Source organism: Filicampus tigris, chromosome 15 (assembly GCF_054856515.1).
Source record: "Filicampus tigris isolate MCC_2025a chromosome 15, RoL_Ftig_1.0, whole genome shotgun sequence".
Classification (NCBI taxonomy): domain Eukaryota; kingdom Metazoa; phylum Chordata; class Actinopteri; order Syngnathiformes; family Syngnathidae; genus Filicampus; species Filicampus tigris.
Genome location: NC_141231.1, coordinates 11605750 through 11717500, shown reverse-complemented (window position 1 = coordinate 11717500; position 111751 = coordinate 11605750). Strand labels below are relative to the sequence as shown.

At 42.9% G+C, this 111751-nt stretch overlaps 5 protein-coding genes and 1 long non-coding RNA gene across 12 annotated transcripts; 1 reads left to right on the top strand and 5 right to left on the bottom strand.

Moving 5' to 3' along the window:
- The first annotated feature begins 6521 nt into the window (after nt 1–6521).
- On the top strand, nt 6522–36371 carry pik3r1 (phosphoinositide-3-kinase, regulatory subunit 1 (alpha)). 3 transcript variants are annotated; one of them, XM_086053075.1, is made up of 15 exons: nt 6522–6800; nt 8038–8612; nt 18659–18751; nt 18894–18968; nt 19836–19967; nt 21671–21872; nt 22800–22882; nt 30857–31058; nt 31140–31320; nt 31402–31527; nt 31617–31759; nt 32197–32373; nt 33021–33095; nt 33194–33364; nt 33480–36371. In XM_086053075.1, the coding sequence occupies exons 2-15, from the start codon at nt 8267–8269 to the stop codon at nt 33667–33669; spliced, it is 2196 nt and encodes a 731-aa protein (XP_085909201.1). In that variant the 5' UTR covers nt 6522–6800; nt 8038–8266; the 3' UTR covers nt 33670–36371. The 3 variants fall into 3 exon arrangements, with proteins under 3 accessions (XP_085909201.1, XP_085909202.1, XP_085909203.1); XM_086053076.1 differs by having other exon boundaries at nt 6522–6804; XM_086053077.1 differs by lacking the exons at nt 6522–6800; nt 8038–8612; nt 18659–18751; ... (2 more) ...; nt 21671–21872; nt 22800–22882 and adding an exon at nt 26164–26378.
- Nucleotides 36372–39979: 3608 nt separating this feature from the next.
- LOC147135491 (tenascin-like) lies at nt 39980–76023 on the bottom strand. Of its 2 annotated transcripts, XM_086053288.1 has the most exons (27): nt 75866–76023; nt 66016–66151; nt 60255–61920; nt 59157–59420; nt 58909–59024; nt 58087–58240; nt 56472–56741; nt 55930–56115; nt 55652–55741; nt 55318–55581; nt 53521–53796; nt 50995–51267; nt 50171–50443; nt 49821–50093; nt 47721–48029; nt 46200–46472; nt 45194–45316; nt 44639–44782; nt 44430–44549; nt 44208–44345; nt 43998–44128; nt 43281–43413; nt 42970–43121; nt 42701–42797; nt 42461–42622; nt 41387–41550; nt 39980–40513 (listed from the first exon to the last, which is right to left on the bottom strand). In XM_086053288.1, exons 3-27 carry the CDS (start codon nt 61882–61884, stop codon nt 40403–40405), a joined length of 6126 nt encoding a protein of 2041 aa, XP_085909414.1. In that variant the 5' UTR covers nt 61885–61920; nt 66016–66151; nt 75866–76023; the 3' UTR covers nt 39980–40402. The 2 variants fall into 2 exon arrangements, with proteins under 2 accessions (XP_085909414.1, XP_085909412.1); XM_086053286.1 differs by lacking the exons at nt 46200–46472; nt 47721–48029; nt 49821–50093; ... (1 more) ...; nt 50995–51267; nt 53521–53796.
- A 2782-nt stretch (nt 76024–78805) lies between these two features.
- Nucleotides 78806–81258, bottom strand: LOC147135490 (uncharacterized). Its single transcript, XR_015089818.1, has 3 exons — nt 81244–81258; nt 80927–81053; nt 78806–79398 (listed from the first exon to the last, which is right to left on the bottom strand). It is a non-coding gene; the product is annotated as an uncharacterized LOC147135490 (long non-coding RNA).
- A 304-nt stretch (nt 81259–81562) lies between these two features.
- On the bottom strand, nt 81563–94423 carry LOC147135489 (TNF receptor-associated factor 2-like). 2 transcript variants are annotated; one of them, XM_086053467.1, is made up of 12 exons: nt 94228–94423; nt 92409–92621; nt 92070–92148; nt 91212–91310; nt 90927–91088; nt 89965–90039; nt 89810–89884; nt 88263–88823; nt 87276–87453; nt 86817–86965; nt 86471–86709; nt 81563–86029 (listed from the first exon to the last, which is right to left on the bottom strand). In XM_086053467.1, exons 2-11 carry the CDS (start codon nt 92594–92596, stop codon nt 86491–86493), a joined length of 1785 nt encoding a protein of 594 aa, XP_085909593.1. In that variant the 5' UTR covers nt 92597–92621; nt 94228–94423; the 3' UTR covers nt 81563–86029; nt 86471–86490. The 2 variants fall into 2 exon arrangements, with proteins under 2 accessions (XP_085909593.1, XP_085909592.1); XM_086053466.1 differs by having other exon boundaries at nt 81563–86709.
- Nucleotides 94424–95125: 702 nt separating this feature from the next.
- On the bottom strand, nt 95126–101892 carry LOC147135488 (GRAM domain-containing protein 2B-like). The gene is made up of 13 exons (XM_086053468.1): nt 101580–101892; nt 101331–101424; nt 100410–100479; nt 100210–100313; nt 100054–100149; nt 99803–99874; nt 99057–99137; nt 98824–98941; nt 97706–97801; nt 97096–97168; nt 96906–97010; nt 95995–96064; nt 95126–95607 (listed from the first exon to the last, which is right to left on the bottom strand). The coding sequence occupies exons 1-13, from the start codon at nt 101645–101647 to the stop codon at nt 95569–95571; spliced, it is 1086 nt and encodes a 361-aa protein (XP_085909594.1). The 5' UTR covers nt 101648–101892; the 3' UTR covers nt 95126–95568.
- Nucleotides 101893–103090: 1198 nt separating this feature from the next.
- Nucleotides 103091–110746, bottom strand: LOC147135487 (zinc finger protein 703-like). 3 transcript variants are annotated; one of them, XM_086053427.1, is made up of 5 exons: nt 109902–109923; nt 109738–109780; nt 107270–107385; nt 106949–107211; nt 103091–106132 (listed from the first exon to the last, which is right to left on the bottom strand). In XM_086053427.1, the coding sequence occupies exons 4-5, from the start codon at nt 107024–107026 to the stop codon at nt 104837–104839; spliced, it is 1374 nt and encodes a 457-aa protein (XP_085909553.1). In that variant the 5' UTR covers nt 107027–107211; nt 107270–107385; nt 109738–109780; nt 109902–109923; the 3' UTR covers nt 103091–104836. The 3 variants fall into 3 exon arrangements, with proteins under 3 accessions (XP_085909553.1, XP_085909551.1, XP_085909552.1); XM_086053425.1 differs by lacking the exon at nt 109902–109923 and adding an exon at nt 110718–110746 and having other exon boundaries at nt 106949–107349; XM_086053426.1 differs by lacking the exons at nt 109738–109780; nt 109902–109923 and having other exon boundaries at nt 107270–108098.
- Between the last annotated feature and the right edge of the window lie 1005 nt (nt 110747–111751).

The window sequence follows — 111751 nt, the reverse complement described above, 5'->3', positions numbered from 1 at the left end:
ACATAAGAAACAATGTAAGGAAAAAAAATGATGTCCCGTGTAGGACACATGCTGTTACATGGTAACACAAATCTTGTAACCTGTGCCTGAACCAACCCGTCCTCCTCTCCCCCACCGCCCCCCGGCGGAGGCTAAAGCTCATCCAGCGGCCGTGAGTTTTGGAACATGAGCTTGGCGAGTGGCAGCGTTGGCCTGGCCCCAAGTCACACTGTGTTCCACTGGAGCACACCAGCATTCCACACACAACGTCCACTCTGCTCTTAGGCGAGACAGCTGGGCGGATGTCTTTTTCCCGCCACTCTCACAACAACAACACAGCAGAGTGTCCACAAAGGACATTTTATCTCTGACGGTGTGAGACAAACCATTGCCACTGTTTCTGATACGACCCCAGGGAAAATTGCCTCTCCACCCATTTTGTGTCTATCATCATAGTGTCCCACAGGGTTCAATGTTGGGTCCCCTCCTTTTCTTTATATGTCTGCTCCAGGGTTATAATAATTTGGATTTATATCATATCAAGTTTTTATTTTGTTTTGACCTTTGTTTTTTTTAGTTTTTGATTCAGTTAGTTTTAGCTTTTAGAGCAGGTTTGTTCATTTTTGTTACATTTTTCTGAAAATGCTTCATTTTAGCTGGGTTTGTATTAGTTTTAGGGATCTTTTTTAAATATATGGACTGGAGTATTTGTCAAGTACCAGAAGATTTAAAAAAAAAAAAAAAATCACTGTTGCGTAATAAAGTAAACTACAATTCTCAAACGACTGTTTGACCTTGCCTCTTCTGTATACAGAACTAAATACATTGTAAATGAACCCCAAAAGCTCATGTATGGAATTGACAAAGACACAAATCAAGAACATTTTGGCTATAATTATAGTTATAAATGTAAGATGTAATTTCAATTTGTTTTCGGGTTTTTTAAAAAGTTTGTTTTTAATTTTATGTTAATGTTTTTTTTATTTTTGTATTACGTTAGTTATTTCCTTAGTTTTTGTTTACTATAATAATCTTGATCCGCTCCCATTGTGCAAGATTATCACTAATTTCAATGCACGCAAACTGGTGGCAAAGAACCATTTTTGTCTAAATGAAGCTCCTCAACTTACTTTAACATAGGTCTTTGGCACCAACCACAAGATGGCGCCAAAGCAGTACTGTTATACAGAGACGCCTATTTCCCGTCTGCATAATTAATCGACCCACGTGGTCCCAGTAGGTCGAGTCAGCCAAACGACGTGTTGTGTACGTTGCGGTCCCACAGACGCAATGACATGTGCCCCATATTGTTTTCATTTCACCGATCATCACACTGTGCGTGTGTGTGTCTGTTGTTTTTGTTTGTTATATTTTCTTTGTTTGGTGGCGTCTGCTCGTCCGTCGCCCCCTTGCGACGTAAAGATTACGTTCTCTACGCTGATTGGCTGTCGCCGACGAGCGGGACCACCTGGTCGATTAAATATGCAGGACGGAACGCGGTGGTGGTTAGGCGTTGCCCAGCTCTACTGTTATACGGCACAGGCCCTTGGCCTGAGTGTAAGAGAAAAACAAATGGGAGATTTTTTTTCCAGAAAATGGAGGATATGTTCTCTGCAAATTGTTGAATCGCTATCCTAAACCAACAACAGCCAACTCAATCTTATTTGCAGTCTGCGAGGTTGGAAACTTGTCGCTACCTTTCACTCAAAAGGTGACATTGGGTAGAAAGCCAGACAGTGTGAAAGGGGCTGCGATGAGTTTTGGCCACGTTGCGAAAACGTGGACCCAAAAAGCTTGCAGCTTGCGTAAGAGTTGGCGGAGCAAGGGCGACAAATCAGCTTTGGTGGAAGATTAGCGTTAAGAGCGAGATTGAGGCTGTCCCACATCTTTTGGCATCAAATGATTGCGTCCCATCATTGGCTCCTCTTTCCTCCTACCAGTTTGGTTTTGTGCTTAGCGGTCCCATCCCGGCTACAGAAACTAGCTCTCGAGACATGGAATGTCACAGTGCCGTATGCCTACTACAAAAATCTGTCCATTCATTTAATTTTCATTTGTTTTTAGAGCAGGTTTGTTCCGTTTTTTTATTTTGGCTGGAAATGCTTTGTTTTGTTTGAGTTTTTATTAGTTTTAGTATTTGGTTTAGTTTTTTTCCCCCCCTCTTAAATATATAGATTATCATACACCCATGATGTAAACATGTTTCTTCATTCACACACATACACACGTATCACAAAGCATGTCAATCCATTCACTTACACATGTTAACAAGTCTATCCATTCATAGACAGAAATACACAAAACACATCCATTGTCTCTCCGTACACATGCACAAAAGAAACTGTCCATTCACATACACACCTAATAGTGTCTGTCTATTCACACACACGTGACGGTCTGTCTATCCATTCACGTGTGCTCACAATGCATAACAAGCCATCCATTCAGTTCCTCACATGATACATACAGTAACATCTATCTATTCACATGCAATAAAAAGTGATGGTGGTGGGTGGGCGTGTCTCGCAGACAAAGGAGGGAAATGGGTCACATGATGGAGGTGCCTGCCGAGCTCGCGGTGGAGGGCCCAGTCTGCCCGTGCTCTCGGCGTGACCTACTTCGTGTAACATGTTTATGTCTGATGCATGGACTTCTCTTCCTCCTCCTCCTACTCCTCCTCCCCCATCTCCATCTTCTCTCTGAAAGTCTCATCACACCCATCACAGACATCCCATCTAGACGGCGACGCATCTTGTCAGCTTTCAAACATCGTGCACATGTGAAAGAGTAGTCAATTTTCTTTTTGGGTGGATGTGAATAGACAGCAAAATGTTCAACCAAACAATGTACGGTACTTTCAAAACCAAAGTCTCCTAGCTTAATGCTAACATATAATTCAAAAAGACATAGATGGGCTAACTGAAATTAGCATAGCTGTTACGGTAAGTCTAAATTAAACCTTCAAATAACCCTCTACTTCAACATCACAGTAACACGTCCAAACTGAGCATACAACAATACTCACGGATGTATATTCTCCCTGGTCAACAAATTGGGGACCTTCTGCCTCTTCTTCTTGCTCTATCAATGGATCTCAGTGCTGCCAGGCGTGTTGTGGCACAATGTGGTACTACACCCAAGGAGCTCATAGCACAAGCAAGTGTGAAAGGGGGTGTTGATGGTGCTCAAGTGATGGGGGGCCTCTCATGTGTCCGCTCAGGGAAGCTGAGTGACTCGATGGATATATGGAGAGTGAGAGCCTTGATTTAAGCTGAATGAAAGCTTTCGAGGGCCCCTGCCCCATTTTTACATGACAGGACCCCCGGACACATTTGAACCTTTGACCTCCATCACCAACGAGCCTTTACCACACTCAGAAACTCAATCAATTCTGCAGGCATGTTCATCCTGGTCGAAATTTACATAGGGTATATAGCCTAATGCCCCAAAATTATACATATACATATATATATATATACAGTGTGTATATATATATATATATATATATATATATATATATATATATATATATAGGCATATATATATATATATATAGGCATATATATATATACAGTATATATATATATATATATATATATATACTGTATATATATATACAGTATATATATATATATATATATATATACTGTATATATATATATACAGTATATATATATATATATATATATATATATATATATATATATATATATATATATATATACACGCACACCACAATAGCGAAGAGAAAAAGCAACATTATCAGTTTGTCTTTTGAGTAAAGTGCAGCATGTCTGTTTGTTTTGCGTTCCTGTACTATTTTGAAAATTTAGTCCCTATAGCAGATGTGGCAAAAGTACTCACACTTGTGTAAAAAAAAAAAAAAATGCCTCTGCTAAAAGTAGAAACACTAAAAGGAGTTAAGTTTAAATGTGTTTACAATGTGTTGGAGGATTAAAAAACAATTTTAAAGCATCTTTTTATCGGGCCGCTCTATATCGCAGATTTTCCCGTCTTGGATGGGTCTGTAATGTATCCCCCCACGATAAACAGGGGTTCACAGTTGAGTTCACAGTTCACCTGCGTCCTCCAGTGGAGAGTGCGAGGGTGCAGATTTCATATTTTTACACCCCATTTTTAGTGGCCCTAATGAGCCAAGTGGAACGCGGGCCCCTCACTAGGTGGTCTCCACATGAGCCACATCAGCATAGCAAAAGGATGGAGGCGCCCCACAGGACCTCGAGTGAACCTTGCGGCACATGAAAGTACCAGCGCCGCCGCCATGAATTATTCACACCGCTTCTTCAAACTGCCGCATTTCAGTTAATGATCAGACAAAAAGAAGAAGAGAAGTGCTGGTAAACACCTTTATGACATCCCGGCTCGGCATATGCAGGGACAAGACAAGCAGTGAGCTCTGAAAGTCGACCAGGCAGCATTATGCAGCAGTTTTTACAAATGTGAAACATCAAGAGTTTGTCTTCTTTTTAGGAAAGTGCACCATCAATCGTTTGTCTTCTTTTTCAGAAAAAGCAGCATCAATAATTTGACTTTTTTTAGGGAAAATACATGAAGTTTGACTTGTAAAGGAAATGCAACATTAAGAGTTTGTCTTTTGTGACAGAAAGTACATACTGCAGTGGTTTGTCTTCCTTCTAGTAAAATGCAACAATAAAGGTTTGTCTTCTTTCATGGAAATGGCAACATCAAGAGGTTGTATTCTTGGACAAAGTCAAAATCAATAGTTTGATGCATTTTCTGAATAATACAATCACATTTTGTCTTCTTTTTCGGACAAAGCAACACCAAGAGTTTTTCCATTCTTTTTATAGGAGTGTCCAAGTTTCTCTTTTTCACAAAGTTTAACACCAACATCTCAATTTTTTGGGGGTGAAAAAACAAAATGTTTGTCTTATTCTTTTCCAAGTCTAAAACTAAGATTTTTTTTCTTGTTTTATAAAAGTTACATCAACATTTCACCTTTTGTGGAAAGCGCAACATTAATCATTTGTCTTCTTTTTGAGTAAGTGCATAATCAAGAGTATTTCTTCTTTTTAGGACATTGCAACATTGATAGTTTCAGATGGTTAAAACATGACGTACGAAATGAACACTTCTTAGCACATTTTTGCTTCTTTTGGTTTGTAAGGAAGAAAAGCATCAGCATGAATCATGCAGGGAAAGGAAGCCCAGCGAGCTGGCAAAGTCGGTCAGACTGTCGTGGTCGTGTCCAAATGGGGAATTGCCGCTCATGAATCATTGAGTGAGGCGGAGCGAGGAAGGAAGCGTGCTAACAACACACAAATGCAAAAACCTTCACCATACGCACGCAACACCAGACTTTGGAGCAGGGAACTTTTTTAGACTTTCGCAAAACATTTTCGCCACGCAACCCATCTTTTTGGTACATTTATGTCCAATAATAGCATTTCATTCTGTTTAATCGTGTCCGTAGTCTCAAAATGTGGCAATATAATCAAAAACAAGCACATTTTATTCTTTATTCTCACTTTATTCTTTATAGATTTTTTTTATTTAGTATTCATGTTTGACTTGTATTTTGGAAAAATCATGATTGGGATGAAAAAAATGTAAAAGTGTAATAAGAATTATCTCTATGGGTCTGTGGCTTGCCAAAAATCAGGGTGTGGTTCACAATGGGTACAGTAAGGAGAAAAAAAATCTTTTGCGAAAACACTTTTAAATGAAACGTTTAAAAAAATGAAACCTATTAGTAGTACAATCTCCATTAAAGGAGAGATTCTCTAATAAACAAAACTATTCATACAATTCGTTAATTTTTTTTTCTTTTCAGGAAAGCGCTACAACAATATGTGGTTTTCATTTTTGGAAAAGTGCAACACCAATATTTGGTCTTTTCATAAAATTCTAACATCAATAGTCTGTCTCCTTTTTAGGACAGTGCAACATCCATCGTTTGTTTTCTTTTTGATAAAGTGCAACTCTAATCTGAAAGGAAGAAAACCCTTCTTGTCAATGTTTTGTAATGTGGCAGAAATGCACCACGACCACTTCCCACGCTGTTCGGTCGTCCCGCGTGGGCCCTGCCTACTGCAAAGCTGCTTACACGATCCTTTAGCATCACACTGAGCTTTATTCTTGATAGGAGCCGGGGATTTCTGCCATAATTAGGCCACCCGCATTAACCAGTATGCACTTCGCAGGGGGCGTCACCACCCATCATCCCATAACCCCCCCCCCACCAACACCACTACCCCACCACCTTGAGAACAATTTATTTGAGATTGTATTGCGCTGTTGAAGTATTGACACCTGCACGGAATATGCTGCGATTACGCAACACATTTTAACGTTATGTTGTATGAATACGTATGCACGATTAAATAGCGCGTAAATGAGAAGCACGTCGTAAACCTTGCAGGACTTTGTCGTCGTTACGTAACTTCCACGGGTGTCTCGGGTTACTCGTGTCCAGGACAGAAAGAACAAATGGGCGGGGCCACGGCTTCTATTGGTCGGGAGTGTGATTAACAATGCAGAAGAGCCAATGGACCGCCTCGCTTTCGGCTCGCCCCCTCTCCCCTGCCCTCCCTTTCAGTTTGGCCGCACAGGGCGACGTTTGTCCGGGACTCCGAAGTAGCAAGCGCCGTAACGTCAATGTACTACTGCTGCTGCTCCTACTATTCGTCACGTCAACTCGAGCAGGGAGAGATCGTCCGACGCCCTGTGCTTCGGTCATTGGCACGTTGAAGCGCTTCGAGGAGTGGGTGTAAAAGAGGAAACGGGACGGAAAAGTGGGCGAAAAAAATCGACTTGGAGCGAGGATTCATGCGGGCTCGGTAGGTACGGGTGGACGCCAGTACGCATGCGCAAGATGCTTAATGTATATCAACCCCAGTCGACGCGACTTTAAAATGCTGACTTTCAACTCGATAACTCAAATTTATGAGGATATTTTAATCCAAGTGCGACTTTTACGTAGGCCTTTCCTCTCAATTATGTACTTAACATCATTTAAGTAAGTCATTTTGGAATTCTTTGCAGCGGACGATTACCCCCCCCCCCTCCCCAAACTTGCTATTTGCTAGCATTTCGTCAGCCACCTTCTAATTTCACTTTTAACCCTCAAAAACCACGATGGAAAACGTCCAAAGTGCCTCGGCTGGTCTTAAACGCCGCACGGCATTCGACCGACGTGGTAATATTCGCCCCCGGGTCGCCCCCGTGGTAGTTATATAACTTTGATGGCGCCATACATCGAGCTGTCACGGGAGCGAGATAGCAAGGAGGTGTTAGCCGCTATGCTGCTAAATGGACACTATTATGTGCTCGGGATGCGCACGTAACGCTTTTTATGGGACAGATTACACTGGACCCCCGCGTACTCGCGCTTCGGTACCCGCGCACTCACCTAATATGGATTTTCTCTCTTCAGTATCTAAAAAATGGGAGGGTTTAGGCCTGTTTGTGTCAATGTATTGCATAATGGGTGTCAATTATGTGCATGTTTTTGCTATACACAGGATGGCCTATTCCCCACAAATAGCAGGGATCCACTGTGTACAGCGGTACCTTGAGATATGAGTAACGCATAGCACTTGTCTCTTAATTCCACTTTCCCAATTGATATACATAGAAATTCCAACAATTTGTCACAGCTCTCCAAAAGCAAACCGTTTTCGTGTGTGTTTTTAGTAAGCCAGAATTACACTCTACTATAATGTTGTTTATAAAGTCATGGAATGAACTAAATAATTAATCAGTTTGTACATCATGATTAAATGCTGCAATTCAATTCATTAGACTTCTCCCTTTGGTGCGCCCACCTTGACCACTGGGGGACAGTCATGCATACTCAAATGAAGAATACTGTAGTTCACAACTACTCTAAATCAAGGGTCCCCAACCACCGTTCCGTCGCTCGGTCATTTGGTACCAGTCCGCACAAAGAGATCCCTCAAAAAGAGCATATTTGTCAACGCCATCAATTAGCTTACGAAGGGGAATATAAGTCTACTTGTATGTGTTTCTTATACATTCTGGCACCCATATTAAAAGCAGTGTGTCATCCCACAGCTCTGCATAGCTTCCCTGCAGCATCCACGCGAGGCCTTCTTCCCTAATGGGTGCACACTGCGAAGAGGTGACACGCAGACACAGCCGCAAATCACCCAACCGAGATGACAAGTGTGAAAGAATGAAGACCAGATAGATCTCCCCAAAAATAATTGCAGTGGAGGTTTTTTTTTTTGTGTATTTTTTTTTTTTTTTAACCTACGGAAACGCGCCACATCTTTCGGACAACATGAGCACGGAAGGCTATCAGTACCGAGCGCTGTATGACTACAAGAAGGAGCGCGAGGAGGACATTGACCTTCACGTGGGGGACGTGCTGCTGGTGAGCAAAGGGGCGCTGGTGGGGCTGGCGTCCCTGGGCTACACGGACGGCCTGGAGCAGAGACCTGATGAGATCGGCTGGCTGCCCGGCTTCAATGAGACCACGCAGGAGAAGGGCGACTTCCCCGGCACGTATGTCGAGTACATCGGCAAGAAGCGCCTCTCGCCACCCACGCCCAAGCCCCGTCCGCTGCGCCCGCTACCCGTTGCCCCGGCCGCATTCAGGGCCGAGGCTGATTCCGACTCGGAACAAGGTGAGACCCAGTTTTTTAAAAAGCTACAAGTCGTCGAAGTGTTTAGGAAGTTAGCAACTCCATTTGTAGTAGTAAATAAACTGTCTTTCATATTAATTCAAGTCATCAACTCATTTGCCTTTATCATAGCGTAAGACTTATCTATAAGCCCCACCCATCTCTGTATAATAAATCTGATATTGTTTATTGTAATGCAGATTAATTTGCGGCGTGTGTTTGCCAAAGAATACATGAGACCGGGACTTTGAAAATCTAATTGCATATTAGATCGCAGTCGCAATATTGAGGAAAAGAAATCGCAATTAGATTATTTTTCCAAATCAGCCCTACCTGCCATTGCTCTGGAATGCCGTTTAAGCGTTTATTTAATATCCATCTTAATGTCCATATACTAGTGCGCGTTGTCCTCACTAGTAAGATAACTGTAGCATACTAGTAGGAAAACTGCAGGTTACTAGTGAGACAAAACCGCTCTAGTTGACAACAGATAGTAGAGCGACTAGTGGCATTCTTGAATTGTATTAGTTCATGTCTCGTTTTTTGCTAGTAGTACGCCGGTGAAAAGTCAGCTCACAGGCTCAGTGTATATGGGGCTTTAAATGACACTGTTGATCAAAACGAGCAGAGTGTGGCCTCGCTTCCTGCAGCCGTTTGTGGCAGATTGCGAAATTCTTTGCTGCGGTTTTGCAGCCAGCAGCGGGAGCAGTGTCTGGGCGGGGCGTCGTTTAATACCCGCACCGCGCATGAGTGGCGTTGTAGCAAATGTAGCACCGGGAGAAGAAAAGTCTCACTGTCCTTTGCTCTGTGGAGGGGGGGCGCGGAGCTAAAAGGCTAATGTGTGTGCAGAGGATAAGCGCAGAAGTGGAGCGCGGGCCGTGGGCGAGTGGCTTGGGAGGGACGCTTCATGTTCCAAGGGGCTTTGACGATGGAGCCCACCTTTTTTGGTTTGGTGTCGGTTTGTCATTTATTGCGCAGCACTGAGCATTTCCACCCCCCCCTCCCGCTTGATCTCCTCATCTACAGTTTTGATTTCGATAGCTCCTCCATTTGGACTGCTTGGGGGTGTGAGGGGGGGTAGAGGAGGATTGAGACTGGGAAAAAGGGGCCACAGGAGCTTACATGAGTGCAGCAGATGTGAAGAGGCCAAGAAAGCATTCCGCCTCGTTCCTCAGCTCCCAAAAACATGAAAGTGTCGTTCCCCTTTCCCGGGCCCCTCTCCCTCGCGAGACAATGAAGGAGGCCCACTTATTTATTCTCCGCGGGGCCGCGTACACGGCAACATGACAGTTACGAAATCTGTTTTTGAATTGAGTTGAAAAATATGCGGTATTTTCACAAGTGTTTAACATTTATTTACCAGCGCTCACAAAACTGAGTACACACGCACCTCACATTTCTGTCAATGTTTTCTGGTGTCTTTTCACGGGACAACACTGAAGAAATGACTCTTTGCTCCAGTGTAAAGTCACCAGTGCTTGTAAAACAGTGTGAATTTACTGGCCCTTCAAAATAAAAAGAACACCCAATGTCCAAACCGCTGGCAACAAAAGTGAGCACACCCCTACGTGAAAATGACTTACTGTTTTGATTACGTATGGCCTACAAGTGTTTTTCTATACAAATATTGACTTTAATTAAACCACACGTTGCTACGCCATGCTCCCAGTTGCATACAAAATTGGGTTAACGCCGCAGAAACAGGATTTTGTCAAAAACCGAGGACCCTCTGTAGGGATGAGCAGATAGCAGCCAAGTCAGTTCAGGCTTCTGACTGATTCTCCCGGGCTGCATTTTAGCCAATCCAAAGATGTACGTTATGTATGATGTTATTCGAAAATATACATTGTAAGAAAAATTACTTTTACATGTGGACCAGAAGCTCAGATGCGTAGATCCTCTCAATTTCACGCTGAAAGGCAGAATTCAAGAGGTCCGATTCCGAACCCGGATTGTGCCATACCGCGTTTGCATCGGCCCGTGGAATGCAGCTGTTTTAGTGTAACTTATCAGTGCAAAACACGTCAATGCATGTTTGAGATAAAGCGCCGCAGGCTGCATCTCGTGCGGTGGGGGTCAGGGGTAGTGTTGAGGTTTCAATAACCAGCGAGACAGCCCACACCGAGACCATGGCGGACATCTGCTGCTCAGCACTGACTGTTCCGCACTCGCGTTTCTGGTTTGAATCGGAAAGCTTTTAACTGGCCGGGGAAGGATTTAGCCCAGATTACTAAATCCGCTGGATTGGCCGGGTCGAGAGTTTGCGTAACGCAGCGGTCTGTGTGATGCGGCGAGCCTCCGGAATGTTCTTCTTAGGCGGCAGACTGCACGCATGGGCAACTTTGAGGCATTGTTGTAACAATGTAGTTGGACCAATAAACAGCCACATAATAGCACATAGTAGCCTGTAGACTGTTCACCTGAAAACCTCTGTCAAGGAGCTTCTGTTTTGATTCGCGTATTGTCAGCAAAATTCCTCAGAAACTGCCATTTTTAAACAAATGCTTTCCTTGGTGACTGAGTTTTAAAGAGAGAATTCCAGTTTTGTCCCTGTCTGAAACCGTACTTCCACCGAGCGATACAGTTCCATGCGCCATGGTTTCGTTAAATACAATTCAGCTATGTCATGCTACACAAACTGGCTAATAAATTAAACAACTAACAACAATGCACTTTCCCATCTGTAGTTTGTTGTAATAGTTTTTACACATTCAAGTTTATCTTCCCTAATACGTAAGTGACCAGTCTCTGTCAATCAGTCAACGCATAACGTCAGGTTTAGCTCCGCCCTACATTTGTGAAGTTTACCGAACGACTGCATCTGGTATCGTATCGAAAGGATTGGTTATTTTGGAACCGTTTACACTGGTCGTGTTTGGAATCATTCACTCATTCTAATTACTTTTGGAACACACGCACCATTGATGACTCATAATTGGAATGTACCGGATCAATGTCAGCTGGTGGACATTCAGGAATAAAAACACAAACATGTAAATTGGAATGTTATTAGCTCAGTGTATTTTTATTTTATTTTATTTTTTTACCAAATGAGTACATTTTGTGCTATGTTGCTTTACGTGCAGTATATTTAAGATTTTTTCAAGCCGCCACTCTTGAATTTGTCGTTGACGTTCAAAGCTTGAAGTTAAACTCATTGCTAATATGTTTTTAGCATCTAATTTTCTAATTGGCTAATTTACAGATGACTCACCCATCTGCTTCAATCACCGGACTTTAATGCGCTGTGGAGCAGCAAAATGTCCAGCCAATAAGGCTCTAAACATCTGTGTGGGTTGGAGAGTGCAAAAATGAGCTGTTTGTGGATGAGAATAGCAGCTTGCCTTGCTAGCTTTGACTATTACAATCGCCGCTAGTCTTAAAATATTCATACGAGCGGGAGTACGGCACTGGCGTCAAGAATCGCGCGCAGCAGTGCGAAGTGAAGCGCCATATTCTTCACCAAAATTTTAGGCAACAACTGCCGGATCGTAAAGAGAAAAAACATGCGCAGGGCTCCCGCTAATTACAGCAACTACATTCAGCGTATTTTTTTTGTGTTTCTTTGTGTGTGTGTGTGTGTGTGATAGCTGCCTAGCTATCTAGCTAGCTAGCTAGCTAGCTAGCGGACTATGATTAAAAAAATAAAGTATTGTGTAATAAAGTAAAGTAAACTACAACTCCTCCTTTCTTCTGTATGGACATAAAGTAAGTAGTAAAAGTTTTCATTACCAAAAATGTTCTTTCAATTTTAGTTTTAGTTTTTTCGTTGGTTTTTGTTCATTACAATACCCTTGGCTCTCACTACGTGCTGACCCGAACTGCTCGGTGGAGGCATTCGTGTTTCCTAAACCAAGCCCTGCATGTTGTCCAAGGGAGCCTCCAGAAAATACCAAAATATTGTTTCCCTGTTTGTGTACAATCCACTTAGTTATCTGAGGGTTACTGATTCATTTTCTCACTGTGCTCTTGGGCGCAACCTGATCCCCTTTAGTGGAAAAGCAAACCCGAGTAGACAAACATTGCTCAAAAACGGTCCCCGTAGACGACTTGTTGACTGCGCGGTCAAAGTGCGACGTACCGACGGCAAAGAGCCTCAGCAACAGTTTGGCGATGTCTGAACAAAGATGTCCACGCGGGCTGCGTCTCATTAGCGGATGGCGCGGAGTGACTGGACGAGCAAAGCTTCTTTGTCGGCGTCTGAGAGCGGGATTAGGCGCCTCGCAGACGGGCCGACTGAGGCGAGAGGTGCGAACGGGGCGGGATGACAGCGAGCTGCTTTTTAGCGTGCGGAACACGCGCACGGGGCGGGGTGTGGCCTTACGTAACTGCTCGGGCAAAATCCATCATTGGCTGTCAGGTAGCTGGAGTGACATGCTTTTCATCTACAGAGCACACGTACAGAATATGGAAAGCCGTTTAAACATTCACTGCGTTCTATGGCCTCGATAGCCAGTTGAAAGTCCAAATACTAGTACACTCTTCTTTGTCCTCACTTTGTAAGACAATTCAGTGTAGTTGTGGAATGACTTGGGCACACTAGTAGAATGACTGTCTTTATAATAATGTTTCCGTCCCACTACTAGTGGCAGTTTAGCCTACTAGTACCACCTGTGGCCGAATGTCAAGAATATCGAATCAATGCGCAAATGACTTGGATAGTCTTTATCACAGTGCTTCTCGAATCTTTTAAACCAAGTACCACCTAAAAAATACTTTGCTCTCCCAGTATCCACCACAATGAGCAATATTAAAGTACCGTCACATAGTAGGCCAAAGTGTTCATCGGCAGTGAGACAGATGTTTTCTATTCCAAAAACGTACGTTTTATAACATTGTAAAGCAGTGTAATGTGCACAATGTTAATATTAGCACTGTGCTCATATGTAGGAAAATTGAAAATATATATTTAGTAAAATAATGATTTAGTTCAAATGTATTGCACATAAAAGTTAAATATTGATTGATTGAATTCTGTATGTAGACGAGTGCTCTAAAAATTGTACCTAAATAAAAGTTTAAAAGGAAACAGTTGTTGATTAAAAGCAAATGTATTGTACTAAAAAAATTACTGTAGCATAACTGTATAGGCAGTGATTATTTTGTGTACCACTAGAGGGAGCTCGCGTTCCACCGGTGGTACTCGTACACTGCTTTATCGGATAAAATGCTCAAATGCTTCGATATTTTTGAACTCAAATAAATGCGGAAACGATTTTAATATCCTTAATTTTGAATAAATGCTCAGACAGCTTTGACATTGAATGACTATTGAAATGGCTTTGCATAAAACATTTATTTGGTGTCCTTGCTAAGATAGCCTTGATATGTAATAAATGCTAAATGGTTTTGTTAGCCTTGATAGGGGAAAATACTCTAAAGAGCTTTTCGTAAAGCGGTTTATTGCATTTATTTGAATGCAAGGCTATTGAATAAATGCTGAGTTGGCTTCAATATCCTGAGTGTTGAATAAATGCTCAAAAGTTTTTATGCTAAGCCGCGTGAGCATTTGTTCGATATCCATCTTAAGGACCATGTACTAGTATCGTCTTCATCCTCACCGTTAGGACAGTTTTAGCATTCTAGTAGGACAACTCATGTTACTAACGATAAGAAAAATGTATTGGTTAACATCTTGCTCGTTTTTGGCTGAGTGATTTTTGGAAAATAATCTGATTGCGATTTTTTTTCCCTTCAATATTGCGGTAATTTTTTTCACGGTGCTTGTCCCATTTATTTTGTGGTCCTACGGGTTAGGCCTACACTAAAATAAAGGCGAAACGAACTGTGAATAAATATGAAAGGTCATACATCTCATTTCATTTCGAGTTCTACCAAACAAGTGTAAAAACAAGTTAGTAAATCATAAATCAGATTACAACAATAATGCAAACAAGTCTGTGGCTTTATCACTTTAATGCTTCATCAAACAATTTGATCAAACGCGTGGACTGCACTTCATAAGCACTGAACCTATCTCGACACTATAAAGTCTGTCGACTGACCAAAATGAAGCAGGTTTTTTTTTTCTTTCTTTTTTTTTTCCATTTAAAAAAAAAACGCAGCCTTTGACCTTTGAAAATGGTTTTACTACATCGAGATGTTGATTTTAATCCGATGAATTGTTCGGCCTAATGCACATAAAAGTCCATACGGTAGTAGAATAACATCGCTCGTAAGATGCAATTATTTCACCACTGCTCCCGAGTTGTTCTACTAGTGCACTGAGTTGTCTTAGTAGTGAGGACAGAGAGCGTATTAGTACATGGACCTTAAGCTGGAGACCAGGCAGAGGGGAATAAATCCTCAAACGGCTTTCCGTACAAATACTGTATCCGCACAGCCTGCGTGGCCTATCAAGTGCGCCTGCACATCTGGTAACGCTCAAAGCGCGGCAACTCCCTAAAACCTCACGAAAAGCCTGGCGGAGCTGGCAAGCCGCGCCGTCCGTCCACGACTCCCATTTGATCAACGTCGCTTTTATGCGCGCCTTCAAAAGGGTTAAGTCGAGTCGAGGACCCGCAGAAGACATGAAAATGGTTTGTTTGTTCAGGCCAGCACATGACACGCCGTTTGGAAGAGCTCAAGGGTGTACTGTGGGGGGGATGGAGCATTTCTCCTCGTTTTGTTTGCGAACACTTTGAATAAAATAACCACAGGGCACATTCTGGAAGTGCTCCAGTCACTTAGACAGAAACGTGAAATACCGAAGGCTCTCTTTAAATATTTGCGCCAGCGCTGCGTGACCTGAGCAGACCTTATCGGGAGCAGAGAGCCGAGCCGTCCGGCAACAGTCCTCTCATTGGCCCGCTCCCGCTCACTCGCAGCGCCCACTTGGGCCTGCAGGGTGAGCTGTTTCCTCTGCTCAGCTTGTCACCAGGGTGCGGAATGCATTCAAGCGGCTCCATCCCAATGTTGCTTTCCTGTTGCACGTTCCACAAAATATGCACTTGTCTTTCCGCCACATGAGCTTTGCTGCTCATCCGCTGTCGCCGCCTCGCTTCCCCAGACGAGGAGAAACATTATAACCCGAAAACGGCGGCCCCTAGAGCAACTCCTCTATATTTATCCCAAGCGTGCACTATCTTTAGCGTCCGGCCCAGTCTTGCCCACACATTCTGCAGTTCGCCCGGTTCAGACATGGCGTTTATCCAGCCCTCCCCGTCAACGCCGCAGCGCAAGTGGCATCTGCTCTCGGCCGTCCTCCTCGCCCTGCGCTCCATCAACCACGCAGGCCTGCACGGACCCGTCCGGGGACGCCGCGTGCCCTCCATAGAGACGCCTTCCATTATTGGAGCTCATGTTTAGACGCATTTCTTCAAGGTCCGCAATTATCTGCAGACGTGTTGACCTTGCCATCTGTCTGGGAATATTTGTCGGTGACGGAAAGCCCCTTTGGCACTGCCTGTCAAATCCCCTTTTTTTTTTTTTTTTCACCAGTGGTGTTGTGATGTATGAATGGTAGACTAGAATAAAATACAATTTTATCGTCATTGTCACAGTAACAATACAAATCAGTTAGTTCTGGCAATTAGCAGCGTTGAGGTAACAATAAAAGCATGCAATGATCAAAAGGACACTTTTTTTTTTTTTCGAGAACACGCTATACAGAATATGGGGGATGGTCCAAGTACAAGGTACAGTAAGGCCCCCCCCATCCTCACGGTGTACTATTCACAAAATCATCTGCGGCAGTGGTTCTCAACTGGTGGGTCGGGGAAAGCTAGTTAAAAAAATAATAATTATTCGGTCAGTACAGTGTCTTTTATAGCAGTACATACTTAAAGCGGAAGTCAACCCAAACATATTTTTTTCAAGAATATGTTCCCAGCAGGCCCACTAGTTCAAACATGCCATTCTGATTAATTTAGCGTTTGTGGAATAAGTGTCAATCCACTAGTTTTTAGCAATCTCTGGGGGCGGCCATTTTGTCTTCTGAAAATGACATCACAACTGCTCACAAAGACCAATCACGACTGCCCCGTTTTCTGGATCTGAGCCGGGATTGGTCCTTGTGAGCAGTTGTGATGTCATTTTCAGAAGACAAAATGGCCGCCCCCAGAGATTGCTAAAAACTAGTGGATTAACACTTATTCCACAAACGCAATATTTTTCAGAATGCCCTGTTTCAACTAGTCAACTTGCATAGAACATATTATATTCTTAAAAAAAATGTTTGCGTTGACTTCACTTTAAAGTCACAGATACGACAGTAGAACATGAGGATTGCAACGCCAAGTGGACAAAAATCTAACTTGCACGTTATTGTGTTTAGTAATGCAAAATAAATATTCATCCAATGAATCCATGGGTATAATCGGTAGGATACTCTATTCAAAAATATTCGATAGCTGCATTCCCGGGATGGTTAGTTGCATCTGGCCATAAATTCATCGCTGCGTATTTACTGCGCTTTTTCCGAACGCTCGACTTTCAGTAATGCCAAAAGGGTCCCGCCCATCTGCAGTACCGAGAAGAAAGCCAATCTCGGCTCCGTCTTGCTGCAACCACGTGTGACGCGACGGACACGTTGTCTTGTGGGTGGCGTCTGGCAACATTAATGATTTACACAAGGCGGCGGCCAAGGCTTCGCTTTGTCCGAAACGTTATCTCCAGTAAGGCGAGCTCAGATATTGCAGTCATTTTTATGGCTGCAATGGGGAATGGGGAGGTGCTGGTGGGGCCTTCAAATATAACTCCTGCTTGTGAATTAGTTTCTGAGAAAAAGCTTCCATCCGAGTTGGATATCTGGTCAGGGGGGGAAAAAAAAAAAAAGGTGTGCGATGGCAGCACACTGTGTCCGCGCCTCTATTTTGGGAAACTTTTGGTATTCTGTCTCAAAGTTCACTGCTTCTGAGAAGAGCCCCCACCCCGTCACCCTCTTAATGTCTACCAGATGAGCACTTGTCCTACATGCACTTTTGAGTGCGGTCACAAAGAGTTTTCTTCACACGCAACATGGCCGCCAAAGAGGAAGTGGCTTTGGATGAAGTGCTTCATTATTTGCCCGATTGAACACATGCTCCGGTGCTCGTATTTAATTGCCTGATGTTAAAAAAAAAAAAAAAAAAAGGCGGGGGGGGGGGAAATGAATTTTGAAAGCAAAATATGGTTTTAAGAAAGACTTCCATTCATAGTTTGTTGGCCTTTTTTGAAAGCGGAGACAGTTCAGCCTTTCAGCGCTGCGCTTTCATGTACCACACCTGGTACTAAAGCTCGAAATGGGGGGAAAAAAAAAAAAATAAAACCTGCGGACCTGGCTTACCACACATCACAGCGTATGTATTTGCCTGTAAATACTCACTTTTTTTTTTTTTTTTTCCCCAAACTTCACTGGACAGCCGCTGCTACTTTTTCAACTTCCTGCCAAGCGCAGGGCTTCCTGTGCATCGCTTTTAACCGCACTTCAGAACTCGGCTCCCCCCTTTTTTTTTTTTTTTTTTTTTTCTTGCTGCATATTTCTGCACGGCAGCTGTCTACCAAAGTGCTGCTTTATTTAAATTGTTGGCTCAAAGTCACAGCGCGCCGCTAGCCCAAAGCGTACCGAAAGACATGTCACCAGTATAGACGAGTGCTTTGAAGTTGTAGAGAATAACATTTTTGCCTTCAGGCAAATGTTTCATGCATAACAATTCGTGCCTAACATTCCAAGGCTTGTGCCATTGTCTTCACTTGAGCTTTGTCCACTAAAGTGTGTTCTGCACTTTACGTGAAAGTAACCGTGTCAAATGTGCAGCCCCTTTCACTCCGCCTTCCTCGCACATTGCCGCCTACCGGTAAACTGAATTTTCTTCATTTTTTTTCTCTTCCCGACAGAACTTCTGAAGCACGCGTTCACATATTTTTGCGCTATCAAATAATGAGATGCATGGCAACAGACAATTGCTTTCAAGTCAAAGGGGTGTGGCCAGTGAGTCTCGGGTGTATTGGGCGAACTCGCATAGTAACCGCGAAACACACTTCGCTTTTTGCTACTTATTTCTAATCAAATCTTCACTTTTTTTTCTTTTCTTTCTTTTTTTTTTTTTTTTTTTTATTATTCCTCGCAGGCTCGTGGCTGCTGGACCTGACAGAGCAGTTTTCCCTTCCCGAGACGGCCCCGCCCCACCTGGCCCGCCTGCTCGACGCCATAGAGAAAAAAGGTGTGTTTGATTTGTCTGTGGGCGCTTTTGGTCTGTTGTGTACTCTGTGTATTATAATTATGTAAACAAGCTGGTAGATAATAGATGCCTCAATAAACAAAGTGCCCCGCTTCTTTTTTTTTTTTGTATTTTTACTTTTAAGGTCTAGAGAACCCCACGTTGTACCGGACCTTTACTGCAGGGGGCGGTAACGAAGTCAGGCAATATTTTGAATCTGGTAAGTAGATTTGACACAGTTCTAATAACCGATATGATACCAGTGAACGCCCATTTATCGCGAGGAATAAATTCCCGACCCGCAATAGGTAAAAATCTGCAATATATAGAGAGATCATATACACGCTACGCTAGGCCTCGATCAACCTTTTTGAAACTAAGAGCTACTTATTGGGTATTTTGTGGGCAAAAGGAAATTAGCATAAAGAATTATAAACCTTCACATCAGCATCACGTACAAACAGTAGAAAATAATATTCACAGGCATATATTCTCTCTGCCCTGTGGAAGCAACAATAACTGATGACTGTGTACCTAAAATAATTTTCGACACTGATTTTAAAAAAAACAAACAAAAAAAAAAATTAATAATTTTTGCTTTTAATATTGCGCAGTATGGATTTTATCATGAAAAAAAATTCCACCTGTTGCTGAACCTAATTCTTAATTCATAAATATTACAAAAATGTATTACTATATTTCATTTAATTTATTTGTTTCGAGCAAAATTACTTTACTTTAATTACAAAAGACTTAAGCAATACTTAAAGCAGAAAACATGCAGGTTCTATAATCAAAACAAATCATTAACAAGGAGTGGGAAGAAGAAAAACTTACTTAAAAAACGTATATAACATATTAGCAGTATTAGTATATAAACCTGGTGTGCTTAAGTCAGTGTCAGCTGTTAAACTTCACATCCCGTTACCTGCTCTCCACTGGTCCTTTGGACCCAGCAAGCGTCCCACCTCCAATACTAGTTCTGACGCTGGGAAATTGGCAAGTCCACTTCAGGCACCTGCGTTTAGGTCTACAAGAAAATACATTGTGGGTTTGTAGCCTTATTGTATATGTGCCGCGTTTGCAGATCCCTCCTCTGTGGACTTGGACCAGATGGAGCTTCCCGCCCTGTGCGACGGCGTGCACCGGTACCTTCAAGACCTCCCTCAGCCCATCGTCCCGACCACCGTGTACGCGCAGCTGGTGCACACCGCCAAAGGTGACATTTTGAGTTTCTGTTTCTCCCAGGCAGAAGCGGTTACGTCATGACCAACTTTGCTGAACACCGAGTACTCTTGAGCGCAAACCGCCAGACCGCCCTAGTACACTTGGATTTCCAGACACGTTTCCAAACTGTTTAATCTTCTCTTCGCCATCCAATAAACACTCCGGCAGTGTCCGGAATCATTCCCTATCCGCTGCATCGTTCCCCTCGATGGTCTGTTTGCCATTTTTCAGTGCCTTTCCAATGCGTAAGTGAGTATTGGCTATCCCCTGATTAGTACCGTCAATGTTTTACCCGCACTGGCATCTTGAAAAGTCGCAAACAACTGAGGGTCACTAGAAAATGAATATATGGCATCATGCATTGCCCTTGGTATTGTTTGATTTTCGTCACGAGGCAAAAAGTTCAAAACTTTTTAATATAAGTAGAGCAGCACAGTTCGGATGGTTATAAAGTGCATTGTGTGCATTTTGTAAGATGCCCTCATCTGAAAACAATCTAATGTTGAGGTTGATCCAGTGTCTTGTAATTATGCAATAATTGCATAATTAACGCCGCGCCCTTGTAATGTTAAAAACAAATGTTCCTTTGATGCCATGATTGAAACTGTATACAGCGTTTCTCTGTTTCTCTCCACTGTGGATGGGGAAAGAGCGCTTCTGCAGACAGTGACAATCCATGACTAATTGAAACCGCCCAAAAAGTTTACAATTGCCTACAGATCCCACAAAAAACACACTACTTTTGTCAAAATGAAACTCCTTTCAGGATTGTGTCTTGGTACTAAGATGAAATAAAAAAGACATAAAGTAAAAAGACAAAATGCTGGCAAAGCACTAATTTTATCTAAATGAAACCCTTCAACTCACTTCTCCATTATTCCTTGGGCACCAAAATGCCACAAAATGGTGGCAAAGCACTACTTTTGTCAACCTGAAATTCCACAAATCAATCTTTAGCAACAAGATGTCACCAGACGGCAGCAAAGCACTACTTTTTGTCCTAATCGTCTCATACTTGCCTGTGTGATATATATATTTTTTTGTTGTTTTTTTTTTTTAACACTTTCAGAAAAAGACAAGTTGGTTACAAGGTTACAGAACACAATCTTTAGTTGGGACTTTCTTATTATTGCTCTTCTGACAGTGAGTTAAAAATGACTCAGTCAATACATGCTCAGCCAACAGTTGAAGCGAACAAAATGAAACTCCTCAACTGACTTCAACGTAGTTGCTCGGAATCAAGATGACACAAAACGGTGCACAAAAACTGAATACGAGAGTTTTGTCAATGAAGAGGTGAATTTGCAAATGCCAAGGCGGAGATAAAGCGGCGGCTCACTGTCATCTACTAAATACAAATTCCTGTCTCGTTATTGCTGTCGGAACAAGCCAATGATTCTAATCAAGAGGTTCGCAGCCTATCTTGTGTGCAAAATCAGCCGTGTTACTTCACGGGCTGTCACATGGCCCGAAACAGGATACGTGTGTGGTTCATGGCGACTAAAACAAGACTCACACAGGCAACCGATCCCCAGTTGAGTGTACCTTGAACTCTCTGTCAACCGCGTCATCTCTGCGGTTTTGCAAATGTACATGCATGCGCTCATTTTGTTCCATTCCTCAAGTCCTGTTGCTTAGTTCTCACACCTTTTTTTTTTTTTTTTTTTCTCCTCCTTCTGTGCCTCCTCCGCACAGAGGTGTCCAATCCTGACGAGTGTGCCCAACAGCTGCGTCGCATCGCCAGCAGCACGGCCCTGCCCCCCCAGTACTGGTTGGCCCTCCAGTGCGTGCTGCGCCACTTGGCCCGCGTGTGCCAGACTGCCGCCAAGAACCTGTTGAGCGCTCGAGCGCTGGGCGAGATCTTCAGCCCGGTTTTCTTCAGGCAGCAGAGCACCAGGTGGGGGGGGGGGAGTCACAGAAACCATGGGACACACACACACACACACACACACGGTCCTGGTATTTACTATGGAAAGCCGTTTGAGTATTTATCCAATAGCCTCAACATCCAACTTAAGGTCCATGTACTTGTACACTCTTCCCTTACTAGTGATACAATACAATTTTATTTATAGAGCGCATTTCATAACAGCTAGAGCTGCAACAAAGCACTTTACAAACAATACAATAAATAGAGCAAAAACAATAAAAGGCTGTGATAGATGTATTAATAAATATAGACATAAATAATATATAAATTCAGCAAACTAGTTGAGCAACTAGGGTGCATCGGTGGAATGACTTGGGCAGACTAGTGGAACAAGTGTGTCTTGGCCAGATTTGAAGTGTTCCCACCTTGAGCCACGGTCGTTTTAAAACAAGCCTTACAGACGGCCATGTATGCAAAAAAGTTCCATATTGCACTTTTGGCGTCATTCTTTTCAACGAGGAGCGCGGCGGGGCGAGCGCTTCAATGCTTGAAGCCATCCTCCTCTTATGCAGAAGGAGGCGGTTCTCACATGCCGGTAGACGGGCGGCTGCCGCGACTTTATTTGCCATTTAAGAGTTGGTGAGCTGTGTGATTTTGTTTGTTTGTTTTTTAAAATAACAGTATTTGAAAAAAATACAAATAAAATAGTACCGAGCCATTTTTGCCGCTGAAAAAAATCATGGTACGGTAGCGGTACCGGTATCCCGTGCAACACTACTAGTACTACTAGTGACAGTAAAATGTTGTTCTACTTCACATCAAGTGATAATTAACTTCTAGTGCTACACAAGTAGCACCCAAATACAATACAATTTTATTTATATTGAAGACTTCTTCTTTGTTTTTGTATTTTTCTTCCTCTTTTTTCATTTTGCTCAACTTGTTCTTCTTCAGCTGTGAGCCCAGCCTGGATGCCCACGTCAGGATCATCGAGGTTCTGGTAGCCAGCGAATGGACTGAAAATCAGGCAGCTCCAGGTACTTTTTCCTCTTATCGCGCAAATTTGTTCAGCGTGAGCGCTAGCAGGCGTGGCATCTGCCAAGCTCAACTTTCCGATGGAGTTCAACTCTACCTGCTCAACTACACTATATCAGGGGCGAGCATTAATGTTGTTGTTCGGCAGTTTTGTGCCATCCTTGAATGGCGATTTTAATGCAAGCGAGTCCTTTTGCTCTGGGGGAAAAAATACAGTATGTGGTTGTTGTGTTATTTGCTTCAAACCCTTTGTTGTTGGGTTGGAATAGATCTTTTATACATTATGCCCCCTCAAGCAATTAAGTTGAATGCCAGCTTTACAGATGCCATGTTTTCGACACTGTCAAATTCTGGCCGTGATATGAATGATTTTAATTTCCATCTGCCGTAAATGTCAGCTTTACACATCCCATGTTTCCTGTGGTTTGTTGTTAAAATTTGGACATGAATAGTTTTGTGCTGAGCTGCACTTTTTTTTTTATTTTTATTTTTTTAATGCCAGCTTTACAGATGCCTCGTCTCCCGCACAGCCGATGTGCTGTGTTATATGTAGGGCAGGATGCGGGTAGTTAAACCTTGAAAAAGCAGCTTGATAGCATCTTGTATAAGTGGAGAACAAAGTCTCTACAAGGGGATTTCCAAGTGGCATTAGGTGTGTGTGCGCGTGTATGTGTGTGTGTGTTGTGAAGATAGAAAATGAAACATAATGATAAAATGCTGTTGCAATGTTGTATCGCTTTTTAAGTCTGGCACTCTGGTGGTCTCCTGCGTGGTTTCCTGTCTGTTGTGTGTGTTTGTATGTATACATTCTATGTATGTGTCTGCGCGTTGCATGGCACAATCGCGCTTTTACAGCACTCGTTAAAAGCGCCGCCGTTGATGTTTTACTACCTGCTCTATTTATACATTTATGCTGCTGCCTGCACCAGCTGTCACTCATTTACACCTGTGGGAGCACTTTTTGCATGAACGACAGGAGGAAAGAATCGCTGAGGGGGCGTACGTGTCGGATCAGGGTAGGGTGTTTATTAGGGCCCCCCTGAAATTGCTTCCCCAAAAGGCACAGGAAGTCTGCCGTTATTTGGCCACTCCCTTCAAAGATGGAGATGAAGAGATTTTCTCCAATCACTACTACATATATAAAAGTGCACTAGACAGATGGCCGACTCTGAAGTTTTCGTTTTAGCTTGTGGGCGGAGCATGGCAGCAAAGTTTGATGACTTGGCATAAAACACAAACTTTTTTTTTTTACCCCCACCCCCAGGCCGGTTTTACTTGGCAACATAAACGTTGGTAAGCATGAGAATCATGAGTAGACCCACAAAGAAAGTCTCAAGAAGCCATGCCCGAAAAGAGTCGGACGTTTTGGTCTGAAAGTGCCATTTTCACTACATATTCTTTGGAACGTCAGCCCCTGAAGCCACTTTCACTTACCGATATGAAATTTGAGAAGGCATGACAATCGTGAGAAAACCCACCAAAAAAAAAATCTCAGTCATATCCAACAAGACATAGGAAGTCTCCCATATTGATTTGAAGCAGCCATTATAGGAGGACTTTGCTTTTAAATTTCATCCCCCAATGATGGAATTTGTCAGAGGATACCTGAATGAATGATGATTGTAAGACAAAAGAAATGTGTCTTTTAGAAGGACATGTTGGTGCAACAAAACACAACGTAGAGCACGATCCGTCATTTGGCAGGGCAATGTTTTCATCCAGAACACACACTTGACACATTTAAATATAATACAATTCAGCGAGAGGCCCTGAAGGAGACAAAGTGGACTGGTGGCCACATTAAAGCGCGCACTTGGAATACGTCAATACTCTGTTGCAATGAAGACTGTTGTTTCCTGGCTGTGTTATGTTGTTTTTGTCACAGAGCGTACATTCCCCATTTTCATAGATGCTTTTTTTTTTTTAAACTTTTATACATAGCTGTGTTACTTAGCGGACAGGAAAGTGCAAGAGACGGGACGGGTTGTCTTTGATTTTCCAAAGTAAAGGCTGTAATTATATTGAAAACAATAATCCTGTCATGTTGAAAGACAATAAACAACATGGCTGTATTTGAGAAATATTCAGAGAGAACCCACGCAAGAGATGAAAACATTGTTGAGATTCAAACCCAAACCCTCAAAAATGTGAGACGGATGTAGCGTACCACTAGGTCATTGTGCTGCTTTGGCGAATATATCTCAAATATTATCGCATGACACTGAGCCTGGAAGTCACAGAAAGGCATAGAAGTGGACGCCCTTGGGACTGTGCACTCAAAAGTTTAAAGGTCAAATTACATGAACCATTATGGCACATTTTAGATTATATTCTGAAATTTTACCCAAAAGCCGAATATTCCTGAGGCTGACGCCGCTTCTGATATTTAGCTGAATAAAATACAGATAACTGATAAATTGGTCAATTAATTAAGAGATTATATAATGAATAAAATAACTTATAAAAAAATTTTGTGGGGGGGATTTTAGTGATGAACATGTTGATTTTTTTTTTTTTTTTCAATTTTATTTTTTTTTAAATTTTATGCATGGGAATTTTTGCCTTGTTGAAAATAATTTCCAAGCTGTGAATGAGGTGAGTGTTTTGAATTCCAAATACGAAACAAATCTGTTTTGATGAATGTCACATTGGGATTTAATGGAGGATTTTTGGTTGAAAATTCAGAATTTTTGGAAAACTGGGAATTAAAATTGTGGCAAATTATTTAGCCTTCACATAATAATAATAATAATAATAATAATAATAACAATAATGTACCCAATTTATCCATTCATAATTTGTGAACGAGAATTAGATAAAACTCTGGTGAAAGATGGGTGGGTTAGGGGACCCTTGCTTTAAAGTAGACATGCAAAAAGAAGCATCAGATGCTCAGGAAGTGTTAGACACACACACACACATTGTACATTTTTAAGTGAAAGTTCTGTTCGTGTGTGTCTGTGTGCTCGCGCATGCGTGCGTGCGTGCGTGCCTCCTCCCGGCGACCGCTCATCTATTTTAAGCTAGCGACAAAAGGTCCACTTAGATTTGGTTGGCTGGAAAGCGGAGCTGCCACAGAGCGCCTCTTGTTCAGCCCCAGCAGCCTCCCGTTGCACCCGCCGCCCCCACCCTCGCAAAGTGTCCAGCTCAGCAAATATTTGAAAGTTTGCAAGTTAATCATAAGCTGCCTCCTCTTCTCCAAACACACACGAGAGAGAGATAGAGAGAGGGGGCGGAGACTAAGAGAGCGAGAGTGCAGCTCACAGTGCGACCAAAGGAGGCTAATCATTAGCGGGGCAACATTAGGCACGCCGCACCTGCCCTAGCGTGCGACTGATTAGCCGAGTTCGAGCAGGGGGGGAAGCACATGGAATGCTACGCTATGCTTCGTGAGCCCAGGAACTGAACTTGGATTTAATGTGACTTTTTATTTTATTTGATATTTTTTGCCACTGGAAAGGCAAGACGCCAACAAGAGAAACATGCACAACTTGCAACGTAAGTCTGTTTATAGCGTTGGGAAATTGCCGACTGGTGCCTGCAGGCTGCAATTATAAATATAATGAGAATAATTCACGTATGACATGATGGCCTTTCAGGACGCACAAACTTTACAGGCTGAGCAAAAGTAAGAATTAAAGCCAATGAGACAAAAACTGAAGCTTGGTTAGAGTTTTGTTTTTTTGTTATTTCTTTTGGGGGAGTTACCGGTTCAGATGAACGTTTTACTTGTAAGGCTGCCAAAATGTTTGAAAGACCCATGATCAACTGATGGGTCGAGAGTTGGAATTCTGGGAAGGACGCTTCCTTATCAAGCTCGTTATCTCGATTGACACACACACACACACACGCAAGTTCCGAAATTTCGTGAATAAATCTGGCGCGAGCACATCCTACTGTCTGCTTTTGTAAAGATGTGTAATGCTGCGTTTTTTTTTTTTTATTCAAAGCGGTTTCAAAAAGGTTGAGATTTTGCTTTCCGGGAAATGTGTTTCATATGTATATTTTCATGTTCACTTCGAAAGTCGAACAATATTTTTGTGACGTACTGTATTTGTCAAGCGACATTCATGCATGAACACGCGTGAGCTTTATCGCCAAAATGTCGTTAACCGTTTCTGTGGCAGTAACGCTGCTGTTGTTTTTTTTTCTCGCTCAAATCATCGAAATGTTTTTCGTTTCACTCTCCAAAACGCTGTTAATTTGCGAACGTATGTCCAAGGCTGCGTTTGCGTTCATCCAGTATTCACGTTCATTCACAACGTCTGACAAAAGTCTCGTGGGACTGTTAAAGCCGTCGTTTTGTTAAATAAGATGCAAAGCAACACAGTCCCGTAACAAATCTATTTTACCTTAATTTACAATTTCAATTTCAAATTATGAACATCACATCTCTGTGTTCCGACATTTGTCGATGTGACTGGTTCCAATCCAAGGCTTTATTGATTTGCCGTGTTAAAATAGGTTAAAAAAAACAAAAACTCACACTTTTCAGAGGCTCCAAGTAGCCGTCAATCCTCCAAAAAGTTGTCTTTCAGTTTACAATCGCTAACGCCGCCGTTTTGCCAAACAAGAACAAAATGACACCTTGCCCTCAATAATTATTTAGAGGTGCAATGATTAATCGACAACTAATTGATTATCAATTTAATAACTATTTTTGAGAATCGATTCATAGTTTAGAAACCTATTTTAATTTGATATGGTTCAAATCCTCCGAATTCCATCTTTTTACCAGTCAATATTCTCTAATTTCTGTAGTCATCCATGAAAGCAGACTGATTATTATTATTATCTTTGTGTTGAATCAAAATAAAACATTTGCAAAAAGGATCAATATTTGTATCCATTTTTTGACATTATGTGGTTTTGGTTATGGACCAAACCAGTAACTGAATCGTAAAGGGAAGCAACTTTAACCATGTTTTTTAATCCCATTCATCAATGAATCAGCAAAACGATCGACAGGTGAATCGATAAGCAAAATAATCGTTAGTTGCAGCCCTTGAATGAATTTACAGTCTCAAGCGGTCCAGTTTTACCATTGCGAGTCCCGCAGGTTTGCTCGCCTTGCCCTCAGATGGGACACATTTTCAGACGCTTATTTGAGCGCGTCGCGCTCCGCTTTCACGACCCCGACTGCATTCCGCTTGAGCCGTTCCATCTTTCCAAGAAGCGGCGTCTATTTTAGCAGCGCTCAGGAAATGGAGGCGGTTATCCGTGTCACGCCGCGGGATTACGAGCGTATTTTGGAGCCCGGTGTGGGTGGGGCGGCGGGCGGGGGTGGGCGGTGCGTTTGAGCGCGCTGTGTGGACGTGCATTGCTGCAGCGCAGCGCGCTCGGCTTTGTGTGCAGCCCACAGCGCGGAGGGGAGGGGCCGGGTGAGCTGCGGGGACGTGAGCGAGTGAGCGAGGGAAGGGGGGAGCGAGCGAGTGAGCGAGCGAGGGAGGGAGGGAGAGAGAGAGGATGACGAGGTAGGAAAAGCGTAAGGCAGCCAGAAGACGAGAGATGTCGGACGCACGCGAGGTCTCATCACCACAAGACGCCCGGAACATTTAATGATCCTCTTCAGTGCTTTTTTGGTCGGGAATCAAAGCGAGAAGGGAACACAGGGAGGGACTTTTGGGATGACTTCACGCCACCGGGAAATGAAGGATGCCGGAGCGCCCGGTGACACTGCTCCCGCCTGATTGGCTGCGGTGAGTGATGTAACGCGTTACCGAGCAGGATCTCCTTAATGGATTCCTTTATCCTCCCTCCACGGTGATTTTGACAAGATAGCGCATGTGGCTAGCCGCACAGTAAAAGGTTGGAGCATGCGTTGGATGACTCTAAATGTGAACGGTTGCGTGTATGACTGACTGACAGGTGACCAGTCCGGGGTGTATCCCGCCTGGTATGGGTGGTTGAAAAGAATTGGAAAAGGTTCTAATGACACGGTTGCTGTACAAATTGACCGGTGGCCAGTCCGAGGGTGTACCCGGCCGGCCTGGGATAGGTTGTAGAAAGTGAATGAACTGGCTTTGCGGGAAAAGGGGCGTGCAGGCACTGGTGGTACAAATTGACTGGCGACCAGTTCAGGGTGTACCCTGCCTAGGATAGGTAGTATAAAATATATGGGTAGGGTGTTAATGGCACACAGTATGTAATAGTGGCATGGCTGGCAGTACAAATTGACTGGCGACCAATCCAGGATGTACCCGCCGACGGTAGCTGGTGTCAAATAGATGGACGGGCTTTTAATATGTAAAAGTGGGGTGGTGGACTGACGACCATTCCAGGATCATACCCCACCTGGGATAGGTGTTTTTTTAAAAAAAAAAAAAAAAAAAAAAGGACTAGATTTTAATGACGTGTTAATGTAAAAGTGGCGTGCAGGCGGTGGCTCCGTGCAGCAGGAGGAAGCTGCCCCACCTCCCCTCCCACCGCAAAGACTGGTTAAAAATAGTGCGGTACCTTTAGCACTCCCTCCCCCCCCCTGTTGTGAAACTGTCAACGCGCAAGGGGCGCCGTCGCAGATTTAAGATTATTTCCGCCGTTCGCAATGTTCCGACGGGTCGCACGCCATGTCTGTCGCGCGCTCGCCAGCTGTTGCCTGAAAGCCACGCGCACGCACCGCTCCAAAAATGAGACTCGGGTCAGGAATGTTCCGCCGGTGGAAGCATGAATGGCTTTGTCGATTCACTGGCAGCTTTTCTCCACGGAATTCGTTCTGAACACCGATCGCCTCGTCAATCGCGTTTCACCGGCGGTGAGGGGAGGCGGCAACATCTTAACGATCAGTGGGAGATTTGCACGGATGGCACCCTGGCGGATAAACGACTAATTTGTATGCATCCGAATCCTCCGAGCGGACATCGGGTCCCACTAACAAAACATGTTCTTCCAACGAAGCCAACGCTTTCCAGTTGGCTTCATCTTCGTCTTTAAGCGGAACGCGGTTGGTGTGGCTTACTTTTCCAAGTAACTGCTACGTGTGACAAAGTCCTCGGTTTACTGAGAGTACCCGACGTACAGTATTAGGTTTCCTGGTTACAAACGGTAACACGGTGTTCCGGTTTGCTCAGCGGCGAAAGACGACATGGTCACTCGGCACAAAAATGTTTGCGTCATATTTCATGGTTTTTATATTTATGGTAGAGTTTTCCCATCAGGCTTTTACGATTGACAAATGCCGATGGCGTACTTTTCAACAGAAATCGTCCGATCGTGATCGGCGGCCGATCGATCGGTGCGCCACAAATTTATGGCCTGTAAGTGTTTTTTTTCTTGCCGATTTTTAGTGGAATTATGTTTTAAGAACAGCGTTAGTGTAGGTTAGCGATCGACGTTGGCTCACGTCCAAATTCGGTTGCGTCACCGCCATGGGAACGGGACCTCCGTAAACAGACTACACCCTGCGCACGTGTACGTGCCAGGAGGAGCACTTGAATTCTGCCGTCGCGCAGATGCACATCGGCTTTGTTCGCATCAAAACCCTCTTGGCTGAGGACAGCTTGTATCCTAAAAATGGTTGGATGAGTTACCGACATCACATCTTCACTCAGATGAAATTTGGAGCATACAGTTGCACTTTGATTTACGAGCACCCTAGTTGCTGAACGATTCTGTTTACGAAATATATTTTCGGAAAATAGCGCCTTGGTTCCCGAACAGGCTTGGCAGTGACGCAAAAAGTTCATTTGGGCTTTTTTTTTTTTTTTGTTCACTCTACATGTCATGTATGTTTTTTTTTTTTTTTTTTTTTTTTTAAATATCCCTCAGTATTGCTTCAAAGAAACTGAAACTAGTATTAAGAAGCCTACTGACTATAGAATTGCTCTTAGGGGGGGTGAAAGAAGGAAGAAAAAGCTCAAAATGAAAATGTGTAATATATAAGAAAAGCATGTCAAAATCCAGATAAAAATCCGTTTTGGTTTTTTTTTGTATGCTGAGAATCCGTCTTGACGCTTGACCGGCTGTGTCGTCCCCTTCAGCTCTACCTCCGAAGCCGCCCAAGCCCGCCCCCGTGACTAACAACGTTCAGAACAACAGCATGGCGCTCCAGGACGCCGAATGGTACTGGGGGGACATCTCCCGCGAGGAGGTCAACGAGAAGCTGCGGGACACGGCGGACGGTACGTTTTTGGTTCGAGACGCTTCCACCAAGATGCACGGCGACTACACGCTAACGCTGAGGTAAGCGCTTTTTTGGGGGGGACGTTTTCAGCTACCGCTTGGCGCCTTCCGTGTCTTGAACGTCTTGTGTTTATTTCTCAGGAAAGGCGGCAACAACAAGCTGATCAAAATATTCCACCGCGACGGCAAGTACGGCTTCTCGGACCCGCTCACCTTCAGCTCCGTGGTGGAGCTCATCAACCACTACCGCAACGAGTCGCTGGCGCAGTACAACCCCAAGCTGGACGTCAAGCTGCTCTACCCGGTCTCCAAGCACCAGCAGGTACGTTAAGCGCTGCGCCTGCACCACCCACCGGCGAGACCCCGCCACGGGAAGCTTGACGGCGCTCCCCTCGGCTCTCAGGATCAGGTGGTGAAAGAGGACAACATCGAAGCCGTGGGCAGGAAGCTGTGCGAGTACCACCAGCAGTACCAGGAGAAGAACAAGGAGTACGACCGCCTGTACGAGGAGTACACCAGAACCTCGCAGGTTAGCAGCGTGGCCACTCGCCATTGTTGGAATGGACGGCGCCGCAGGCCACTGCTGCTAATAAACGCGCCCCTCTTCTCGTTGTTCAGGAGATCCAAATGAAGAGGACGGCCATCGAGGCCTTCAACGAAACCATCAAGATCTTCGAGGAGCAGTGTCAAACGCAGGAACGCTACAGCAAGGAATACATCGAGAAGTTCCGGAGGGAGGGCAACGACAAGGAGATCCAGAGGTAAGCCTCACCTTGAAGACGTTAGCGTTAGCATTAGCATCCGCTGCTCTGCTCTGGAATTTCCTGGCTCCTAATCAGGGGCGGAGCCAGAATGTGGCTAATGGGGGGGGGAGGGGCGTGGGCTGGATAATTCTCTCACTTCGCACAATCCTCCCGTCCCGACACATCGTATATTCAAATAAAATGACAAACCGAATAACATGAAGTTCAGATCTTCCTTAGACAATCACAATTATGCCATTCTTAATATTCAAATCAAAAAACACCAATAATTTCATAATTTACTAAAAATGAAAAAGTATATATTTTTTCATGAATCTCTGGGTGGGCCTGTGCACACCCAGGCCCACCCGTGGCTCCGCCCCTGCTCCTAACACCGTGAAAAGGAACGGTAGAAATCCGGGCGGCGAACTAAACCGGGCGACCTGCGCTTTCAGGATCATGGGCAACTACGAGAAGCTCAAGTCGAGGATTAGCGAGATTGTGGACAGCAAGAGCCGCCTGGAGGAGGACCTGAAGAAGCAGGCGGCCGACTACCGGGAGATCGACAAGAGGATGAACAGCATCAAACCGGACCTCATCCAGCTGCGCAAGACCCGAGACCAGTACCTCATGTAAGTGGACTCGCCTCAACGCCGCCAGCACATTATCCTGTAGTCTTCGTTTTGTCAGCCCATACTCTTGGTACTTTGTTTGTTTCGGGCGGCTTCCTCCGCGAGACGGCTTAGGAATCGAAATGTGGCACCCGCATTTTAAATCCTGAACGATTCCGGGAGAACCAAAGTGCTAGTCCCGGTTCCGCTCGGTTCCCGGTACCCAACCCTAATAAGAAGTAGAGCTGCAGAATATTGGAAAACACACGCGATATTTGATATTTTATTGCGATATTTAACATGTACCTAAAGAAATTAGATTTTTATTCTCATGAAAGATTGACTTTTTTCTCGCTGCAAAGTAAGGAAGCTCAATATGTTCTTAGCTAATTGGCGATGCACATTTAGGTTTGCGTGTGACTGGTCAAATTCAGATAAAAGCATACAATACCATAATACATTTATTGTATGTCTTTGCGATATGCATTTTGCATGGGCCAATATCGTGCTAGCGATATTTTTCGATACATTGAATAAATAATCGCAATGTTGAGAGTGGGAAAAATTGTGATGACATCCTTTTTTTCCAAATTGTTCATCCTTAATCGCTAACGTCAGCTTCGTGTGTGCCGCGGCTTAACGTCCAAGTGTCTGCTGTGGTCTTGCAGGTGGTTGACCCAGAAGGGCGTCCGGCAGAAGAAGCTCAACGAGTGGCTGGGAATCAAGAACGACAACGCCGAAGAGTAAGCGTTAAACCTTTGCGCTGAGAAACCCCCCCGCTAGCCCCACGTCCATTCTGAACACGCCTTCCTTTTTTTTTGTTTTTTTTTTGTTCTTGCAGTCAATACTCGATGGTGGACGACGACGAAGACCTGCCGCATCATGACGAGCGCTCCTGGAAGCTGGGAAACATCAACCGGCTGCAGGCCGAGGCGCTCCTCCAGGGCAAGCGAGACGGAACATTCCTGGTACGCGAGAGCAGCAAGGCGGGCTGCTACGCCTGCAGCGTCGTGTACGTACCCCCGCCCGCTTAGGAGAAAGCGCCGTTTCCCCCGATGGCGCTCACATGAAATTAATCGGAAATACCCTCTCTCTCTCTCTCTCCCCCCCGCCCCCTCCCCGCGCAGCGTGGACGGCGAGGTGAAGCACTGCGTCATCAACAAGACGCCGTCGGGCTTCGGTTTCGCCGAGCCTTACAACCTGTACGGCTCGCTGAAGGAACTGGTCCTCCACTACCAGCACACGTCTCTGGTGCAGCACAACGACTCTCTGAATGTGACGCTCGCCTACCCCGTCTACGCGCAGCAGAGGCGGTGAGGCGGGCCGGGGGGGCCGGGCCGGGCCGCATGCTATGACGGAGGCGTCACCAGCCAAAGGGGGCGGGGGCAGACGACAAAAAAAAAAAAGGACACCTCAAGTCGTTTTCAGTGACTGCCTGACGAGTCTGAATGTACATTTGATCTTCTTTTAAGCGTTTGTGTGCGGGATGGAGCGCGCCCCCGCATAAACCATCACCACCCCCACCCCCCCCCCCAACAGACCCCCTGCCCCAGGACACTTTGAGGCCTTTTCCTAAACGGTGCTTGCGGACTCTAGAACACTTTACCGGCCGTGATGGATCTCAACTCCCCCCTCTTTCGTGTGCATGCGACAAGAGAGTGTGTGCGTGTGTGCGTGCGTGTTTAAAACGTTTCTTTGTGTTGAGTTAATGTTAGTGTGCGCGTGTAAGACTGTGAATGAAAAAGTGTGTGCGTATGCAAAAAAAAAAAGTGAATGCATGTTGGTGTGTGCGTTTGTCAGGATGTGTGTGCGAGCGTTTGACTGCATGGAAGTTTGTGATATGATAAGCGAGTTTCTATGCGTGAGTTTGAGTGTGTGGGCGAGTTTGCGAAAGTTGGTGTGTGTGTGTGTGTGAGTGTGAGCGTTTGTGTGACTGTGTGTGTTAGGGAGACTGTCCATGTGACCAAAACTCATGTAATCATGAAAGAAGAGTGTTGCGCGTGTTGAGGTACTCGCTGGTATGAACTGTCGAATAGCAGACGTGGATCAGCTGATCAATGTAGCATAATGGCACTTTTTAAACAGTTTTTTTTTTTCTTTTCTTTTTTGTTGTTGTTGTTCCTTTTGGACGAGTCCTATGGACTTTTGGGTGGAGGAGGAGGCGGTGGAACTATGAACCAAGCGCACCAAAGCAAAAACAAAAAACAAAACAAAATATGAAAAACAAAACAACAAAAAAAAAAGTTCCTGTTGAGTTGATTTTCCTTTTTTGGTTTCTGATCTGCTATGCAATTGTTTGTCCACACTCTGTTGCAAACCGTGATATAAGCTTGTGTAAATATCCACAATGGTATTTTTAATGTACAAATGCCAACCTACCGTCAACGTATGATTTTTGTTTGTTTGTTTTTAGAAATGATAATGACAATAATAATGATAATAGTCCGACTTTATTATAAACGACTAACGACGAAGGGAGGAAAAAGATATTTTATTACAGTAGTTCTGCGTTGCTTCAAACTGCTCCCGTTCTCAGGCAGAACTTTCGGAATGGTCCAGGCTGCTTCGCTCAGAAATGCAGTGTGAAATGCAGTTGACACGTAACACCACATTATAGATTTATTTTCATATAACAAATAACTATATATAGAGAGAGAAATATATACGTCCGCACCACATGAGACAAGAGTGGCAAATCAAGATTAACATCCATGATTCACTTTAGTATTTTTCTGTATCAGAAAATGAAATATGTACACCGGGTGGATTAAACTCATTTCGCCTTCCGTTTCCACGCAAACGTGATCATTATTAGCATTACCTTTTTGAAACGACTTTGCCCCCGGTAGCGCGTCCGCCGTCCACTCTTTTCCCAGTTGAGCCAAGACATTTGCGCCACTCACAAACTGTTTGGCATATTCGACGAATTGAAAAAATATATTTTCGAGGACGTCCACTTGGCCCAATGTCGAAAGTGTGACGGTGTCATCATGCGTGAGACTGGAGGAGTCACAAAGTCATGTGAGTTTACATCTTCATCTGCAAATATATTTTGCTCTTTCAGCTCTCTGCAACGTACCAATACAGTAAAATTTCCAATACACCACGAAAGAAAAGTCACAAAAACTGAAATGATTCCGTCTCACTTTTCTTAAAAAAACGTACCATTTACTCAATGTGAAATTCTGTTGTACGAATGGCAAAACAGGTTAATCGTGTCTTCTGCCATCCAGTGGAAATGCAATGAATTGTTCTTCCAATCACGATGTGCTGGTATAGATTAGATGAACAAAAATATACATCATTTGTTGGAAATAAATTATTTTCGGACCAATGAAGTGAAATTGGATCATTTCCAGGTTGCGGAGCCAGAACGTGGCAAATGGGTGGGCCTGGAAAAATCAGGGTGGGCCTGAATTTCTCTCACTGAGTGCGATCCTCCTGTCCCGACACATCGTATATTCAAATAAAATGCCAAACTGAATAATATAAAGTTCAGATCTTCCTCAGACAGACACAATTATCCCATCCTTAATATTCAGTCAAATAAACACAAGAAAACACAAATCCAAAAATAATTGACAAAAAATGTCCCTCAACACTTTGCGTTGGCTAACCAACTAACTGTAAAAGATGCACGCAATGTGAGAATGTCATCGCTAACTGTAGCGGGTGTACATTGGTTTTGTTTCATAATGGTTTGGACAGAGGAAAAAAAAAAACTCATCAAGGCTACTAGATGTGTCACGTGACGTTTTGTTTCACCTTTTTAAACAAGCTGCTGATGTTTCATGTTCTGATGTATGATGATGTTTTTTTTTTTTGTTTTTTTTTAATAGTTTCCTTAGCATCACACACCATTGTTTTTTTTTCTCTCTCTCTGGCTATGTACGACTATTGGAAATTTTTTGGCGAGAGGTCCCGAACATGTTTGGTTAATTGACTTGATGGTTTACCAGTGTTGCTTCAAACCTGTATTGGGCTCCATTAAAAATAAAAACCCTTTCTTTTTAAGAAAACCTTGGTGCCATTATTGCAATGTGGATGATAGTTTGCCAATTGTTTTTTTTTTTTTTTTTTTTTTTTTTGTATTACACACATTTACGTTTATTTGTTAGTGCCAGTTCATTAGGCAGGAACAGGGGCTGCCCCACTGGCCAGCCAGCAGTTAGGAAAGAAAAAACGATAAGAAGGCTTATCAGCGAGAGGCCAGATAGTGGGAGAGAGCAGCCGGTTCAGGTCTTGCTTAATCATTCACAGAAATAGCCATCAGGAAAAGCCACCAAACTATGGCCCCACTTACCAGAAAAGTTCACTTCATTTCTCACTCAGTGATCAGCACACAGTTCCAGTGATTTATTTATTTTTTTCTGGAACAAAACGTCCATTCAAAATACTTCCATGTTGGAAGTATTGATCATTTTTCAAAAGTTTATAAATACACACACATGTGTGTATATATATATATATATATATATATATATATATATATATTTTTTTTTTTTTTTTTTTTTTCTACAATTGATCGCAATTAATCGTATTTTTCAACCACAATTTTTTATGAAACTTGGAAAAGATATTTACTTGAGTGAAATCTTAAATTAATGTGGAAAAAAAATAATGGTACTGTATATATATTTTCTGAATCTTTTGGGATTATTTTGTGATGTTTTTGGTATTTTGTGGACATATGTGGTATTGTTTTTTTTCTTTTTTTTAACATTTGTATATATTTTATGTGTTGGGGGGGCTAACATGTCGAGCCTTATATCTGCCACCACTAACCCGTTATGCATTATGTTGAGGATGCTACTGCCGGATCATTTTGCCCGCTGTCATCTTGATGTGAAATTTTCACAGCATAAATTTCATCAGTGCGCTCCAGACAAGTTTTATCAGTGCCCAATCAGACGGCCTGCAAGGCCAATCACTACGCGAGTGCGCCCGTCGATAATGGAGATGATTATGCGCTGACTCAGCGACTGTGAGCAGATAAGAGAGGTCACAGTCATCAACGATTGCATGTACAAACTGGAGGAAATCCAAGAATGTCGCCTCGGATAACATAGAGCAAAATGCCACGTAAAGCTCAAATTGACCACGCTGACCTCAGCAGCAGGCGCAAACGATGCTAGTCGCTAAAGCCTTTCAAAGGGCAAAAATCAGCTTGTCATCACCAGTGGCGGAGCTAGACTTTTATCCTTGGGGTGGCCAGGGGGTGGCCAAGGCCATTTCAGGGTTGTCCACAGACTATAATAATAAATTTGTTTCTCGACTGATCAATTGCAATCGGAATGTCAAATGTTGAAATGTACATACCAAACACACAGGAGATTAGATTTATGTATATATAATTTGCAGTTTGTTAACAATGCTGAAAATGTAAAACGATTTGGCAACAATTTTTTAATTATGCATTAATAATACAAATGTTTACAAAAATGGTGAAAATGCATCAACACATTCATAGTTACTCACAGGATGCCCCCGCTTCTCTCTCATCAATATCTTAACAATGCAGAAAATGTCAAATACAACTTGGTAACAACTTTTCAATAATTCATTAATAACTCATTTTTACAAAAGTGGTGAAAATGCACCAACACATTCATAGTTACTCAATCAATAGCCAATTTTTGTGAAAAAAACGACCATGTAATAGTAAGGCGTTTTATGAAGATAAAAACAAAAACAAAAAAAAAGACCATGTACAGTAAGGCATTTTTGTGAAAAAAAGCGACCATGTATAGTAAGGCGTTTTTTGTGAAAAAAAGCGACCATGTATAGTAAGGCGTTTTTTATGAAAAAAAAAAAGACCCTGTATAGTAAGGCGTTTAAAAAACAAAAAACAAAAAACGACCATGTATAGTAAGGTGTTTTTTGGGGAAAAAAAACGACCCTGTATAGTAAGGCGTTTTTTTTTTGTTATAACAGAACCAAAGTGTTAGCATCATGTTGAATGCTAATGAAAATGTAATTCCAAGGCATTTTTTGATAGGAAATGAGACACGATAACCGACTCAAATCAGATTCAAATCTTCCTCTGTTTCAGTGGCGATTCTTCTTCTCCTAATGAACGTGGATTGCAACGCTTTGTGGTAGACAGCGCCAACTACTGTTCAGGAGGGACTTAGCAGTCGGTGCCGCGATATGTCAGTCATCTGGGGTGGCACCTGGGGGGTCCAATCAGATTTCACGGGGGTTGAGTGTTACCCCGTCCTCCCCTCTGGCTCCGCCAGTGGTCATCACTGAATTGACGAGCCTGCTAAAATATATATTTTTTTTTAAAATCCCAGGTCCAAGTGGTGGGAATAACAGCTGATGAAGTCTAAATTTAGCCGTCTGCACGCAGTATCTGAAAGCGACTCCGGCTTCCAACGGCCGAGGATTCATTGTCACCGTAATCCCGTTTGATCCCGTCCAACCTAAATAAACCCAACGCTCCTGAGAATCAGGTCCTAATCCGCCGTCAGCGCACCAACCGACACAGGTTCGGGCCGTGTCATGTTGGGCTGGGATGTTCGGCAGCCGGCATGTGCTTGCTTCCACGCGGGATTGTCGCTGATGTTCAACATGTAGCATGCTGGGTTATTTCAAAAGCTCCGGAATGACCTTGAATGACTCTTAACAGTTTCGACAAAGAGAAAGAGTACAACTCTAATGGGTATAGTTATCAGGCCCCTGCAGAACTTGCTGATGAGCTGGTGTCGTTCATCTTAAGATCAGGTCAAGCTAAGACTCCTTCTGGGTGCTGCTGTTTTGGTTATCGAATGGAGCTATCGTTTGGTGAAGGCGATTGGACAAGTGGCGTGTAATGTTTGCGGCTCTAAGGAGCTTTACACACAGATGGCGCTGCGATGATGAAAGAAATTGGGCTTGTGATCCCGCGACCTGGCTCATACGTGTGCTCATACAGTACGTGCGCGAAACACACGCACACTCACACGCAATCCTCTTAGGCGGAACGCCACATACAAGCTGATGAAATGCACGTTAGTCGTAATGCTCTCACCATAAAGACAAAAAACCTTCAAGCGTTATGAAGCCTTCCCGACATTACTTTACTTTACTTTAATTAATATATATATATATATATATATATATATATATATATATATATATATGTGTGTGTGTGTGTGTGAACAAGAGCCGTGATGATTTATGTGTGAAGAAGAGCCGTGGTGATATACAACATGTGCGTGAAAGGGCCTGTGACTTCACACGCAAGCTCTCGGCACAACGATTCCTAGAAAGAAAAGAACACACACACACACACAAAACATGTTGAATGCTGCTCGGCGCGTTTGAGCGAGCCCGCGCAAGCAGGCAGGTTTCCCTCAGGCTGTCTTCTACTTGGCCAGCTCAATGGCCAAAATGTACTTCAATTATGGCGCACCATGTTTACGGGACCAGCACAACAGGTTCACAAAAGGTCAACTCAAGGGGATGAAAAGTATCCATAAAGAGGGGACGAAAAGGACATTCAGGGTTCACAAATTGTCAACAAAGGGCCCACTTCAGTGTCCACAAAAGGTCCCAAAGTGACAATTTAGTGCACACCATGTGTACACAAAAGGTCTGCATGTTCCACTAAATTCTCGAAAATAAAGTTGAGGAAAGCCTGAAATATCTGTTTAGTCATTTAATTCTTCATATGTGTAAACTAACCAGTACATTTTGTTGACAATATTTTTGTTAACAATTTAATGACATTCAAAATTACATTATGACGTTTCTGTAGAAAAAAATGATCAATTTAAACCCTATTAGAAATTGGTCAACACTGCCACCTGCTGCCTATCAATGGAAATGGCATGCACATTAAAAAAAAAAAACTCAAAGCAACACTTAAATTTGCGCTGACATTTTACCGTTCCTACTCCATAGAAAACAAAAACGAATTTAATGATGACTTCAGTTCAGAGTTCATATTCATATTTCAACATGTAACAGGCCACTGATGATCTTGTGGATTATGTGCCCAATGGATGGTCAATGTTTTTTTTTTGTTTGTTTTTTTTTTGGTGATGATCTAGAGGAGCTGAAGTTTTCACGCTCTTTTCCTCCTGCTCTCGGGATTCCCGAAGTCGACCGGGCGGAGTTTCATCTCGGCAAACTCGATGGAGGTCTCATGGCCCTTCCAGTGGAACCAGTTGACACCCTGTGGACCACAGCGGTGGGAAGTCAGCAAGTACAAATACTGTACTTTGTTGCCTTACTGAAATAGATTGTGTGTTCCTCCGCTTGTACTGTAGGTGTTGCTGATCCTTGTGTGTTGAATTAGCAGTTGTTCGAAGGTTAATACTGAGCGTAACATCTACGGCATGCTCATTTCCAATAGCCCGTGATTAGCATTTCATTTTAGCATTAAACTAGCGGATTTTCTTTGGACAAGGTTACATGTTTGATCGAACATTCTTTAGTTTTATTCAATACAATGTTCAATTGTCTTTTGTTTAGTATAGCACTTTTAAATTAAACTTTGACGTCACCCAAAATAGTGCGGAAATAATGAATGAATGCCTATGCCACAAGATGGCGGCATTACTTTTCGATTAAAAACAGGCTATGTCCTGTCTGATAAAGTAGAAGTAGAAATTTTTTACGACAGTCAAATGAGAAGTACTGACTCAACTCCTTTACTTAAGTAAGTAAGTAAGTAAGTAAGTAAGTAAGTAAGTAAGTAAGTAAGTAAGTAAGTAAAAGTAAATAAAGAAAAATCTGAAATGTACTAATGTAATAATAAGTTAAATGTCAGGGATAGGGAATGAGCCCTGTCACAAAGTGCAAATGTGCAAATGACGACCCTCATAAGAGGTTTGCCAAATGATTGCGATAAAGCACTACTTTTACCTCAATGAAACTCCTTTTGCACAAAGATGCCTGAAGATTCCATCAAAGCAGTATTTTTCTACAAGGCAGTGTTTTGACGCCAACTTGTGGCATCTTGAGGCGTTGAAAAAAAAGCACGAAAACAGCAAGTAGGCTGGATAATGTTGTTGTTGGAGTCCCTGTGATTCGAAGTGTCTCGTACCTTACTGTGACTTTTGTCTCCGTATTTTCCCATCAGGTTGACACGATGACAGTTTTTGTACCAGAAGGCTCCTTTGTAGGACAAAGCGCAGTTGGTGACGGCAATATCATTGTCGTTGTCGAAAGTGGAGAAAGGACGGCCCTGGTGGTACGTCATGGAGTCGCCTGGTGCACGGGCAGGAACATATTCAAATACACTTGTCAGCTTCCTAAACCAATACCACATTTTACAGTGAATTTACAAAGTATTCACAGTGCACGCTCACTTTTTACACATTTCTCCAAGTTACAATCTTTTTCCAAGATTGATTTAATGAATTGTTCCTATTAAAAGTGTAAACATAGTAAAGCGTCAAGAAAGGTATCACAACATGACAACAAAGACTACAATGTGGCTACACATAGGGTACACAAAACGTATCCAGCAAAGGGCACCCAAAGTAACAACAAAGAAGCCACCAACTGCCACAAACAACGACGGAAAAACTAAAACCAAGTTTTGATCAGTTTCCTTGGTTTCATTCGATTTGTTGTCATCCGGTTTGTTGGGTTTATTTTGCTACGTTTTGTTTGGTAGATTTTTTTTTTTAGCTGAGTTTAGTCCAATAGCTTTTGTTAGATATCTACCACTCGCTTTCATTCACTCACTTACTTTCATTTGGTCAACTTTGGTTTAGTCGCTTTTGTTCACATTTGGTCCAGTTGCTTTCATTTGCCATCTTTCTTAAGTTTGCTTTCGACCCGCAGCTTTCATTCGGTAGCTTCTTGTCATTTTTGTTGACCCCTTTTCCTGATCTGCTTTCATTCACGACCTTTCGTTAGCTGGCTTTCCTCAGGTATCTTCCATTTAGTAGATTCTTCTCACGTCCATTCACTCAAATTAACTTTCACTCACTTTCATTTGCTTGGGTTTAATTTACCAGCTTTCATTCATCAGCTTTTGCACGGTACAGTATTTAGTAAAGTAAACAGTAATTTTTTTGTTATTTTGTCAGATAACATTCATTGCCCAGCTTTTGTGCCAGATGTATAGCTTGTTGCAGTTGTTCCTTAAATAAACAAAAGCAAAGTCTACCTGCCGTCCCACTGTAGGCGCCGATGTAAAGCTTATAGCGCGTTCTAGGTTCTGCAATGGAGAACTTGTCATATTGAGCGTAGGCCGAGTTTCCGCCATCCCTCAGGTCTACGCGCAGCACGTACTGGCCAGCAGTCGTGATCTTGTGAAGGTTGCTGAGACCTGCAATAGTCAGTCTGATCGAACATCAGCGTGGAAAGGGGCAAAACACTCAATAAGTCTAAGGTAGAAGCAACGTACCCAGCCAGAACTCATCGTTCATGTTACCAAAACCGGCGGTGTAGTTCTTCCAGTTCCTGAAGAACTCTAGCCTTCCATTTTGCCGTCTCAAGAAGACCTGCAGAGGACACACCTCACCTCAATATACAAATATAGTAGAGAGTAAAGGTAAAAAGTCATCTGAAAAAGTCAAATAAGTTTTTCCCGAGAGATCTACTTTGGTACAGTGATGAATGATTTGTACTTGGTTATTTCCCACCACTGCTGATCAAATGCTAGCACATGCTCACCATCCATCCTCCACCGTCCGTCTCCATGTCACAGTAGACCTGGATGACCTGGCTCTCAACGCCGGCCACGTAGATGGTATACACACCAGACATGCGCTCTCCATTCATGAAAATCTGAGCGCAGTCTTTGGGGAACTTCTGCAACTGTCCCACTGAAAACAAGCAACAACAACAACAACAACAACAAAACAGATTTAATAATGTCGTAGCAGGAGATTGAGAGCACCAACGCTTTGGGAGCGATTTGAAGCAGTTTTCCCACAGAATGCAGATTTGACAGGACTTTGCGACTGTGGTGACCTGGTCCTTGCCTGTATTAAAGACGGTGGTTACATGGTCACTCCTCCCAGCTCTGGCTATGGCTTGCAGTTGAACCCTGTACTCTGTGGACCTGGAGAGCTGGGCCATGTTGTACGAAGAGGCGGTTGGACTCAGCATGACCTCCTACAAAACAATTTGCAACAAATTATTAAGTCGTCTCATCAAAAAAAAAAGAAGAGCATAGGGACGCTGTATTGATTCACAGCCTTGTTGTTAGTTGAACCTGAAAACTCTAACCTAGAGATTATCATTCCATCGGAAGAGTGGCCACTATCTTTTTGCCTCCAAGCCAGTGAACTATCAGATGGTATGCAAAATGGTCATTCGCCCCCAGCCACCCCTGGCATCAACAACAACAACAACCCTCTTGTGACCCTCACCCACCAGAAACATAAATAGGCAGACTCCACACTTAAATTTTAGAACCGAAGAGCCTTTTTGGATTAAAGATGAAATGTATTAGACGAATGAGAATCTAGATGACTGAGAATCTACACAAACATAGTGGAAGTAGTGCATGTCAGCTAGCAATGATGGATAAATACAAAATTCCTTTCTTTTAAATGGGTCATGAATGCTTAGGCTTTTACTGTATGTAAAAAAAAAAAAGAATCCCCTAGGATTATGAAGGGGTCCTAGGAAAAAAAAAAATCTCCTCTAAGGAGTCCCTGAATCGTAAAAGTTTGAAAACCCCCGTTGTATTATACCCGGGTTGAGCCATCTGTTGCGGAGAAGGTCAGGGAGTAACCGCTAATGGCGGCCTGCGGGGGTCTCCATGTAAGAGTGGCGCTATCCGTTTGAATGTTGCCGGCCAATAGATCTCGAGGGGGGTCCACCTCTGGGAACACAGTGTCAAATCTGGGTTATCAAAGTTGTAACAGTATTCAAAGATTTATCCGATTTATACTGGGGTCTACTTGTGGTGAATTCTGTCAGGACAGAGGCACTCATCTGTGCCCCCCTGGTAGCGAAGAGTTCCACAGAGTAGAGAGTTCCCGGAAGCAACGAGGCTATCGGTAACTCGGTTCCAGAAACACGCTCAATGATCGGGGGCACTATGAGACACATCACGTGGTCACATCAAAGCAAATCAACATTGAGACAATTTCAAGTCAAGTACTGTAGTAGAACAGACAAACCTGACTCAGAATTGTAAGTTATTACGTATCCGTCCACCAAAGCTTCGGACGGTTGCCATTGCAACCGAGCGGAGCTGTCTGTGATGTTAACCGTGGTCAGACCCTGAGGTCGGTCCAAAGCTGTGGTGGGAATAGACATGAACAGTCACATTGAAATGTCATCCGAGGAGGCTGAGGACTGAGACGGCTCTTTCAGTGCATAGACAAACCAGTGGTTACGACGTCACCACTTGGGTCGCTCTCCTCCAGACCCTTCACCGCACTGACCGTCACCTGGTACATCCTGCCGGGACTCATGTTGGGCAGCAGTGCCTGTAGCACGTCGCCATCCACAGTTACGCTCATCTGGCTTCCTGTGGACAAGAAAGGATTCCCTTAGGCCAATCCCACACATGCAACATGCAAGTCTCAAGTCTTAAGTTTTAGGTCTCAAGCAAGTCCCAAGTTCTTTTGTCATAGGCAATTCAAGTCAAGTCACAGGCTATCTTAAGTCAATTCCTGTGGTAAGTCAAGTCCCAAGTCAAGTCACATTATCAATGCGGTATTGTAAAGTGAGGCTACATTCAGAACTTCACAGCAGTTTTAAAACTGTAAACTCCACCTTTCAGACCCAAATCTTAACTCCCAAGTCAAGTCTTAAGCCTTTCAGTTTTTGTCAAATCATAAGTCATCAAAATAGTGACCACAATGACGAGATTCCTCATCTCTGCCCTAAGGACTCAGGACTTAACCTTGGGTAACCAAGATAATTATATAATCCTTACCTCCCTCAAATGGCATGTAGGTGATGTGATAATTGTCTACTGCGGACTGAGGCGTGGACCAGTGGACCACGGCTGACGAGTCGGTCACATCAGAAAAACGAAGGCCCTTTGGAGTTGTCAGGCCTGGTGGAGGGAAAAGGGGTTGAAAGGTTAGAAGTGGCTTTGAAAAAGGATTGAAGTGGTCTGGAATCGGCAAGCCTCCACCATAGTAACAAAGATCACTCATTGGTGACTTGATCCAGAGGTGAGTATAAAACCAGTGGGTCCAATTCTGAAAGATTACTATGGAATCAGGGGAAGAAGAATTATGGAAGAATTCAGTTCTAAGTGATCCAAAAGATTAGAATAGAAGCAGCGGATCCAGCTCTGAAATTTCGGAGGGTTAACATAAGGTCAGTAGACTTGAGTCCTGAGAAGTTAGTATAGAACCAGCAAATTCAGTTTTGAGGGGTAGCAGATGTTAGTATTGAACCAGTGGGTCTAATTCTGAGATGTTAGTATGGACTCGGGGTTGCAGTTTTTAGGGTTCCCAAAGTAACGTTTGTATACTAGCAGTGGATCCTGTATTGAAGGGTTCCAGAATTTGATAGAGAACCAGTGTATCCCCTTCTGAGAGGTCCCACAACTTAAAATAAGGACATTGGTGTGAGTTCTAAGATAAGAATGAGGAGCTCTAGTTTGAAACGTTCCAGGGGTTGATGTACAACCACTGGATCCAGTTGGGGTCCCTGAGGTTAGTAAAGAAGAAGCAGATCCAGCTCTGAGGGGTTCAAGAGATTAGTTTGAATCACTGGATCCAGTTATGAGAGGTTCCAGAGGTAACAGATCCAGTTCTGGGAGGTCTGAGAGTTTAGTATACAAAAAGCAGATCCAGTTCTGGGGGCTTTCAGAAGTTAGTGTCAACCAGTGGATTCAGTTCTGAAAGGTTCAAGGGGTTAGTGTGGACCAGCGGATCCAGTCATGAGAGGTTCAAGAGTTTAATATGGAACTAGTGTAGCTCGAGTACCTGTCTGAGCAACCCCAATAATTGGTTGGGAGCGGTGGTCCAAAGAAAGGCCATAAAGTTCAATTTCATACTCTGTGCCCGGCATGAGTCCAGTGATTAGCCTAGTTCGCTCATCGCCGTGGACAATGTGCTCCTGAGGACGGGATAATCTTTTGCTGTCCCGTAGCTTGATCACAAATCTGTCAAAGAGGTCTTCGTCCGCCGTCCACGACACGCGGAAACTGTCGGCTGTGATGTCGGAGACAAAGAGGTGCTCCACCTCAGGTTCTGCCTCTGGGCCAGAAAGGAAAGTTTGTTGGTTCATTCATCCACTTGTGACCAAGATTTCAGAGACACAGATTAGAAGGCTCCTTGCATTTTAGAGTGGAGGCCTCCAATCAGGATGCAAGTGCAGGCCAGTCCGAGCAAAATGAAAAGAATTGAAGAGGGAAAAATACTTTTCAGACTGTTTCAATCAAGTCAGTTTCAGACGGGAGCCGATCTGCTGGGAGGAACCGAGCAATGTGTCCTCCCGCCAGCCACGTTTTCGGTGCATTCAAAGAAAATGAAACAGATTAGAGGTTAGCTCGACGGACATGTCATGCTCAGTGTTTTCCTTCCTCTGATAGTTTTGCTCCTCTTAATCTTCTTCAAATAGATGTTTAATGACTAACTGCACTCCAATGGAGCAAATGCATGACGCGCTTTTGATTTTAAGACGTCAACAAGTGGAAAGGGTCAGTCGAATCGAACAAAGGCCCTGAGGGTTCATTTCTGTGTGTGTACCCATCTACCATCGTCTGTAGACACCTAGAAAAGAAGCACAAGTGTCCCTTTCAAAACATCGGAAGGAAAACACACTGTCAAATATGAACGCAAACCAACGAGTTGGCTCACATTGAATTTGGGGAGGTAGAAAAAAAAGGATAGGAGCGCCACAATGCCCGCTCCCACAGCTGCACGCCAAGACCACGTCTTAGACGCTTGAAAGGAAATGTGAAGCGGGAGAGGATTCTGGAAACCATTCATTGTCATAAATCAGGCCAGGCGGTAGTACTGCGCTGAAGCCTCAGCAGCAAAACATGGCAGAGCTGAGTTACCGGCGTCTTCCATTACTTCAAACAAAATGAATCAGTGTAGGCGTTGCCATGTCGTGAGGTTGAAACTTCAGTTGCATCATAAGGCCGATCGATGATGTGCACAGTGCAGTGGTACCTTGACTTGTGAATTTAATTCATTCTGTGACATGAATTAAAATGCCATTGATCAGTACCAGCTGAAAATGGCTAAAAGTTAATCGGCCACTCTCCTTGCCCACATGCGAGGGCATTACATTCACTTCCCTCAAGTGGTGGCATACCTGAAGCTCGCAACTCAAACTTTGACTGGCGACACAAAGCAAACAAAATCGACCAAGCAAGGACTCGTAACTGCAAGAGTTCTGAGCACGCGGACTGTAAGTCAAGGTACCACTGTAGTTGCATTAGTTGCAGTATGACAAGGGGGCCCCTTCCCAGGGTGTAAAGTCCCTGCTATTGGTACCTGTGACGGCCACTGCGGTGAGGGGCCGAGAGAGGAGCCCCGCCTTTGACACGCCCGTCAGCCTGATCTCATAGCCTATACCGGTGATGAGCCCCCAGACGTCCAGGTGGCTCTGGTTTCCTGGAACCGTGAACTCCTGAGGCTCCAGAAGCCATCCTGAGTCGGTTACCACTACGTTAAAGTGGCTGAAAGCCCCCCCAGAGAGTGCCGGTTCTTCCCGAGGCTGCCGCTGTTTCACTCCCCACGACACACGGAAGCCGAAGGGGGTGATGTTGGAAATGGTCAGGTTTTCCACTTTGGGCAAAGGTGCTGGAGGAAGGGGGGAGTCGGGGGGGTTTGTGTTTGTTTTTTTCAGTTAGGATGCAGCCAAAGGTTGCAAAAGCAAATCAGCAAAGTGTCTACTAGCTTTACGACTAGAAGGAATACAACTTAAAAGCGATGTAGACAGTAATCCCCCGCTATTCGTGAGGGATAGGGTATGAGCCCTGCTGCGCGTAGCAAAAAACTGACTGATGCCCCCCCCCCCGAAATGTTTAGTAGGGCAGTATTCCTATATTAATAGTTTAAACTGTAAATACACCAGAAACCATGATCAGAAAACAGTATAGTAGAATTTCACACTTAGTTTACATTACCCTTAAAAATAAATCAATTTGATTGATATGCTCATGCGTCAAAGACTCTTCATATCTTCCACTAATACCCAGGATAAACATAGCTCCGCCCCAACATACAAAGGTGTCTCTTAGTCAGATGTATCACTTCAACATACTTTCTTGATGCGGTACAACTTTATTATTGAGGAAGGGCTTTGGCTGAGTCTGGACGCATCTTCACTCATTTCAAAGATCGGTAATAGCTAAATTGGTGAATAGTAAACTGCAAACGTGCGGGGGATTACTGTACATCGTAAAAGTGATGTATCGATCAACTTCTTATCCAAGGCTTTGTTCAAACTGCCACACAAAGAGATTTCCAAATCAGGTTTCTACAGAAGTCTCCTCAATCCTGAAGTTTTAATTCTTCAAAATGGACACCAGAGCCTCGTTTGCGTGATATCACCGTTAAGAGCAAAAGTTCTGACGACAATGTCATGGAAGGCACAAACCAACAGAAGCAGTCCTACTTCCTACTTTGTGGGGACCACCAATTCTCTCACTGCATGATCGACCCAATTACATAGAACTAGTGGAAGCTACCCAAAAAGTATGCGTATGGCTGGATCTTTTTTTTTCACTGCTCATACTTCTGCTTTGCATTTCTGTGTCTCAAATTTACCCATTGAAACCTACTGTATGTCAATACCACAATAATCCATGCTAACACCTGGTGTGTGGACACAACAAATCCTACCTACCACCAGTCCAAGATCTGATATGGGAACCAAATAGCATTTGGAGGCAGTGGGAACAAGGCCAACATATTACCTGTCTATATTTACACACGACTCACAAAAGGTTAAAGCTATTCAGTTTTGGATGGAATTTCAGGATGAACCTAAAATCCGCGGTAATGATTACATGTGAACTTAATTTGACTTTCTTTTTTAACATTTGAAGGCACATCTAAATGTTAGACGTTTCTGTACATTTGCGAAACTTGCTATTCTTTAATAAGGAGCTGGACTGCAAAATTTACAACAGGTGTTTGATCCATGAAATATTTTAGGATGTCCAGATGTGTGCCTTTCTGTAACTCGTCCAGTCTCTCTGGTCTAGAGCAACCTCATGACGACACTCGAAATTCAGTGGGAACTTCCTACTGAGAACATCCTGGTATTCTGTTGTGCAATTGCTAGGTGTTGGTCTTGTGATGACAAAATGTGAATAGCATGATGATTTGTGTGTGAATTTTGCCGTTAGAGAAAAGCAAGTTGTTCGAAAAGTAATAAAACCTGTCAAGATTGAAGTACATTTTAGGTTCATCCTAAAATCTCAAACAAAAACCCTATGTATCCAACTTTTCGTGAGTAGTCCTAGCTTGTTCTGGATCTCTCTCCAATCTTAATCTGGTCTCATTCTTCATAAACCTGTCTAATTTCGGATTTTGGCTTCATGCAGTCAGCAAAGTGTTGAGCACATGAGTGAAGCTGGTGGGTACCTGTGATGGCGTGGACTAGCGTGGAGGGAGTGCGGCGGCCGTGAGAAAAGCCATAAACTTCCACGTTATAGCTCGTGGCATCCATCAGGTTGGAGACGGTAATGTTTGCGGTGTGGCCGGGCAGACTGAACTCCTGCGGCTCAGACTGTTGCTCGGTGTCACCGACTCGGACAACAAAGCCATCAAAGTGGCCGGACGCAATACTCCAGCTCACGCTGAGGTTATGCGGACCGGTAGACTGAGCGGTCACGGCCCCCAACACGGGGGCATCCTCTGAACACAAAGAAGAACATGCCGGTTGAGTGGCATCCTGTCTGGAGCCGCTGGGGGAGTGGCTTGGGGTGCCCTACCTGTTGTAGCAACAGCGAAAAGCGGTGGCGTGTTGCGGCCGCCGGCACTGGCGTACAGCTTTATGTCGTAGCGTGTACGGGCTTTTAGGCCGGCCATGACCGTGGAACGCGCGTGACCTGGTAGGGCCTGACCCATCGCCTGCGAGGGCAAAGCAGACTCTCTGACTTCTACTACAAAGTTATCAAACGCCTTGTCGCCCGCCCGCCACGTCAGAGACACTCTGTCTGAGGTAACGTTAGCAACAACTAGCCGGGACAAATCTGGCTCTTCAGCTACAAGAGGGGAGAAAGAGATATACAGTATATGTTTGTGAAACTAAAACAACGTCCAAATCGCTTTGGAGCTACAAACTAGATCACGGTAGTGTCGTCCCTGCAAAGCCGTCAAAAAATTGCAGTGATACAAATACTTCATCAAAGTGCTTTTTTTTTTTAAGATGCAGGGCCTGCCCACCCATCAAGTATGGAAAACATCCATCCGCTTTCTATACCGTTAGTGTTTATCCTAACTAGGGTCACATGTCAACAGGAGCCTATCCCAGCTGACTTTGGCAGTGTTAGCACAATGCCGTGGACCAATTGTCCGCAGTGCTGCGCGCGCCACATGCACTCAAGTACTTCCTCCGCGAGTGAAAATACAAAGTATGTGAACGGGCAGCAATACGAGCAGGCGTGAAGTAAGAGGCGTCGGCTCAGTCTCGGACTAAATTGAAGTCTGCAAAAACAAATGATTTGAAGCGTGTGAAATCCTTCGCAGGGACGACAGCAATTAATTTGGAAAAATCTCATTGCCGGTTATTTTCTAAAAAGTACACATGAAATACCTGTGGTTGCAACAACACTGACAGCGCTCGTTCGGGCTCCCTTGTACGTCCCATAGAGGTAGGCTACATAGTCCGAGGCGGGCCGCAGCCCCGAAACCTGGTGTGCCGTCACGAGGCGGGACAGGTTATACTCCCTCGTCTCCATCAGCCAATCAGAATCAATAATCTCCAGGACAAAACCGTCCAAGTGGCCCTCGGTGTGGTTCCAGACCACCAAGAAGCTCTCGGACGTCACGTTGGACACGAAAAGTTGCCCGAGCGACGGCTGACTTGCTGAAGGGAGAAACCATTGTTAGATGTTTTGGGCTTGATTTGCTAAGATACCAAACAGCGGGTGCTAAATATCCCGGACACTCACTCTGACAGATTCTGCACGCTGTTGGAAACAGGAGTAGAAGTGTTTGAAAAGTATTTAAAGAGAGCTACCTTCCAGTAGCTTGAATTGTTTTCATCAAAGAACACTTGGGAGAGCACCACAAGTGCAAAATGAAGTTTGAAATGATAGAATTGGAAGTGTTAGTGGCAGAGCCAAACATGACACTGAATTACAGAAAATAAATTTGTCGCTGTAAATATTTTGGGGAGGGCCGCATCCCCATCAAAGCCATTTTGTTTGATTTTTGCCCATCTTTTTAAGACTGTTTAAAACTTGGGACACCTCAGCTAGAAAACTGCTCTTGGTGAGGTCAGCACCAATTATGGCATGATGCCTTCTTGTGACTGGCCAAAAGATTACCCAAAAGCTCCAACAGTACATTGCCGAAAATATATGTCATGCTAATTTTGTTTCTGGCATTTCAAAAATGTTTGAATAAGCGTATCCCCGTCGCCTCTCATTTTGCCTGCACCTCCTCACCATGGTTACGCACAGGGTTGCAGGTCTGTCTTTCCAACATGGTATAATCAACAATTTGTCTCGGGTTTAAAAAAAAAAAATCACATTGTGTGTGTTAAATTAATCTACTTCATTTAAATATGCTCCTAAAAGTATGCGCAAAATTAATTGCGGCAATTTTGCTCGTTTAACAGATCCAATCCTGGATTTTTATTTTTTATGCGACGGACGACAGCGTGAACTGCATCTGGAAAGTAGTCAAACCACTTTTTCCACATTTTGTTATATTACAGTTTTACTCCAAAATAGATTGGGGTTTTTTTTCCTTCAAAAGTCCATACAAAAAAACCAAAAAAAAAACAATAATCTGTATGGAAAAACTTGCTTTTGATGTTGGAGGGGTTCAACTGATAATGCGTACGGCCACATGGCCTGCGTTTAACTGTGGTAGTTTTGGTTGCTTTGTGTTTACAATGACAATGTGGAGGACCGCAAAGCTCTATCCAGAGCCAGCATTCAACTGGCTTGCTGTAGATGAATGTCACATAGCGTATTTCAGATTCCAGCCTGCTTTATTGGGCTCAGTTTAAATGTCGCGGAAATTGACAGATTATGCGAAATGACTGCACTGCATTCACTTTGGTTAGTTTTGGATCTCTGTTCTTTGCCACGTTGCAATTGTGTATTTTTCCCGGGGGTGTGGCTCAGTAAAAGTAGAACAAATCAGTCATGCTCTTGATTTGTTCAAATGGCCGCGATAAGATGCTGTTGAGAGGTGGTGGGAAATGTGACTGATTTGCTTTTGTTGTCATTGCGGCGTATCAATGCAGGGGCGGGGCCGAGCTTCATGCACTTTAATGGAAGGATGGGAAATTTTCAAGGGGCCATTGAGTGACGGCCTTCTCTCTGTGGTGTTGGTGATGTAAAAGCGTGACATGATGAGGTTATTACGATGTATGTGCAGCATGCAGCAAGGTGAGCGGCACGACCGAACGTAGAGAGGCAATACAAAAGAGAGAAAAGAAGAAAACAAGAAGAGTGAACTAACACCAGTCAATGCTGTTTAAATAGTTCAGTGATAATTTAGACTTCACAAAAAGTTAGGGATATTCAGCTTTGGGGTGAAATTTCGGACAGGCCAATATTCTTTTATAGCTTAATTTTTGTGAGACATGCACAGTGGGTCTACACACCCCTGTTCAAATGCCAGTTTTTTCGATTAAAAAAAAAAAAAAAAATTTTACACCAAAATAATCATTTAAAAACTTTCACCACCATTATTCGGACTTATTATCTGTACAACTCAGTTGATTTAAAAAAATCTATAAATAAATAAATAAATAAACCTGGCATTCGAACAGGGGTGTGTAGACTTTGTATTGCACTGCATGTAATTTTCATGCTAATGTAGTTTTCATTGTATGGTTGCGTGTGCATACTAAACAAGAAGCAAACCTGCAGAAAATAAATCAATAGATAAATCGACGCATCCGCACCAAAAAAGGGTCAAAATCAACAGCTTCAATGTCAATGAGGGGGCATGCTCAATATCATAGCCATGCGCTGATGTTCATTCTAAGCATCATAAATGCTTATAACATCACTGACCAACGTTAATTCACGCTGTTTGTTGTGAAGCGGTTACGGGAACAAAAGGTAGCGAGGCAAGGCACCAGGACGGACGCCTGTACCTGTGGTGGCTTCGGCATACACGGGCTCCAGGAAGGCGCCCCGGTAGAGTGGGTACAGGCCCACCATGTAGCTGGTGTTGGCGTTCAGGCCCCAAAGGCCCAGGCTGAGTGCGCCGCCCGACACGCTCAGGTTCTGACTCTGCGCCATATTGTCCAAGTTTGTTACCTCCACCACAAAGCTGTCAAAGTCGCCGCCCAAGGGGCTCCAGGAGGCCGTAAAGCCGTCCCATGTTACGTCAGAGAAGGTGAGGTTGGCCACCGAGGGCCTCGCCGCCTCTGCTGGGTCAGACATAACCAATGCTAAAGGTAGCTCAGATATGCAGCTAACAAAATCACAAATTTTAAATCCTAAAATACAGTCAACAAATGTGCTAATCTTGAAGCTGAGCAATTGACCTTTCGCTAAGCAACAGCCGGGCTAATCACACCGCATTGTGCTTGAGGCCTGGTTTGGAACAAGTCAGGTTTCTGGAACTATAGGTTCAAATGCGGCTAGTCTTAGCCAAAGGTCAACTGAGAAAGAATGGAAAAACATTTGTAGCTCGTCTCAACCGTTTTGGGTTCCTCAAACTCCCAAACAGCAGAGTCCAGGAGTTCTTCTGTTTGAAACCAAGAATTTTTGGTAGCAGTACCTGTAGTGGAAAACCTTGAGCAGTGGCAGGACCTGCATTTGGTACCTGGGCCTTCAGTTGGGACTTAACTGACTTGATCCAACTCTTCATACCACCACTATCACGTTATAATTCCAGAAACCATGAATGACAATTATGAGAATCAGGTTGCCACCAGAGACCTGATGGGCGACTACTGGTGCTTTAAGAAGTGTTTCCCTAACGAGTTCATTGCAATACGACATGGTAGGTGTGGATGGGCGTTGGTGGGGAATCTTCCATGATGGCTCTCCTTTCACTTCCCGGTGCTGCGCTCACACAACCTTGCATGGACAGAAAAGTCCTCGTGAGACCCATTTGGCACACACCAGCCAGGTTTAATGCTAGTGGAATTAGCATTTGTGACACTTCCAGGAGGGAAGAGATGTGTTATTTTCTGTATGGACTGTGTCTTTGCTGGGGTGAACACATCTGGAAAAACGTGGAAAATCTGCTAAATTTGAATGCAGGCAACTGGACTCTTCCTGGTTGTTGAAAATGTTTCAAAAGGCTTCTTCAGTTTTAAATTTTACATGTGGAGTCCCCCTATTTATCTCTCTGGCGGATGCGTCCGCCTAAGGGGGGGGTCACATTAGTGTTGATGTCGTTCGCCTGCCTGTCGGCAAAACAGCTCTGAAGTGGACACTTTTCCAGGAAAATGAGACAATACTTGTGAGAGGGATGTCAGGACGTTGTTGTAAATTGTGATGGATAAGTGATAATCCTCCTCTATTCCTAGATGGGCTTTCTAGTTTGACATAAATGGTTTCTTCCACACCTCATTCAAATCAGCAGACCTCTCTCTACAGAGTTTGGAAAGATATTGTTGTCCTCAAAGCAAATGTCCCTTCTTTTTGAGATGCAAATGAACAGCTGACTCTGGACCGGAAGATGTTGCCCTCCTATGCTGCGCCATGCCATTTGCTTCTGTCGAATTTGCTTCTTGGAATCCTGTACCAGGGCTGAACAACCAAGAAGAGTCCAGTGATCTCGATTCAACTTTTGCGGATTATCATGACAGATAAGGTTAAAAGTGTTTTTTTTCTTTACAAGTTCAAAAGATTCCAAAAGTATCTGCAAGGAAATCAATGGGTTAAGGTGGTGCCCCCCCCCCCCCCCCAAGCCCTCCCCTGGTAACTTCACCCACCTGTGGATGCAACTAGAGTGATCGGCGAGCTCATCCTGTGGCCTCGCTCTGCTGTCAAGGTGACAGTGTAACTTGTTGCCGGCGTCAAGTCGGCTAAGATGAATGTAGTCTCAGAGGCTGGGATCTCCGCCTCCTCGACTTGTCCATCTCTGGAGACGTACACCAGCCGGTATCGCGACACCTTAGCATGTGGCTTCTCCCAACGGATGCCAATGGATGTCTCCGTGGACTCGGTTTTCTCCAGACCTCGGGGAGGGTCCAGGTCTGACAAGAAACCATCAGTCATGAATCCTATTTTTCTTTTTTTTTCAGGATCACGAGGTGTCCCACTCACCCGTCGCTGCGTTTATGGTGGCCGGTTGGCTTTCCTGCTCATTCTTCACGCTGGTCACACCAATCCCGTACTCAGTCCCTGGCTTGAGCCCTGAACAACCACCAGATTGACTAGTCCAGAGGTGTCAAACCTCAGGAACACAGACCGGATCCGGTTTTGCATTATAACCCAACCCCCGAAGAGCAACCATAACAGTGATGAGGCCCATGGTGAAAACAAGTTTGACGTCCACGGACTAGTCTCACTTCCTTGAGTTCAACTATGTAGGGTACACTTACCCGTAATTGTGGCCGTGGTGCTTTGACCTGGTCCTCTCGGGAACACTTCCTCTCCGTGGGCCACACCGGACAGCGGGCTGTATTTCACACGATAGCTGTCCACGTCGGCCAGACTGTTGCGCCACATCAGGGTGATGCTGTCTTCTGTCTGCAGCATGGCTAGCAACTCCCTGGGGGCGTCCAGTGCTTCACACAATACAACACCCTCATGTTAGTCACTTTGAGGTGGGAATAAGTCAAAACTTGCGTTAAGCCAAGTGATGTCATACAATATTGGTTAATCAACATACTGAATATTTGATTATTAGTCACTTTGGACTCAGTATTTGTCAGTGGGAGTGAAGTGGGAGTATATCACTTTTCACTTATGCAAGTCCTGAATACGAAGTCAAAGTCAAGTTGAGACTTTCAAGTTTTAGCCAAGCAAGTCCCAAGCCCTAAAATGGACAACTTAAGTCTGACTTGCATCAAGTCACACGACTTTAGTCCCCACCTCTGTGACACAGAACCGACAGTTTTCTTTCATTCCGTATTGAGCCAACCTGTGGTAAAGGTGGTTGTGGCCGGCTCGCTACTGATGTTTTGGCTGCGAGCCACGAGTGACACTGTGTACTCTGTGTCGGGCTTCAGGCCCTCAAGGCTGTGCTGACTGTCCGGCGTAAAGATCTCTATTTTGGTGCCCTCGGAAGAGGCTCGGCTGGGCTTGTAAAATAGGGTCAGCCGGTCCGTCTGCGCCACCGGCTCAGACCAGCTGATCAATGCCGAGGAGTCGCTCACGTCCAACACTTGGAGCTGCTGCGGGGCGGCGATATCTACAGAGGGAAAAGTCACGGCATCAGTGATTATTTGTTACTTTGCAAAGTTTGCGTTGTTTTAATCGTCGCTTGTTAGTTGTTAGTTTGCTGTAGCTTCTGTGACGTTGTGGTGTGTCTAAATAACAAGAGGGGTTGAGAGAAGATCAGGACTTTTATGGGTTGAGACGAAGTCAAGACTAAGTTTTTGAAGGCTAGAGATTGACTCAAGACTTTATGGAGTCAAGACAAAGTGAAACCAGAGATTTTGATGATTGAAATCAAGTCAAGACCAAAACTTCGAGGGGTTGAGACAGAGCCAAGACCGAGATTTTGACAGGTTGAAACCAAGACAAGACCAAGACTTTGAAGGGCTGAGAACGAGTCAAAACCAAGACTATAAGGAGATGATCCCAAGTCAAGACCGAGACTTAAAGGAGTCAAGAGAGACTTTAATGGGCTGAGAAGAAGTCAAGATCAAGAGTTTGAAGGCCAAGAACAAGACAGAGATTTTGACAGGTTGAGACCAAGACAAGACCAAGACTTTGAAGGACTGAGACCGAGTCAAAACCAAGACTATTAGGAGACGATACCAAGCCAAGACCAAGACTTAAAGGAGTCAAGACAGACTTTAATGGGCTGAGAACAAGTCAAGATCAAGACTTTGAAGGCGTGTTGAGACTGATTCAAGACCAAGACTTGAAAAGGCCAACACTTTGTTGTAAGTTTGAGAGAAACGACCCAGTTAATGGTTCAAGCCGTAAAACAAAAGTCTGACGACAGAGTTGAGCTCAAGCATGGTGTTTAAGTAATTTCTGAACACTCCAGGGCACACACAGAGAGCTCAAATGTTGGGGATCCTATTAGCTAATTCCAAAATCGATATCGACATGCTGTGTGCAGATGACACCAACAAAAGACTGCAGCAGCGAAATGCTCCGTCAAGCAAGGGTGACTTTGCATGCTTGTCAAAGAGCACGGCGAAGCACGCCGAACCGACAAACTGAAATGTATAGCCCGACGGGACAGTCAGCGGGCTACTGTGACAAGGCTGGTGCGCTGCTGGTTTAAAAAACAATAGCCAAGCCTTTCTTCTTCTCAGTATGAGCACCGTATGCAAGTTAATAAGAGGGAAAATATTTTTTGTGCAGCGAAGTTGTAAAGTTATCAAAACAGGAATTCGCTAAAAAAAAAAAAAAATCATTTTGAAATTTCAATGTCTGTTCAAGTACAGGAGTTGAATCAGTACCTCTACCAAACTCACATTTTTTACACAAATATATAAATGCTGTGATTAGGACCTCCTGCGCACAACTCTTGTAGCATTTAATTTTTTTCAATAGTAATTAATGTAGCCCAAACTCACTGGTGGTGACTCGTTGGATTGCTGGTGGTCCCCTGGTGTTGTTCTTTATAACACTGATGGACACCTCATACTCCTGACCTGGCCCAAGGCCAGATTGGAGGAAGTGGTTTTGAGACGAGGGAACTGTGCTCACCACCTTTCCGTTTTCTTCTTTCTTAAAAAAACAAAAAAAAACAAAACAAATGTAAGTCACACGAAAGAATGGAGGAATAGAAGGGGAAAAATAATACCTCCGACCATCCTACCCATTTCTTACCCAGTTGCTCAGGGCTCAGTTAACGACCAATCACAGCTCACTTGTTTTCTGAAGCTGAGCTATGATTGGTCGTGGCTAAAAATGGGTGGATTTTGCTGCTTTATGCATATTCCACACACAACACAACACAATATTAATCAGAATTCCTTGGTTCTGATTAATGGGCCTGCGTAGAACATAGATGTTTGGGTTGACTTCCTTTTTAACGTCTTGGTCTTGACTTGATCTTGAACCCTCAAGGTCCAAATCTCGACACTGTCTCAAACCTTCATAGCCCCTGTCTTTATTTAATATCGGCTCTTTAAAGTCTTACGCCTGGCTTGGTCTTGACGACAGCACTCCTCTATGACATAACAGCCATCACAGTACAGTACTTCTTGGCTCAGATTAATCACAGCACTTTTTTCACAGCATCCACATTTTCTTCCATCATTTTCCATACGTCAAAAGAAACGCTGGAGACTAAATGAAATCCAATTTGTGCTGAGCAAAGATTTCCAGGAAAACGGCCTGGCTTAGCAACTCACACTCATAAAATCCTGGGAAGGCTTTCAAACGGGACCCACCGTGTTACGGAAGTAGATCTCCCAGCCATCGAAGGGAATGTTCAGCTGCTCCCACACAACCTCGACGGAGCTCTCCCTCACAGACTTGAATCTCAAACCTTCTGGCTGCGGAAGAGCTGCGAGGATTCAAACCAAAACTATCAAACAACTAGACAATGCAATTTCTGTAAAAAGAAAAAAAATGTATACATAATGTACATAATGACATTTTATGAAAGGAGTTTGAAGTCACACGACTCTTTTGGTACCTGTGGCCACCTTGGCGCTAACCGGCACACTCCTCTTGTTGCTCAGAACGGCATATACGTTAATGTGGTACTCTAAACCCGGCTCCAGCTCTTTGATCGTGGTGGTGGTTTGGTCTCCGGGCACGGTGAAGTCCAAAAGGAGGCCGCCGGGCTGGGTGGGCACGTACGTGACGAGGTATTCGGTCACCAGCATGTCGTTGATCCAGGATAAGTCCACCGTCTCCGTGGTGACCTCACCCACAGTGAGATCCTTTGGAGGAGACACTGGAAAAAAATAAAAAGTTGGAAGTTTCTCATGGTCCAGTGCACACAAGCTAATGCGAGTTCCAGAGAAACATCTGGAAGTAGTGAGAGAGACGCCAAAGATAGAAAAAAAAAGTGCTCACATGAATATATTTTGGGGGGGATCAGTGGGTAGCGAGTTTAAAAAGGCTCCCAACTGTATATTAGGTAAGACAGCTCAGAACAGTGTTTGTGAAACTGGCTTCCAGGAGCCTTAAGTTGGTGGTCAGCAAAATAATGTGCAATAAATTACAGTATGTGGTATCATTTAAAAAAGTCTACATCTGGGAAACAGCGTGCCAGTAAAAGTAAGATACAGTACGCACACATACCGTACATACAACACATTATTCTTCTCTAACAATATCTCTGGACCATTTCAAATCCTAGATATGATTGTGATGTGTACGGGTCTTGCAAAATATTACTTTTTTTTTCTGAGATTCTAAGATTGTTTGGGGGAGCCCATCTTCCCTTCTTTGTTTTCAGGTTCAGGTCAAAGCCTTCTAATATCAAAATATGAATTCTGCACCATCTTGGTGCCAAGGAACGATGTGGAAGTACAGGGTGGAGCTTCATTTAGACATCACCATCACCACGTCTATTAGGAAAGTTATCTATAGGCAATCATAAACCTTTTTAGTAGGCGTGTCGATTACTTGTGGAATTTCACTACACATGGTATTTAATTGGCGTCAGGATTATGAGGAGGTCTTTGGAAACAATTCTCTGGTGTAAGGAGTCCTTGGACCACAAACATTTGAGAAATCCTGGTTTCGAGTCTTAATGATGGAAAACTTGTCAGGGTTAGCTTACCTTCCGAGCAATCATCTCTGATATACCCCTCGTCGCAGACGCACTGACCCTCGACACAGAGTCCTCTGTTGTGGCACCTGTTGAGGCAGCTCCGCTCTGCGCAACTCTCCCCTTCGTACCCGCTCTCACACTCGCACCTTCCCTTGACGCAGCGGCCCCTGCTGTTGCACTTGTCCGGACATGTGAGCCGGGAGCAGTCGTGACCCGAGTAGCCTTCCTGACAGACACACGCTCCATCGTCGCAACGGCCCCGAGCCAGGCAGTCGTTGGGGCATGCCTTCCGACCGCAGTCCTCCCCTGTGAAGCCTTCGTCACACACGCACTGTCCGTCAAGGCAGCGCCCGCGATTTCGACAGTTGTTGGGGCAGCTGAGCAGGGCGCAGTCGTCCCCGGTGAAGCCGGCGTGGCACTCGCAACGACCCTCGAAGCAGTCCCCGCGACCATAGCAGTTTGACGGGCAGGTCCTGACACTGCAGTCCTCGCCGGCAAAGCCTTCCTGGCATACACACTGCCCGTTCACGCAGCGTCCCCTTTGGAGGCAATCGTTTGGACAGGAAATGTCGCCGCAGTCGTCTCCTTGGAAGCCAACGTCGCAGGCGCACCGCCCGTTGACGCACTGGCCTCGGCCGTTGCAGTTGTTCGGACACGCCAACTGGCTGCAGTCGTCACCTTGATACCCGTCGTCACAAATGCACATCCCTTTGAAGCAGGCGCCTCTGTCATTGCAGTCGTTGAGGCAGGTGAGGCGGGAGCAGTCGTCACCGCTATAACCCGCCGTGCACGCACAGCGGCCGTCGATGCAGATGCCGTTACCGTGGCAGTCGGCTGGACAGGTGAGCCGTCCGCAGTCTTCTCCGGAAAATCCGGGCTCACAGTGGCAGGTTCCATTCACGCAGAGCCCGTGAGCGAAGCAGTCTTTGGGGCAGAGAAGTTCGGAGCAGTCTGAACCCGTCCAGGGATCCTTACAGACACACTTGCCGTCCTTACAATGCCCGCGATCTTTGCAGTTTTCCGGGCAGATGCTCCGAGAGCAGTCGTCCCCGAAGTAACCGTCAGGACACTCTAACTCGGTGCAGTTGCTTCCCTTCCAACCAGGCTCGCATGTGCATCCGCACGTCTCCATGCTGTAGTTTCCGTGCCCGCCGCACAGAGGCCTGGTCCTCACATTCCTTGCTGCTTGTGCACCGCAACAGACGCCCTCGCCACACCCGCACTGACTCCTTAATGCCGACACTTCACCCTCCAGCATTTCAATGCGGCTCATCAAGTCCCTGATGCGCGGCAGGTCAGCGGCGCAACCACAAGCCCCGCGAGGGATGTTGATACGGTGGGTGAAGATGATCTGGCTCTCGCTATCTGCGGAAAGGTGGCGGCCGGAGGTGATGGCCGTTTCCGCAGGCGCTGCGCTCTCTGCGGCGTCCAGGTCGACGGAGCACAGGTGGCCGGCGGGGACGTTGATATTGTAGACGTGGTTAAAGACCACAGGCTGGTGGTCCGCGCCAGGTGAGGTGACGTTGTTCTCCTGAGGCAACTGGCGACGATGCCGGAGTATTTTTTTCACGATGCCGGCGGCCGAGAAAGCGAGCAAGGTGCTCGCGAGGAGGCAGATCACAAGAACTCTTGTGGCCATGATGCTTCACCATGAGACTGGGCGACGTAGATCGATCTAAAATGGAGAATAAGGCTGAATTTGAAGAATAAAAATACTCTTTCAATGGTTCAATGCAGCAATGGGGTGAAAGGCCAAGACAATAAAGTCCAGTGAGGCCTGATGAGAGGCCCCAGCCGCATATCTGCGCCTGAGCTCCGAGTGTTTCTAAGAAATGATGTCATGTTAAACGAGACAACAAGGAGCGAGCTGACAAGGCGTCAATCAGTGTGACATATTTACAGGGGTGGCCCAAACGAGGACCCCCCACTTCATGGGGACAATGTTACTGTGGGGACTATTAAAGTTACTGTCGATATCTGGCTGTCTCTTCAAGACGCCTTTTAGAATGGTTTGATGCCCCTTCAGAAATGATGGTCTAGGGCGGGGGTGGGTTTGGAGTTTTTGTTGATGGGGTTGGGTACGGACAGAAAAATGTTCTTGTTGGTACCGCTCTTTTGAAAAGCTTGCTTGGTTTGAGGTCCACACATTTGGCGGGATGAACCCACCGTATGAAATCTGGAGAAGCCCAAAGCAAGTGTGAGATTCTATTTCACTTATTATATTATATTGCATGGGGCAGAGGATACCTGCCTGTTCATGAGTGTATATAGGACCTCCCCTAAGGAGCAATAGGCCGACACCTTTTAGAAAGCAGCCATCGTGTTGTACTTGAACTGTATCCTTGCATGCAATTTTGTATTGATTTGTGTCTCTCATATAATAAAGTGGTAGCATTTCTTCCTTGACATGAAGCCACTATAGCAAATTTGGAGAAGATGCACGCACAAGTACGTGTGGAAAGTCGTTATAAGGGGCAACACTGGGGTCAAAGTACAGCGAGGTGCTGGCTGGTGACAAAAATTTGGTTTGGAGTTTGTTGTAAGCTAAAATGACAAGTCTATGAGGCTAACGGTGTATGAAAAGCAGACATCAACTTCAGTAAGCTAAAATCCAGAGATTGCTGTCGCTTCCCACACTCTGGCAGACGGATGAGAACTTTCCAGCCTGGAAATGAGAAGCCGGGAATGTTGGAGCCGCTAACGGTGGAGCTGGGATGCGAAACAAAGTGACTTGCCCGGTTCACCATCCGGATCGAGTCTCCCACTTTTAGAAAGTGACAAAAACGCGATTGAGCTTGTGATTTCCGATCCACCGAATTGCATCTGGAAGTCATCTGGATGCCATTTAAGGAGGCAAAGCAACACCTCATTAACAGATTTCCCCATTTCCTGCTGAATGTTGTCAAAAGTAATAAGTTCTGTTCATGTATAGGTTCTGGAGCAGAACAATGCTGTTTAATTGGCTAAAAAACACTGGACAGAGCATCGAATTCCAAAACACTTAAACAAAAACATGGACGCATTTATGAGAGTGTACCTTTTGGTAATTGGTCGGCCTTGGCAGGGGTCTGTTTTGCCCTCTACCATGGCTGTACAATTCGGAAAAATACGCCTCCAACATACCTCGTATGTACCTTGCCAGAGCTCAGTTAAAGAGGCATGAAAGGATTTGGCTCATGCACGTGTTGATTCACCACAGCAACACCAATGATTTTTGTTAGCATGTCTATGGCATTTTGCATTGATTATTAGCATTGAGCTAAACAGATTTTATGGCAAAGCTATCTGGTTGTTTAAAATAAAAATTGTTGTCACATGTAGTAGAGTGTCTGATCACAGTCATTGTAAAATTCATGCCGTTACAGGATCCAAAAAGACTCTCCTCCATGTTTTTTGGGAGACTTTTTGCAAAATTTTGCCAGGCTTGGCAGCTTTTTTTTGTAAGAAAGGAGAATGGAAAAATGAATTTGGGAGACTGTTGTCACATGTAGGAAACAGACAATATTTGCCAGAAAATCTAAAAGAACTGAAAAGGCTCATTATAATACACTTTCCTACATGCTTTTGAGGGAATGCATGTATATTTTTTGGGGGGCTGAATTTATCTTGGAAGTTTGACTGTGTAAGAAAAGGCTTGTGCCTTCTTCCAGAAGACGGGAAATTGTTGTCACATTTAGAACAGGGTCTGAGAACGGCCAATTTGTGATGTTTACTTTACATTTGTGTCTAAAGAGATAAATTGGTGCACCGTGAGACCAAAACAAATGTGTTACAGCTGATATATACTGGTTGAGGTAAAGGAAGTACAGTGGCTCTAAAGGGACAAAAACATGCTCCATTACTCAAGCTGCAATGAGAGGATCAGAGTCAATTTTAAAACTAAAACACTAAACCGGATTGAGGCTCCAATTAAGCAACGCTAATGGACTCAAGGACATTGTTTCTTCCTCGTACCATCCACTTTTTTGCCCCAGTCAACCTCCACCACAGAAGAAATAAACAATACACACTGACAATTTATTGCCTCTCCTGATTTATCCCATTTTTAAAACTGGTTTTCCTTTACACGTTTCACTTACAGAAAACTTTGCAATCTAACGAGAATAAAATCTGGGGTTTTTTTCAACATAAATAAAAAGTAAACACAAAAGGCTTACTATGACGACAAAGTCAACAATTTTATGTAAAAAAAGTTGAAATTTGACGAGAATTGTAATTTTATGAGAAAAACACAAATCAATCATACAATTTTTTTTTCACACTAGTCCTATTTTTTTTAGGTAGTCATCAAAAGGTGTAATATTACAAGTGTAAGGTTAAAATGGTAGTTTAATAAAGCCACATTTTTGAGAAGTGCTGCATTTTTTCCCCCCAAAATGTCATACATTACTCTTACAAGAATACATTTGTAATGTTACGTGAATAAATTCATATTTTTTTTTCATTTTTAGAAAATTAAATGTAATTAAATAATAATGATTTATGTGTCTTTATGTGTAATAGTTGGTTGTGTGGTAACGTAAATAATATAATCAAATGCTATTACAATGAAAACGTATGCATTTACATACCTTTACCTTTATTTTGATATATAATTTAAAATCATCGTCGTATATTTTCTAGAATTGTTGCATTCCTTTTTTTTTTTTCAGGAAAAAATTATGCATTGATCTTTGGAGAGTTTAATTGTAATGTTATGTGCTACAACTCATGGACACATATTTTTTTTGTCACATTTTTCAAGAAAAAAGATGTCTTTTAAATACATCATAAGCCAGCACAAAAGGTTTAAAATGACAAGAATCAAGTCAATGTTATCTAAATAGAGTCGCCTATTTTCGAGAATGGTTCGGAATCCCTCATTCATTCCCAACTCCTCAATCACTATATAGGAATTTTTAATTAAAATATTTACCGGTAGTCATTTTTTTATTCATTCATCTCATTAAATAAGTGGCTAATTTGTTTTAAAAACAAACATTTAAGGATTTAATGTAAATGTGTTGTACTAGTATTGAGAAGCTACTTTTGTTTTTTCTGCTTTGCTTTTAAAATTTATTAACTGTTGTGTTTGTAAATGCTTGTAGCTGCTGTCTTTGCTTGTGTGAAGCACATTGAGCTGCCTTGTGTATGAAATATAAATAAAACTACCTTGCCTTTACTGTACTACTGTTTTACTGTTAGCTAAACCAAACTGTACTTTAAACGTCCATTGCACTTGAACAGTAAAACGTTTACAAAAAGTAAAAAAAAAAAAATTAAAAAAAAAAGGGTATACAAAAACGTTTTGGATTGTATTGCTTGATCTAAATGTGTTCAGTGATTCTGTCGCATACCACACTTTGAGAAAGACTGTCTTAAATTCAATTCATTTAGAATACCCCAAATCAAAAATATTAGTTTTAATCTTCAAACCAGGAAAAAAAAATACTTTTACTTAACAAAAAATAGAGAACTCTTCTATTCTTATCAGTTCAGAACAATACACTTAAAACTAAAATCAAATATTTTTGAGAAACTGTCACTTTTTTCCCCATAAAATCGCCATACATTAATCTCACGGGAATAAAGTTGTGACGTTATGCGCTCCAGATGGCGGAGACTGGGCAACACTTTGAGAACCACTGTAACACTAGCAAGTGCTGCAGCGCGGTGCCCCTGTCAACCTCCCGATTCCAAAAACACGGAACATGTTGCAGGGAACGTTCCACTCATCATGAATGACATTTTTTTTTTTTTCTTTTTTAGAGTTAAATGGTTGCTGTCCTACCATACAGTCTTCTTGTCACTCGCGCCCAAGTGTCCCTCACACGTGCACGGAAGATGAAGACAACGACGGCATGATGCTCGGCAGCCTTTCTGGCAAGGTGTCGGCTCCTCGGTGTTGCCGCTCGGCTGGTTTGCGACTGAGAGCGTGATGCAGAAATAGAGAGCGAGAGAAGGGAGAGAGAGTGGGAGTGAGCGTACTGTATTTCAAAAGTGAGGGCAGAGAGCGGCTGCCTCCACACTCCAAGCGTCTCCCCTCCCATCAGTCACTGAGGCGGGGATGCGTTCGGAACACTTCACTCATCCTCTACTCCCAAATAAACTAAACACAGTCATCTACATGTAACATGGGTTCATGATTGTGTACAAAATGTACCTAAAACCACAATACTCCAAAATAGGTACAAATATTAAAATAGTAATAGTGATAATAATAATAAACATTTTTCATTGTGATTAAAATTTTTTTTTAAAAATGTGTGAATATTTGACTCTGCGGGTGCTGAATCACGAGAAAAGTGCGTTCTAGCTTCCCCAAAAAACAGCCAAAATTTTGGTCATGTCTGTTTTATTAAGAAAAAATAGAACTCTACAACATTATATTTTATGTATCATATACAGTACCGGTGACGTTTGGAAAGTCAGTGTTTTACATTATTTTAAAAATTCCTGAATTCTAGATTAATACTGACGTCATCGACAATATGAAGAAATATTGATGGAATTTTTTGGTAAACAAAAAATGTAAAAAAATGTTTTGTACTTCTTCAAAGTGGTCACCTTTTGCCTAGATAACAGCTTTGCGCATCTTGGTATTTCCTCAATAATCTTTATGATGTGGATGATGCTTTATGACCTGGAATGACTTTCACTTCACAGCTGTGAATTATCAAGAGTTCATATCTTGAATTTCTAGCCTCTTATTGTTTTTCAGACCATTTGACTCAGAAGCTGTTTCCAAACTTTGGACAATGTAAAGAATGAAACAATAGCGCATCATCATTTAGTGCTTGCATGTTATTTTGGCTAGGATTCTCACTAATACAGTCCTATTGATGAGCCACGCGTGAAGGTGGTTTGTTTGTGCTGAATAATTTAACAACCCAATAGACTTATGTAACATGGGTTCATGACTGTGTACATGCTAGATGCACTGTGTTGATGCTTTGTCGATTCTTTGTCTTCTTTCAGACTACGGTAAATAAATCATCACTCCCTCCACACTCAAACCTTTAATAGCGTCACTCTCTCGTCTCAGCGCTCACTGACTCCACCGCAGCGTTCCTGGGCATCATGACAAAGCGAGCAGTGCTTGCGGTTGGGAGTGGGAAAGTGAGGAAAGTGATGTCAGATTTCGTTTGTTCCTCATCTGCCCACATGAACACATTAACTCTGCATCGAGGCTAGAAAGGTTCAGCGGCCCTTCATTTCCTGTTCACAAAAAAAAAAAAGGCTATCCCAGATGAGGCAGGATGGCCAAAGTATGGCTCGCGGGCCACAGACTGCCTTTGTTACTGTCAAAAACGTACAAATATTTCCGGGCCTTACAATACATGTAAAAAATAAACATATTTGAAAAGTGAACACACACACTGCTGGTTCTCTTTTGGTTCTTTAATCCAGTTTACTGAGCATTTGAATTGTCAGGAGTCCTGTAATGTTCATTTATGAATCTAACTTAGGGTTGGGTCTGGAGCGATACCAGGTAAAGGTATCGGGCTGATACCGGCCTTATTTCAAGTTATCGGGTGTCCGTAGAGACTGCCAATTCTAGTCACCGATACTTAGGGCAAAAAAAAAATCTGACGTCCACTAAATCCTCAGCACTAGTTAGGGCTATAGTGCAGAAGATTCACACATGGGCGAATCGTCGTCTGCATCAGAAATGAAGGTCTTTGTTCACAATTTGAATTAATAATCAAGTGTGTGTGATTAATCGTACTGGTATCAGTCTGAAGAAAAGTGATATCGAACATCCCTAGTTTTGGGAATGTCAAAAGCAATGTAGCGTCTTCAATGAACCCTATGTAGTGTTTTTGTAAAACATCAAAGAAAATGTAACATCCTCAATGAACCTACATAGTTTTTTGTCATCAAAGAAAACCTTACAGCGTCAATGAACCTAATGTCATGTTTTTGTAAAAATCAGACTAATTAATGTTTTCAATTAACCTAAAGTACAATTTTCAGAAGGACAACTTCAATGAACTTAATGTAGTATGTTTTGCAACTTTAGCACAATCATAAACAAAATCCATTCAGCAACTTCAATGAACCTAACGTAGTGTAAACATCAACGACTATTTAGTGTCTTTAAAGATTCTAATGAGGTGGTTTGCTAAACATCCAACAATATAGGCATCTTTGATGAACCGAACGTTGCACTTTTGTAAACATCGACAATGCAGCATCTTCAATGAATCCCATCACAGACATTTTAACATCTTCAATAAACCGAACATTGTGTTATCTGTAAACATCTAAGATACTTTGGCATAGTCAAAAAAAAAAACAACGCAGTATTTTTCCTAAAAATCAAAGACAATTTGGCATCTTCAATGAACCTGACATAGTATTTTCCTAAACATCAAAAACAATGCAGCGCCTTCAATGAAACCAAAATGGTGCTTTAGCGTTTAGCATCTTCAATACACCTGAACTCAAACTAAATTCGAAACCAAGCCAACCAGTGCAGATAAATCTATGACATTTCAGATCTCCCACATGGCCAACAGAATCAATGAAAGAGGTTGAAAAAGGAACCATGCGATTTAGTCGAGTCAGTCGCGACTCCAGACCACCAGCTGCCATCGCGTTGTTCATCTTAATGCGATTAGCGGCAACAATTAGGTTCAATATTTCTAATGAGTCTGCTTTGCATTTACACAGAAGACACCCCGCTAAGTAAATCCTCATTTGATCATCAGACGTTTAAATCGTCCGGAAAGATTAAGTTGGATTTGTCACTTTTCATTGCAGGAGGGCCAACAAATGAAAAGCAAACAACATGTCTGGATTTTATTAGCTTTCACAGTAAAAAGCGGCATGTGTTTGAAAAGTGAGTTCAGGCAATCTAAACATGCTGTCACTATGTCACTGTTCATTAACTCAAACGTTGTCTGTGGGCTCCTGTGACGCCATTCGAACCAGACAAATGGGTCACACGCTATTTAAAAGCTCCATCTAGCCAGAAGCCAGAACCATGGCCGGGTGAGGTTAGCGACTCCTGAGAAGCTAAATGCTAACACGCTAAAAAGCTATGAGTTTTCTTGAAACGATTACATGAGAAAAAACAACAACAGAAACAATTTCCAAACACCGTTGCGTGTTTGCATGCTAACATGCTAACATGAGCTAATTACTTTTAGTTTAAAACGTGTCTCTGAAAACGGATGCAGGAATCTGTGATGCAGGAATGGGAAATACTGTAAAGGCAAACTAAGGCAAACAAGGAAAAATAAAAACAGAGAAAGCTGATATAAGACAATCAAAAATAGAATAAGGGAAATAATTACAATTGAAATAGTGAATACATGCCCAAAAACTACTAAAAATAAATAAAATAAAAACAATTAAAATACAGTAGTTAAAAGTAAAACACATTAAAAATATATCAAAATAACAAGTACAATAAATAAAACACAAAATGCTAAACAACTGTAGAAAATAATCAAAATACTTATAATAAATAATTAAAATTAGAATATAGCACATGAATACTATAAATAATAAATATAAAAATAATAAATATAAAAATAATAATAATAATAAAATAAATAAAAATAATTACAAACAATTAAAAAAAAAAGAATAATTAAATAAACACATGATGACTAATATCAAGATAAGCAAATACCAAAAATATAATGGCCAACATTTCAATAAAAACAAATATTGGACAAAAACAAAATCACACATCCAAAAACCTAAATAATACAAGCAATAAACACCAAACAAGTCATTCGAAGTTGCAGCAGCTGTACCAGCAGCCCCTGCGTGCTTTTGGCCTCAGCCCTCTTTGAGCCATAAAACACTGCAGATGAGCCCTGAGCCCCCCTGTGGTTCAAACGCCAACCGACTCCCTGACAGGTGATAGGTCACTGCTGTGTAGCCGTTCAAATTTCCTAAAGGGATGAGTAACACCCGAGGCGGTGACAAGAGATGAGGTCATGCCTTGGCAGGGTGTTGCCCCCGACACAGGCGAGTCAAGGGGAACAAGCTGGGCTCTTGAAGCCACTGCAGCGTATATAAATAGTGGTGACAAGTAACAATGTACAAATACTCAAGACGACTCTTACTTGCTCTACAGTAGTGTACTTTACAAAATCATACAGTGATAACAGGATAAAATGGAGAGTAAAGAATGAGACAGTTTGAGCATCATGATTTCAAGCTTTACTGTCCATTGACTTTAGTGCTCCTTCTGGTGTGTGCGTCTTGGCCACCAGGGGGCAGCGTAAAACAGACTTACATAGTACACAAAGAGGAGTTTGACAACTAAGTGACTCAGTAAACTGCGGTAATATCTGGTGTTTTCACAGAGGATAAAGAATATATGCCTGTAAGTTTTGTAATAAATCAAAATGGTTTTGTATATAATTGACAGTAAACTTTTTTCAAGTACTGTACTGTACATTTCCGAGTCTGGACTTCTGAAGTAAAAACAGTTGAAGCAGTACTTCTACTTTTACCAGAGTGACGGAGAACCACAGTCACGTGGAAAAGATTTCCTCCCATAGACCTCTCATTTGGTAATCTGCTTTTCCATCTGGACTTTGCTGAAATATTTACTCACATTCCCTTTAATTATGCAGCTGCTACAAAAAGGGCTAGAGGCTTGGAGAGGAGCCGTTACGCACACTGTGGTCCCTTTATCAATTTCAGGGCCACAAATTGGAAGAAAAGCCATCTACAATACAAAACGTATCAGGATACCAGTAGTATCAAAATGCAGAGATTGCATGCTAATCATTGCAATAGGAGGAAATCATCTGTGACGCCAAATATTGCGATACAGGGCTTGTGCGATACTTAATATATTGGGGTTAAAAAAAATTGTTGTGCCAAAATGCCAATAATATTCTAGTATAGCAATTGTATCATAAATGATATGTTGGAAGAAAACCATCTACAAAAAAAAATAAAAATAGTACGGCAATATCAATAGCATCACAATAGAGACAACATGATGACTGATACATTGGAAAAGAACATCACCAATACCAATGAGGTCACGGTACAGAGACATTGCAATAATCAACACATTGGGGGGAAATCCATCTACGATGGATTGTTTGATGCATCAGATAAATACCAGCAGTAACATGATTATGCACACGATGCACTGGAGAAAAAGCAATTACAATACCAGCACTATAATGATCCCAATAGCATCAAAGTACACACAATGCTGGATAAACATTGAATGAAAACCCTCTATCATATCAAAAGTATCACAATACTGATATTATACAATAACCAATACATTAGAAGAAAGCATTTACGATACAGCACTATCACGATATCAACAGTTTCATAGTAGTATCAAAATAGTATCAAAAGGATACAATAAAATTGCGTTGCGTTAAATGTTTTCTGCATGCTTGTCACCTGATTGGCAGCGACGCGCAAACACTGAGCAGAAGCCGAGCCACAAACATGAGCTAATATGGGTCTATTTTCTGTTCATAGATCTGAGGAATAATCTGTAGGGGACACGTGAATGATGGCTCCAGGATGTGAAGTGTTTGTTTAAGAATTTGGCAAAGCGACCGTTCCTCAATGAGATTGATCGTTGACTTGTGTTGCCGTTTAACTCCAAATGGAAGCGTCAAGTTGATCATAGTGACAAGAATTTTCCATCGACAAATCATTGAACACGTTGGCCCGAAGCACATCGGTGACGACCCAATAGTACAAGAGATGTAAAAATGTACACTGTTTAATTCTCTGTGTTTTTTTTTTTTAATGTGTCAGTTTTACAGTATACCCGAGAGAAGGGGCGCTAAAGAATAATTTAAAAAGCATGTTTTAGGATTTTAAAGTGCGTTTTAAAACATTTAAAATTGTGGAGGTGTGTTGTTGTTTTTTGTTTTTTTCTTTTTACATATATCGCAGATTTTCACCTATCGCGGGGTTGGTCTGGAATGTATCCTGCCCAAATTTCCTTTCAAAGTAATAACATCCAGCTGACAAGTGTCACAGATGACTTATAACAGCAGCGCTCCCCATGACGCTCGCCTCATTCGATCCAGCTGACATCGCCATGGGAGACGTCCGGCTGGCTGGCCAGCATGGAGGCTACTCCGGCTGGCCCGGGTTAGCGCCAACTCAGCACTATTTAGCCACGCAGCTGCAAAAGCCTGCGGTCCGACTTGGACGTGGATGTGGAAAAAGCGAGCGGGAGCGTCAAGTGATTGTTTTGTGAGGTCCGCCGTTTGTCAAATAAAAATACTTGTGGGGGGGGAAAGTATCCCAAGGATGAGTGAGGACAAACGCTAATGTTAAATCGGCGAGCAAAGAATTATTGAAGGCAAATGTTTTTCGCAGTCAAGCCAATGACATTTGGATTTTCTTGTTTTCAGCAGAATTCAAAATTAAGTTGTGTGAAGATGTTATATTCTGTAATGTTATACTTGATTAAAACACAGTAATGTCATAATTTAAAAAAATGTACTTAATTAAAACATTTTTGTCACATTTTTTTTGCGTCGATCAAAAGGATGTGCTGCTCATTCTGGTGTGTGCACCTTGGCCAGCTGAGGCTATTGTAATACAGCCGTAAGATATGCAAGAAGACAGGTAAGCCAACCTAATATCGGTCATTCTTTGCAAAGGATAAAGAATATATTCCTTTGAGTATTGTTATAGTATCTACCTACATGCCTTGCACCAAAAATTGTGTTTAAATATCCGTTGCTTTACGCATTATAACACTGTGACGCCGATGCCCTTTGTTAGCCCATCAATGGCTTTCCCCATTATGTGTTAGCATCAAGCTAGTGAAGGCTATGTGGTTATTGTAAATGAATGTTTCATTGGAGAGTGAACTTCAACAGGGAGTGGCGATAAACAGCTTGAAGCGCGTTCTTTATCCCTCCTACTAGGTTGTTTTCTCTGGAACAGCAAAATTGATAAACATTACGAACCGCTTTTGTTGGAAATATTTCAAATGAACCCTTTTTAACAAGTTTCGTCATGAAATGCTACCATCTGTAGTTCTTTAACTTTGAAATGGGCCAGTTTGATTTTAATTGCAAATATGTAAAAGTAAACCATTTTAATTGTCTGTTGATGAGAAGTTCTAAAGCATATGCAAAACTAGTTCTTTAAAATTGGGTCAATTTGACCTGGGCTATGGTTAAAGGTCCAAAAGTATCCTGATAATGAATTTGAAGTCAATGATTAACAGTTTTCATTGCTAATATGTAGAAATGAACCATTTTTATTGTTTGTTGATGAGTTTAATAGCAAAAAAAAAACTCATTTGTACAGGTAGTTCTTCAACTTTAAAATGGGTCAGTTTGACCCGGGCTATTCTTCCTGTTCTATAAGCATTCTGAGAAACATTGTTATAGGTCATTATTAACTGTTTCCATTGCAAATATGTCAAGATTCACCATTTTTTTATTGTCTGTTGGTAGTTTCATACCGAAAAACCAATATTTGGTGTTAAGTGGGTCATTTTGACCCACAACATAACAGGAGTGTTAAAGAATTGTTCTGTTGAACGACTGCTTGTTGTCAAAGTTTGAACTTGCAAGTCAAAGCATAAAATTAAAAAAAATTGGGCAGAACGTCGACTTGTATCTTGAACTACCACCGTATTGTTTTTTTTGTTTTTTTTTTGTGCTATCAAGAAACCTTGTAAGCGGTATGTGGTGTCCACTCAGCTCTCACTAGTTAGGTCAGGCCTCCTCAGTCCCTATTTTATGTTTGCATTAGTGGCTGTCATAAAGTAAAATAAAGTTTTTCTGGGCGAAACTTCAGCTCAATTGTGTGTATGTGTGTGTGTGTGTGTTTTTTAACAATGCCATTATAAATTAACCCGACATAACACATTAACGCGCGCGACGTACAAGCAAATGTTTACCGCATGAGTTCATGGAACTTTGGAGAGCATCACAAGAGGCAAAGAAAAACAAAACCCAAAAAAGACAAATGGGATTCAACTTAATATCCGTCAAATGGATTTAGCCGACAATATACAAGAACAACTTAACAGTGATGTTTTTCCGCAGTAGAGTCAACCCCCCCGCCCCCCTCCCCACTCCAGCCAGAAAAAAAAAATATCAGGGAATTTAAAGTTAGCAGCTACTTGGACACCTCTGCCAAGCAGCCTGGGGGATTTCGGGTGATGTCACACTCGTCGGGCTACTGCAGGCCTTGCTGCGTAAACTAAACACGTCTAGTGCTATCTTAAACAACGCCTCGCCGTCAGCAAGAATTATTGGCGGGAGGCGCGCAGAATGTAATCATATGATCTGCAAAAACAATAAATAAATCGTCTGCTGTGCGCCTCCACTGAAGCATCCACTTTGTATTCATTACTTGACTAGCCAACAATAGCAAGACACTTTTAAGGTCACATGACATGACACGGGAGGTTGTCGTTAGACTTGAGCTGTAAATACGTTATATTGTTTTAGTTAGGCCTGCTTATATATATACAATATTGATTATTGGTCATATGAAGTTGTACTGGAGGCATGGCGTAGCATTTTCATGACTATACCAGCATAATATTCCAACTATGAAGATGACAACGCTTTCGGCATTTATGTTCAGACTACTAAACCAAAAATTAACGGCTCTTGATTGGTTAGCAGTCATGTCACGTTGTATTGGAGGCACAGAGTAGCGTAAATTGCACTTTCGTGACTATACAATTAAATGAAAGTTGACATGACAAATTACCTGCTTTCAAAATGTTGCCGATGCTCGGGGGGCCTCCAGATGCCGCCCCATTTGACAATTTTGACCCCGACATCCCACCCTTGGCCTACTTTCATGTTTTCGCCGCGAGTGGTCATCCATCCATCTTGCAAATTTGGACCGCAAGCATGTACGAAAAAGCCATGAAGGGGCGAACGTCTTCAGATGTGTCCGTAAATCAAACGACGGCATCCAGCTGCAGATGTGGGCCGCTCTCCCGCTGTCGCGTAGCATTTAATAAAGTATTCCTGTCTTCAATTACACAAATATCAACAATTTCCTTTCATTTATCATGCAATCGCTGCGGTACTTTTAGCTATACGCGCAATAATTGTCGTTGGAGAGGTACGTTTGTACGTAAAAATGTTTCAGAAAAATATCAAGATGGTTTCTTCCAATTACTCTGTATCACGATCCGATTGCTATGAAAGGTGAAATATCGTCATATCGTGAGTTACTAAAGGATCTAGGAAAACGTGTTTTATGATATGTTACCATACATGATGATTTTGATAAACATTATGTTGTTTTCTTTATCACACTGTTGTCATCGACTACAAAACAAGAGCATGATGCAGTCTCACGATCTGCTCAGCGATCTACTACAAAAACAAAATAGTTTTATTTTGTACTTTTTCTTAAATTATCGTGATGTCTCGTAGATTATTTTCTCCCAACATATCGCTGTATTGTGAAATTGGCATGGTTAGCCGATTATCGCCATGTTATCGGATCGTGAGTTATTCTGCGATCTACTAAACGATCAACGAAAAGATGTTTTATTACATATATAACACAGGTGAAAAATGTTTTGTTTTGTTTTTATAATTATCGTGATGTCTCGCACATCGTATCGCTGCATCGCGATACCGGCCTTGATATCATATATTAGTCATATTTATAGTCATATTCATACTTACATTGCGTGAAATCCAATTTTGTGGGTGAATTTTAATCCCTGGAGATTACAACCAATCCCCAAAAGGTCCAGAATGAGACGGTACAAGTGCTAATCTGTCTGTGGAGGATTTGCTGATGTTAGTTGGTGTTCCAACAAAGCTGATATGTGAACAATCGCCCGCCTCCACCAGAATGTTGAACTGAACTGGGTTGTAGGTGGACTGTAAAAATCAATAGTGCTAATAAAGCAACAAATGAGGTCAGGATTTCCAGACAGATTACATTTTATTATCTCAGTGATCATTGTTACGAGCTATATGTTTGTAAAGTGCATTATTATAATGTGTTTTATGACCTATGCTGCCGTAAGCCTTTATTTGGACCCATTTAATGAACGGTTCATCACTTTTATGACCTGCATTTATTTTATTGTTTCTCATTTTCATCACATTTAATGAGACATCCTCAGTTTGAGCAATGCGGTGAACGACCACATTGTGCCACAACATGCTAGGCAGCACTGAAAGAGATGCGGCATAATTAATGAGAGTGAGAAGAAGTAGAACTAACTAACTAATTGTTGTATGCTCTGTTTGTATGTATTGCTGCTCCGCGTGTATAAGGTAACATGTTTGGAGGCTTGTAAATACCGTAACATCTATGCTAATTTCTGTTAGTCCTTCTGTCGCTTCCCGTATTATACTTTATATGTTTGCATTAAGCTAGCAGGCTCTTGTTCAATGAAATGATATAGTTTAGGTTGAACATTTTCGCATTTAATTCTACATTTGAGTCTCTTTATACTACGTGTGTGTTGTTACGACAATTTAAAGTACAGTATAGAAGTTGTTTGAAGGGTTGTAATTACGGGAACATTGATGCTAATTTTGTTAGCACACCGATGCCGTTTTGGGTTATTAGCATCAAACTTGTGATATTTCATTAAGCGAAATTACATTTGGTTGTATGTCAGTTTTATTGTAAACTTCAAGAGGGAGTGACAAACAGCTTGAAGAAGGCACGCATAGCCACCTTTGATAAATAAAAATCCACAATAGAGAGAGACCATTTAAAAAAATATTTTGGAATGTGGGGTTAGACAACATGGAATGATCCCCCCCCCCCCCCCACACACACACACACGGTGCCCCCTCCCCCCAATTACCCAATAAAATGGGTTCCCCACATAAAACAAAACAAAATACTTAAAAGGCAATAAATTCCCCTTTGGGTCACATAACCCCCAGGACAGTAAACGTTCATACCGGTCATGCTCCCCACCATCAAAGCTTGGAATATTCCTCTGAAGATGTCTGTTTTAAATCACCCAATCATAATTACTGCAGAGGGCAGCGGTCAACCTGGCCAACCTGACTTATCGCCCATTTTCCTCTCTGATGAAATCCGCAGCAGTAAAAGATCATCCACTCTGTATGCGTGGCCACGCATTGCTCTATTGTGTTTCATAATTTAATTTTTTTTCAAACACCATCAATAATCCTACACTGGGCCTCAAGCCCTTCTGTATGACGTTGAATATGTATGACGAAAACTGGAAAGTCACAAATTTCCGAGCATACGACACTCAAAATCCCTTCTCGCACCGTCTGGACAATTTAGAGACTAAAATTAACCTCACATGACTTTTGTGGAGCGAAGTTGGGTACACCCTGGACTGGTCACCAGCCGATCGCATAGCACATAAAAAAAAAAAAACGTTCACACATCATATTCACAGCAATGGATAGTTTGACGTTTTCAGCGCAGTTAATAACCATGTTTTTTTGGAGTCTAGGATGAAGCCGGTGTACTCGGCCGAAGAAACCCACGTAAAAGGGCCTGGGCAGAGATTCGAAGCAAGGACCTCTTCACTGTGAGGCCTGGATGCTAAAGCACTCACTCACCGTGCTTCTTGCTTTTGTCACATTGACCCTTTCAACTGTTTGACATCATTAACATTGTGGGGAAACGTGCTTCGAAAAAAGTGTAATGGAGATTTAGCAGCATTCCACAAACTCCCACTGCAGTATTCCCAGATTATTAACGTCTGTTGTAATATACAGTACTAGTCATGACGTCTTTAAAACAAACAGCGAAAAAAAAAACGGTTTCCAGTCAGGCATCAACTGTCTTTGTCGTTTCTAAAAGACACCCTGTTGCATCAAATATTTTGTTGCCAAGGAGACCTGTGACAACTGTTTGGAAACGTCCTCTTTGCCGCCGCCTTTGCCGCCACTCGGCTCAACTTTCCGCGAAACAATAACAGTGCCGGATACGACGGATTGCAAACACGCCAGAGGATGCTGGAACGGTAGCAAAGTTTATCCTCGCTGCTAGCTTGGCTCTTGAACGCAAAGGTTGTAAATTCAAATATTTTCTTTCTGCTGTCACGCGATCAGTGTAGCGTATTCGTGCAGTGATTCCTAAGCACTGTGCCACCGGACTTCATGAGGCGTGCCACGGGAAATTATACATACTGTAAATAATGTGTCTATCTATACCAGCGACATAAAGTAACAGTACAATTAAATGCTCTTCCATTAGATGACAGAAGGTACTGTCATCATGTGTCCACTTTTTGTGACAATTTTTGTTTGGTGGCGTGCCAGCTTTTTCTAATGTGAAATATGTGCCTTGGCTCAGTAAAGGTTGGAGAAACTCAGGATAAAGTTGGATTGATTGTGAGCATCGAGCGGCTGTCGTAGCCCGAGGACATTGCTAACATAGATTGGTGAGCAATGTTTTTAATAAATGAGAAGCCGGCATTATATAAACAAGGGATAAAAGTGTGACGTAAACTTGGCCAACCAACTTTTGAGTAATACTACCGGCCAAAACTATTTTTAGCATACTTTCGTTCGTTTTTATGACGCAACCCACCCAGATTCATAATTAGACCCATAGCAACACGCTAAACAAGGAAAATGCAAATGTTCAGCAATCTCCGGTAATCTTCGGCGAGCCATGTGAATTTGAAGAGATCGAGTCGCCAGGAAGCCATTATTGTAGTGAGCATCTGAGTTTGTTGATGTATAGCCCACATACATTATGCCAACAACCTCCTCTTCCTCCAGCTCATCAAACACCTGGATCGCCTCAGAGGTTTGAAATATTGCTTTCTGAGTCCATTTCTGACTGGCTTTGTCAACTTTCCCTGTTGCACACTGCCGTCATATTATTGACGTGACGTTTCACTTCCGGTTTGCCGCGCGCCAGGATCTCACTTTGGAAAAACGATTACTTTGTTGAATATACGAAATAGAAATATTTTTTTCATGCTTTATTTTTCTTCTTATGATGTTTAATTACTTTAGCATTAGCATTAGGTTGCATTGGGTGCGCAGCATTGGCAATGAAAAAAATATGACATTTAAACGAGACCCGGTTTTCCCCACATCACGCGTCAATGCTTCAAATCCTCAGACTCAGTTAGCTACTAGGTCGCTAGGTTGCTCCATTATGTTCTCAAGCTCACAGTCCAGGTGGAGGATGAATCAGTCGAATTGACAGGCTGCTCACGCAAAATCCATCCGAGCCGCTGACATCAGACAGTCTGTGAAATACAATCAGGCACCGTTATTTCGCCTTTAGGCTTTAAATGGAACGGCGAAGAATGAGCGCTATTGCTACGTGTGATCCGGCGTTGAACAAAAGGCCCATATAATGGTTTGGACATATGTTTTTGGAGCATGGCGTGAGGGGGGCCGCCTGTATCCTGTTTTTAATTATGTATCGACACCACCTCGGGGACTGACCTGCTTTTACAGCAAACGGGTCAGAACGGGACGGCATTAAACATGGCAGGGAGAGTCGCAGAGTAACGCGTGATACCATATCATGCCAATTCAAGGCTTAACAATTTATAGCAGCGAAATGAATTGAAATGCCGTTAATCCGTTCCAGCCCACAAAATAAATAGATGGGCAAACTGGAATTTGAATGGATGTTACAGTGATCTTTAGAACCTGATCAATATGGATTTTTTGATTTGATTCCAGCAAATTTTAATCAGCGATGTCTTTACGCTTCCCTCATCGTATTTTTTTTACGCTGCTTTAAATGTCTTTACTTTTTCCTAGCACATCAGGTTTTTGAGATTATTTTTTTGTTTTTAAATTTGACCTAAGCTTGCTCAATACCGATTTTACCAATTTATAGCTAGGACGTATCGCAAAAAAAAAAAAAAAAATCTGTCTGTTGCTGAACCTAATGCTTCATAAATTCATAAATATTACTAACTGCCGCCTGGCATGTTGTGGCACAATGTGTTACAACACTGAAAGTCAAATCTGCATTACAGAATATTACCTGCTCAATTTTCATTCTTTTTAGTCCCACTGATTCTAGTAGGTTCCCATGGAAAGTTTTCATCTTTCGCCGTGATCTAGAAATATTTGTTTATGCCTAGACATCTAGATATTAAGAAAATATTACTTGTAAACATGTGATGTAGCGAGGGCGTGGATAATAAACCGTGATATAGCGGGGGAAACGCTACATATCACTGAACAATTCATTATTGTTTGTTTTTGTGTTTTTTCAAGAGACGACTCTCATCGTGTCAGTGATTGGCTAAAATGGTTTACAGGTCTAACATTAGGGAGTGTATAACTGTTTGTTTCCCTGAAATGTTTGACAGCCTGTGAATGAATGAATGAATGAATGAATGAATGAATGAATGAAAGAAGTTTCTGACTCAAAAATAGCTAGTTCTTTAATGTTCCGGGCTAAGCCTTTGATCCTTTTTGGGTGTGTAAATTTGCAAATGCAGAAAGTTATCACCACCACAGTTCCACAGTTATGTGACATGACGCAACCACCAAGAAACATCTCGCTTGGCAGCTTGCATCATCTTGAACCTTTTAAAAGCGGATATGCTCATATAAAATATTATGGAGGCTCCGGCACATATGTGACTTCAAACCCAAAGATTACATTTTTCCCACCCTCCGCCCAGTCCTGAATTGACGGCCTTTGAAAGGAAACATGGGCCAACTCCAATCACTAATTTGGAAACTTTTTTTATTACTTGCAAATGTCCCTGCCAAGACAGAGAACAATACAGCTGCTGTTGTGTTTACCTGAACGATATCCCGAGGAGAGATGAAGAAACACAACTGGTGAAGCTCCTGCTGTTCATTTAGGCGTTTTTGGCGTCCTCTGCTGGTCACCGGTGGAAAGTAACTGATGCCGTCCATATCAACTCGTCTGGTAGAGGAAGAAGAAGCAATTGGGACGGTTCAATTTTACAATTAAGCTATCACCACCTCCCTTGGACTAAACTCAGCCATTTTGGTCACTTTTGTGTCAAAAGTCGCTTCATTTAAGTGTGCGGTTGTGATAACTATAAAAGTCAAAGAGAGCCACTTGAGACAAAACTAGGCTTGCAGTTGGTTACCTGAGCAAAGATAACCGTTGTGACGCGTATCCGTTACAATTAATTCCGTTTCAAGGATGCAAATACTGTATGTTAAAAGCGCCCATTTCATGACTCAAAAGGCCACATGGTAACTTAACTGCCATTTCATTGTGGTAATCAGTGATTTCAGTTGTCATTGGTTGGATTAATCAGTGTCACTTCCCGCCATTGGCTGTGTAGAATATTGATGTTCGCTGTCATTGGTTGGCTAGTCAGTGTCCTTTGCACTCATTGGTTGTTAGTTTGTGGCTGAAAAGTGCATAAAAAAAAAAAAAACAGAAAACGCTGAACAATAAGATGTGGTGAAACCACCAAACTTTATTACAGACTGACAGTTTCTTCTGAGCGTTAAAACACATCAAATATCAACAGCGGAATACTTGTATGGCTCTTGACTTCAAGGTACACCAATAAAAATACCCTGTTTGAACATGGAACTAATGCAAAGTGCACAAATAATAAAAGTTGCGTCCTGTCAACTGCATCACATATGACACACGTGTTTTCTGTCAAAGGTGTAAAGGGTTTACATTCAGATTACATGAGAGTGAATATGAGGATATTTTGTTGGTGGGCACTTTTTTTTAAATGATATCCTCGAGCTCTATTAGTGACCCATGCGCTCACGCACACACACGCGCGCACTCACACACACTTTATTATAAAACGCAAACAGCAGCTCAATTTGAAATAACCATTTGGCAACATATGACGAGGCATAGAACACACAAATAAAACACCTTGCGATACAACATGGAGGTAATATCTGAGTTTGGCACAACACGAAAGCTTATTATATATTTTTTTTTTCACAACTGTAATGGTACTGGTTTACATGCTTGCTTTTCTTCAGCTACAAAAATAAAGCCACACAGCACAAGATGAAAAGTCATTTGCGTCATTTCCGCTGGCTTCCCAACCATATTTATATGGGAAAAGTCCAAAGTAGCTTGGCGCAGTGTAAACAAATAGCGCTAAATAAGTCACGCGTGACCCCCTGTAAACCCTTAAAATGTCATATTGCACTCGAGAAGGACTCGCACTGCGCCAACGGAATCGGCTCTGGCCTGTTTAAACCATCTTCAGCAAACAAAAAAAACTGATATATAGATATAGAATTAATAGCGTATTCGGTAATACTATTCTTATTATAACTGCTTGTGCGCGTGCACACGGATATATAGCTTTTATATATAGATTTATGACATGGAAAATACATATTTATACATTGCTTTAAGAACTATAGGCCAGTGCCTTGTGACGAGCACAGCCGGATATAACATAATAGCTATTCTACCGTATTCTCCTCCAAACAAATAGAAATAAACGCGGCCACAAACGGCGTGAACCGGCGTGGAGCCGCTTTACATGATTTACCAATCAAAGTCTCTCATGCACAGAGAGGCTTCAATACCGGTCGAGACTGGTTTGAAAACAGGCCAGTGGGACCCCTCCAAAGAGTCAAAAAAAAGCAGTCAAGCTCGCAAGCATGAACGGCTATTTAGTCACAACAACAATCGCAAGTTCTCTTTCTGTACATTTGCAGCCACAAAATAGTGTGCAGTGAACCCCTGCCTATTCGTATGAGTTGAGGCGCTTCGTTTGGACAACAAAAAAGTAGTGCTTTACCGCTATCTTGTGGCGTATTGCTGCCAAGGAACTACATTGGCGTGAGTTGAGATGCTTCATTTTGACAAAAGTAGTGCTTTGCTGCCATCTTGGAGCAAAGGAGTTATGCTGGCAAAAGTTGAGGCGCTTCACTTAGATAGAAGTAGTGCTTTCCTGCCATCATATGGCATTTTGGTGCCAAGGAACGATGCTGGCGTGGGCTGAGGAGCTCCGTTATGCAAAAGTAGTGCTTTGCCGCCATCTGGTGGCATCTTGGTGGAATCAACTAGGGTGAAGTAAGTTGAGGGGTTTCATTTAGACAATAGGAGTGCTTTGCAGAAATCTTGTGGCATATTGATGCCAAGGACATATGTTGAAGTAAATTGAAGAGCTTCATTTAGACAAAGGTAGTGCTTTGCGGGCAATTTGGTGCCAAGGAAATATGTTGAAGTAAGTTGAAGAGCTTCATTTAGACAAAAATAATGCTTTGCGGGCATCCCGGTACCAAGGAACTATACTGAAGTGATTTGAGGAGCTTTATTTAGACAAAAGTGGTGCTTTACCACGAAGTTGTGGTGCCTTGGTGCAAAGGAACTATGTTGTAGTGATTTGAAGAGGTTCATTAGACAAAAGTAGAGCTTTAACATCATCTTGTGGTATCTTGGCACTAAGAAAATAAAAAAACAGCTTTGCTGTTATCTTGTTGCCAAGGAATTATGTTGAATGTTGAGTTGAGGCACTTCATTTAGACGAAAGTAGTGCTGTCCTTCCGTCCTGGTGCCAAGGAGCTATGGTGAAAATAAGTTGCGCAGCTTCATTAGACAAAAGTAGTGCTATGATGCCAACCAGTGGTATCTTGGTGCCAAAGAACAACGTCGAAGTGAGTTGAGTTGCTTCATTTAGACAAAAGTAGTGTTTTTAACTATTATTTGCCAATTTTAGCAATTTGTGGCTCACGCCCGAGAATAGCGAGGGTTCACTGTACAACGATCTCGAGCGTCTCTTTCTGTACATTTGTACCCACAAAAGAACACACACTATTAGAATCGTATCGGAATGCCAGCTCAGCTAGCAAGCGCGCACATCACATTTTGGACGCACACGAAAACAACGTTCCTTCTCTCGGTAAGCGGGGGGCAGGCGTGGAAGGGGAGGGAACAGCGCCACCTGTCCAGATGCGAGCCAGCGAGTGCAATCGTGGGGGTTTGGGGGGGTTAGGGATGAAGGAGGTGAGGGGGTGGGGGTCGGGGGGAACTCCAGAAAAAAAAAAAAAACACAATGTCAGGCCTGCGCCTCGGACACCTCGCTAACTCCACTGTATCTTCCACAGATGTACCAAAGCCCCGGTCACAAACCCTCCCCCCTGAGTCGGAACGAGCACGAACTTTACACCGAAAGGGACGCCTGCTTCTAAACCAGCGGTTCTCAAACTTTTTGGGCCTACAGTCCCCTTGCAGGGGAGAACGCTTTCCAAGGACGCCCTCATAATTCGAACACAAACCAAATTCACATCATTTAATTCAACTCAATATTTCTTGATGGTTGTTAATGTATCGTACTTACATGAACAATATGGCTGCAAACGGAGGCGAGGTCAATGTCCCTAACTTCACCATTTGGTCGCTATCTGTAGTGAATTTTCCCACCATTTGCATAAATGCGGTTACAGGAAGTCCTCAATTTACAAACGCGTTCCGTTCCTACACATGGCGATGTAAACCGAATTTCACCGTCAAAGTTGAAATTTACGTCAAAATACTTTGTATAAAAAAAACCAAAATATATTAAAATATATATAAATATATTAAAATAAGCATAGATGCTGTACTTGGATAAAGTGGATAAAGAAGAAGGAGAGGAGGACGAAAAAGGCAAAGATACTGCCGGCGCGCAAACAGACACGATCGGGACGCTCTACGCACGCTCGATTGCGAGGAATGCTGGTCTTTGTAGTACAGGAAGTGCTTGTATGCGGAAGCAGTACAAAAGCAGACTTTTGGAGCGAAGAGGAAATGGGCTGCTTCATTCATGTGGTGAGTGACATGAATATCAAGTGTTTTATTAACAGTTGAAAGTAACAAGCGGAAATGACGTCCGTTTGAGTCACGACGCCGCGCGGCGCCGTACACACTACACAGTGGGTTCTTCAAATGCCGGAGCAACTCTGTCCGCTCAATCATGTAAACGGGTTATTCAGGAATTTTGACCTTAACCTGAATTTTGACTGCATGTAAACGTAGTCACTGTGGTGCCGGCGACAAAATGGAGGAGGAGGAGGAGGCACGGGCGTCGTAAAGTCGAAACGTCGTGGGTTGCGAACGTCGTAATTCCAGGACTTCCTGCATAGACTTTAATTCCTTCTAAGATCCTGACATGAACAGAATTATTTTCACATCGTTTTGCTTATGGCAAGAAAGGAGCCTGGAGAAACCACCCCTCTCGTTCGGAACAAAATCTTGATCGGAAAGGGCTTGATCAGGTCAGAATATTCCGAATGGGGTGTGTCCATTAAGCATTTTTATTCCGATCAGGCTTTTAATCTGAATAAAAGTGTCCATGTAAATGGAGCACAATTAATGGGTATTTACTGTTGAGAAACTGAAATTACAAGCATTTGGGCAATTTTAAATGAAAAAAGAAAGCTAAACGATTCATTCATTATAAGAAATAATAATTGATTAATTTGATAATTGATTAGTCGGCGATTTGTCAATTAATTAAGTAATTGTTGCACCTCTAAAAAAGTAAATTTTCTGCACTGTCAATTTGAAAAAAAAAACAACTATTTCTGAATAAAGTGATTGATTTAAAAAAATAAAACGGATGAATCGCTTATTTGACAAAATAATGGACAGATTAAACAATTATTAAAATCATTAGTTGCAGATCTAGTATTGACTTCTATAACTGCAACGTGATGGTGGTGATAAGGGGAGGATTAAGTCTAGTAAATCCCTACTGAAATGCCAAATACACTGACCTTAAATCCTTATTAATTGATCGGACTATCAGGTTACTGCCTGCGGATGCCGAGGAGTCCAAGGACCCTAGTTTGAGAACCACTGTAATCTAAACAACACAGGCAGGCGAGAACTAACAACAGCGTCCTCGTCGAGCTTCAGTGGACATCAGGCACCAACGAGCATGCACGTGGAGCCTACGGAACAAAAGAAGAAAGGGGGGGAAGCCTTGTTGATCACATAACTCCACGTTTGTCTATGCAAAATTTACTCAACACGAGACCAGAGAGGCTCACGACACCGACAATCTCTAAACGAAGACGCAGAAGACCCGCCCCCCCTCCCCCCACCCCTCCGGAATGAACTGACCGCCGCAATGTTATACCCGCAACCGACGCACAACTTTCCCGCTCAGTCCTCGGTGTCCCGTCGGTGCCCTCCTCCAACGCACTTAAGAAAATAGTGCTGTGGCCGAAACAAACAGCGGGTGGCGGACGTTCCCGCCGCAATAACAGCGGCGCCCGGGCAGCCTTTTGTAACTCCCCAAAGCGGCAGAAGGACGCTGTTTAGCGGCGCCCTGGAGGGGTTACCTCGGAGCTAAAATGAAGACCCTGGTCTGGTCATCAAAAACTGAGCACCTGGTGTGGCTCCGCCCCCTCTAGAGCCCGGTGAGGTCCACAATGGCCTTGATGAAGATGGTGTCGTCGCGGATGTAGGAGTTTTTGGCGTCCAGCTTGGAGAACGGGCAGAAGAGCGGGCAACCGCTGGCGATGTTCATCTCGCTCACTGGCCGCTGGAAAGACGACGAGGTGACGTCGGGCCGGAAGGCGTCGATGATGTGCTCCCGGTTGCTCTGGTCCAGCAGCATCAGGGTCACCTGCGGGGAGGGAAAAACAAAGTGAACCAAAGTGGGGGCAGCAATCTCTCCCGTTTTTTTTTACACTATTCACAGTAGGGCTCAGTCCCAATTCCCCTGTAGTGTACCTTCTGGTTAAAGGGCCACTTGAGCAAGGCGTCGCTAAGTCCCCGCATCACCACAAAGAACAAAGACAAGTGGCTGCCACGCCCCGTCCCGTCCCCGTTCAGATAGATCCGCAGACACATCTTGTAGCCGTACTTGCTGGTGTAGAAGGCTGCAGCGGAACCAGGCAGGAACGTGCTTACTCATTGCGTACCAAACTATTAAGGAGAGGCTGTTTTGTTCCATTTCCTAAATAGTCAATGCCTTTTGTTAATATTTGGAGGTATACTACTCGTAAATGAATTTTTAGCGTATGAAATTAGTTACAGATTTTGGAAGGGTGTTGTGTTGTTGTGCAACGGTATACGATTACAATAGCAAGATGGCGTTTCTGGAGTTACTGAAAAAGTAGTCATTTTGATAGATACAAGGATTCTGGCCAACAGGGATGATATGCGCAATTATTTGGAACATTTTCTTACCTGGCGAGAACATGGCGGGGGCTCGACCAGCGACGGCGTCTTGTCTCTTTTTAGCAAAATCTGAGATCCTCCACACAAAGACACCATCGAAGGTTGTGGCGGACATTTCCCTAAGCCGACCCTCCATTTCCGCCACCGTCAGGTCCTTCAGGCCCACCGTCCTCTCCAGCTGCCGCACCTGCGAGACCAGTTCTCCACTCAGTCTAATGCTGCATTCACACCGAATCCGTTGAGGGCGATTCTGGCGGCACGATTTAATTGAAGTCAATGTAGTTCGAGCGGGCGGGCGCGGATGCGTGCGGGCTGGCGCGGATGATGCGTTTGGAGCGGTGGGACGCGGAGCTGTTATATATATATATATATATATATATATATATATATATATATATATATATATATATATATATATATATATATTTTTTTTTTTCATTATTATTACTATATTCTGTATTATTATTACTATATTCTGCAACGTTGTATGCCTATATTGAGTTAAGTCTTAAACTGATGCGCGTTGCCAGTAGTGACGCAGCTTTCCTGCAAACGAGCCAGAAATAACACCAGTGATGTTCCATGAGCGATCTTCAGGAGTTGCTGAATAAAATACGCCTCAAGTCTAAAGCGCAAGTGATTTGGAGTCACTCCAACTGACAAGCCGGACATACACTCAGCTCTTGGCTCTCAAAGGGGTCTGGGAGTGCCTATGCGGACCCACTTTAAGAACTGTACCAACCTAGCTGGGTGCTAGATGCTAACAGCAGCCTACCAACGGTGTTTTCATTTAATAAATGCTTCTGGACATCAAATTGAATGTTTTTTTCAATTCCATAATTTTCACAAAATCAATTTTATGTCTTTTAGTTGGCTTTCAATGACCCGCAGAGAAACCCTATGTACTTTGTCTTTCTTACACAACTATCTACATTTGAGTACTTTGCCAACTTTGCCCGCCCCGCATCAAATGCCACGTCCTACCGCCAGGCTGACCTTGTTACTCAGAGCCTCGATCTTGTCCTGGTCTAGCTTGTGCTGGCGGTTACTGGCCTCCATGGTGGTGGCGAAGCGCTCCACCTCTCTGTTCAGGACGCACACCACATTCTCGAAGGTGCCGGCTTTCACCTCCAGCTCGGTGCATCGGCGGCCCAGCTCGGCCACCTTAGTCTTCTCGCTGTGGAGCTGCAGCTCCAGGGCCGCGCCCACCGAGCTGGGCAGCGGCGTGAAGGAGGTAGACACAGACAGGGTGGGCACCAGGGTGGGAGGCGGGGGCAGGGGAGCTGGGGCCGGCAGACCCGAGCCGGAGGACGAGGAGGCGGCGGCTCCCTGCACGGGAGGCCCGGAGGAGGAGGAGGTGGTGCTGAGCTGGGAGACCCGGGCCTCCAGTTCCCTGAGGGACTGCTGCAGTTCCACCAGTTTGTGTCCCGCTACCTCCAGACCCTGCGGCTGCAGCCCCTCCATGCTCACCTTCATGCCCATGATGTAATGCAGCAGCAGGTTAAGGTGTTCGTAGGCAAACGCGCGCTCATGGTCGTGGGTCTTCTCCTTCTCCACCTGCCGACAAGAAGGTGCTGAATGACTTCAAGCGGAAGTCAACGCACACATTTTTTTTCAAGAATATGTTCTATGCAAGCCCACTAGTTGAACCTGGGCATTCTGATAAATGTTGCGTTTGTGGAATAAGAGTTAATCCGCCCGTTTTTAGCCATCTCTGGGGGCGGCCATTTTGTCTTCTGTCGACTGAAAATGACATCACAACTGCTCACAACGGCCAATCGCGGCTCAGAATCAGAAAACAGGTCAGCCGCGATTGGTCGTTGTGAGCAGTTGTGATGTCATTTTCAGTCGACAGAAGACAAAATGGCCGCCCCCAGAGATGGCTAAAAACGAGTGCATTTTGCTGCTTAACTTATATTCCACAAACGCAAAATTCATCAGAATGCTGTGTTTCAACTGCTGGGAACATATTTTTTCGAAAAAAATATGTTTGGGTTGACTTCCGCTTTAAGAATCTGATGACACGCTATAGAACACAAAACACGGATAGGACAAATCAACAAGGTCATTAGCCAATTTCACTTAGCAAAATAAATGTGGAAGGCTTGTCTAACGTGAGTATGCCCATCAAAAAGTCTCAAGAAGCCATGCCCAAAATTACCATTTTGTAAATTTTTCCACTGATCTGATCGCCCGTAAAAAGTATATGCACTAAATAAATTATCCAAACAGATATATTGAACCCTCCGATCGGATTGGTGATGTGTTTATTCAAACTCATTGATTGGTGATCGCGATCAGCCCCAACAATCCTCATTGTGTAAAGTCTAGTTTCAAGAGGCCATTTTAGGCGGCAAGACAAGGTTACGCTGTATATTTGTTATGATTGACCTCAAAGTTAGCTAGGGGACACTCCAGCTCACCTGTGACACTGATGGAAAATAAATGGATGCAAGTTCAAGCCTACCGCCTCGTCAGACTCTTAATAGACAGCAATGTGATTCCAACTAACCAGCGGTGACGAGGAGGATGAGGTCACTCACCGACATGTCACACCCCACGACGTGAAAGCGACACGGCATCCTGAACTTGCTGCAGAACTTGATGTGGTCCACGTACTGGAAGGTGTGACAAAGGATGGGACAAGTGTCAGTTGTGGGATCAGGAAGAGGAAAAAAACAACGGACTCCAAGCTCACCTTCTCCCTGGGGATCTTCTTTTTGGCGCAGCCCTCGCAGATCATCGGGTATTTGGGGCAGATCTCATCGTGGGCCTGGTGAGAAAACATGTCTCATGAAATTGTAGTCATTTATTCCTAACAGTCAATTCTCATCATTTCGTAGCATTTCTCTCAACTGCAATAATTCCAGTATGCGTATGTGAATGCTAGATTATGTTGTCCAATCAGATTTCCGCCTCTATGTGTTGCGATGTCACTCGAATCTGCCCAGGGCCTCCAAAACAGTAGTGCTGGTAGATTTACGTTAAACTGTATTAGTTATTAGCTTCTTTAAGCAGTCAGATTTAAAAATTCTCCTCGGAGGACCAGCTAGCTGGTCCAAATTAGCATCAGCATTTTTCCATCCTCTGACTGTTTGGTCAGCACTACGACCCGATCGATTAATTGGCCGATTTTAGCTCTTTTAAAATCAGCTGATTTTTTTTACGATTGTTTTTTATTAACACATTAAAACACAAGACAAAGATAATGGCATTCCAATATCCCGCCCAAAAAATGGTCTAATTTTCTGCCAAATTTTCTCTCTGTTGTCAAGTTAAACAAATACTAAAGAACAGAGCATTGTAAAACAGTCAAATATTGACTATGATTCATATCTTTATTGTTGGAAGCATTAAGGGACCCAAAAATAAGTTATTTTATTGACTGTATTTTTTTTTAATGAATTGGCTGTTTAATCGGTTATGAGAATTTTATCCTGCCAAATATCGGGATTGACACTGGCCTAAAAAAATAAAAATAAAAAAACCCCTATTGGTCGCCCCGCTAGTCAGAACAAGCCAAGCATGACTAGCAAACATCTGTAACAGCACTGAATGTAAAGATATACGTTGGCAGAAGTTATTGTTAATACATTTAATAACCATCAACTTTGGTGAGTATAATGTATAGTATTTCTTTTGTTTTGTTTGTTTTTCCACCTTGATGTTCTTGAAGTGAAAGGGTTCCTTGCAGTACTTGCAGTTGAGCGTCCTCTCCGGGCACTCACGCTCGCTGTGCCGCTCCTGCTCGTTGAAGCGAATGCGCTCCTTGCAGGAAGGGCACGGCACAATCATGAACTCGCACTTGCCCTCGTGGTTCAGCTGAGACATATGACATATATATAAATGCAAAGGATGCTGCGCGCACCGAGAGCACATCAACAGACAACAAACCATACCGCTCGGTGGATTTCGGACCGCATTGCCCTGACTTCTGTGACTCACCTCATACTCTTTGATAGATCCTCTCCAAGAGCAGCTTTCATTAACGCAGATAGCCGTGAGGTTTTCCACTTCCCGCCGAACCGCATTGTCGGGAAAAGCCTTTAAAAACATCCAGGGAAAGGAAAGGAAGTATTGCTTCAAATGGAGATAGAATGTCACGTATATAATTGTGCGGGTGTTTTTTTTTTTTTTTAATTGTTTTTTTTTACAGTGTACAGGAAAGTCAGAACTTAAGAGTTGCGTGCCTCCAGTGTAGTACCACTCTGTACTAAAACCGAACGGCCAGTACTAAAGTCGACTGGAAGCGATGCAGCGTGATTCCAGCAAGAAGGACGCGCCTGAAGAGGACGCGCATTCAGTGTAACATTCTCCATTTTAATATGAAAATATGACTTCGATAATTGCTTTCTGCTCTGTGTGTTGCTGCGCCGTGCATGTTAAAGTAGCAGTTGCTTGATGGTTTATCATGACTGTCACAGATATGCTAATAATCGTTATTATGTTAGCGTCAAGCTAGTGTCTTTTCATTAGCCAAAACTGTAATGTTTGGTTGAACATTGTGGTGTTTAAATATACATATGTTTAATTCTCTTTGGCTTTATGTGTCAGTTTTACAATAAACTGGGAAAGACAAAAAAAAAAACAACTAGACACAAGCCTAAAATGTGAAGAGCATTGTGAGCAAGAACAACAAAGGGTGCTACTGAATACTTTAAAAAGGGTGTTCTGATTCATTTAAGTGTGTTTAATAAGTTTAAAATACTTCGAAGTTAGTGGGAGGGGTAAAACTATTTACAAAATGTTTTTATATCGTCTATTCTGTTCACCTATTGTTGGTGGGTATGTAACTGTACTCACACATCCTTGTTTCAGGATTGACGTGGTCTCTTCAAAAATGTCCTCCTTGATGCATGCGTTGCATTTCTGTGGTCCGTTACTGCAACGACAATATTTAGGCAATCTAGGCATGTCTGGGATGACTGGACCCACAAAAAAAAATTCTCAAGGAGCCATGCTTCAAAAGACACAAGAACTCTTTTCCCCATTTCCAATTCGAACCATGTATACTAGACAGATGGACGACACTAAATTGTGAATCATTTGAGTTTTTGCCATTGCAAAGTTTGAAGACTCGCCATAAAATACAAATAAATGTGAACCAAATAAGCCATCTTTGTTGTTTGTTTACTTGCTGACCTGATGGCCAGGTTGAAGCAGTACGAGCAGAAGCGATGGCCGCACTGCGCCTGGAAGGGTCGTCTCAGGATGTTGTGGCAGCACTTGCACAGGTGTTTGTCCTCCAGCTTGTTGCCCAGGATCTTCTTGGGGAAGCCCGGCTTGTTGCTCTCCATGGACGAGGGAGGCGACGGTTCCTGGGCGGCCATGCTGTCCAATCACAAGCGTTCACACCTGGGTGGTGCAGATGGCGCGGTCATTCAAATTTGTATCAACGCAAAAAAAAGTTAAGCCAATAAATGAGGGGTCACTAACGCGATGCTCTCGGGCACCAGGGAGCACCCAAGGACCACATGAGTAGCCGGCCAGCCTGTTCTAAAAATAGCTCCCCAGTGATGGGACATTATTTTCTAGGAATGTTGTACAAGTGATCTAAAGTGGTGCATATATGTGGCATATGTATTGGTTTCCTAATTATTGTGAAAAATCATCAACATGATCAGTGTCTTCACAAATGAATATAATAATATATAAAGGTAATTTGGGTAAATTAGTTATTTCCAGAGCTGGGCATTTTAATAAAAATTGGCGGTCCGTTTATCACCTACTGCCTACCCTTCCGGCGTCCGTCTATCCCCCTTGTTGTCCGGCCGGAAAAAATAGTAATCGCCTATAGGCCGGTCCGCCTATGATTTTAAACGGGCTTCCGTTAGCGTTTCCGACTACCAACTTCGACAGACTACCATCGCGCAACCACCCCCCAACCAGCACCTGCCAGGACTTTTTTGTACCTTTAAGGGCCTCGCGCCTCGCCGCATTTAAAGAGAGACGCATTTCATCCGGCTTTCAGTCTTGTAACATAGGGAGAACGTCACTTCCTCTCGCCTGTTCCCTCACTCAAATCTGTCTCAACAACAATTCAATCTAATAATACTATTGTTACAGAAACCTCGTCTCACCGTGAAAATAGATGATTAAATCGATGGAAAAAATGGGCTTCTGACTATGCATTGTCCAACTATTTTTTCTAAGTTTCCCATTTATCGCCTACAAAATGGGCGTCCATCATAGGCTGATAGACGGACCGGTCTGTCACATAGGCGCAATGCCCAGCTCTGGTTATTTCAGAAATGTGTATCAAACTGGTTGCCCCAAGAAGTAGCTCACAGTTTCAAAAAGGTTGATGACCCCTGCAATAGATTCATAAGACAAGAGAAAAAAATATGTTACCACAATAAAGTTATAAAATCATGGCAAAAAAAAATCATTGTTGGACTTGTAAAATTGGAATAAAAATGTCATAGTGTGAAGTGTATATAATATGTAAATAATATTATGATAAAAAAAATCCATAATGTTGAGAGGATAAATTTGACAAAAACGTAAAATTCTGGGATGCAAATTAAAATGGAAAATAATCAATAAAATTACAATGTAAAACTAATGAAATTATATTAAGAGAACGACGGTTACCGTCTGAAAGACCCATTCTTGTCATATAATTTTACTTTTCAATATAAAGTGACAAGGTGCAGCAGTATCAATAACGCTGTCGGGACTAAATTAATCTCCGTGGCGTTTAAACGTGAAAATGGTGGAATGGAGTCCAATGTTGTGTCGCTAGCATCGTTCTAGCATCTACCAGCGAGGCCCCCGCGGCCTTTTTGTTTACATGTCGGCCTACTGACTGGCTGGCTGCTGCCTCCTCCCTCGCCTCCATTGTCTCCTTGTTGCTAAGCCGTCACAGCATCCTCCAGTCAGAAGAAGAAGAAGAAGAGGAGAAGTGGTACCCGGAGGAGAGAGGGAAAGAAAGGGGGGCGGAAATCCCCCCCCCGCTTACCAGCAGCCCGCTCCGGTCTTTCGGGTTTAATGAGCCGCCATGGCCTGCCTGTCCTTGTCCCGAGGTTCCACTCGACGTTGTTTACAAGCGGGACGACGGCGGGCTTCTTTCCGCCACATAACACCAACACGGACTGGCTGTTCGGCAGCGGCTGCTGTTTTCGCTCAGCGACGCCATTGCTTCCCTCGCAACACGACCGCCGGTGACGTCATGCGTGGGCGGGGCTGACGGTGGGCTTGATGACACGCGCGAGTCTAAATGACAAAACAGCAGTGGACCCCCACTATTCGCGGGGGCTAGTGACCGAGTCTAGCGAGAATCCGCACATAACTTCCGTCCATTATAAATGCATTGATAAAAACATTTTTAAACCCCCAAAATTATTGACTAAACGGGGCGAAATCTCTAATAAGAGTTTTCCACGAAAGATGGCGTTGGACCCCCGCAAAAACAAATATTTATTGGGGAAAAACTCCTTTATATATTTGAATGACAGGCGCCGAAACATGAAAACGCGGGGGTCCACTTCAGTCACTTTTTTTCCAGAAAGAATCTCACTTACTTTTGAGAATAAAGTTGTATTTCTTTGGGTAAAAGTCATAAACTGGGGAAAAAACAATTGATGAGAATAATGGTAAAATTTTCAAGAAATTTTCATTATATTGCAAGACACATTTTTAGAAGAGAGAATAAAGTTGTATCCGTTTCCAAGCCAAAAGTCATACTATGATAAAGGGTCGTATTCCACCAGAAAAAAGTATTTTTTTCCGTTCCTTCCTTCATACAATTACCACTTTATTCACATAAAATTACAAAATAATTCTCATAAAATAAAAACCAAGTCTCATTCATCGTACATTATAAGTGATATTTACATTCTGTGTTTAAAAACCACAACCACCCTTCTGAAATGCTTTTAATAGACAAAAGGTCAAGTGCAGAACATAACAATGTATGTACACGCTACATGTGTAGAGTTGCACTCAAACTGATTCAACCTCTTATCTAAATTAATTTCAAAATAAAATAATTTACAATGGGAAATATTCAGAAATGACAGACTGGATTTTTGGACAAGAAATGCTGATGTACTTTGTAGTAATATGTATGAAATAGTGTGGACAAATCAGAGCTATCTAAGTGATTTTAAAAAATACAAGTATATTTCATAAATATAATTTAAAGGCACTTTTTCAAGGTACATAAAAACAGTTGAAGCTGTGGAGTGCTTACAATGGGACCCTTTTTTCAAGTGCATGAATACTACTAGTAATCAATACTACATGCATACTGGAGTCACATGGTCCTGAGTAGAGGAGATCATTGGTCAAATCTTCTTTTTTAGGTTTCATCCAGAATCTTCTGGAGGTTTCTTTGAATCTAAGCACACAAAGAGTGGAAGTGCAATGCCAAAACAGCATTTTAGCTCATTCAACAAAATCTGCAGTGGTGGGCACGTCAATCCGTCAGTCAACATTCCGGCATTATTCCAGGCCAGCTCATTCCAGCGCCACTGGCAACAGCCAATCAGCATCGAGAAAGTACTTACTACCTCACACGCATGCAAAAAACAACAGACACACACACACACACACAAGCGTGGTGATTGGTGAAATAAATACAATATGGGACAATGTCATTGCGGTCTGTGGGACCCAAAGCTATACAGCACAGTTTGTTTTTTTTGTTTTGTTTTTTTAACTCGAGTCTCCTTGTGCTGTGCCTGCGTGATGACTGACGTGCCCACCACTGAAAATCTACACAAACCTTTTCAAGCTTAAACAGGCTGGCGGAGAGTTCGCCAAAGATCTCGGCATCCTGGGCCATCACTGCGTTCCTGCAAAGATATTGGTGTTTTGTTTTGTAGCGAGTCATCATATTTCACGCAATAATGAAAAATCAAATTCTTGGCAATTTAGCCTTGTCTATTTTTTTTTTTTTTTTTGTGGGTCCACTTATCATAGACATGCCAAGCAAGTTACATGTTGTTCTGTGAAACTGGCTTTTGGGGCTGAATTCTAAAAAAAAAAAGCTGTCAGTTCAAATCAAAATGGAAGACTCCCTGTGGATTTTTTTCTTTTACGTGGGTCAGTGAGACTTTTTTGTGTTTTTAATTAATGGTGGACATGCCTACCAAATGTCATGTTGCTAAGCGATACCAAATTTGATGTCAGATTTGTATTTATTTTTAATTCTGGAGGATTCCTGTGTCTTTTCTGACATGGCCTCCTGAGACTTTTTTGTGGGTCTACTCATCATAGACTTGCCTACCAAATTTCATATTGCTCAGTGAAACTTGTTTTGGGGGCAGAATTCTTAAAAAAAAATACAAATCTGAAGTATGCCGGAAATGCCGCTTCAAAGAAAAATTGCATGGGTTCATGAGGCTTTTTTGTGGGTCTAGTCTTAATAGACATGCCTACCAAATTTCATCTTGTTAATTGAGACTTGTTTTGGGGACTAATTTTCATTAATTTTTTTCTTGAGGATGCTACAGAAACAAAGAAGTCTGCTCCCAACCAAAAGGGCAAACATCTTGTATATTTTCAGGCATCGCTTCTTGAGACTTTTTTGTGTGTCTACTCATGATAGACTTGCCTACCAAAATTTCATCTCGCAAAGTAAAACTGGCATTGGAGGCTGAAATCTTTAAAAAAATTCTTTTAGGATCCTCATACCCTCCACGCATACGATCCCTGGCGGACAGTATTGCGTTCAAGCGATGTTCGAGGGCCATCATTTTGAAAGCCATGTAACATGAGGACATTACCAGGACGCTGACTCTGTTTGAGGAGGAAACACAAACATCTCAAAACAACCTCGACAACAATGGCCTCTCATGTTGCATGGGGTGAACAGAGTACTCACAAGAACAAATAGATTAGCAGGACAGAGATCAGGGTCATGTGAGGCCAGGATTTATCCGTTGTCAAATTCTGGGCTGGAGGAGAGATCGCATTCATTCATACAGCGGCTATAAGAAGTCTACACACCCCTGTTCAAATGCAATGTTTTTGTCATAAAAAAATGAATACGATAAATAATTTCCAAATGTTTTCATCATTCATGCAAATGTTCAGAAGTTCTAGTAGGCTTTTTGTGACTTTTTTTTTTTTTTTGCTTTCTTGCGAAAGCCTGAAGGCTTTGTGCTGATATCTTAAACTGTTCATGATTGCCTACACCTTGATTAAGGCCCCAGTTCCAGGTGAAGAAAACAACCCCAAAGCATGATGCTGCCTGATTAATCTTTGTCTCATTATTTTTGTATCACAAAAAACTGTCATTTCAACTGTGGGTGTGTAGACTTTATAAATCCACTATAGCTCAAGCATGTGAGCTTGTGTACCCTGGACTTATCTGACTGGGTGATTTCTAGTCGCACATTGTTCAAGGTGGCGGTTTGTCATGAATAATTGAAAAGATGAACTATGGCATTAACCATATCAGAAGACCGAAAGACAAATTAGTGTGACATTACCAGTCACGGCTCGGTTCTTTTGGCCCGGCTGAAGGTGGACATCTGCGCGTACCGACACCTCTCTACTCAGAAACGTGTCGGGGAGGCCTGCAAATTCTGCTTGATGAAATGCAGAGTGAGGGAGAGAAAGAGAGAGAGAGAGAGAGCTATTGAACACAGCATCCTGCCCAGCAAAAAAGCACTGGGATCCAAAAACCGGACAAGAATAGTTCCTGCAATGGAAAATATGGTATCTATTCTAGTATACAATACAATACAAGGGTTTGACAAAAACAACAAAATAAGCACATATTGTGATTTTTTTTTTTACAGTGCAAAGGGCTCTCTTGCATAAAATTACCATTCAAGGATGGCACAAAACTGTTGAACAGAAAACCAAAATTAAGAGCAAGATCTAAGTTTGTGCATTTTTTTCACAAATCAACTCGCACAAAATGTTAATATTATTGAGGTACTTTGTTTGTCCTTCAAGTCATACCAAAGCCCCCCAAATATTATTAGATTAATTATTATAATTATTAGGCCCACTCACATTGTAGAGAAGGGCAGTGTATGACCCGATGCAAGTGCAACTAAGCTATGTCTCCTATCTAGTACTGAATGGTGATATTATAAATTATGCAGCGGAACCCCAAAAATTCACATACAATTTACGGCCATTGAAATGCACCGGGGAAAAAAAATACATTTTTCTGTAAACCCCAAATTTTCACCCCTAAAAATTGGGGTGGTGAGGTGGATTAATCAAGGGCCACTCAAAGTGTGGTCGCCAGTTGCCCATCCATGGAAAAATTAAATGTTCTTCCACTAGACAGTCTTCAACCTGTGTGTCCACCTCTGGTGACATAGTTATTGGTGGTGAACTGGGAGATTTTCTTTTTCTGATGTTCTGATGTGACACGGCCCAATCAGGGCTGGTAAACACTGAATTAGACAGGAAAGGCATTTCCAGTATGCAGCGACTCAAAAGGTGTGAAACATCTCCATGCATGTCCAATGAGGAAAGGAAGCATGTCTAAACTATTGGTTGCTATTTACTCAAACTGTTTGTCACCAAAAATGGGTGAAACCTGACACCCGCAGCACCTTCGCAACCTCAGCCATGTTCAGTCACCCACCAGCCATTTTGTCACAATCTGGAGTTTGCGATCCAGAGCTGCTACTACTCTCCACCTCCATTTCCTGCCGCCTCTGTCGCACCACGCCGTCCAGATCAGAGAAGGTCCGTGTGAAGTCCTGCCGAGCACGCACAGGAATATATACAATGGGCCTACTGCTGAGAACAAGGTCCTTGCTTTCTATAGATGTCGCCCCCCCCCCCCCCCCCCAAAAAAAGGAAAACATTCCAGACCAGAGGAAGAGATGGCAGGCGCTTGACTCCAAAGCCGTCCTCACAGGAGGAGACCACATGGCTGCTGCAGGTCTTCTCCACCTACAAAGTTGTCACATGTTGTAGTTAGCATAACCGAGATTTTTATTTTATGGATTTTTAAGTGATTTTTTAAAATAGGATTTCAAAACACAGGCAAGTCCAAATTTAGTTCCGCACCTTCAGTGTTGTACCAAATTATGCCTAACTAATATCCTAAATAATTAATCTAAAGAGCAGAGAATAATGTACATGCCTGTGAGGAGTTTAGAAGTGGTTTGAAGGTTTATAGTTATCATAACAGCCATGCTAATTTCTGTTAGCCCGTCGATGGCATTTCACATTATATGATAGGATTAAGCTAGCTGACATTTTGCCTGACAAATTCGTATGGTTTGATTGAACATGTTGGTATTAAATATACAAGAGTTTAATTGTCTTTTTCTTTATGTGTCAGCCTCCTATTTGGAGAACTATGCTAGTCTTCACTATTCCTCAAAGTGATGTTATATGACGGTCTCCCATTTGCTGACAGTGAGAGAGTGACAACATGTGTTTGAATAGGTTCATTGTGTTGTAATAATTTTAAATGTGTTTGTTTGGATGGGATTTTTAACTACATTGCTAACTTGATTACCAGAGCCGTCACACAACAGATGCTAACCCAAAAGACCAAACCTGTGCGGCTCATTTCGGACCTATATGAGCTGTTCAAATTTTGAACTGACCTCCAGATGGACGCACACGGACCTCAGGAACTTATAGGTGGTGTTCCGGGACAGGAAGGACACAAAGACATGCTGGAAAAAGAGAATGTGGGCTCAAGTTAAGATTAATTGGTACTGGGTTCATTCAAACTGTGCTCGAGCTCACTTGGCACCTAGAATCTGGTACTTTTTTGTTTTTCTTCAAGGCTCGGGTGCATACTCCAGATTGGTACATTCCACTCCCGTGGCACGCAATCACTCTGTTGTATTACCTGCTCCTGTGTGCTTTCGATCACCAGGGCGTTGGGCACCAGCAGAGCTGTTTTCGTCTTCTTGATGAATGTCACAGATGCGGCCCGGATGGCGATCTACGGACAAGTTTTTTGAGTTTTTCAGAGCCAACAACCCGCCGAGAGAGTGCGTTGTACCTTCGTATCCCTGCCAAAGACTTTGGAGTGGAAGCAGATCCAGTTTGGCGAGATGAACATTTTCCCCTGATACAAAATGTCCCTCTGCAGGGCGCATGTGTAGCCTGCCAACAAAAACGTAAAAAAATAAAGAATAAAAATACATAAAAAAGAGGGAAAAACATTCGCAAAACAAGTAGTTACTGCGGCAGCGGACATACTTTGTGTGAGCGCCTCGTCTCTGCTCACTTCCTTGAACAATTTGTGAAACTGCACATTTGTCTTGGACAGCTGAAAGAAACCAGAAAACTGGAACACTTTAGCGTCAAGCATGACGAATGCATTTATTTGTTTTCAATGTGAAGAAATTAGTTTGTTTATCAGACATTGTGCACAGTGGACTCCTGTATATATGCAAATATATTTGCAATTCAGGATATTTTGGGGGGTTAACCACCCCACCCCCATCCCACAATTATTCATTGTTTACCTTTGTACCGCAACCCCACCACTCCCACACTGATTTGTGTTTTTGCCCCATTTAAAAAAATGTAAAATATAAATGTACATCAATTATACGCAGATTTCCACTCCCTGCAAATAGAGCGGACCGGGGTCCAGTGTATTTATTTTGTTAAGTACTGTGTCACGATGCCTCCCAATGTTTGGCCAAAATGAACAGCACAATGATACGGACCGGAGCAAATACACTTGCTTTGGAAAAAATTGTAACCCCTGAAAATTCTTAAATAAGCAGGGATATGCCACCAATAAGCATTTTCCACGAAAAACGGGGTTGCCCCCGTCCAAATAAAAATCATATTATTTAATTATAAATATTTAACTTATAATATATTTTTTATTTATTAAATATTTAATATTTTATTGAAAACAAATAAGTAAGTCAGCGGGTGCTTAACCGCGAGCATGCGGGATTCCATTGGCCCCTTTTAGAATAATTCGGGAAATTCCCTGGTAGTTAGTTTGTAATACTCGTGTTCACACACAAAAAGGTTCCCGTAACTGGAAAAGTCCAACCAGGAAAACTATTTTGTAAATTCCGGAGGTTCCTGAAGGTACCGTCTGGGTGACTATGAGCTCGGCTGGTGATTGGTGGAAAAGCAGAAAGTACGGAAACACACCTGAGTGGACGGCGACTTCTTTCCCTCTGACTTTGACAGTCGGAGGTGAGTCGGCCTCCTCCAGCCAATCGGAACGTCGTTGTCCACCTCATAACTGCCACAAAATCCAAAACATTCACCCATTAAAGACATGTAAACTACTTGCAATAAACTTTTCATCGAACTCTTTGCAATAACCGAAGTGAAGAGAACCGGAGCCTCAGTTTGCATAGCACACCGTGACTTGAGCTCCAGCTGGCCCGAACTCACCTACTCCCGCCGGGGCACTCCGCTGTACGGTCAGGCGGAGACAACGGTCGCTCGGCCGGCTCGCCCATCACCACCGTGTCGTCTTCCCTCTCCTCCCCCGCCGCCGCGAGGAGGCATACGAGATGCCCCGGGGTTCCGGAGCCTTTGCACCGGGGGGACAAAATGTGGAAAAAAGTGGCTGGATGGAGGAGGAGGAACCGGGGAGGAGTCGGAGGTGAGGCCGGGAAAGGGAAAGCGAGAAGCCGAGAGCGCAAGAAAAGGAAAAAAAAACGCCTCCTTTTGATGCCAAAAGTAACTTCACAACTCCTTTCCTCGTCATTTCATTCACTAATTCTGGTAGTTTTCACAAATTCTAATCACCATAAAAAACAAAAACAACAACAAAAGAAATCCAGCCTTTTTTCTGCGTTTTGGGCCACGTCGATGTGATTGACCAAGATGTCCACCAGAGGGCAGCACCATCAATTATATATTCAATATTAATGTAGGTCATATTTAAAGAATCTAAAATTGTTCAAATAAGGTGAACCGGTAAATATTTAAACTTTATTGAGTTTCCTGTTCAATTCTGTAACAATATTGGATTGAAGGTTTCAAGACAGAACAAGAGTGTGAAGACAGGCTTGCAAAGGTTTCAAGACCTGAGCTCAAACCAGGATGGGGTTTCAAATTAGGATTTCAAACCTGGGTTAGGGTTTAAAGTAGGGATTTAAATCTTGGTCAGGGTTCCAAGACATCCTTAGGTTGTCCAAACAGGATTTTAATTAGGGGCTAGTGTTTCTAATTGGGGTTTCAAGCCTGTATTAGGTTTTCAAAGTAAGGATTTAATTCAGCGCCGGTGTTTCTGATTTGTAGTTTTAAGCCTTTGTTAGGGTTTCAAAGTAGGTCTTAAATTCAGGGCCAGTGTTTCTAAGCGGGGTTGCAAGTGTGCTAGTAGTGTTTCAAAGTAGGGCTTTAATTTAGGGTAACTAGGTTTCAAACTAGGTCTTATAGCCTGAGTTCGAGTTCTATGACAAATGTTTTCAAGGTTGGGTTAAAGCCTTGGTCAAGGTTTCCAAATAACGTTTCAAGACATGTTTTGTCAGGGCTAGGGTTTCACACTGGGGGTCCATTTCATAAGGTCCATAAGGTTTCCATTTCAGTTAAGGCTAACGTTCAGAGCCGTACTTTGCATTTTAACATAAGGTTAGTGTTTCAAGAAAGGATTATTATATTAATACAATGAAATAATTATATTATTGTTATTATTTCTAAACTCTTTTTTTTCAGTCCGGGAGCATAAGGGAGGCTGAACCACTAACGTTGACTGATATGTATCAGATACCCATGAGGAGATCCAGCTGTGATGGTCATGTGACTAACAAAGAGGCGCTTGATGAAACCTTCCCACATGTCCTTTGGAGACTAATTCATTCTTGACACACTCACAATGGAGTCGCTAGTCGCCCTCCTGAGAGGAATCTGTAATGAAAAATAGACAACAACAGAGTGGGAATCGTATTTTTGATTTATTTAACAAAATACAACTCGCTGCATTACAACCGTACAGAGCCCCTAAAGTGAGCCCCCCAACCCCCAAAAAAAGAATTTGTAAAGTAGAAGTAGTGGAAGCCCGGATACCAAATACTGTACTTTAGAAATAAGTACAGACTCTTAAATGCAATTAAGTACATAAATAACAAGCTAACTTTCCTGTTTACTTGTGACCAAAGAGAGAAGAGCGCAAAGTAGCAACCAACCTATCTACAGATGTCCATTTCGTGGACGGACCGACAGAGGACGCAAAGTCTTTTAAAAAGTAAAGACTAAGGAAGGACGGAAGTGGGTTTTCGTCCGACTATCTCTAGTCGTCTCTAACCGGATCAAGTACTGACTTATGTGTTGTGTTGGGTTATTTTAAAAAGCAAGACCACTGATCTCTTCTGCGATACCAGAGACCATGACGACTTCAAATTGTCTTCTCAAGCAAAGTAGGAACAAACAAATTTGAGAAACTTTCTGGACCCAAAACATTAAATTCCAGAGCTGGGCATCGTCCCTCCGTCCCTGAGTTTCCATCCTGCATTTAATCAACCCGCGTGGTCCCATTCGGTCGGAGTCAGCCAACCGGCGTCAAGAACGGACTTAACCTATACCACGTCACGAGTCGAGTAAGGAAAAAATTGAAAAATAACAGTGTTATGTACCTTGCAGTTCCACAGATGCAATGACATGCCGCTGCCCAATATTCTTTTTATTTCACTGATCACTACATCAGTTGTTTTTGTTTGATATTTTTTCTTCGTTTGGCCGCGTCTGCTCGTGCGGCGCCTGCGTGTGACGTGAAAATTACGTTCTCGAAGCCGATTGGCTGTTGTCGACCAGGGACGGGCCGGGACCACGAGGGTCGATTAAAGAAGTAGGACGGAAACTCTGGGATGGATGGATGACGCCCAGCTCTGTTTTCTGGAGTTACCCTCAATCTGGCAGCTAAACAGGGGCGGAGCCATGGGTGAAAAAATATATACTTTTACATTTTTTGTAAATCGTTATCAAATTATTTTTTAATTTGTGTTTTTTTTAATTTGATTGAATATTAAGAATGATATAATATGAACATAATTATGGTTGTCTCAGGAAGATCTGAACTTCATATGATTTAGTTTGCCATTTTATTTGAATATACAATGTGTCAGGACAGGAGGATTGTGCTGGGTGAGAGAAATATTCAGGCCCACCCTGATTTTTCCAGGCCCACCCACTAGCCACGTTCTGGCTCCGCCCCCGCAGCTAAAAGACTTCTGGTATCATTAGAAGCTAGCAGCTACCTACGACAAGTTTGCTACATTGTGAATTACAGGCAAAATTTGGTGCTTGTTAGCGATAAAAGTTGCCTTTGACTCGAGGATCTAGGACAAGACCATTGCATATTTGTAAGCAAAGTAGCAGAAAATCAATTTGTGGAATTTTATGGAGACTTAAACGTTATTTCCAGAGGGGTGGAACGTGTTCAGTGAATTCCAGAGAGAACCCAAATAAAAGGTGCAAAATTACAATCATTCAACTTAAATTTTTGCTGGTACATTCCGATTGCAACAGGTACCCAAAGGTTCAAATTGTATACATGGATTTCATTGGACAAATAATAATCCCAGATTCCCTGGTTATAGAGGTGCTGGAAAGCAAAGATTAACAATTCCTCAGTGAAAGCCACAAGTTGTGTCAAAATAGATCCATAAACTGCTGAGTCCCCCTTAAAAAAAAGTCCCCAGGCGGCATCATTGGTAGCCCAGAGTCGACGGTGGTCCCAGTCTTTGGTTGTAGAAGGCATAGTGTGGGTAGCATGAGCCTGTGGTAGGCAGAGATTGCAAAGACATGGCGGGTGGTCCTGAAGGCAAACGGTCCTTATTACTGTAGGGGTGATAGCGAGCTAATCCCAAACCGTGCGGCGCTCCAACAGAGCCCCCCGAGCCACTCATGTGGGACAGGTGCTGGTGACAAGGGGCAGGTGCTGAGGACGCTACCTTGGGGTCCGCCTCAATGAACAGGGCGTTGCGTGCCCGCAGGTGAGCCAGGTCAGACGCGGTGAAGCGCTTGTCACACGGACCCCTGAATGACTCCCAGTTGCACGCGTGGGGGATGGAGTCGCTTGGTAATATGTATGAGTAGAGGGGGAGCGGCGGGTGGGCAGTGTACACCAACGGAAAGCTTGACTTGAGACTGGAGGGCTCTTGGACGCAGGGGCCGCTGCTCAGGTTCGGAATGCTTGGGTAACTGAGGCAGTAAGGATCCCGGCACATGCCCTGCATGAAGAAGGGAGGCAAGGCCCCCATGAGAGGGTTGGAGCTGGGGTGCTTGGGACCCAACCGAGGCGGGTAGCCAGCGTAGGTGCCCACCACTGAGCTGTAGTAGACCACGTTGGACGGGGGTAATGGGAAGAGAGGATGCGCCGCCTTGTAGGGAGAAATGGGTGTAAGGCGCCCGGGGGCGGAGTCCGCTTTGCCGCCGTCTGAGCTGCCCGTACTGCAGTTGGTGCTGGCTCGGGTGTGGCCAGAGTTGGCGAGGTGCGGACCCTCCGAGGTCGGCCTTATTGCGTCAGTGTCGTTTTTGGACTGTACGCCACCCCCGCCACGTGCGCTATTTGTGCTGCTTGGGCTTTGAGTTTCAAGCTCGCTATTTGGCGAGGTGCCCAGCGGGTTGGGCGGCATGCCACCTGAACGTTGGGCGGATCCCTGCTCACCGCAGCTCGGTGAGAAAGGGTGGGGTGCGTATAACGGCGAGTTGGCGGTATTCCCATGAGTGCCGCCAAAGACCCTGAATCCCGCTTTTTCCGAAAAACCGCTGCTGCTAATTTCATTGTCGTCACCGCCACTGGTTCGGATGCCTCCACCGGTGCCCCCACCCCTTTTGTGGTAGGGCTTGAAACTGCACTTGTCCGCCGAAGGTTGGTGCTGTTCTCCCAGCTTCAAGCCAGAGGGAGTGGCGCTTTCCTTGGAGGACGCCGGAGGATCTGCTTTCCCGATCTGCGAGCATGTCTGGGCCAATAGGGCTAGCGGACTCTTCTTTGCGTCCAACTGAAATCAATCAAAGAGAATTGCTTTTTAAAATAGGTAGTGATTACACTGTGTATGTGCTCTTTAGCAATTTTCATTAATTCTGAAAACTTTTTTTTTTTAAATACCCCAAAAGGATGCGAACAGGTGATAGCAGTTTTAATTTGAAAGCAAACACTTTTTTTTATTATACAGTTAATATGTACAATAGCAACTTTTATTTAACTATTTAACTTTTCACTCAAAAACCACAGCAGCATTAGCTTTATTCTTAAAACAAAAACAAAACAAACAAACAAAAAAAATATATATATATACTGTGTATATATATATATATATATATACATACATATATATACATATATATATATATACATACATATATATATATATACATACATATATATATATATATACATATATATATATATATATATATATATATATATATATACATATATATATATATATATATATATATACTGTATATACATAGATAGATAGATAGATAGATAGATAGCATTTTTACTGTAGCAAGAGATTCATATACTTAGCAATTTATATAAAACAATTCAATAAAATTATAAAAATATTTTAAACGCCATTAATAAAGTACATGTACTACAGTGAACTCACTGTTTTCCTTTACCAACTATTGATTGACTTCTGAATAATACAGTGTATTCAAGTCATTGTAAATGATTTTTTAAGAGAAAAAAAGATATAATCATTGTAATGTATTTTGATTATTTGCTTGGATATTTTTAACAACAAGTTTACGTTTTCATTGAAAACCATAATTTTTTGCTGCAATCAACCAATCATTCAACCAAGTACCTCAATGGTGACAGAGGCGGGCGTGAACGGTTGCAGATATTCCGGGTGGATCAAATGCCCCGTATGCGCGCTCAACATGTTGACCACGCGCACTGCGAGCCGCCTCGCCTGCCGCACGAGGTGTCCTGAGGGGCGACGATCGTAGAGAGCACCGCGGCGCTCGGCTCGCTGCTCGGCTTCAACCGCTCAGTGGCTGACAACAACTCGGAAGATTTCATCCGGCGCGGCGTAATCCATCCACTGTCCCGCTGGTTCACTTCACTCTGTTGATATCCTCCAGTATAAGGCCGTTTGGAGGGTGGTCGTGGGTGGGGGTCTTACTTGAGGATGTTGAACGGGATGAAGTGTGAAGTTGTGCGTTCCGCGAGGTCCCTCCTCAATACGTCCGTGCTGCGTGGGATCTCTCAGTTGACAGAGGCAGAAGTAGGCAGGAGTGACTTCAAAGCACACGGTGGGCGGGTCAAGACGTAGCTCAATAATGGCGATACAAGTGTCGATATCGGTAGAGATAGTTGAATTCTGGGGCTGAAAACACGGTTTGGGGGTTGTTTGTTGACTAAATTTAGTCCGGCTGTAATTATGGTTGCACTGTACATTTTGAATCATTTTTGTTGTAATCAGCAAAATAAATCAATACAAATAAATGTAATCCACATCTAATCTAAATTACACCTTTGAAGGCTATGCAAACGCTGGTGAGACTACACACATTTGGAATATGATAACATTGTATTATTGGCCAAAATTGTCAAAAGTCAAATTACATTTAATCCAGATCTGATTCTGATTACCCATTTGGAAGCAATGTAAATTCTGTTGGGGAGGAATCCACTCATTGATGAAGTCATCAAAATTATCAAATTTAGAATAGTAAATCTGGTCAACACTTTGTCTTTATAGTAAATAATTTTAATTAGTTTGAAAATTAACAAACAGATTTTAAAAAAATTGTTTTCTGGACATCTAGTGAAAATGTTTTATTTAATTTGTTTTCGGGGGACAACCTTGTGCCAAAATAATCAAAAATCACCATAATTTTGTTTGATGTGAAAACATCCCAAAACCACTTAAAGTTTACAAATGTACATATTGCTAATAAACAAAATTTGTGACAAGATGTCAAAACAATTTCAATACCAATCTTATCCAGATTGCACATGCGGTAGCAATATAAACCAAGGTGTTAAATCCAGATCTGATCCCATTGACATCATCATAAAAATGGCCTAATTTAGGGGGGAATTTTTCCAAATAGCTACATTGGTCAAAATGTCAAAACAATTTGAATCACAATCGAATCCATTTTGCATATTTGGAAGCAATTGTAGATATATTCCTATGCTGCTCGTCTCTGAATTCCTTATACAATGTAAACCGAACATGTAACATCATGAAAATTGTTGAAAGCGGGTCTGATCAAAATGACGACGTTATAAAAACATTGAGGTGGGAAAATGTGATAAAAAGATACAATTTTCAAAACAAAAGTTAGAATTGTTTTAAACGCATTTTCAAGCAATATATATGTTGCACATTTGACCCAATTTTTAAAAATGTATTATTTGATGTGATGCCTTTCCCAAATCCCCCTTTCCACACCCAGACAAAGTTTTGGCACACGCCAACACATCCCTAGCACAACGCCGACAGGCTTTCCCCTTGCGATGAAGGGCTTTCTCTTGCGTTTTTATCACAGCTCGTAATTTTTTTTTCTTACTTCCCAAAAACAAATGGGAGCACGCTGGTGTGTATTCTCCCCGAATTGACACATTTACGACACGTTTACGAGTCGCCTGTGTTGTCGCAGCAGCGGGACACAGCGGGATGCTTTCATGTGGGAAAAAGTCTGACAGGGATAATGATGGTCTGGGCAAAAGTGGTGCGCCCTGTTTTTTTAGAAAAAGAAAAAAAACTCCCTGGTGACGCACAGTTTTTAGTGTCGGTTGAAGCCAGGTCAAGGCCATGCATCCCACAAGGGCCACTAGGAAAAAGAGGCCAACGGAAAAACAGCAGGATGAATCACAGTATCAGAATAGTAACGTTGATATCTTATTGTATCATATGGTATTGTGCCGTATTGGTTGGTATTAGGGCTGTTCGATTTTGCCTCATAAGAAATATATCATATTGTATTGTATCTTATCATATAGCACAAAATCATATCTTATTCATATTGTTTTGTATCAGTTGGTATCATTGAACTTTATTGTATATCTTCTTGTATAGTATGAGACTGTCATTTGGTGCTATAATGTATTGCGTGCTGTATAAATCTGTATCGTATCATATCATATTGTATGGTGTCATTTGTAACTCAGCATTACATAGTGTGTTGTTAGGTGTCATTTAGTGTTGTGATGTAGCATATCTTATTGTATTTTATGATATTGTATCTTCTCGTATCATACTGTTTGGTATCATTTGGTGTATTATGGTATCATATCGAACCGAATCTTATTGCAAACTGTGTCATATTGTATTGTATCATATTGTTTGGGATTATATTGTATGATATCGAACCAGACCTCACTTCAACACTTCGACATAATTGGCGCATCCCTATCGCTATCACCAAAACGTAGACAGCCCACCCCAAAAAAGTTTTTGGACAGCTGTTTTCCAAACGTTTTAAGCAACATTCCCCACTTCCACACCGCAGCAGAGTTGGCGCAAGCCCATCCGCCACAACACACCCAACCCCACCTCGCTGCTGCCAATATAAAAATCCAAATAAAGTGTGTTTAGAATATCGCTATGTTGATTTGTGTCAGAGAAGAAGACGTACTCACCGTCAGTAGATGAAGTTCGTTATTTTAGCGTACTCACCCCACCCTGGCAAAAAAAACAACAACAACAAAAAATAAATAAATTGGAAAAATACTTCTTCAGTTCACGGTTAACAGTTGAGCCATAAGCACGTCAGCCAAGTGAGATAAAATTACAAGAGCAAAACCTTCACTTAACATTTCAGCCACACACCGCCGGCGGTTTGTGAACTTTTCACTCTTTCAGGCGGCTCACTGTGAAAAGAACATCGCTAGTGTATCGTTAGCATCATGTGCTCCACATCAAAGTCAGCTCCCATGACACATCTAATCTGAATTTCTGTCATGTGCTGCTTTTGCCAATCTGTCACACTTCAGAAAACATCCAAAAACAGCTGCCAAGAAAAATAAAAGAAGAGAATCACATGGGGCGTAAAATATTGCAAGGCCGTGAAGGGCGTTTGCTGAGGGGCACAATGTGACTGGCAATCATTAATCTGGATTCAATTAGATGTCATGCTGGGTGCTAGACAGTACGCCAACTCAAGTTTATTGAAAAAAGTTTGGAAAACGTTGTTGTACGGCATTAAATAAATGTAGCGAAACATGAATATATTAGCATGTTAGCTAGCGCTGTTATTAGCATGTTCACGGGCTGCATTATGAAGGATACGTTACAAAATTTGGTGGGGATATTAGCATATTAATTAGCACAGTATTAGCATTTTTATATGGCGTATTATAAAAGGTAGAGTAGAGTATATTAGAATGTTTGGCAGGCGGAGAATAGTATGTTAACTAGCACTCTTAATTGTATTTTAAGGTGGGTAAATTCGAGTGCTTTGTGGGGGTACATTAGCATGTCAAGAAGTGCTGTTACTAGCACGTTCATCGAGGTGTAACATAAAGGGTATATTGGCACTTAACATTTTGCACTTTTGAGTTGAACCTGAGTACAACAGCGCTTTCAAATGGTCTTATTTGTGTGTGTGTGTGTGTGTTACCTCCTGCAGGGCGTGACTGAGCAGTGACCCCGCATGAAGTTCTCCCCCCTTGCCACTTTTTAAGCCCTCGCAGGAACATTTTTGCTCAGTCCTCTCAGGTGCTTCTTTGAGCTTGCACGCATGAACTCGGCAGGCATGTACCGGCTGGTAGGGTGGGGGTGGCCCTGGGGGGGTGCACAACACGGAGAGTAAATTACAGTCGTTAATACTGAAGCTTTGTGTTGGTTGGTGGGCTGCGGGTCTCCAAGCAGAAGTAAAATGTGAACCAGTGAAGTCCATTACATAAAGCACGTGACCTCTCCAACGTCTCCGACCAGATTTTCCACTTCCTGTGCCAAGATGATGCCCACACCCTTTATCTGCCTTTCCCTTTAACCCACACACATATTACTATAATGACATGAAACTTTCACACAGAGACGTGGCAATTTACTCTGGTACTACTTCCAAAGCAGGTAAACTTGCAGAAGCTTTAACGCAGAACAGTGACTAGGGGAAAGGGGAAAAGGTGATTTATTGGATAGTGTGAGGTATTCTGAACTGAGCACACACTTCTCCCACCTTGTTGCGTCAAAAGCAATTTTCACTGCCCGACAATTATTTCAAACATGGCCACTCATTTGTGGTTATACGGCTTATGACTTTTTAACTGTTTTTCTCACGTAGACAGTATAGGATGCTGTGTAAATTTTGTGGGGAGGATTTTTTAAAATTTTTTTTTACATTTTTGAATAAGGCTGTAATAAAACAAAATGGAGAAAAAAAAAAGTTAAGTGCGGTGACTACTTTCTCAATGCAATGTGTATATAAACATCGTCAAAGCATGCTCTCTCTCATACTTACACACACGCCACACACACACGCACACACAGCGTCTCTTTCTACGGCTGACCTTTTAACCCCGGCGAGGCCAAATTATACCTGCCGTGCGGTTTGATTGACAGGCGAGGCGGTGAGATGAGAGGCGGTGCGTCGTCTGTCGCTGTCAACATGTCGCCATTAGTTTACAGCTGTCTGCAAAAAATCTCCTACTT

Bases quoted from the DNA above. Each gene is read 5' to 3' on its own strand.
- LOC147135487 (XM_086053425.1), bottom strand. From the start codon at position 107,026: ATGTTGAGCGCGCATACGGGGCATTTGATCCACCCGGAATATCTGCAA. The intron at 106,133-106,948 runs GTACTTGGTTGA...GATTGATTTCAG, and splicing joins CCGCCTCTGTCACCATTGAG to TTGGACGCAAAGAAGAGTCC.
- LOC147135491 (XM_086053288.1), bottom strand. From the start codon at position 61,884: ATGGCCACAAGAGTTCTTGTGATCTGCCTCCTCGCGAGCACCTTGCTC. The intron at 55,742-55,929 runs GTAAGTGTACCC...GTGGTTGTTCAG, and splicing joins CACCACGGCCACAATTACGG to GGCTCAAGCCAGGGACTGAG. The intron at 50,094-50,170 runs GTAGGGCACCCC...CTTTGTGTTCAG, and splicing joins TTTCGCTGTTGCTACAACAG to AGGATGCCCCCGTGTTGGGG.
- pik3r1 (XM_086053075.1), top strand. From the start codon at position 8,267: ATGAGCACGGAAGGCTATCAGTACCGAGCGCTGTATGACTACAAGAAG. The intron at 31,528-31,616 runs GTTAGCAGCGTG...CTCGTTGTTCAG, and splicing joins AGTACACCAGAACCTCGCAG to GAGATCCAAATGAAGAGGAC. The intron at 33,096-33,193 runs GTAAGCGTTAAA...TTGTTCTTGCAG, and splicing joins AAGAACGACAACGCCGAAGA to TCAATACTCGATGGTGGACG.
- LOC147135489 (XM_086053466.1), bottom strand. From the start codon at position 92,596: ATGGCCGCCCAGGAACCGTCGCCTCCCTCGTCCATGGAGAGCAACAAG. The intron at 92,149-92,408 runs GTCAGCAAGTAA...TTGTCGTTGCAG, and splicing joins TGCTTCAACCTGGCCATCAG to TAACGGACCACAGAAATGCA. The intron at 90,040-90,926 runs GTGGAAAAACAA...TTTTCTCACCAG, and splicing joins TTCACTTCAAGAACATCAAG to GCCCACGATGAGATCTGCCC.
- LOC147135488 (XM_086053468.1), bottom strand. From the start codon at position 101,647: ATGGGCGAGCCGGCCGAGCGACCGTTGTCTCCGCCTGACCGTACAGCG. The intron at 99,875-100,053 runs GTAATACAACAG...CTCTTTTTCCAG, and splicing joins TCGAAAGCACACAGGAGCAG to CATGTCTTTGTGTCCTTCCT. The intron at 97,011-97,095 runs GTGAGTACTCTG...CTCCTCAAACAG, and splicing joins CTGCTAATCTATTTGTTCTT to AGTCAGCGTCCTGGTAATGT.